This window comes from Nyctereutes procyonoides, unplaced genomic scaffold, assembly GCF_905146905.1.
Source record: "Nyctereutes procyonoides isolate TBG_1078 unplaced genomic scaffold, NYPRO_anot_genome, whole genome shotgun sequence".
Taxonomy (NCBI): Eukaryota; Metazoa; Chordata; class Mammalia; order Carnivora; family Canidae; genus Nyctereutes; species Nyctereutes procyonoides.
Genome location: NW_026575122.1, coordinates 11,887,160 through 12,031,338, shown reverse-complemented (window position 1 = coordinate 12,031,338; position 144,179 = coordinate 11,887,160). Strand labels below are relative to the sequence as shown.

At 39.1% G+C, this 144,179-nt stretch overlaps 4 protein-coding genes and 1 pseudogene across 6 annotated transcripts; 1 reads left to right on the top strand and 4 right to left on the bottom strand.

Annotated features, from left to right (window-relative positions):
* Positions 1 to 36,813: 36,813 nt before the first annotated feature.
* Positions 36,814 to 53,406, bottom strand: PLRG1 (pleiotropic regulator 1). Of its 2 annotated transcripts, none has more exons than XM_055336654.1 (15): positions 53,277 to 53,406; positions 51,846 to 51,952; positions 50,677 to 50,819; positions 49,927 to 49,980; positions 49,032 to 49,125; positions 48,755 to 48,842; positions 46,251 to 46,352; positions 45,172 to 45,264; positions 43,007 to 43,156; positions 42,817 to 42,918; positions 42,153 to 42,255; positions 41,308 to 41,416; positions 40,193 to 40,332; positions 39,273 to 39,466; positions 36,814 to 38,580 (listed from the first exon to the last, which is right to left on the bottom strand). In XM_055336654.1, exons 1-15 carry the CDS (start codon positions 53,283 to 53,285, stop codon positions 38,521 to 38,523), a joined length of 1,548 nt encoding a protein of 515 aa, XP_055192629.1. In that variant the 5' UTR covers positions 53,286 to 53,406; the 3' UTR covers positions 36,814 to 38,520. The 2 variants fall into 2 exon arrangements, with proteins under 2 accessions (XP_055192629.1, XP_055192630.1); XM_055336655.1 differs by lacking the exon at positions 53,277 to 53,406 and adding an exon at positions 51,489 to 51,560 and having other exon boundaries at positions 51,846 to 51,932.
* Positions 53,407 to 60,813: 7,407 nt separating this feature from the next.
* Positions 60,814 to 68,439, top strand: FGB (fibrinogen beta chain). The gene is made up of 9 exons (XM_055336237.1): positions 60,814 to 60,950; positions 61,225 to 61,245; positions 63,607 to 63,798; positions 64,279 to 64,462; positions 65,407 to 65,634; positions 66,161 to 66,274; positions 66,637 to 66,762; positions 66,982 to 67,267; positions 68,037 to 68,439. Exons 1-9 carry the CDS (start codon positions 60,849 to 60,851, stop codon positions 68,266 to 68,268), a joined length of 1,485 nt encoding a protein of 494 aa, XP_055192212.1. The 5' UTR covers positions 60,814 to 60,848; the 3' UTR covers positions 68,269 to 68,439.
* Positions 68,440 to 77,711: 9,272 nt separating this feature from the next.
* Positions 77,712 to 86,121, bottom strand: FGA (fibrinogen alpha chain). Its single transcript, XM_055336202.1, has 6 exons — positions 85,997 to 86,121; positions 83,617 to 83,742; positions 82,947 to 83,130; positions 81,470 to 81,615; positions 79,376 to 80,876; positions 77,712 to 78,624 (listed from the first exon to the last, which is right to left on the bottom strand). The coding sequence occupies exons 1-6, from the start codon at positions 86,048 to 86,050 to the stop codon at positions 77,915 to 77,917; spliced, it is 2,721 nt and encodes a 906-aa protein (XP_055192177.1). The 5' UTR covers positions 86,051 to 86,121; the 3' UTR covers positions 77,712 to 77,914.
* Positions 86,122 to 100,641: 14,520 nt separating this feature from the next.
* FGG (fibrinogen gamma chain) lies at positions 100,642 to 109,583 on the bottom strand. Of its 2 annotated transcripts, XM_055336229.1 has the most exons (10): positions 109,430 to 109,583; positions 109,297 to 109,341; positions 108,898 to 109,081; positions 108,692 to 108,785; positions 106,524 to 106,654; positions 106,105 to 106,238; positions 104,969 to 105,153; positions 103,264 to 103,541; positions 101,367 to 101,536; positions 100,642 to 100,866 (listed from the first exon to the last, which is right to left on the bottom strand). In XM_055336229.1, the coding sequence occupies exons 1-10, from the start codon at positions 109,505 to 109,507 to the stop codon at positions 100,852 to 100,854; spliced, it is 1,314 nt and encodes a 437-aa protein (XP_055192204.1). In that variant the 5' UTR covers positions 109,508 to 109,583; the 3' UTR covers positions 100,642 to 100,851. The 2 variants fall into 2 exon arrangements, with proteins under 2 accessions (XP_055192204.1, XP_055192203.1); XM_055336228.1 differs by lacking the exon at positions 100,642 to 100,866 and having other exon boundaries at positions 101,041 to 101,536.
* Positions 109,584 to 137,557: 27,974 nt separating this feature from the next.
* On the bottom strand, positions 137,558 to 139,041 carry LOC129516810 (ribosomal L1 domain-containing protein 1-like; annotated as a pseudogene).
* Positions 139,042 to 144,179: the final 5,138 nt, after the last annotated feature.

Below are 144,179 nucleotides of genomic sequence, written 5' to 3'. Positions count from 1 at the left end.
TCCCTGCCCCTCAAAAACACGCCACCATAGTATAACATCACCTCACCAGAATGCTAATTTTTTCTAGTTTATATGTAGAAAATCCAGCACCATCACTTGGGAAATGCACAGACATTTCAGTCCTGCACAAAGCATAAGCCAGGGGTTTTTGTAGAGGTTCTCCCTGTCTGGGGGATACAGTTCTCTCTCTCCAACTCTAAGAAAGGCACTTCATTCCAACACATCAGATTCTTGCACATTCATGTTCACATTTACAAATCTCCCACAAGCAGACAGTTTGCAGAGACCATATGGGTAGAAAGACATTTTGTCTTATTTTAAAATTTTTTTTGATAACTGTGATATGCAGATTAATAATTTATCCAGCCAAATAATGTCAAAAGATGGGAGTAAATTCTTCAGATAATTATCATTGGCCCCATTTCATATAAAAAGACCCTTTTCTATTTTGAATATATTTTTGGTATTTATGTAATAAATTAAATATTTATAATATACTTTAATGTATTATTTGCATCCTGCTTTTTACATAAAGTCTGTTAAGTCTAAACTTTTCATAATGAATCTGTGATGCAATTAGGAACATCACTGACTCAAATTCCTCACTGCTCTCAGGATCTGCTTATGTATATGGAGCAGTTTCTTGCTACACTAAACAAAATGAAGAATAAAAATCATATGATCATCTAAGTAGATCCCCAAAAAAGCACTTGACTAAATCCAACCTAAAGACTCTCAACAAAGTGGCTGTAGAGGGAATGTACCTCAACATGATAGAGGCCATATGTGACAAGCCCATAGATAATGTCATACTCGATGGTGAAAAGCTGAAAGCTTTCCCTCTAAGATCAGGAACAAAGCCAGTCAATTAATTCACAATGAAGGAGACAAGAAAATACAATGAGGAAAGGACAGTGTCTTCAATAAATGGTGCTGGGAAAACTGGACAGCCATGTGCAAAAGAAGGACAGTAGACCACTACCTTACACCATTTCTTTAATCAAAATGGATTAAATATTTAAATGTAAGACCTGAAACCATTAAACTCCTAAAGGGAAAACATAAGGGGTAAGCTCCTTGACATTGGTCTTGGCAATGATTTTTTTTTGGATCTGCCTCCAAAAGCAAAGGCAACAAAAGCAAAAATAAATAAGTGGAATGGTATCAAATTAAAAAGCTTCTACATAACAGGAAACCATCAGCAAAATGAAAGGCAAACTACTGAATGGAAGAAGATATTTGAAAGTCATATATGTGATAACGGGCTAATATCCAAAATATATTTTTAAAAACTCAATAGCAAGAATATACACATTGATTAATAAATGGGAAGAGGATCTGAAAAGATATTTTTCCAATAAGACATATTCATCGACATGAAAAGATACTAATATCACTAATCATCAGGGGAATACAAATCATAACCACAATGAGATATGACTTCTTACCTGTTGGAATGGCTGTTATCAAAAAGACAAAAAATAACATCTATTGTTATGGATATGGAGAAAAGGGAACCCTCATGCACTGTTGGTGGGAATGTAAATTGGTGCAGCCACTGTGCAAAACAATATGGAGGTTTCTCAAAAATTAAAAATAGAACTACCATATGGTCCAGTAATTCCACTTCTCAGTATTTATCTAAGGAAAATGGAAACTAATAACTTGAAAAGACGTATGCAATCAAATCTAGCAACAGAAAACAAATTTTCAGTTCTGTGAGTTAAAATAGTGATTTTTCTGCGTAGCTTTCATACTTAGATGAGGTGTCTAATAAATGTTGCCTTAATTTAAAAAAATAATAAGAAGGAAAGAATAAAAAGATATATGCACCACTATGTTCACGCAGCATTATTTACAAAAGCAAGATGTGGAAACAACCTAGGTGTTCATCAATGAGTGATTGGATAAAGATGATGTAGTTTATATATACAGTGCAATACCACCCAGTCATAAAAAAAAGAATGAAATGTTGCCATTTGCAACAAAATGGATGAACTTTGAGAGTGTAATGCTAAGCGAAATAAGTCAGAGAATGACAAATACCATACGATTTCACTTATATCCCCCCAAAATCCAAAACAAATGGATAAACAAAACAAAATCCATAGGTATAAAGAACAGATTGGTGGTCGCCAGAGGAGAGGGAGGTTGGAGGATAGACAAAATGGGTGAAAGGAGTCAAGAGGTACAAACTTCCAGTTATAAAATAAATAAATCATGAGGATGTAGTGTACAGCATGGGGAATATAGCCAATAATACTGTATTATGCATATTGGAAAATTCTTAAGACAGTAAATCTTAAAAGTTCTTACCACAAGAAAAGAAGTTTTTATGACTTTGTTTGATGACAGAAACTAGAATTACTGTGGTGGTCATTTTGTACGATATTCAAATAGTAAATCGTGATGTCATATACCTGAAGCTAATATAATGTTATAGGTCAATTGTACCTCAATAAACAAACAGACAAACATCCCAGACTGAATTTTCTAGGCCTTCTTTTTTTAATTTCCACATGTTTTCTTGTCTCCTGGGGCCACTTCTTATTTATTTCAATGAATTTATTCTTAGTAGCCCTGGCCCTTGGTATATTGTAGATTAAGCCTTACTTGGCTGTGATAGGTGATTATTTTATACTTGCTAGTATGTACCAAAACATTCACAAATCTCCACATTTACTGCTATCCTGATAGCTGATGATTTCACTCCTAATATGTAGAAGAGTCTTCTTTCATCACTAGAGAATGAAACTTGGAGATATGAGTGTTAGTGATTGACAGACTGACTCTCTAGAGGACCCTCTGTGACATCTTCTCATGAGCAGGACTCAAAACTTTCAGGTACTAAAATTGAAAAGAGCTATAGATCAAACGCTTCAAGGGATATATCTGCAAATTTAAAAGATCTAATAAATTGTATATACCATTAAATATCTACAATCGTGAGTGATTTTAGTGGCAACTCAAATATCTTCAAGAACTGGCAAATAATATAAATGTGTGAATCAGTCAAGTGTAAGACAGTAGGGAATAGATGAAACCTAGTGCATGGCCCTATTAATAATATAGATATCTTTAGAAATACTACCGGCTTAGGCAAACACATATATGCAAGTCAAATACGGCCTCTAGATCCTTGTAGTGAATTATACCAAAAGCCCATAGTTCTCCTGTGTGTCACATTTACTACTCACATAAAACATTCACTTCTGGTCACCAAATGGGTGGGGTGTTTCCCCCATCACCAAACAGTTTAACCCATTCTGACATGATCTGCCTGGAGATAGGTCAGATCCCACAGTTTAAAGACTCAGTCTCACAGGAAGACTCTTCCCTCTCTTCTTCAGATGCCATCACAAGTCCAGGTTGTTATCTGTGCTCCTGACCAATTGGCTACAAATCAGAGGTTCCCGGGACACTCTCCTTGGGTTCATTAATTTGCCAGAGTGGCTCACAGAACCCAGGAAAACAGTTACCTATGCTTACCAGTTTATTAAAGTATGTGATAAAAGATACAGATGAACAGTCAGGTGAAGTGATACAAAGGGGTCGGGGAGGGTCCCAAGCACAGGAGCCTCTGTCTCCATGGAGTTGAGGTGCATCCTTCTCTTGGCATATTGGACGTGGGGTTCACTCCCCATGAAAACTCTCAGAATCCTGTATTTTAGGATGTTTATGGAGGCTTCATTCATCACATAGGCATAATGGATCATTAGCTCCATTGTCAGCCTCTCTATCCTCTCTGGGGGTGGGGCTGGGGGTGGGGGTTGAACGTTCAAGCTTCCAATCATGCCTTGGTCTTTCTGGTGACCAGCCCCCAACCAGGAGTGATCTAGGAGTCACATCATCAGCACAAAAGATGCTCTTAGTGTTCTTATCACTTGGGAAATGGCAACGGTTTTTGGAAGTCTGTCTCAGGAACCAGTGGCAGAAATATATATATATATATACATATATATATATATATGTATATATATATAATTTCTAATATTATCTCACATTAAAAGTTTCACTTTTTATTTTTTATTTTTTTAATATTTTTTTCTTTATTTATTTATGATAGTTACACAGAGAGAGAGAGGCAGAGACATAGGCAGAGGGAGAAGCAGGCTCCATGCACCGGGAGCCCGACGTGGGATTCGATCTCAGGTCTCCAGGATCGCGCCCTGCCAAAGGCAGGCGCCAAACCACTGCGCCACGCAGGGATCTCAAAAGTTTCACTTTTTAGACTATCTTCATCAGGTTTTATTTTTTAGTAGTAGGGTAGTGTAACTTCAGAAAATCAATTGGGAAACTCTTTCTTTTCAAGTACTCTAAAATAGCCTTATCTCAGGAGTTTTCTTTCAAAGTATGAAAGAGTACATAGTTAACACCATATGGCAAAAATGCTTTAATAATTTTTAAGGTTTCCTTAAATAATATTTTTAGTTGCCCCATAGTTTGGGGGACATTCAGGACACTCCGGAAGGAAGCAGTGCGTGGTGGTTCTGATTGCAAGGAGTCAGGTTGCAAGGATTCACATCCCTACTCTTCTAGTTCCCAGATGGACAGCTTGGTCATGTTTCTCATGCTCCCCTGAGATTTGGCTTCCTCATCGGTGAAGTAGGAGGGGAATAGTGCCTAGCCTACTTCACAGAATAGATCTGAGGATTTCCTGAGACAGACAAAGAAAGGTATTAGGACGGTGCTTGGCACATGGCAAAAGCTCAACACTGACAGGTATCACGGTCATCATCAATAGAGCATTATATTTGACCTAGTAAGGGTCATACATTCTTCATTCCCACTGATTCCTCAAAAATTCTATTAGCCCCTGGGCTCTCAGCATCTTGAATCAATGGCGCTCATTGTTTCCAGGAGAAGGCTGGGCTGGGTAAGACCTAGAACAAGATATCATTAAAGTGTTTAATTAGTTTTTGCACATCTATTACAGAAATAACAAACTAGAAAGCCACACATTCATTGGCAGGAGCCTGGTTTTGTTGAGAGAGACAAGGACTTGTGTTTCCACAGGCCCAGAAAGTGGAGCCCTGGAGGCGTGCTGTAAACCACCACACAGAGAAGCAGCAGGCCCCATGTGGGCAGTTTCCTTCCCCACAGAAAAGAGAGGGCACCCCTCCCTGCACTGGAGAGAGAAGGGTGGAGAAGATGAGAGAAAGCAATAAAATGGCCCCTCCATGCCCCACCCCACCCCAGACCTCGTCATCAGCATCTTAATCCCAGGAAGAGGCTGTCCTGAAACTCCAAATGTGCTTAGGTATCCAAAAGCATGGGAGGCCCGTTCCCCAATTCCTGTTTGGAACCCTAAGAGAAAATAGCTTCACAGGGGGACCCTGTGACAGTTGGAGTCACAAGGGGGAAAACTAGCTGTGTCCCAGAGCAACGACACAGGAGGGAAGTGTGCGTACGTGTAGGGGTGTGTGTGTTTGTGTGTGTGTGCGAAGGGGGACAGCCCAGAAAAATTCTACCTGAAGAAGTTTAAATCCTGACTTGACTATATTTCAAGCCAGAAGTGACTGCAGTTCGTTGGATGGGCGAGATTATTTTTCCCTACTACTAGAGAGAAATGGGGGCTTTAGGACTAAGTTGATTTGCATAAAAATTAGTTGCCAAACTGAGTCTTACTGGAGACTCTCCGCTCTTCTCCTTTGATTACTATTTGTCAACTGATTTCCAGGAGGTTGCTCTTTCTCCTTCCCTTTACTCTGCTCTGGATTTCTGGCTGCCAGCTCCATGCATGAAGGAAATGAAATCATGAGCTGACAACTTTCTGCTTCTTGACCAGGTCTGTGCATCTGATTGTTCTCTGCCATGGTCTCCACCCTGAATGTTGCAGCCACATGGAAAGAGAGGAGACCTCCACTAGTGCTTTGAATCGATTCTTGCTTGAATTCTAATATAAAATCGATCCTCTGTGGCCAGAAATACGGGTGCTGTATCATTTGCTGAGCATGTCAATAAATACCCTCCCTGTTGGCGATGCTGTTCAATCATGTCATGGCCAGCGTCTTTGGGGCACATAAGCTCGGAGTCCTTACAGTTAGCCATATCTTAATAATCCACATTTTATACATATAAGGTCAAAGTTTCAGAGATTACTTAGGTTTTCCTTCTACTACTTCACTGCTCAGTCCGGCATATGCTTTCTCAAATCAAAAGACTTCTAGAAATGTATATGGGAAAAAGAGTACTTTTTGCTGAAAGAATTTTCAATCGTATTGAAAGGGAAATATCAGCCTAGAACTGATTTTCGGTGGCATAGGGCAAATTTTTATAAATGTGGACTGAACTATGGAAGCCCTGGAATTAAAATGAAAACTTGAGCATGAGAAGTCTCTTTGACTAATGACTAGAGATTGAGATTCAGCTGAGTTACTCATTACAGCATGAGTGGAAGCCCATCCATTTTGGACAGGCACAGATTGGCTGTGTTGACCCCTGACCCCCACCCCAGCCAGGTGAGAGTTAAGGCTCAGGTTGGGGGATTTGTGTCAGTGGTGGCCTGTGCTGGATGTTTTCCTGATGAGTCTTGATAGCCAGTACCCTCAGGTGTCAGTGCAGATGGAATCAGATTATGAGATCACAGGGCGCCTTGGTGGCTCAGTTGGCTAAGGATCTGCCTTTAGCTCAGGTCATGATCCCGGGGTCCTGGGATCGAGCCCCCCACCAGACTCCCTGCTCAGTGTGGAATCTGTTTCTCCCTCTCTCTCTGCCTCCTGCTCTGCCTATTTGTGCTTTCCCTCTATCAAATAAATAAATAAAATATTTTTTTAAAAAAATCAAAAAATAAGAATACGAGATCACAGCTCACCCTTCCTGCTTCATCTTCTCTCCTAAGACTTTCAGGTGTTTCACTGGATGGGGCCCCCAAAACACCTGATGAGGGCTGCATATAAGGAGGAAAAAGAAACTGAGAAGATAAGGAAATCGAGGAGAAAAATCCCAATTGGTCTTGAAATCCTTGTTCATCCCTACGCACGAATACCAGCATAACCTCACAAGCTAGTCAAATCGCAGGAACCAAAACAAATAGTTTGTAAGGTTCTCAGACTATTCGTATCGAGTTATCTTGAGGTAAATTGTGTTATTTGTGGCCTGCTGTTCCTACCGCTACTATAAACTTTCAGATGTAAATCTGTAGAAAATGTCAATCTCTTGATTGCAAAAAAAGTACGTGTCCTCTCATAGTCTTCCTGTCTGTAACCCTCTACTTAGGTTACATTCACAACATAACTTAGCAGTTATCAAAATTACTTTTCCAACTACAGAAAAACCCCAAGTATCTAAGTAGAAATATGTTGAGGAAAGAAATCTAAACATGGCGGTAAAGTTCAGGGAGGCCATCTCAAGTCTACTCACACAGCCACCCACTCCCGACTGCACTTTCTCGGGTCAAAGCCTTCATGCTAGGCGCTCCACAGAGCAGCACTGAACTCTGCAGTGAGGAAAGCATTCTGAGTCCAAGCGATCCAATATGGTAGCCATTACCCCATGTGGCCATTGAGCACTTGAAATAGAACATGTGTGAATGAGAAACTGACGTTTCATTTCATTTCATTTCAATTAATAATAATTTAAAATTAACTAACCATAGGAGGCTAGTGGTTACTGTTTTGGACTGGGCTGCTTTAGAGGATCTCCAGGACCTGCTTATGAAAATCCCTCTCTCACAGAAAGGGCAAAGCTCCAGGAGGGGGGGGAGGAAGAGGCCCCAGCCCCAGGCGTAGGCATAAGGTAGGACACTACATTTGACCTTGCTGGTGACCCTGTTTGGAGCCTATAAGGATCCCAGAAGCTGACACTGGGAGAATGGAAATGGACTAAGAGACCCTTTATGATTCTCTTCCAGGCCCATGAGAATTCTATCCTATTCATTGTGTGTAATTGGAGTTTCTCTCTTCCTCCAGACATTTTTCTCATCTGGAGAAGTGTTGGTTGCTAGGAGACTGAATTGCCTTTTCAAGTGGAGTATTTTAGAGAGAAACAATTCACATGATTTTCTTCTTTAGTAAAATTAAAATTTGTGAAATGTTTGCAATGCATATTGAAAAAGTCAAGCTTTTTCATTTCTTTGTATATTTGTTGTAGCAATCATACAACCTTTCATTTACTTTTCCCACTGCTTCGCACTGCAAGAAAGAAAACAAAAACTGACTGCTCTCTCTGTAGAATTTCTTAAGAAAGAATAACATTCCCAGGCTTATTCCCAGGCTTTTTCCCAGGGATGGCGAGGTGATATACACCCTGGTTACCCGCGCCCCCCCTCCACCCCCTGGGGAACTGTGATTGAGAATCAAAAATAATAACATTTATAATGGAAATGGAAATTCTACAGCACCATCCACCAAAAATATGTTAGTATTATAATCAACGGCCCATAGTTTTATCTGACCACTTCTTACCATGATTTTTATAATTTATCTTCACTTTATGTTTTTTTTTTTTTTTTTTTTCTGAAGCTTAGCTGACCTACAGTGTTGGGTTAGCTTCAGGTGTACAACGTAGTGATTCAACGGCTCCATACTTTATGCTATTTTCATAAATTTATAAAATCGACCAGTCTCAACACCTCATTTGATAAATGAAGAAACCACAACATGGAAAAGTGAGTGAGTTCTCCTAGGCTTCTAAATTCTATGGAAAGAGTCCATTATACCACTGCCATTTCTCAGGGAACGCAGACACTTGTTGGTAATCTCCAGGCGACTTCTGCAATCACTCTCGACAATATTTGAACCCTGGAAAGAGACTTGTGTGATGAAATGAGGTACCTAGATAATTCACCTTATACAATGTTTGGTGCTTAACAGATACTCATTAGCGCTATGAAACAATAATCATATGATAGACCTCAGCTAAGGAGGATCTTTTCTTTCAAATTTCTTGCCCCCTGCTTTAAAAATCCAGTTGCAGGAACTTTTTTATTAGCCAACAACAGAATTCTATAGTGTTTGAGAAGTTTGACAACATTAAGTGACAGTAGGAAGCTAACAGGCTTCCTTCCCTTTTGTGTGTATCTGGGCAGTAGAAGAGTTCACCAAAGGGTGACCAGGAGCTTTTGTTTTTACAAAGAAAGATTTTATGATGCAGAAATGGTATAGTTGAAAGAAGCTATTTGTGAATTATATCGGATGCCATGTTTTTCCAGATTTTCTATGGCTTTTGAGGGGCCCAAAGGCCTTAGAAAATGTCAGCGTGGAGAGTACCCTGGGAGTCCTCTTCCTCAAAGGAACTCACACAAGCAAGTACTTAGATACAGGCCTGCTCCTAAGGATGACCGCTCGCCCACAGCCAGCACCTCCCAGCTGGCCGATGTCATCTCCAGGGCCACCCTGAGGCTCTCAAGCCCAGCTACACGTAGAAGCCTCCACATGAGCTTTTTAAAATACCCAGCTTGGGTGGCTCAGTCAGTTAAGTGTCTCACTCTTGATGGTTTTGGCCCAGGTCATGATCTCACAGTCCTGAGATCGAGCCCAGGGCTGGGCTCTGTGCTCAGCAAGGAATCTGCTTCAGATATTCTCTCCCTCCCTCTCTCCCTCCCTCCCACTTATGCTCTCTCTCTGTCAAATAAATAAATAAAATCTAAAATAAAATAAAATAAAATAAAATAAAATAAATATAAATAAAATACACTGCCTCTTCCTGGGCCAGTGCCCATCTCTGGGAGATGAGGCAGGTCCCTGCAGTTCTGAAAAGCTCCAGGGGACTTTAAGGGCAGCCAGGGTTAAGAACAAGGGCCTTCTAGAAGATTTCAGGTTTCTCTGACATAAAATAAGCCCTTCGAGGTCCACAGCCCCACTCTAAGCCCAGCTAAAGAGCTGCAAGAGCAAAGTTCCTCTGCATCATCTAACCAGAGACTGTTGCCAGGAGATCTGCATGGAAGCTTCTGCCTCCCCCCCCACCCCCACCCCTCCCTGTCCCCCACTGTGCCCTTTCTGGGTCTCCCTTGCTCACACCTCTCTCTCTTGTTCTTTGTCCTTAGCTCCCCTTTCTCTCTCAGTTCTTGCTGTGAGAAGTCTTCCCCTTAATATCCTCCTCTCCCATACTCCTTCTTTCTCTTCCTTTTCCCACTTCCTGCCAGTTTATCTCAGGAATCTACCTTCCTTTTGTTACATTTCCTGTTACATTTTTGTTCCATCCATTGGTGAGCCAAGCTACAGCTTGGAGGGGATAAAGGGGCGACCGTCCAGACTCAAGTAGAAACACTGAAAAGCAACAGGTTCAGTAAGAATCAACGCCACTCACTGTTAAAGCCTTTAAAAGTGGGCACAAGTCCCATTCAGAATCTTCTTTATCTTTCCCCAATTGTTAGACTTGCCTCTCCTTAAGCACCGGCATTCAAAGCAACACACTGCTCTGTTTTGGGCAGAGTTGACTGCTCTCTTCTTAAGGGCATTGCAGCATCACGGTGCTATTTTTCAGAGCTTTCAGGGTTCAGTTCTCCCCTTCTGTGGCCGGATGCCAACGGTCCTGTGGCGGTAGAGCTGGAGAAACCTAAGACATTAAGGAAAGACTGGTTTAAGGTCATCGAGAGGAGCATAAATCCATTAGTAATTATATTATTAATTTCCACTTGACATCCTTTGCTCTCTTTGGAAGATCCCTCGGTCAGCCCATTTTAGGGAACTGCTCATAAATTTGACTTGCCTTATTAAGAATAAAATGCAGGGGCACATGGGTGGCTCAGTTGGTTAAGCATCTGCCTTCAGCTTGGGTCATGATCCCAGGGTCCTGGGATCGGGCCCCACATCGGGCTCCCTGCTCAGCGGGGAGCCAACTTCTCTACCTGTTGGTGTTCAGGCTCTCTCTCTCTCTCTCTCAAATAAATAAATAAAATCTTTTTTTTAAAAAAAAAGAAATAAAATTCATACTAAAAGGCATTGGTCTCTGTGTCTGTTTTCCCAAAGAAAATGAACAATGTATTTCTGAAATGCTCGGTCATCAGCTGTTTGGGCTCCTATCTGCCTCTGCTTCCCTGGGTCCCTCAGGCTGGAATTTCTCTCGGGTCCCCCTCATGTTTTGTTCCCAGAGGAGGCTTCTGTGGCTGAAGTTCACAGTCTGCCCTCGTTTTTGCCATCTCCATGTCTACCTTTAGTTACCTCATATAACCCTAGAAGGACTGGCTTACAACTAACCTACATAAGACCTAAGTCCTTGAGTGATACAAATGTGTACAGAAGGAGTTCAGTTACCAGAACTTTTTTTTTTTAATCAAAGAAGGGATGAGGAGGCTTCATTAAACAGTTGTTAAGCTGGTCCACTTTCCTTGAGCTTTTGCTGACAGACCCAGCAACCCAGATGCCAATATTTTTCTGGAAAATGCTTCCTGAGTTCCGAATAGCCAATGTGCTGTAAGTGGATGCCATGCAATAGCTATTTAATGAATAGTTGCTGTTCTGTGACTTGTGAGCTGAGGCTTGCCTCAGGTGATAGGAATTCAGGTGTGTTGTTCACATGTGTTTTGTTGGAATTCAAGTGTGCTGTTCATAGGTGTTTTCTCTTGAAAAGTGGTCTCAGCCTTTGGGATCCTTAAATCAGCCTGGCTAAGATTATTGGCAGAATTGGCACTGAGGTGTTGGGGATGAAAAAAGCCAGGGAGGAGGACCAGACAGGGCAGTGGAGGGGTTTCTCCATCTTCCACCTCCAAGGTGTGGGCACTTCCTGCCACTGTCGCTCTGTGCCCAGATTGCCTCATTGCCACCACCTATAATGCACCCAAAACGAATAATAACCCCGTTCCCTCCAGAGAACCAAAGGTAAAGGAGAACAGATAAGATTTAATGTGGTAAATTTCAAAAGTTTAAGAAATAATACTCTTTAAAGTAAACAAGTTAAAAGTGAATGAAAAAAATAAACACAAAGGGTGTAAAAAGCCAAACTAGGGACGCTTGGGTGGCTCAACGGTTGAGCGCCTGCCTTGGGCCAGGGCATGTCCCATATTGGGCTCCTTGCAGGGAGCCTGCTTCTCCCTCTGCCAATGTCTCTCCCTCTCTCTGTGTCTCTCATAAATAAATAAATAAAATCTTTTTTTAAAAAAGCCAAACTAATGTTAAGACAGCTCTAAGAATACAATTTTAAATAATTTAGCTTACACTTAAATAAAAATTTCATAAAGAATACGTGGAATGGTGAAATCAACAAACCTCTCTATTGGATACCTAAATATTTTAAAAGAAAAAGTATTTTCCTTCAGCTCCAACTCTGTTAATGGGCATTTTGCCAGAAGAAGGCTATCATTATAAATATTGAATTCTAAATGCTTACTTCACCAGAATACATTAAGGAAGCATTATTAGTAAGCCTGCTAGATCATGAAAATTCTCTCCCTCTAACTGAATTTTCATAATGCTAATTAAAATAATTTCCTGCCTTTATACATGCATGACCTTACACACACATCCTCATAGATATCTAGACAAACACTAAGTGCCTGTCTTGTAAACAGTGCATGAATTCTAAATCCCTATAGACCAATGCACATAACAATTTCATACTGCTTTCCAAGATAGCAAAAAAGACGAAAATAAGTCTTGCTCACACATATAAATTTTCTATGCAGGCATTATTCCCTGATTATTTGGAGCTGCATTCTTAACGCTGTTTAATTTTAATAGCCTGTTCAATTTTGAATCCTATTTGCAGAATGTGTGCTCAGTTCTTGCTATTTCACGCTTGACTTGTCCACGCACCTGGAACACACCTGGGAGAAATTTCAATTTGGATTTGCATTCAGAAGTGTTTTTAAAGTCATCAAGTCGGGAACAACTAATATCTGAAACACAACCAAATAAATCTTCTTCTGTTCAGATCACCCAGGAAAACCAAGATTAGCAAGAAGGAATGTGCTTTCCAAGCCTCAGTGTTAATCAATATTTCCTTAGGATCAAGAAGGTTTGTCTTGTATTTTTGCATATGTGGAAGTAAAACCAAAAGGCACACATATTCAACTGTTCCATTAAGTTTCAAGCTGCTTATAGGATTAAAAAATATCTGTCATCTATCTATCATCTATCTGTCTATCTATCATCTATCTATCTATCTATCTATCTATCTATCTATCTATCTATCATCTATCATCTATCTACCATTTGATAGAATCCACTTCTACTAAAGGAGCTAGTGTGAGCAGGTTAACATCAAATATGTCTCTTTCTTTTTTTTTTCAAATATGTTTCTAATGATCATTAAATGAAGTCTCAAGAGTGAAAATATCTAAAAAGATCCAATTCTTGGAATGGTGTAGAAAAAAATGAAACTAAAATTGAAGTGTCTCTTTCATGGATTTAGTGAAAATTCGCTTTGAGAAAGTACGGAGTGGTTGCTAGGATACTCAGCAAAATCTATTAAAGTAAGGTCTTTTCTTTAAAGGGTTGGGTAGGGTTTCCATTATTTCAATATGACTTTGAAAATCATGATGTATGTTTTATTAGGTTTTATCTATGTGAACAAAACAAGTGATTGAATGGCCCTTGAAGGAAACAAACAAACAGAAATGATTGTCAAAGTCCTAAAATATCATTAGCCGTGTCAAAGAGATTCGCATTCTCAGTCCTGAAAAGAAGAAACAAAAATCAAAGGCCAACTGGACAAATGCAAAAATCCCTTGGCGGTAGTGAAAAGCCTATTACTGATGGGAGCAAGGGAGGGAGTTTACATTTATAATAGACCTATTATTTGGCAGGTAGCTTCATAAAAGCCCCCTGTTTTTTCTGGAACTGAAAGTAGCACAGATGCTTCAAGTATTTCACTTTTTAAATTTCTGTTAATTAACCAGTAAAAAAAAAATGGAAGCACTTCTACAGGAATGTTTAATCTAGTTCTGTTAGGAAGAGGCAGGCTGGGAAAAAAAGATGAACCAACCAGAGAAAGAGAACTAGGAACATGTTTAGTTCCTAGTCCCAAGGGCACAGAGTAAATGTTTTTTAATATGCATATCTCTGGAAATTTCTTAAACCTGGCTCTTTTCCTTTCTCCTTTATAAACTGGATAACAGTTCTGAAGCAGAGATTTATTTTGTGTTATCGATAATGAATACTCTGGTGTCAATACTATTCAAAGTGATCCAGATATTGTAAATCCCAGTTGTGTCCTTTGTTTTTTGTTTTGCACAAATACAAAAACCAATCCTAAGATTCATATAGAATCTAAAGGGATTCCAAATGGCCAAATGATCTTGAAAAAGAAAAACAGAGTTGGAGGTCTCATACTTCCTAATTTCAAAAATTACTGCAAAACTACAGGAATAAAAACAATGTGGTACTGGCATAAGAAACACACTAATGGAACAGTATAGGGATACCAGAAATAAACCTTCATGTATATGGTCAAGTGATTTTCAACAAGGATGTTAAAACAATTAAATAGGAAAAGATAGGCTTTTTACAAATGACATTAGGAAACCTGGGAATCAAAATGCAAAGGAGGGATCCCTGGGTGGCACAGCGGTTTGGCGCCTGCCTTTGGCCCAGGGCGCGATCCTGGAGACCCGGGATCGAATCCCACATCGGGCTCCCAGTGCATGGAGCCTGCTTCTCCCTCTGCCCGTGTCTCTTCCTCTCTCTCTCTCTCTCTCTCTGTGTGACTATCATAAAAAAAAAATGCAAAGGAATGACACTGGACTCTCATCTTACACCATTTACAAAAATTAATTCAAAATAGATTAAAGAGCATAAGAGCTAAAACCATAAAATTCTCAGAAGAAAAGACAGTGGAAACCTTCTTGACATTGGTTTTGGCAACAATTTCTTGGATATGACACTAAAAGCACAGGCAACAAAAGTGAAAATAGATTAACTGGACTACATCAAAATTTAAAACTTCTGTGTGTCAAAGGACACAATCAACAGAATGAAAAGTCTACCAATGGGATGGGAGAAAATATTTGCAAATCATATGTATGATAAAGTGTTAATATGCAGAATATGTAAAGAACTTTTAAAATTCAACAATGAAAAAAATCAACAATGCTATTTAAAAATGGGCAAGGAGCTTGAATAGGCATTTCTCTAAAGAAGATATACAAATGGCCAACAAGCACAGGAAAAAATGCTGAACATCATTAATAATGAGTGAAATGCAAACGAAAACTGCAATAATATACCATCTCATGCCCATAATGGCTGCTATGTTAAAAACAAAACAAAACAAAAAAAAACAGAAAACAAGTGTTGGCAAAGATATGGAGAAATTGCAATGCTTGCTCACTGTTGATGAGAATGACTATGATGCAGTGACTATGGAAAATAGTATGACAATTCTTCCAAAAGCTAAAAATACAATCACCATAAGATCCAGCAATTCACTTTCTGGGCATATATACACCCAAGAGAATTGAAAACAGGATCTCAAAGAGCTATTTGTACACTCATGTTCATAGAAGCATTATTCACAACAGCCAAAAGCGGAAGCAACCCAAGTGTCTAAGCATCCATTGATGGATGAATGGATAAGCAAGATGTGCTATACACATACTGTTAAAGAAAAACCAAAATGAAGCTCAGATTCGAAAGTTCCCTAGCAGATATTTAAGTCGTACAAGCAGAACTTATTTTAACTTATTCTGCATAACAAGCAAAAATTTCAGCAACTTTTTTTATAAATGCCTCTGAAAATCATAAGCAAAGCTTAAGCTGTTCACAAAAATTGGTGTGATTTCTTCCTTCATCACTAGGAAACCCCTAGTGCTATAACCAACCATTATAAAGAAAGAAATCATTGAATGAATCATTACATTTTTGCCCTATGAGCTGTCTTATGACAATATACCGCCGAACCTCATGCCACTGCAGCTTTGAGAGTTCCTAGTTTGTGAACTGTTCCTTTGTGAATACTAAACTCTTAGTGAATACTATTTTTTTTTTGATCTGGTGGTTCTGATTTTGCTATTTCTGGATTTTTGACAAGACAATGGAATATTATTGAGCCTTAAAAAGGAAGGAAGTTCTGACATATGCTACAACATGAATGAACCTTGAGAACATGATGCTAAGTGAAATAACTCAGTTACAAACAGGCAAATACTGTAATATTCCTCTTATATAAGGTGTCCAGCATAGTTAAATTCACAGAGACAGAAAGGAGAAGGGTGGTTTTTCAGGAGGTGGAGAGAAAGGGGAACGAAGAGTTGCTGTTTAATTGTTTATTGGGTCCAGAGTTTGAGTTTCCCAAGATAAAAAAAGTTATGGAAATTGGCTGCACTGTGTGAATGTACTTAATACCATTGACATGTACACTTAAAAATGGTTAATATGGGGGATGTCCAGGTGGCTCAGTGGTTGAGCGTCTGCCTTCAGCCCAGGGCGTGATCCTGGAGTCTGGGGATCGAGTCCTGCATTGGGCTCCCAGCAGGGATCCTGCTTCTCTCTCTGCCTATGTCTCTGCTCCCCACCCCAACCCCCATGTCTCTCATGAATAAATAAATAAAATCTTTTTGAAAAATGGTTAATATGGTAAATTTTATGTAATGCATGTTTTACCACAGCTAAAAGAAATTAAAATGAATGAAAATTCTTTTGGAAGTATGAGATGTTAGGACAAGAGATCTCAACCATTGAAAACAAAAATAAATCATTGTTCTAAAAATTCCAAGAGGATCATAATCTTGAGCACGTCCTCTTTGATAGTAGGACCCTGATCCATGTGAGCTAAAACAAGTCTAACATGATGAAAAGTCTTTATAGACAGTAGCATAGGGTTATCAGGTATCACCAACTAGAAGTGATTTTAATCCAAGAACAAGAAGTGGCAAGCTTTGATTCTCAAATTTTTCTCCAACTTATTTACTTTTCAAACATAAATCACACATATTACATTGACCTAACATAAAGATGAAACCAACCAACACATTTAACATTTGTCACTTGAAAAAGAGCAGCCTAGGAAGGAAGAGGAGAACCAGAGCTGGAGAGTGAAGGAAAGGGAGTAAAGGGAGAGTTGGTCCACTAGATCTTAGGGAGATCTAGGCCATGGAGAACAAAGGAAAGGGTACAGCGGAGGACATAGAGAGAGATCAAACCTTAAAAAGAAATCTCCTTAGAGTGTTAGAAACATAAAAATAACATTTCGCTTTGTGAGAAGAATATTTCTGAGATTTCTGGTTATGATTATACAAAGCTAGGCTGGGAATTTTTAAAGGATAAAGCTGGTGTCACAAAAGGCCAACAGACACATGAAAAAATGCTCAACATCACTCGGCATCAGGGAAATACCAATTAAAACCATAATGAGATAGCAGCTCACACCAGTCAGAATGGCTAAAATCCTGACTTGCTAGTTGGGAAACAACAAATGTCGATGAAGATGCAGAGAAAGGGGAACATTCTTACCCTGTTGGTGGGGATACAAGCTGGTGCAACTCCTCTGGAAAACAGTATGGAAGTTGCTCAAAAAGTTGAAAATAGAGCTACCCTATGACCTAGCAATTGCACTATTGGGTATTTATCCCAAAGATACAAAGGTAGTGATCCAAAGGAGGCACCTGAACCCCAATGTTTATAGCAGCAATGCCCACAGTAGCCAAACTATGCAAAGAGCCCAGATGTCCATCAAGGGATGAATGGATAAAAAAAGATGTAATATATATATATATACACACACACAATGGAAGATTACTCAGCCATCAAAAAAATGAAACCTTGCCATTTGCAATGATGTGGATGGAACTAGAGGGTATTAAGTGAAATAAGTCAATCATAGAGAATTATCATATGATCTTGCTCATATGTGGAATTTAAGAAACAAAACAGAAGTGCATAGAGGAAGGGAAGGAAAAATTTAAAAAATAAAACAGACGGAATCAAACCGTAAGAGCCTCTTAATTCTAGGAAACAAACTGAGGATTGCTGGAGGGGAGGGAGTGGGGGATGGGGTAACTGGGTGATGGGCACCAAGGAGAGCATGCGATGGAATGCGCACTGGGTGTTAGGTAAGACAGATGAATCACTGACTTCTACCTCTGAAACTAATACTACATTATATGTCAATTAATAGAATTAAAAAATTATTTTTAAAATAAATAAATAAAGCTGGGGCAGCCCCGGTGGCTCAGTACCACCTTCAGCCCAGGGTGTGATCCTGGAGACCTGGGATGGAGTCCCACGTCGGGCTCCCTGCATGGAGCCTGCTTCTCCCTCTGCCTGTGTCTCTGCCTCTGTGTGCGTGTGTGTGTGTGTGTGTGTGTGTGTGTGTGTGTCTCATGAGTAAATAAATAAAATCATAAGTAAATAAGTAAATAAGTAAATAAATAAATAAAGCTGGTGTCAGTCTTTGATTTGGAGATTTTCACTTGTGTCTATGTTTCTGTCCTTAATAAACTAGTATGTATTTATTTCACGAGATACCAAAGATCACATATTTATTGGTTAGCACAACCAAATCAGAAGAATATTGCAGATCATAGAATTCATCTCCTTGTTTAAGATAAATTAATTAAGCGAAGAGAAGGGAGCTGTTGTTCACCAGCCTGGCCTTCCATGAAAAGTCAGATGAAGATCCTGCAGGGGCGGGCTGGAGCTGGGGGGTGGCTGGTGAGCAGTGTCCTGGTGCAAACACTGACCCCAGAGGGGAGGCTCTGCGGAAGGCCTTACACCCACCCTGTTGGGAGAATTCCCAGACACCCAGCCCGACTACTCAAGCTCTCCCCAGAACTGGAAGAATGGGGATCTCTGCAGCACATTTGAGAACCAGGATAAATCAAGAATGCTATATATCCTGAGACTGCTTACGTCCACGAGTACCTTCTATCCTGTGGCTGGGGCATGGGGCAAGGGAGGGAGGAGTGGCAGGTGGTGTTTATGTTTTTCTTTATTTCTCCAAAACCTCATAAATGGAACTCCGACTTTTCTCTGTGTCATTTTTAAAAAGTATAGATGCCAGAGATTTAAAATCAGCCACCCATGAATCCAGGAAGTTAAATTAGGGTAAAATTTGCAAGTCAAACCCACGTCTCTCTTACAAGGTATTTAACAGAAAGTATCTAAAGGAATATCTCACCACTTTCCAGCTCTGATTCAAGTTAAATAATAGAATAACACTAAAGCATTCATTCTCCTGTAAACATATTTATCGATACAATTCACCATAAAACATTGGTTAAAATCTCAGTACCACACAATTTACTGTCTAAATGTGAAAAGGCTAAATTCAGGCAAGTTGGTGGATTTCACAACTAAATGACAATGTACCCAACCACGTTTAAGTTTGGAATCCAATATAAAACTATACCATTATGGTCAAATACTTGAAGAATTTTTTCCCATTCACATGAAATCCCAACCCATGTATCTCACTCTCCTGTTACTACACTTGATAAAATAAATTCTTACTGGCTAGAATGGACTGATAGCTAAGAAAGTTCCACCTCTGGTTTTGTAATTTAATAAATTAAAAATGGATCAAATGGACTTGCAAAATCAATACAATCACAAAATAGTAAAACTTGAAATTAAATCAGTGGCACATTCGGAAATCAAGTATAACTTGTATTGCCTACATTACAAGTCCTGTACGCGAGAATAATTATATTAGTTATGCTATTGCCAAAACTTCATTTTCTTATAAATGATTTTTTTAAAATTCAACAATAATTTTAGATAAATATGTACACACACACACACACACACGCACACACATATACATTGTGCATATAGTTCCAGAGGTTTTCAAATTAAAATAAAGAGATAAAAACAGAGAAAAATGTGCATCTGTGCTGAAAGGGAGAAAGGATGACATGGCCATAAATGTTTGATGAGTGAATGAATGAATCACGCAAAGATTCAATATCTTATTAAAATTAGAACCTGCCACAGCTAAGACCCCAGAAATAAAACAGAGTTACTTTCATGACACCTGAAGTGCATGCCTGCAAGCTATTTCTACCAGTACTTTGAACCCTCTGTTGAAAGTAGGCGAATGTCAAATTTATTAAACCCCAGTGGAGAACAAAGAGGGGGTGGCATTCTGACCCCAGTGAAAGCAAACTCCAGCACTTTCTCCCAGTCACAGACTCTTGTTTTGTTTTGTTTTGTTTTGTTTCTTTCTTTCCTCACCAATATCCCGATCATATTAGTACTTGAAACTGTTTTAGTTCATCTTGCTTCCCTATTTTGTTCTGGTCTCCCCACCTTCTCACAGAGACTCTCCACAGTTTGCTCTTGCAACACTCCCGATGTAAGGGGTTGGCTATAATACATCTCCACGTTCACACTTTATAAGAATAAAATGAAAAATTCTACAAGTAATTCCTTCTGGAAAAACAATAATTTCATTAACGTTTAATGCCACCAAAGGCATTGGAAGAAATGTGATGGCAAATATCTTTCAAGAGGATGGTAGATGGGCAAGGTGTTTTATTCAAAGAGCTAGTTTTCATTCATAAAATATTTATTAAAGATTGATAATTTCCTGCTTCCTTTTGGGCAAGATCTACAGTATTCATGGGTTCTCGTTTTGAGAATTTTCTCTTAAAACAGGCATGCTCAATACAAGACAATACTTCTTAGGAGGTTTGACGAATATTTTTCTTTTGTTAGAATTTTAAAAAATGGGATCCCTGGGTGGCGCAGCGGTTTGGCGCCTGCCTTTGGCCCAGGGCGCGATCCTGGAGACCCGGATCGAATCCCACGTCGGGCTCCCGGTGCATGGAGCCTGCTTCTCCCTCTGCCTGTCTCTGCCTCTCTCTCTCTCTCTCTCTCTTTCTCTCTGTGTGACTATTATAAATAAATTTAAAAATTTAAAAAAAAAAGAATTTTAAAAAATAAGTAGAAATCACACTGATTGTGATTTCCTTGAGCATTTTTTTTTTCATTTTATCACAGTGTTGAAGACATTCTGGGGGTAGGAACGAATAGTAAGATAGTATCATAAATATTAATCCTTGTGTTTTTCTCCCTCTTACTTCCTGATCTTTTCACTCATTAGCCAGAAGCAATCACATTTCCCAGAGGAGAATTAAGATTGTTAGAGCAGGAATTCAAAGAAAAGGAAACTATTTATAGTATTATTATTTTTGACTCCCAAATTAGAATTTTAAGATTTAAAGGGGAAGCACCAAGGGGAATGTTTACAAGAGGAAAGAGTGAGCCAAATGCCAGCTCTAGCCCCTGGCACCATCAGGAAGTTAAGCTAACCCCTGAGACCCATCCCTTGCCATTCCGGTGAGCTCATTATCTTGCCCCTGGCAAAGAAGCTACAACTTCCCCTCACTGTTGCCTGCACCCTGAACATCGGGTCATTCAACAACAACAACAAAAAAAACCCTTTCCTCTCCCCCTCCCTGCCCTGAGACTTTAATAACTTCCCATCTGACTTGCCCCAGATGGGGAACCACTTCTATACATATTGAAATTCTATATGGCTATGGGTAATAGAAAAGCCAAAGTGACAGTAGCTTAAGGAAGACAGAAGTTTATTTTTTTTCTATCATATAATAGAAGTCTAGAGGTGACCAATCCAGGGCTGGGATAGCAGCCTTGTGGTCATAAAGACCTCAGGCTTCCGTACTTCTGGGGCATTATCCCAGCTTTGGGTACCATCTTCAAGGTCAACACTTGTCCAAGATGGAGGCTGGAATTCCAACTATCACACTTGATTATTGACAACAGAATGGGTGAAAATTCCCCACCTCCCAACTGAGGCAACATTTTTTAATCAACCTTTCTGGAAGTCCCACGCAATATTTCTGATTAAATCTCACTGGCTAGGACTTTGCCACATGGCCGCTCATAGTTGCAAAAAACATCTGAGATATGTGGCATTTGAAATGGATGCCTTGCCCCCTCCCCCTAAAATATAAGGGTTCATTTACTAAGAATGAGGAAAAGAGGGGTATTGAATCTTTACCATATGCCTCCCTCCTCTGGAAAAAAAGAAATCTGGGTCTTTGAAGGGGAGCTGGTGTAGGATTGAATACACAAGTACATACCTGGTGGGAGGCTGGATAGTGGGGAAAATTCATCCTTGTTTGATTATAAGTTACCAAGTAAATAAGCTTCCATCAATATTTTTAAATTAAGGAATTTTGAATTATGAAAGTAAAATACTTCAGGGCTCCTGAGTGACTCAGCAGTTGAGCATCTGCCTTAAGCTCAGGTCGTGATCCTGGGGTCCTGGGATCCAGTCCCACGCTGGGCTCCCTGCAGGGAGCCTGCTTCTCCCTCTGCCTGTGTCTCTGCTTCTCTCTCTCCCTCTCTCTGACTCTCATGAATAAATAAATAAAATCTTTTAAAAAAAGAAGAAAGCAAAATATTTCAAGTGTATTATATATATTATGTATCTTATGTATATAAGAAGAAGCTGTGGAAAAGGAAAGTGTGTGGCAGGAGGAGATATTGAAAACACGTTTGCAAGACATCATAGATGCCCCATTCAGGACTGTGGATGGTCTTGATGTCTTGATCTCCACCGAAACCAAAGAGCTGCTTTGCCAGTGGCCTAGGAGAGATCATGCCCTTGCGTTTAGAACTAACTTAGCAGCTCTAGCTAGAAGTGGGAGTAAAGAAGCTGCCACATATTTAGGCAATTACAGAAGGCTTAGTCTGCAGCAACTGAGAATGCTAGAAATCTCTGTATTTGGGGAAATCGTAGTTAATACTTAGTGAGTGTTTCCTATTTGCTGGCCCTGTTATCACCACTTTACTCTTTAACGGGCCCAGCAACTCTATGGGGCTGGTATTATTTTTATGAGTTAGGAAATCAGGGAACAGAACAGCTTGGTAACTTGCCAACGGGCACATGCACTGTGAGTCGGTGGCAGGGCACAGTCGAACCAGATGGGCAGGTCTGCGGGCTGTGCTCTGAACCCTGAGCCTCTGGTCCTCCTCAGGGGCAGCCAGCTGATCAGAAGAAACGATAATAGGACACGAGAGAATCATCAGGATAGAGCTGATGGTGGAAAAACTGAACTGTCTGAAAATTCTGAAGAAGTTCACAAGCATCGTTTTAAGAATGATGTCAGAGACACCAAACAAATGCTGCTTTTCTCAGTGGTGGGCCATTCTTATTCCAGCTTCAGAAATTTCCAGTTGCTACCTTTTAATCACCGCAGATGATGGCTGTAAAGAAAGGCTGCTTGAAAAGCATGTCAGTCCTTGCCTTTCAAAAATTCCTTTTATGATGAAGCCACAGGGAGATGTTTATCTCCGGGGGGGGGGGGTGTCTTTCCACTCAGTGTCGAGCTACAGGAAGCAGGGTCGTAGCCAAATGAAATGTCTTCACCACTGGCCTTGGGACCATCCTCATCTATTTGAATTTTGGAATTCAAGACAGAAGTTAGACAAGACTGTGACACATATTGGATCTATAACAGTGCTTCAAGACCCCAGGGTCCCTCAGCAGTGGGCATGCTGTGAAAGGTGACATTGGATGGAAAAACCTCAAGCAATTTTGAATCCTTGTAGAGATCTTTAAACCACAAGCTGTACCAAAAAGGGGCAGTAGAGGGTGCAATTTGCTCAAAGAAGAAAACTCCAGAGCCCCCCCCACCCACCCCCTTCTTGAAAAACTGAGCAGTGCAAATGCTGTGGGATCATAACTCAGACTTTCCAAATTCAGCTCACTGCCATCAAAGTATCTCCCAAATCTGTGAGTTTGCTAAGAGTTAACTGTTAATTACATTTTAAATTCATAAAAGTCTAAATTATCCTCATTAAAATTACTTCCAATCCCCCATTTTTTAAAATAATTCATTCAATAATTTCTTTTTATTACAAAGGTTAAAAATATCTCATCAGATCACTGGAAGGTGACTCTCCCAATTTCCCAATTACTTAGAATATCTGATTTCAATTATCGAACAAAACATACTGAGAACCTACTATATTCCAGAGGCTGTTCCAAGTGCTGGCAATACAGTGATGAGTAAACACATCCCTGCTATTAGAGGCTTACATTGTATTAGGGAAAATGGACAACTAAAATGAATAAGTCATATCAAAAATGAAAACTGAGAAGACTAAAGCAGAGATGCAGGGGGGATAGGGAATGTTACATGGTTTAAATGGGAGAGTCACAACTTTAAAACAGGTAGAAAGGACACCTGTTCCTTTCATTATGAGGCAGAGGAATTCAGTAAAGTTCAGCTTTTACCAAATTAAACCATGATGTGTGAAACTTAAGTATCAATATTTCTATTCGGTATGGTAACATAATTAGGTAACCAAGTGCCAATATGCTTTTACGAAATAGGCTTGTATTTATATATAAAAGAATTGAAAACAAACAAACAAACAGAAACCTTGCATACCCTACTTCATCAAAGTGTGTGAGGATAATCCAAGGTCTTTTTCAAGGACCCGAACACAAGTGTGAGCAGGGAATGTTTTTGTAGTTCCTAAAATGAAAGCAACCCATTCACATCTGGCAACAAATTGCACACAGCAGAAGCCTAGATGTATCAAAGAAAAATTTCTCAGTGTTTGACATTTCTGCAAGTGGACCAGAAAAAATAAATGAAAGAGCAAAGTTGAGAGAGAAGCCTTGGCATTCCATTAAATGGTAGGCATGCGTCCAATTTAGGAAAGCTTACTAAGGATCCATGGGTCTTTGTGAGAAAAGAGATTTAAAAAATTTTGGTAACTATTATAGCCCCCATGCTATCAGCCATGACTGTAACAGAGTAAGCCGTCGAAGAATGCTTGTTGGTGAATATAATTTTAAAAATAAATAAAGATATAAAAAAGCCTGCTTTCACTATGAGCAATTCTGAGATGGGCAATAACCAGAGGAGTATCGATTCAACAAAGCAAGGATATGCTTAGTGAGAGCTGTGTGTAAGACATGGATACGCGCTGATGCCTTCCAAGATAACCAGGAGGTTCATTTGCTAAAATTCCGATCCATTGGAAAGAAAAATGTGGTCGAGAATTCTAGAGCTCAGATTTGCCTTTTGTCCTCCAGCCTTCTCATCCATTCATTTTCATCACTGATTTGTCTACCTCGAAATCCAGGCCTTCCGGAGAAAGCATTTTTAATTTTGTGCCATGTCATGGATTTCTTAAAATGTATTTTCTGCCACAATTGATATAAATTTTACGAGGTGACAAGCATGTTTCCTCCTGATAAATAATAATACCCAAAGTCTAATCTTAACATTTTTCACAATAGTTTTGGGAGCTTTAAGCTAATTCCGTGATCCTGGATATTGGTGTTGGCGGTAACTCCTAAAGCAGGTAACCAAAAGGAAGCTCTGGAAGCCTTTTCAATTTATCCATTCCTAGACAGCCCACAACCCCCAAGTGACTCGGTGAGGCTTACGTGGTTGGGACATGATAAAAACACAAAAATGTCATCCAAACCAGAACCTTCTCTAAATGCAACATGAAGACAATGAGATTATAAGAGACACAGATGACCCAGGAGCCCATCATACCCTTTCTTACCCATGTGGCTTCTCCTATTAACCAACTACTTATGCTGAAAATGACAGTTCACGGCAAGAAAGGGAAAGATGAGGTGATCCATGCTTCCTCTCCCTTTCACTTCTTCCTTATTCATCAGTAAACCAAAGAGAGAGTGTTGGTAAGACTTGCATGTGTTAAGAAATGGAATAAAACTATTGAGTTAGTTTTGTGCTGCATTTCCATTGTTCTGATAAGAACAGAATATATGTTCATGTGTGTGACTCAGGAAATACAAATCGCAATTTTGATAATGCTTCATAGGAGTTAAATGCTCACATATTTTTGTTCAAAAAGGCACTGTAAAATATAAAGATGAAGGCTAAAATTCATATTAATAATTTAAATTTTCAAATTTTGGAGACTCCTGGGTGGCTCAGGGGTTGTGCATCTGCCTTCAGCCCGGGGGCGTGATCCTTAGATTCCCCAGATCAAGTCCCACATCGGACTCCCTGAATGGAGCCTGCTTCTCCCTCTGCCTGTGTCTCTGCCTCTCTGTGTGTGTCTCTCATGAAAAAATAAATAAAATATAAAACATATTTTAAAAACATAAAAATAAAAAATAAATAAAATATAAAACATATTTTAAAAACATAAAAATAAAAATAAATTTTCAAATTTTTTACTTGACATTAAGTAGCAAATTTTAGAAACACTATACAAGAGGAAGAAAAAAAAAACCTTTATGTTTTAGTACCTATCATTAATGGCGCTTTCTTCCTCATCTTTAAACAGCAGGCTCTGCATTTTTATTTTGCATTTGGCCCTGCAAATTATGTAGCTGACTCTAGCTTTGAGGATTATGAGTTAATACACATAAAGCTACTTGGAATAATGCCAGGCAGAGAGCAAATGTTCTATGAGTGTTTGCTTTTACTATCATCATTATTAAAAGATGCAGACGTTGAGACAATTTCTTTTAGATAAGACAAAAATTCATCCATATGCGATTTATAAAGATATCATCTGCAACAAAATGTTAAAAGAAGGTTTAAATAAATGTATTTCCTATGGTATTTGTATTTCCTGAATGGATTTTTCTTTTATGTAACTTCAAGCATTTGCCCATTTTCTAGAAATTATATATTTCTTTTACCGTTATGTTTCTTTCTTTTAAAAAAAAAAGAATTTATTTATTTTAGAGAACAAGAATGAGCATGAGTGGGAGGGGCAGAGGGAGAGGGAGAGAGATTCTCAAGCAAATGCTGCACTGAGCATGGAGCCCCATCAGGGCACAATCTCACAACCCTGAGATCCTGACCTGAGCCCAAACCAAGATTCAGACGCTCAACTGACTGCACCACCCAGGAGCTCCAACCATTATGTTTCTTAATTTCTAACTTCTGTTAGGCAAACATCCCTGCTCTGTACCATTTGTAACACGGAAATGTTGGAATGGCTCAAATGACTAACAACTGGCAATTTAATTTGCTTAGCAAATTAAAAGTCCTAAGATAATTTGTGATCTTTCTCCTCAACATATTGGCTTTGCTCAAGCAAATATTTGCTATAGCTTCTGAATGTAGAAAGGTTTATTCACTCAAATGTTCATTGATTGGTGGATGGAAAAGTATATATTCATATGTTGGTTCACAATATTTTGTGGAGCTTCCCAGGTGAAACTGAACCTGAAACCTGAAACTCTACTCCATCCCCCTTCCCATCCCCCACCCTCACCCCCACCATATGCAGAGGGCAGAGAATGACTGGAGAAAGAGGCAGGCCTTTCCAGATTGGTAGGTGGCGGGTTTAATGAACCAGGGAACTCACGAGGCTTGTCTTGGATGACCGCCAGATGAGTAGACCTCTTTGCCAGACCGCCAAATCTTACCAAAGCTTATATAGAGGTCACTTAAAAAAAAAAAAAAAAAATATATAATATTATTTTATATTATATATTTTATTTATTCATGAGAGACACAGAGACATAAGCAGGGGGAGAAGCAGGCCCTCTCAGTGCCTGCTGCCAGACTCGATCCAGGACCCTGGGATCACAACCTGAGCCAAGGCAGATGCTCAACCACTGAGTCACAGGTGCCATGCAACTGATTAACTAATGATATTCCGTCACATATACAGGTGGATAGCCACACCACATCACTATCTTAAACAGTATCCTTGGGCTGGTTTAGGGAGCGGGGAAGATGTCTTTTTGATAAGGATACTCATCTATTTCATGAGAGTTCCACCTTCATGTCCTAACACCTCCAAAGGACGCCTCGTAATTCCATCGATCCACACTGGGGTTAGGGACTCAGCATATGAATTTGGTGGAGGACAGAAACATTTAGTCCATTAACATTCTGCTAAGTACATGTGGCACCAATAAAGCCTAGATAGTGTGTAGGTGTGAGAGAGCATAAAATAGGAAAAAAAGTCACATGAAATTGCAGTGAGATATAATTTACATTGTCAATTGTTCTTGAAGTAACTTTAGCAATTTATATTTAACTTCTAGTGTTTATGAGTGTGTAATTAATGTAATTTGACTAAAAACCAACATTTTTGGAGTTGATACATATGTATTAAGAAAGAAAAATGTATTTTTTTTCAAATACTAGAAAAAGAAGTTTGAGAAAATTAGGTTTGCCTGGAGGAAAGCAGGATAAAGCAATGATTTACAATAGGAGCCATAAAAATTTCCCATGGCAGCAAAAGACATGAAGAGAAATCTCACAGAGGAAGACCTAGACATGGCCAACATGCACATGAGAACATGCTCCGCATCACTGGCCATCAGGGAAATACAAATAAAAAAAACAATGAGATCCCACCTCACACCAGTGAGAATGGAGAAAATTAACAAGGCAGGAAACCACAAATGTTGGAGAGGATGTGGAGAGAGGGGAACCCTCTTGCACTGTCGGTGGGAATGTGAACTGGTGCAGCCACTCTGGAAAACTGTGTGGAGGTTCCTCAAAGAGTTAAAAATAGACCTGCCCTACGACCCAGCAATTGCACTGCTGGGGATTTACCCCAAAGATACAGATGCAGTGAAACGCCGGGACACCTGCACCCCGATGTTTCTAGCAGCAATGTCCACAATAGCCAAACTGTGGAAGGAGCCTCGGTGTCCGTCGAAAGATGATGGATAAAGATGTGGTTTATGTATCCAATGGAATATTCCTCAGCCATTAGAAACGACAAATACCCACCATTTGCTTCAACGTGGATGGAACTGGAGGGGATTATGCTGAGTGAAGTAAGTCAATCGAAGAAGGACAAACATTGTGTGTTCTCATTCATTTGGGGAATATAAAAAGTAGTGAAAGGGAATAAAGGGGAAAGGAGAAAAAATGAGTGGGAAATATCAGAGAGGGAGACAGAACATGAGAGACTCCTAACTCTAGGAAACGAACTAGGGGTGGTGGAAGGGGAGGTGGGCGGGGGGTGGGGGTGACTGGGTGATGGGCACTGAGGGGGGCACTTGACGGGATGAGCACTGGGTGTTATTCTATATGTTGGCAAATTGAACACCAATAAAAATAAATTTATAAAAAAAATTAAAAATAATTTAAAATAATTTTAAAAAATAATAAAATAAAATAAAATTTCCCATGGCAGGTATCTGTGAGTGCTTACCAACAGGGCCCCGGCTTCCACGGCTCTGCCTTCCTGAGGAATCTCATCCACTAACCTGGCCTCCAACACACCTGGCCTGGATCTAACTTCTTCCTTGGTTTCAGTACCTTGCTTGAGTGGCTCGCCAGTGCCTATGCATAATTTGGCAGAACAAAAGCTAAATTCTCAGCTCAGCATTCAAGGTCCTCCTTCAACACCGTGCTGTTCCCACACGACCAAACTCTTTCTCCATCCCACACCCATACATCATCTTTTCTACCCAGCCCCATCAAGCTCGGCTACTCTCAGAACACACTACACACTTTGTCACCTCTAGTTTTGATCTCACTGTCCATCTGGCAACGTCTTTCCCTCTCCCCTTCTTTCAGGCAAATCTCATTCGAATGATTCAGTGAAGCTTCTTCAAAGTCCCACTCTCCACCCCTCACCCCGGTGGAATGAGCAGTACCTCTTCTGCCCTCCTGGGCATTTGTTTCTTTTTTTTTTTTTTAAGATTATTTATTTGTTTGTTTGTTTATTCATGACAGACAAAGAGAGGCAGAGACACAGACAGAGGGAGAAGCAGGCTCCCTGTGGGGAGCCCCATGTGGGACTGGATCCTGGGATCCAGGATCACACCCTGAGCCAAAGGCAGATGCTCAACCACTGAGCCTCCCAGGCATCCCTCCTGTGGCAATTCTAAGTGGACTTCTTTAAAGAAGTCTGTATACTTATTAAATATGTTCCTGTGAACTTTTTTTTTCCTATTTTTTCTATTTTGGCCATTTTTCTACACCAGCATGTTCAAACCTACTGGGTCTTTTTTTTTAACGGCAACATATTATTCCCTTGCCGCAATATTCATGCTCTATCACTTACTACTAAACTGATTTCTATTAAATGAATTATGAATTGTCAGAGTTTGAGAACTGGGAGATAAAGATGAGCTTTTTTTTTTTTTTCCCCATGAATGTGCCTGGATGTGGAACAGTGGTGTAGGGGTGAGGAAAAAACTAATGGATGTGATTAGCTGGATGATATTTTCAGTTTTGACTGTAAGCAGTTGCTAGTTCCTAATGAAATGGAAAGTAAACGATTTACACTTTAGCTTCTCCCTTTATACCTTAATTGATATATTTCCAGATCTATATTAATATAGATTTTTTTATTAAGGTGATGCTATATATTCTGAATATCCCCCCCCAATATTCTGTAGCTATCTTTCTACATCAGGGAAGTGTCTACTGTATTCTTTGCAGAGAAGCGTATTATTTATTTTTACCGAAAAATATGTATTAACCAGTCCTCTACTCATGAACAGATGCTTTTAGACCAAAGGGTGTATATTAAAGGGGTCTATCATCTGGCCTGATGATGATGACGATGATGATGATGACGATGATGGTGATAGTCCACACATATGAAGTGCTTAATATTCGTTGGGCACTGGAGTAAGCCTTTTTACATAGATCATGCCTTTTAATTCTCCCAAGTACCTTATATATTGGGTAAATAATTTACACAAAGTCGTATAGCTACTGTAACCGGCAACACAGAGACTGTGCCTTGAACAATAGGCACTTCTATCTCTCTTAGAGAAGCCACTAACTACGCAGAGTGAAAAGAACTATTAGCCCAACAATTTTCTGAAGTGGGTTTAGCACACATATAGCCAGCTACTGTAGCCTAGAAATTTTTAGTCCTGGTGTATGACCTAGAATCTCACAGTAGCTTATTTCAGTTGTTTCTACTGGTTGGTTGGTTGGTTGGTTGGTTTTCTGCAATCATAGCCTAATATAAAAATTTTACCCTATGCCAAGGGGGTGAATTTTGCTGAGTAAAAATCATATCGCAATCTAACCTTTTTATAACAATAATAAACTCTAATTATATACCAAATAGCCTTTGTTCATCTGCTAAATAATATTATTGCTTAGTCTGGTCCCAGGATTTATCTGATGGAAGCTACATGAATCATGGTAAGTTAGTTGTCCAGAAGAAAGAAATCAGATTCTGTAAGGGCTTTCTTTGCCAAAATCCTTAAATCGCATATAGGTACCTAGAGAATTGCATATAGGTATCAAAGAGTCTTTTCTAAGAAGTGATTAAACTTGTTCTCTGTAAAATCTTGTATGCTTTCCTTAAAGTTAGCCATAGGCTAAAATAAATAAATAAATAAATAAATAAATAAAATAAAATAAAATAAAATAAAATAAAAGGGTCTATCATCTACCCAAGACCCGATCCCCTCTCAAAGAGGTATCGATGTTATTTCTTATATGTCCTTCAACATATATCTATGCATCTGGTATTTTATTGGTAAATTACACATTTAGATGAGTCTAAATAAATGTTGCACTTAGACTAATGCACAGCTTTTTTATTGCAATACAATCCTGAGATTTTCCCGTATCAGAGCCCATACTAAATCTCCACATATAACCATATCTGTTTCAGAGCTGTCTCTTCTGTTCTGACTTAACTTTTTATTTTGAGTGTTTTATACCTAGTAGGACAGACATTCCCACCTCTTATGATTCTATTTCTCCAAAAGTTTCTTAAACATTTTGATATCGTTTATCAGATAACACTTGAGCACCAATTTGTAAAGTTATTCCAACAAAAGTTACTGAACGTCTGATTGGGATCACATTAAATTTGTATATTAATTTTATGGAAATGGTATATTTAAAAAGTTGTGGGTTTTTTCTTCCAGGGGCACAGTGGGTCTGTGTTTTCATTTGAAAACACTTTGGATGAAGTTTTATAGTATTTTATTCATTTATATAGAGTTTCCACACTTCCTGTTTGTGCTATAGGTTGTGTTCACGGTGTGAAAGTGGTTGTTTTTGTTTTTAAAGATTTTATTTGCAAGAGAGAGGGAGAGAGAGAGAAAGAGAGAGAGAGAGAAGAGGGAGGGAGTGCAGGAGCCAGGAGAGTGGCAGAGAGGCCAGCTCCCTGCTGAGCAGGGACCTGGATGCAGGACTTGACCCCAGGATCCTGTGATCACCACCTGAGTCAAAGGCAGAGACACTTAACCCACTGAACCACCCAGGCGTCCCATGAAAGTGGCTTTTTTTAGGCAACATACAGCAGTGCACTGCTGCTACCAAGGAAAACTCTTCATTTTCATGTACCGTTTACCTTGTGTGGAATCGTCTTACAGGGCACTTTCATTCATGTTAATGGTCTTTCTGTTGCTTACTTTATTTGCGCTATCTACAAATCATTATAATTTGATTTTCCTTGTTTCTTATTTTGTCTTATCCCATTAGTTCAATTAGTTCCCAGAACCACACTGAATTTTTAAAAATGAGTGCAGGCAACCTTTTTATTATTCTGGACTTTAATTATTCCTGTGCCTGCTTCTATACCCCTCTGTGAAGAATGATTTAATGCTCCTTCCTAGTAATTATTCTGTAGGGAATTATTGACATGTGTCCCCCATTCTTTCAGAAGTCTGGTGTGACATTTCTCCCGAATCCTGTCAAATAATCTTTCTGCATATCATTAGCGTGATGATCCTGTGTATCTAAACTATTTACAACAAAAATGATGCCTAACATTTAACCACTGTTGCATTTGCTGAAAATGGAATCATGCTAGGTCAAAGTCTTATTTTTTCCTATTTCTTTACAGCCAAATGATGTGAAGTTTCCACATCTCTCGCTTCTTTTTCATGCAGAGCGCAAGATTTCCCTGACCCTGTGGTAGTCTGGCCCTTGACTCTGGGTATGTGGGTATGTGGGCAAGATGTGAGTCCCCACAGACTAGAGAGTGGCTGCCCCACTGCGGTTATCCCTGGGGGAACAGGCTAGCTCTGCAGTGAGGTGCAGTGAAGCTCCCAGCACCTCTCATGCTTCTTTAACTCAGGTCCTCATTTTGGGTGGGGAGTCTAATATTCAAAACCTGCTTATGATAGTGTCTTATTAAAATTATCTTGTCCAAGTTAACAGAAACTTTTTTTAAAAAAAAAGTTTATTTGAGGAATCTCTACATCCAGCAGAGGACCCAAACTCACGATCCCGAGATCAAGGTCACAGTGGCTTCTGACGGGCCAGTCAGGTGCAGGCACACTTACTAGAAATCTGATTGAGGGTGTGCCTATCGTGTGAGCCCAGATGAAGGTGCTCAGCTTTGGGGTCTGAGCCAACTGCAGTCTCATGGAATTTCTCAGGATACCCTAGGCTACTTGCTCAGTTTCAGGTGTCAGTCCAACCCTATTAAGAGGCCCAGCTCTTTTTCATCTCCCAGAGACCAAAGCAGCTGAGGTAACAGAACCCTAGACGTAATTCCGGTCTAGTTCATCTAGTGACAGCGTAAGACCAGGTTCATCTATTCATTCCCCGCTCGTCTCTCTGCTTAAACTGTCCCCATCCTTCTACCTACAGTCCAAGACTGAGTTCCTTCACAAAAACTGCCTTCCAGAACACGCTATCCTCCCCCTCCTGGGGCACTCACAGGAGGTAACATCCATTTAACATTTCATTTTATGATTCTGGTGGAAAGAAATTTCTTATGTTCTTATTCAGTCCTTACACAAGCATTTCATATTCTGTTCCCTGCTTAGAATTCAGCTGGGGGAGTAGATACCACACACCATGATTTCGTTATCTTCTACAATATTATTAAATGTGTATGAACTTAAAAAAATATTCAATAAATATGCAAGTATCAAGTCAGTAATTTTCTCTCCTCCTAAAATCTTCACTAGATGATAAGAATCTAAGTAACAGATATCAATGTACAAATGTGCATTTCCTTAACTCGAAAGTAAATTTAGACAGATGATGGATAGAAAAATAGATGGTAGATGGATAGGTAGATACATAGATTTAAAAATATTTGTATTCAGCATCAAATAGTGGAAAGATATATGGACTGAGGCCATTCCTAACACAGATGCTACTTTTGGCTAACTAACAATGCTGTCAAGTTCAAGACTTGACAGTTTCAAAAGAAACATAAATATTTGCTTTACTCTTCCCCTAAAGTTCCCTTTAAATCAATGGAAAGTCAATTCCTATGGGAATTAATGAGAAATTATAAGATAGTGTCATTTCCTAGTAAAAGAAATGGAACAGAGATTAAAAAAAACAAACAAACAAACAAACAAACAAACAACCCTTGGGTTCTCCCACTGGCTTCCCCTGTCATGCTTTGAGCCCACTAGGCTGATCCTGCAAACTGTAAAATGGGAATATTAGTCCAACTTCTCAAAAATCTCGAGGGATCACACGCAGTCGTAGACAAGACAGCTCAGTGTAAAATATAAACATACAAGGCGTCATTGACGTAAGACTATGACTTTATCAGATCCACTTCTCTTCTTTAGCCTGAGTCCGGTAATCATGTTTTTCAATATTTTGTGTTATAAAAAATGCATACACATTTCTCACACAAACAAGCACATTTATGGCATAAATTCTTAAAATTAGAATTTCTGGGTTGAAACTTGTGAAAGTTCTCAGCACTGCATTTTCTGGATCAGCAAAATAGAAAATTTTTTTATACCACCTCTACATCTATTATTACCACTTTTTTAAACTTTGACATTTTTATTGGTGAAAACTATAGGTTTTATCGTAGTTTTAAATTTGGGGTTAAGTACATTTGAGTATCTTATGTGAGGCTACCTTAATCATATATGTAATTATCAATTTGTATTTGGGTCTAATTCTGGACCCCACCCCACCCCACTGTTCAGGTAGCTAATACTGTATTAGTTCCCTCCCTCCCTTTTTGTGCTTTCAGGATTATCTTAGGTGTTCTTGCTTTTAAAATTTTCTATGGGGCAGCCCCGGTGGCCCAGTGGTTTAGCGCCGCCTTCAGCCCAGGGCATGATCCTGGAGACCCGGGATCAAGTTTCGCATTGGGCTCCCTGCACGGAGACTGCTTCTCCCCTGTGTCTCTGCCTCTGTGTCTCTCACGAATAAATAAATACTTTTTTAAAAAAATAAAATAAAATTTTCTGTAAGAACTAGGAATCAGCTTTAGTTCTAAAATATATATTTAATAGGTAATTTTATTGGGATTGAGTTAATTGGATAGAATTAAAAGTTTCTTCACACAGGACTTGCACATTTCTTTTTAACTGTATTAATCTTGTTGCCATTTTATACAAGTTTTTTTCATTAAATCTGTTTATTGATTTCTGAGTGCCGGTTCTGTACCAAGCCCTTAATGAATGTATCTATTGTTTTTAATAATTTTTCAATTAATTCTTAGATTATCCAGGTGTATAATCAAATTATCTGCGAACAATCATTTTATATCCGTGCTTTCCAGTTACCATACCTCTACATCTTCTAAGACTTCCAGAAAAGTTAGGAGAGTCCAGAAGTCTTCTTTAAAAAGCTGAACATGGATGTGGGCATCCCTGTCTTGTTACTTACATTAATAGGAATATCTTTAGTATTTCCCAATCGACAACTGATCATTAAGGTAGAGTAGTTGTATTTAACCAAGTTTTAAAAATATCATCTGTCTATAGTAATAGTTTAATGAAGTATGGATTTCAAATTATATTGAAATGTCCCTTTACCATCTATGAAAATGTTTTTTCTCCCCATATAATCCAATATGGTGAATCATATTATTTCCTAATAATCCAACTTCCTTGCACTTTTAGAATACACTTAAGTGCTGCTTGACTCTTTGCCTTTAGAAGTGATTTTCCCAACAATATTCACGCAAGCAAGATGAAATCATTTCATTTGTGCATCATTGGACTTGGATATTTTTGATATAGTCACATTTTAGAACATAAAAGCTCTTTAGATCCTATAAAAATTTATAGTGCATTGAAATTAGAATTCCACTTTAAAGCTTAATGCACTTAGAGATGTGTGCGGGTGGTAGTGGGAGGGGTTAATTCCTTGACAAACTATTTCATCTAGGATACTTTACTTAGGTTTTCCCTATCTTCTGGAATCAGCCATATATTTTTACTTGAAATTAACCACTTTCGCTTTTTAAATATAATGGCATGGAATTCGACAGAATTGTCTCGTCTCCCCTTTTGCTTTTGTTAGGATATGTATGATTCTTCTATTTAATTGGTTTATCTAGTTTCTACTTTATATGCCCCCCCCATCACTATTCAGGCTTACTCTGTATCTTTTTTACCTATCTCCTGTCAACTCCTTCATGCTACTTAGATTTCTTCCATTTCTCTAAGAATGTTTAACACATTTGATTATTTTGGGACCGGAGTCAGTTGAGAGAATGGGAAGTGAGGAACATGGGAAGTTATGAAAACTCAGGGAGTTCGGCTATAAAAGAGAATAAGTGCATAGTTAGAAGGGAACATTAGGTCTCGTGATGCTGTACATCTGAAATTGTTCTGAGGTGGGCAGAGCTCATCCTTTGCAACAGGAGGCAGAAAGCATGAACTATAGGAAGGTGTGTCATGACCACTGTTAATGGTCCACTTGAGGTATGTGGTTGTAAATGAAATAGTTCGGTTGGCACAGCTGCTGTCCTTCGGGAACATTCCACAGCTCAGCTGTACGTAAGACAGGCACTGCCAGAGACCCGGGTGTATCCTGGGCTGGGGTTCTGTCGAGTAGGTAAAACAAAAGAGCACATGCATGAAATTCTGCCTAAAATTCCATGGGGTTCATGAACCCATGTGGTAGATCAAATTTCTTCAAGAGGATTTGAGAACACCATGATAGCAGAAGCAGGGAAATGGACTTATCTTACATGCTATTCAGAATTCCATACATCTAATCCTAGGCAGGATAGCTTTCTCACCTCCTTGTACTAGCAGTCATTTCTTGTTGGCCTTTAGGGATGGGACCGTATCCACCTCTATTTTTCTCCTGTTAGAAGGTATATGAGAATCTCTCAGTGATGCAAGTGTAGTGGATTTTTCTTTATTTAAGTTTATAAAATACATGCTTATAGAAAATTAAAACATTATAGAAATATATAAAGCCAATCATGAAAGTTCTCCCACAATTTTACTCCCTCACAAAGCCACTGGTAACAATGTCGTATTACTATTCCTATATATATATATATATATATAGCATTAACAAATTATTCTACAAAAAAAAAAAAATGCTTCCACAACTTTTTTTAACCTAAGAGTAAAGTTTGGACATCTTATTAGTCCAGAGACCTTCCTCACTCTTAATGGATAGAAATAAATTGCATGAAGGTACCATAATCTATTAAATTAGTCCCTCATTGACAGGACATCTGAGCTAGTTTCATTGAAGAGCAAAGGTACAGTAAACTTCTGTACACTTGTCAGATTATTCCTATTGGCATTTTTCTAATCTTTTTAATGAAGTTTGCCAAATGGTTCGAGCATTTTCAATATACTCTGAACCCCCCGCCCTTTGAAGGTTATAAAATTATCCTCCCACCTACAGCATGCAAGATGGGATATGTATAATTTAGAAAGGTTTATTCAAACTTATGGTGTGATTTTTAATTAGAAAAAAAATATCTATCATCAATTGTTCTTGTAATTGTTGTTTTCTACCTACAGAAAGAGAAGGTGGACAAATTTTCTTGACTGATGGGGAGTCAGGATCCTAAGGGCAGGGTTTAGAAAACTCATATTTACAGGGAATAGGTATCAGAAACTTAAATAACACTTTTCCAGAAAGTCTTCAAAAGACTGCAGCCCATGCCACAGCTTCAAATACCACCAGTGGTATCTTATTAATTTCTTCAGGTTTTGATACCTATGTTGGTATCCAACTGCTTGTTGGATAAAATCGAACTCCAAACATGAGCTTTCTCCTCCACCAGCTGTACTCATTACTCAACTGCAGCAGACAATTCTTTGCTCCTAGAACACATCCTAGTTTCACAAGTCTGGTTTCATTCACTGTACGCCCCATCTTAGAATACTAGTTTCCCTCTCTGGCCTCTCAAGGCTCAGCTCAAATACCCGAATCTGAAGTCTTCCACAATGCTCTCTGGAAAAGAGCGATGGTCTTTTCCTCTGTGGGACTCCAATACAGCATTCTGTAATACGCTAACTAGGGTCTTGGAGGACAGATTCACCTTAGTCTATTTCCTGAACTGTATTCAATAGTGCAGAACTTTGTAGAATATGCACTCAAAAACTGTTTCTGGAATAAACATACAAAAGTAAGACTTCAATCCCTTAATCCCTTTAGTCACAGATACTAGTTTTTAAAGTAAAAAAAATAAAAATAAAACCCAAATGCAACTGCTCCCTTGAAACAAGTCCTTATTATAGTAAGCAGTTTTTTAAGTATTTTTTAAAAGGGTATCTTTTAATAAAACTGACAAAGTATTCTATCTTTAGGATACTTATGTTCAACAAACCTACATATGCTTGATACCTGCATCTTACTTCCTAGGACCTCAATTTTTTATTTTGGAAAAAAAAAAAAACAGGAGGGAGGGGCAGTTTACTGTAAAATATGAAGCAGGAATCATTTAAGCATGTGAGTTTCTGCTTTATATTCCTAGCCAGAGCACAAAACGACTGGATATCCTCATCAACACCAAGCTTATTCTTTAAAAACAACAACAACAAAAAAAAAATGGGAGCCACCATGAAGAAAATGCCATATTAAAATCTCTTTCTCTTGATAATTTCTGGCTTCCAGCTGACTGGATGAGTTTCTTCTGTCTGGAAACAGAAAATTAAGTAAGTTAAAACAAAGTATTATTATTATTATTTTTTTTTTTTTAGGGGGCAGGGGTTACCTTTAATGCTGCATTTTGTGCCAAATCCCTATGATGCCCTGTCCCTGAGTATCCCTGCCCACCCTCCCCCCATAAACAAAGTATTATTAATTGGCTTTATATTGATAACTCTCTTTCTAACAAAATAAGGCATCTGTTCTAAATTACATTGGTTGACATTACATATTTAGCAGTTCTTTAACAATTTTAGGAATAGCTGACAAATTAGTGACATTATCTGAACTAATAAAGGATGAATGGGTTCACTACAAATTCAGTTTGTGGTTTTTCATCTCGAATAAAATTGCTACTTAGGTAACCGAGTAATACCAAAGCTTACGATTTTAGAATTAATTTGTATAGCAATTTATTTGTGATTATTCTCGATGTAAGATTTTCCCAATAACTACAGTAAGTAGGGATAAAATTAAAACAATTTATGGTTTCGCTGGTATCAATGGGACTAATATAGAAATCTACGAGCAGATACTACTCGAGATGATAAATACTTCAATACTATAAAGATTATTTTCTCTTCTGAAAATTTCAGTATATTTAAAATGAGAAAAACACTCACAAAATTATGGTATGGTTGATTTATTTTACTTCAAAATGCATGTGAAATAGAGAACTTACCGCAGTATCATCCTCTTTATACACTTTAATTGTTTTATCAGCTTCAGCTGTTAGTAACCGACTTTCAGACTGATCAAAAGCACAAGCAAATATTCCTGATTCACTGTCCAAAGATCCGGGCTGCACAGCTGCATGAACTCTCTGGAAATTGTAGCCAGTTCTCCAGTCCCAAAGATGCATAGTGCCATTGTCAGCTTAAAGGAAAAAATCTAATTAAACTTGGTATCCTTTAACAATTCTGCTTGACAAACATTTAAGCACCATCTAGGAGTCAAGCACCATGACAACAAAGATTAAATAAAGTTCTAATACAAGACACAGGCACTGGGCAGCCTGGGTGGCTCAATGGTTTAGCACCACCTTCAACCCAGAGCATGATCCTGGAGACCTGGGATAGAGTCCAGTGTCAGGCTTCCTTCATGGAGCCTGCCTGCTTCTCCCTCTGCCTGTGTCTCTGCCTCTCTCTGTCTCTCATGAATAAATAAATAAAATCTTAAAAAAAAAAAAAAAAGAAGACACAGGCACTCAAGCTTCTCTTAATATTGGTGTGTCTACTTTCATTTGTGCTTAATTCAGTAATTATAGAGCCCAAAAAGCACCACAAAATGATACCTAGTTCCAGAACACAACAACCAAAATTTAGGTAATTCCCAGCATGAATACGTTAGATTTATCATGTAAGAACTCAAAGAAAACTAAACTATGAAATATGCTGCATGTATTACATGTATGCATAAACACATATATGAACAACATTCAAAAACACACTACTCAGGCAAGTTCTGTTGTAATACTTAGGTGGGATGACTTAGAAATTTTAAAATGAAAAAAAAGAAAAAAAAATTTTAAAATGTTTATTCATTTACTAAAGGAAAAAAATGACAGCCTAAAACATATTTATTATTAAAATCTTATTTTACCTCCAGAAACAAGCACTCCATCAGAATTCACTGTCAATGTATTAATAATAGCATTATGACCAGAAAGGTTTTGAATAAAACTTCCATCAGGGAATTTCCACTGTTTTATATTATCTGGGGAGCCAGATGCAAACGTATAACTGAAATAAGATGAAAAGGAGATCAAGTTAAATAAAATAAAGAATTCAAAAAAGCCTTTTACGGTTGTATTCTATACGTGTGCTTATGGATCTATAGTTGTAGCAAAATATTATTTGTCATACCAAGAGATAAAAATACAAAGACATTTATTCCAAGTCAAATCAGATCTTCAAATTATTTAAATGTCCTAGATTAATGTTTTTCATTTCCCCAGTGCTCTACACTGAGCTAAAGAAATAAATGTACAAACCTCTAAATTCACATTGAGGGCAAGGGGTTATGAAGCTATTTTGGACAGAGCAAGAGAGGGAGATAGAGGGGACTACAGGAAGAACGAAAAAGAAGGAAAGAAACAGAGGGCAAGAGGAAGAGAGAGAAAAAGGAACTGGAGGAGAGGAAGAAAGGGAGTAAGGAAGACAGAAAAAGGGAGGAAGGAGGGAAGAAATAATGGATAAGGGGGGGGGTAGACAGAAATATCAATGTGACGAGAAAAGCGTCAGGCTGATGTGATATAAGAGACAGGCTGTGATATTATGCTCCACCTCTATGGACACCCTGTATGTTCACGGGTCCTACTATTTTTTTTTTCTATGTATACTATTTCCTCCTTTATGAATTAAACTATTCTATGTACATCTCAGTATAAACGTTTCTGTCAAAACATTAAATCCATCTTCTACTAAACATTAAATCAAAAGCCTCTACTTTGACGTGCAGCTTTTAGCCATGATTTATTCATATTGTCTCATCTGACACTATCATCTTTCACCTTGTAGAAAATTTTCTTCATCATTTATATAGGTCATGAAGCAAACTACTATACAGGAAAAATGAAAGAAATCCATGTTTGTAAGTGGCACAGGCCTGGAAATAACAGTGGTTAAAGGACTACCAGGTAGTAATAATGCTGGTATTTCCATATTTATACTAAAAATTGAAGAAAAAAGAAAAGCTAATTAGGAAAATACACTTACTGTCTTGGATGTAAAACCACAGCCCTGACCGATTTTTTGTGGTTTGTTAATGTGACTCTTGTTTTTCCAGCCACCAAATCCCATAATCGTATTGTAGTATCATGACTTCCTATAACGAAAATACACATCCACAAAATACACATCAGGAAAAATAATGCAAAAATTAAACACAACAATGTATGAATCAGTCTTCTGTAGACATATATATATATATCTATTAAATGAAAGTCATACTAACTCCTGCCTAATTACTTTACAGTTCTAAACTTTTAGGTTGGTTTTAAATTTAATTCTTAAAAAAATGCAGTAAATAATTGAAGCATTGTCCAGTGAACAGCTGGAACAAATGTGAGTAACAAATAAAGCAAATACATGAAGTTACTCCTTGGAGGGGAGGGGGAAGGAAAAACCTGAACGATTCTTAATTAACAAACTACATCAAGTAAAGAAATTATTTTCTGGTCTCAGAGTGAAGGTGTATTATTAATCTTACTATATAAGCAAAACCAAACTCAAACTAGCTCTAAAGGTTATTGGTCTCTATTTTGTCTTTTGACTTCAATTTCCTAAACAAGTAATTTTGATACTATGAAACAATGTCTGAATGTATCTAACAGCACTATTTTCTAGTCAGACATCACATGATACTGTGTAAGATACATTCTATGATATGTAAAGGGTATGAGATAAAAACCAAATGAAATGTTACCACAGTAAGTTTCATATATGCACAGAAACAATGTATCTACAAAAATGAAGAGTCATAGTGAATATGAAAAGTATATGTATAATCATAATGCATTTATAATCAAATATACTGTAAACTTAAAAAGTATCAATCATACCAGTAATAATTTGTGGTTCTGCAGCTTGACATCTCACTGTAGCAACTGCATTTGTATGTCCAGATAATGTGTGTACACTGGCTTTAGTTCTCACATCCCAAATCTATAAAAACACAAGGGACACACTGTCAGAGAAAACAGGCATTCATATCTCAGACAGGTAAGTGAACCAATTCAAGGCTGGGAATTTACTAGACAACTGTGTCTGAATGTAATGAAAAATTGTTTAAAAGAAAGATTATGATCTGTAAGCTGGCTGGGGAATATAGACAGAAGGCAGCTGACAGGAAAAAAAAGACCCAAAAAACTAAAGGATCAGGGTACTAAAAGTGTAAGAATGGGTACAATAAGACTACTGAAGGAAAAAGCTAATGGAAAATGTTGTAGTGATGGAAAGGAACATGTGAGTGTCCCATTTCAGAAGCAGGGCACTCCCAGTGATAAACATGAGGCCACAGAACTGAAAATGAAGGTGGAAAAACACATGAGCCAAGAAACAGAGACCAGGCTATTGCAAGTCAAGGCAACTATCTTTAATTCTCTAATAAGTAAATGCATGACTCTATTACCAAATATGCATGCAACATATTTACAAATATATGACTCCATTACCAAATAAGATGCGATATATTTACAAATAAACACAAAACTCTATTCCACTTACCCGTGCAGTTGAATCTCGACTACAGGTTACCAGCACATCAATTGTTGGGTGCAAATCCAAACCATACACTGCACTTAGATGTCCATGATAGTGTCTTATAACCTAAAAATAAAGGGGAAAGTTAAAATCTCTATAATTATAAAGAAAAACAGTGATTCACTATGTTTTAAATCCTTAACTCTAAGCTTACCTTATTATATTCAAGATCCCAGCATTTGACTTGTTTGTCTTCTCCACAGGAAAACAGGTAAGGGCTCCGCGTGCTTACTATCACACCGCGCACTGTACTGATGTGCCCAGTTAATGACAGTTTTAATTTGCCACTAGCTAAGTCCCAGATCTGCAATCAAAAAATATTTAATTTTTCTTCATTATTCCAAAGCAAACTTTTAGAATCTTAATGTTAAAATTAAGTGTTCAAAAAGTGAAAGTTGTAAACACAGAAAAACTTTAAAACTTGCAAAACAATCTCCCATGATCTCCTCTGTTAAGCAGGGAAAACACAGAATTAAAAAGCATGTTCAAACTGGGAATATATTTATAATAAGTGACAAGTCAGACTGAGAAAGACAAATACTAGGTGATTTTACTGGTATGTGAAGTCTATAAACAAATAAAAATAAAAACCAAGCTCACAGATACAGAGAACAGATCAGTGGTTGCCAGAGGTGGGGGTGGGAGTGGGGGAAATGAGTTAAGAGAGTCAAAAGTGCAAACTTCCAGTTACGAAATAGGTAAGTCATGGAGATATAATGTTCAGCCTGGCAACTACAGTTAATACTACTGCACTCAACATTTAAAAATTCTCACTATAAGAAAAAAAATTCTGTAACTACACATGGTGATAGATGTTAACTAGATTTATTGTGGTGATTTCACAATATACCAATATATTGTATCATTACATTGTATATCTAAAACTAATAATATTGTATATCAATTATACCTCAATAAAAAACATATACATGTCGAAAAAACTTAACAGCTTTACTAGGAATCCCACTATAAGTTTTTGTGCGGTTTTTAGAAGATTAGGTAACCATTTCTGCTTAACGTTAGTAGATAGATATCGTATTTATTTATTTATTTATTTATTTATTTATTTATTTATTTATTTATCTATTTGACTTATTTCTTTATTCTTGAGATATAGAGAGAGGCAGAGACACAGGCAGAGGGAGAAAGAGGGAGAAGCAGGCTCCATTGCAGGGAGCCTGATGTGGGACTCGATCCTGGATCTCTAGGATCACACCCCAGCCTAAAGGCAGCGCTAAATGCTGAGCCACCCAGGGATCCCCACAGATATTTTTAAAGATACACGATCAATGTGTTAAAAAAGGATCCTGTAATACCCTGCAAATATCAAGTCACCCATTTTGGAAAATATTTGTACTTTGGGTGTCAATTACAAAAATCTTGGACCCATTAATTCCATTACTGGGGATCTGTCCAACAAAATCATTTAAAATATGGCAAAAAGCTTTAGGCACAAAAATTATATAGCATTACTTGTGATAGTGAACACCAAGAAACTAAAAACTTTGATGTCTACCAATAGGAAAATAGATTATAGAATATCTGATTGTGAAACCATTTAAAAAGACGTTCATTTTTTCACAAAAATATGCCTCTGATATGTTAAGTGGGAAAAAAGCAGAGTACAAAATTATATAACACTCAAGAATTTTTATTTATGTATTTTCTTTAAGATTTGAGAGAGTGCACATGTGCATGGGGATGGAGGGTGGGGAGGACAGCAAAAGGAGGAGGAGGGAGCCTTAAGCAGGTACGGTGCTGAGTGCAGAGCCCGATGCAGGGCCTGATCTCATAACCCTGAGATCACAACCTGAGCTGAAGCCAAGAATCAGTTGCTTAACTGACTGTACCATCCAGACACCCCCATCATGATTTTTTAAAGATACACATTTATACACAAGGAAGAAAGCTCAGAAGGAAATGTAATGACACATATGCATGGAAGTAAGTACTAAAAAGAAATTCGTTCAAATTATCTGACAGTGTTCAATTACATATGGGTCTGTATTCTTTTGTACTTTTCTATATTTTCCACATTTTTTATATATGAGTAAGCTTTAAGTTTGTAGCCAGAGGAGAAAAAAATATCAAGAAATTAGTGGTAGTCAATATGTTCAGTTTGGAAAAGCCTGTTATTTAAATACCACTTTCCAAACATACTTAATTGGAACACTGAATAGATAAAGATAATAAATTTTACTCCATACTCAGGTCTCAGAAATCAGAGAAACTACAACAGCAATTCCCACCTCAGAAATAAAAGATTAAAATTACGTAGTAAATACAAAGTTGTATTTTTTTCTTCCTCCTTCCTATTACCTTTATAGTTCTGTCAGCAGATCCAGTTACAAACCACTGATTTCCAGGTTCCACAGCAATACAGCGAACCCAGCCAAGATGTCCACTGATCACCTGTATAAAACAAAAATTAGAATGGGTGGACTCATTACACTAGTTTGTTCAACTTCAACTCATTACATGTAAGTCAAGTTTGAAGAGCCCCTCTTCATATCTTCAAATACATTTATAAAATTACTTGACACTTAGATTTTAAAATTATAAATTACCTTCAATCACAGTAAATACATATACAAGCTATGATATACCTATACAATAGAATATTTACTCAGCAAATAAGAGGAATATATTAATACAACTTGGAGGGCCCTCAAAGGCATTAAGCTGAGGAAGGAAGTCAGTATTAAAATGTATATACTGTATAATTCCATTACATAACAAAATTGAGAAAAATCCCACAAAAATAGTATGAAAAACAAATGAACAGCTGCCAGGGGTAGGGAAAGTTATAAGTATAAAGGAGTTTTTTGAGCTGATGGAACTTCTTTATACTGAGTGTATAAAGAAGTGATTACCCAAATTTATAATTTATACATCTATTAAAATTTATTTGGTTGGTTTACCAAAAGAAAGTCTACTTTAGTGTATAATTAGAAAACTAAAATTTAATACATATATTTAATTATGTGTAGCTATAGTTTTCCTACTACATACATTTCATTTTAGATCTGGTATATTTTGAATCACTTTAATTTACTATAATTAAAAAGATAATCAGTAGGGCTAAAGAAATAGCATTGTATGTTATTTTTCCTCCTGGGATTCATATTAAACACTTCAAACATGTAGAAAAATTATTTCATCTGTTCTCCATGTTTAATAGCTTTCTGGCAATATTTTATATAGGAAACACACACATAGCTTTTACTTAAAAGTCTTCACGTCTTTTAAGACTGCCTGATACCTTCCCCCCAACCCATCTCAGATCACTTTATCAGTTCTCATATTCAATCTTTTTCCTCCTGATTCTATTCCTTGGCTCTTAGTAACTGGAAAGCAATCAACATTCCTGTAGTGGAATAAAATACAGATTCACTCACCCTGTAGAGTTTCCATGGTGGGTGCCACTGGGGTTTGGGCATTGTAGGGGCTTTTTTAGCCATCAGTGCAGAGTTCTTAGCGTTGCCAGCCTCCATAACTGCCTACAAACAGAACAGATTATGTTACTGTTAAAGGCATCATACCTAACTCTGCGTGTTAATTCTAAAAAGAAAAACTCAAAAAGGGGATTTATGAGGGTTTTTTTTCCTTAATTGAAGAGGAAAAGACAGTTAAAATGTTTGAATCACTAGAAAATGTTTGCATAACTAAGACTTCTAATCAGAACTGTTATTTTCTGTATGTTAACTTTAATTTTAGAAATAAAAAAAAATCTCAGAGGCTCAACAGTACATAACATAACATTATGCATGGGTTCATAAACCCTGCTCTGCTAATTACTAGCTGACTGGTAAAACTTACATAACCTCTGTGCTTGCTTTGTAAAATGGAAATAACACTGCCTACCTCAGACAATTACTGTAAAAATATTGTTACACTCTGTAAATGCTCTATGTAAGCTCCTATTATTATCTGAGTAATTTTAAGTGGATTGTCACTGCCTTTCATTGTTGTATTTTAACATTATCTCAACTTAATAGCAAAAAGAGAAACTAATTAGCTTCCAAAAAATATTTAATACTTTCATTTTTATTAAAATTCAATTAATTAACATACGGTGTATTACTAATTTCAGAGGCAGAGTTCAGTGATTTATCAGTTGTATACAGCACCCAGTGCACATTACATCATGTGCCCTCCTTAATGCCCATCACCCAGTTACCCTCCTCCCTTCCAGCAACGATCAGTTTGTTTCTTGTGATTCAGAGTCCCTTATGGTTTATCTCCCTCTCTGGTAACATCTTATTCTATTTTCCCTCCTTTCCCCTATGATCTTTTGTTTCTTAAATTCCATATATGAGCAAGATCATATAACTGTCTTTCTCTGATTGACTTATTTTGCTTAATGTAAAACCCTCTCATTCCATCCACATCATTGCAAATAAGATTTCATTTTTTTGGTGGCTGAGTAATATTCGATTGTACATATACCACATCTTCTTTACCCACTCATCTGTCAATGGACACCTGGGCTTTTTCCATAGTTTGGCTATTGTAGACGCTGCTGCTATAAACATAAGGATGCAGGTGCCCCTTTGGATCATTACATTTGTATTTTGGGGGTATATACCTAGTACTGCAACAGCTGGGTCTTAAGATAGCTCAATTTTTAACTTTTTGAGGAACCTCTAAAGTTTTCTAGAGTGGCTGCACCAGCTTGCATTCCTACCAGCATCCCTGTCTCCACAGCCTTGCCAACATCTGTCATTTCCTGACTTTTAATTCTAGCCATTCTGACTGCTGTGAGGCGGTATCTCATTGTGGTTTTGATTTCTATTTCCCTGATGCCAAGTGATGCTGAGCATTTTTTTTGTGCCTGTTGGCCATTTGTATGTCTTCCCTGAAGAAATGTCTGTGGATGTCTTCTGCCCATTTCTTGACTGGATTAATGGTTTTCTGGGTGTTGAGTTTGCTAAGTTCTTTCTAGATCTTGGAATACTAGCTCTTTATCCGATAAAACATTTACAAATATCTTCTCCCATTCCATCTGTTGTCTTCTGGTTCTGTTGACTATTTCCTTTGCTGTGCAAAAGCTTTTTATCTTGATAAAGTCCCAACAATTCATTTTTGCCTTGTTTTCCTTGTCTTTGGAGATAAGTTTAAGTATTATTTTAAGAGGTATCCTGGCTGATGTACCATCAACTGTTAGCAACCAGCCATCCACCCAAAAAATACTTAAGTCCATAAAGTTCCTGCCCTCAAGAAGCTTGTATTTCACCTCCTCCTAAGGAGGCAAAAACCATGGGCAGGGATTTGTGAATAGAGGCAAAAGAAGAAATGTAGTGGGAATACCACAAATTCACTCATTTAGCCTGCAGTGACTCAAGTGGCAGAATAAAATAAAGTAGGTACTTGAAGTTTTTCGTTTCATAATTACTCTTACCAGTAACGACATTAACTGGCATTTATTTACCAATTGATAAACTTCTACATTTCTAAACATTTTTAAGATACTAGTACAGCCCGTGAATATTACATTACTAAAGAACTCAATTCAAATTGTGTAAACCAACTTAGAGTTGAATAAAAAAAAGATTTTCGTATCTAACACATGCTAATACAAGTTACAGAATACCATTCTTTGTATTATTAACAGTGGGTAATAAAGAGCAACATCACACTATCTGCATCAAAATAATTATTAGATACAATGTGCAACAGACATAATTTAGAATTTTAAATTCTAAAAAAATATGCAAAATCACAAGCAACTTAAATTTTAGGGTTATGAAATACTAACTAGCTCACTCAGCTGCTGTTTAACAACAAGCAAAGAAAATTTTCATTTATTTAATATCTAACCTAAGACACTCGGGATAAAGGGAAATAAGACAAGTTCCAAAAGTTAGAAACCTGCAGTGTGATCTGACACAGAGAAACTTACTGAAGTCATCCCTGCAGGCTGTGAACGGTCAGAAGTCCCTGGATGTCGGTATTCACCTCCAGCAGGTGCACTACGATTTGCATCAACCCTGAGGCAAAAGATATATCACATTCTAAGTGACTGTCTCCAGTCATGTCTTATGCAGACCCAACTCTCTGAATTTTTGTAAGCAATGATAAAAAAAAATGTCACATATATAGAAATCTTAAAATGAGAAAAATACGTAAAGAACAAATTATGCTTTCAAAATCTTTGTAATTAGAAGAATACTTCATACCTGGTCTGAGAAGAAGGTAATGCCACAGCTAAGGACTGTGCAGCTGATTCACTTGGCATTCTTTGGATCTTAGTATCTGCTGTCAAAGCAACTCCTGTTTAAAAAAAAATCAATTCCCTTTAGTTGCTACGATTTCATTTATATCAGTTTAAAATAAAATACTGGAAGAAGAAAAATGATTATCTCTAGGTAGTCATATTACAAACATTTCTCATTTTGTGTCTTTTATTTCTAACTTTTTAATAATAAATAGAAGTTAAAACCGTATAACTCAAATTTGATTTAATCACAAGCAGTTTGGTATTAACATACCTAACACAGTAAAGTTAAATTTCTATCATCTTGGGATATTACCTTCAGATACAAAAATCAAGCAATTCCCAAACACTAACAATGTTTTAAGAATAAATGTAAATCACTAAACAAGAAGTACCAATTTGCCTGTACTTTCAATACGGTAAATCCTGTCTTCTAAAATTACTAGAACCTAGATATGTTAAGCTTTTTGTTCTACACTCCATTATACTAGTCACTCCATCTATGTACTAATCATCTACACACACAGCTAATAGACATTTCCATCACACTTGCTTCTATATTAACACTTCTTTCACTTTTGTAAGTTTAGTGATAACATGTCTGTTTAATCTCCATATTAGCCTGGAACAATCTTACTGTCTTTGAATTCCTAGCACAGCACCTGAAAAATCTAGGTGCTTAACAATGTTTGCTGAATGAACAGGTATGAAAGTGAATATGAGTTAATAACTCTCATCTATGCCTGGATGCCTGGGTACTGAGCTTATCTTGCATTTTACAGGCAATCAGAATCATAGTATTGGTTCATTCATGGAAACATCCTTAAGATATTTTCAGTACGTAATAGCTCGCTTACCAGGTCCTGGTGGATATGGATGTGTACCTGTCACCAAATATTCAACTTCTTGTCCTTTAAAAGGGAGAAGAATCATCATCATTATCATTGGCAAATTTACATACAAGTATGATCTCTTTTAACGAATGCTAAGTCACCAACTGAATTTCTCAAAATTTCCCAGCTAAACCAAAACCTCAGAACCAAGATATACTGATTTTTGTTTTGACTTCTGAGGACCATGTACACCTATTTCCTTGATCATTTGCTAATATGATGTCAAGAAAGCTTGTATAATTGTAATGGTGTGGAGAGAGATCATCCTATCAAGTAACAACCCCCACTCTGGTTTTTCTCCCATGCAAATGATTTTTCTGTGGAATCTTAGATTTAAAAAAAAAAAAAAGGAATCTTAGATCATCTTTATTCACTACAATTTTAGTGCTTAGAATCACCTTTCTGAATGACAGCCAAAACAGACGGTCTTTCCGTATATTACAAATTTTTCCTTTAGTCTCCACCTGTACATCCTAAGAATTTCTGCATTGTTATTGTATCACATTTTTATTTCCTGTAAGAAAAAATCCACCAACCAATAATCTCAACTCACTACTTCAATGAGGAAATCAAGACTTCCGTTGTAATACTGGTATAGTTGTTCAATAGGATATGGCTCTATTCAGTTTTCCTGGGATGGGCACTAAAACATTTCATTTTTTCATTTTGAAAATTCACATGTAAGTCCTGACATTTCTGATAATACATCCTCACCTTGATTGGCAGGATACTGCTTATGACCATACGAATCCGATGCATTCTGAGGACATTTCTCTTTAAAATTTTCTTTCGAAGTAGGCATGTGCAACACAGGACCATACTCATTACGCAGCTTGATTGCCATTTTCCGTTTGTGACTAAAAATTATGAACATAAGAATGTATCTTTGAGTGCTTTAAATATATTAGCCAAAAGAAATATAGACAGCCAAGAATACAAGTACTTAAATAGCTTAGGTTTGCCTAATCACGTAGAAAAAATTCTATGAAGTTTTTAAAGTTAAATAGTATTTTAAAAAGCTTGGAATTTCCAAGTGCATTTCCACACTTTTTTTTTGTTCCCAATCCACCACAGAGCATCCGTTAAGTCTAAGTAGCATTTTAATTTGTTAACCAATAAATATATAACCTTTCATGATAAATTACCAAGGGTCTGATTTAAAAACATATAGAAACTAATATATCCTTTTAAAAACCTCAATCAATACACTTTCCTTCAAATGTGTCAATATAAAAACACAGTAAAAGCTTCTATCATAACCTTTACTGGATGTATCTAAAAAGACCAATTAGAACTAATCAAAGTAGTTAATTAGTTCAATATTTTTTAAAGAAATGCACTTATATTAGTCTTAAGAACAGCTCACTTAATAAATTAAATATAAATGCTTGTCTTAGGAATTAAGTAGATTTTAAAAGAAGGGTAAAGGACAAAGAAGGAACACTGCACATAATGCAATCCCAGACTGGAGCTGGAGATGTAGAACCAAAAATATGCCACCACTCAAAAATCTTCATCATACTAACGAGAAAAGATGGGAGTAGAGGTACTGGCCAGGTACAATTTCAGCTCAGCAAGGCTCTGAGAGCAGCGGGAAGCTGAAAGCACATACAAAGTGATTGATTATAAAATAAAACACCTAAAAGGGACTCTCCTAATTACTGGGTATTTATAAATGCAATTAATTAATGGGGCTTTTATTGTGAAAGACAAGGCCAAAAAAAGTTAAATCAGCTTAAATCATGCCCAAACACCACTCATTACCGGACATCCTACGAGTGTTAGTATCACTCACTAAGCTTTAAAGGTTCCCCCTCTCCCTGCTCTCTTCCCCCAACATTAGAAGTTACATATTCCAGTAACTGAAAAGGAACAATACCTACCTCTCTTCATCCAAAGGCACAGGTTTTCCGTTATCAGCTACAAACATGTCATGGGTTCTCTTCAATGACCTGAACACAAGTGTGTGCACAGAATGTTTCTGTACCTCCTAAAAAGAAAGAACAGAATCACATATCTGGCTACAAATCACACACACCACAACCTAAATTAAGTCAAAGCAGTCATACACTTTACACGTTTAAATATGTAAAAAGCTTTGTACCACTCACCACAGCTATTTGTAGCAAGCGATAGAAGAAGTCAAGGTCAGAGAGGAGGAGGAAGCTCCTCAATGGCCAGAGCCCCAGGTATACCAATTAGCGATGCCTGAGCTTAGCCATTGATTCGAACAAGTATTTATTGAGTTCCTACTATGTGTCTGGCAGGCACTGTGCTAGAAGCTAACAAAAGAATGAGGACAAGGCAGCCATGGTCCCAGTGCTCAAGAGAAAACAAAAGATAAGCAACACATCTTTGATAAGTGCTGTGAAGGAAGCAAGCCGAGAAAGAACCTAGGATAGTTATGAAAGATCTCTCTGAGGTATTCCTTAGGCAGAAATTCAGCCTCGTGCAGAGCAGAGGTGAGAACAATCCAGGCAGAGAGGAAATGCCAGGTACACGGGGGTTGGGTGGCTGCAATGATGGCCGGAGCTGCAAGAGAACTGTGCATGTTCCACTGGAAGGTGGACTGTGAGGCTGGGATGAGGTTGCAAGGGTAGACAAGGTGCAGATTAGGTTAAGGATTTTTTTTTTTTAAAAGGATCACTGCAACAGTCTGCACTTTTGCTCTAGTGACATCTGGCCAGCGAAGGATTTTAAGCAGAAAAAAAAAAAAAAAAAACAACGCGATCAACTTATATCTTAAACAGATCAATTTTGCAGAGGGCGAAGAAATGGAAGCGAGAACACCAGCCAGGGAGCTAATGCACTCGTGCAGACGAAGGATGACGCCGGATCTGAATTAAGGCGAAGGCAGTGGGTCTGGACAAGGCTCCAGAAGTATTTCTGAGATGAGACGGGCAAGGCTGGCTAACGGTTTGATGCAAAACTTCAAAATGGCAGGTCTTCCTGGGGGCAGAGCTGGAGGAAGACCGCCCGCCTCAGGACACACAGCCCCTGACGCTGCTCTGCAGGCGGGGACCCCGCGGGGCCGGACGCGGCGCCTCGGGGGGCCCGGCCGAGACCGGACGCTCAAGAGCCGAATACGGACCGTGGGAACTCGGTCAGGCTTCGCGGCCGGGGGTAACGTCCAGCCAGGGCTCCCACCCGGCCTTCCTCTACCCCTGAAAACCTTCAGAGACCACCCGGCCTCGGCCACACAGCCCCCCTCCGCAGCCTTCACCATCCCCAAACCGCGAACACCCCCCCACGCCCGCCGCCAAGGAAAAACACCGCGGAAGCCTACGACCCCTCAGCACCAAGCGCCACCTTACCTCGACCATGATGCTGCCGTGTGACTCGCCGCTCCAACAGACAAGGGACGCCAGTCAGCAACACAGAAGCCGCCGCCACCGCCGCCGCCGCCGCGCAGTCCCTGCCGGAATCGAGCGCCCTGGCGCCGGAAGTGAGGCCTCCGCGCAGGCGCAGTGGCCGCCCGGCGGCCTTCTGGGATCGGGGGCGGGGCTTTCTCCAGAGGGGCGTGGCCTCGGCGAGGTGGGCGGGGCTCACCGGCGTCCCGGAGGAGGTCTTGGAAGAGCCTTCGGCTCAGACTTAAGTAGTTCGGTTCAGGGGTGTGGTTGTTAGCGCTGTGTCTCCCCAAGCTTAATCCTTTAATTTTATTTTTTCCCAGCGAACCCAAGGAGTCCGTTCTAGGGAGGGTCTGGAGAGAGCGAATCCCGGTCCGCGTCCAGCTCCCCTGATTGACGTCTCGGCTCCCGCTGCGCCGCGGGGCTGCCGGGCCTGGAAGCCAGTGGGCGCCGCTGCGGCCTCGGCTGCTGAGAGCACCTGCGCTGATGCTGTCCCGCTGACACTTGGTGGCCGAATATTGCGGAACACTTTGCATTTGAGAAAGCGTGCAAAGATCTTTGTTTTAGCCCTGTACGGCAAATCCCCACATTTATTTTTATGCTGCATAGATTTTTTTTTTTTTTTAAATCTCTCAAAACCGCACGATTTTCAGCCGGTCTGCTAATGGACGTGGTGGCGTCGACAGCATCAAAGGGCAGCTTTTCAAAGCTGGCGGAAGAAAGACACAACTGAAGACTCGAGCCACTTTTATTTATACACATCCTGGTGCCAAAATAGCAGTATTTTATATTGTCTTGTCTTAGGTAAAATGCAGTTTTCGATCAAGCCTGTCCCATTACTTTTCTATGGAAACAGGAGTTGAACATCTGTAAATCCGATAGGCAAACATTTCACTGGCCCTGCTTGTTCCTTAAGCTAATCAATTCCACTGATCTCTGAGCATACCGCATGGGCTTTGAGAGGGAAGAAGTCTTATTGAGGGACACCTGGGGGGCCCAGTGGGGGAGCATCTGCTTCGGCCCAGGACGCCCAGGACGGCCCAGGACGTGATCCGGGGGTCCCTGATCATCGGGCTCCCTGCAGGGATGGAGCCTGCTTCTCCCTCTGCCTGTTTCTCTGCCTCTCTCTCTGTGTCTCTCATGAGTAAATAAATAAAATCCTATCAAAAGTATATCAATGTGAATTGCTAATCTCATTGGATGTACATTGATTCTTAATTAATCAAAAACATTAAGGTCATGTTTCTACTTGAAAATACAATCCTGTTTGAATTTGAGTGAGTTTGGCCTACTGAGTTTCTGCAGCAATAGCCACTGGTGGTGGGCCTCACGAAGAAATTCTATAATGGTGCAATATGTACTTGGGAACCTACATCATATTTTAACTTCCTCATAGATAGTGATAACTATACAAAAGAATACTATTTTTAAAAGTGATGAAATTATAGAAATGTAAACAAGATTCTAATATATCTATGGCAATATAATAACTGTCTAGTTGGGCCTGTTAACATGTTAATCATCCAGGAAAAAAATTGCATGAACCCAGACTCATCAAACATTGTAATAGTTGAGATAAATTGCACTAGACTATGTTTCTTTTAAAAAGTTCTCTTGAATCTGTAGAATTATATTACCCACCCAAAAGTTTTAGATAGATGGAGCTCCCCAATTATGTAGCTCATGGATCTATGACTTACCTATGTTGTATGAAAATTTTATATTTATACCAGAATCTGAGTTTTGTTTGTTTCATTATCTGGTGAAAGAATCTATAGATTTCTTTGGATTCCTAAAAAAATCTAGGACGTTGGAAAGATTAAGAACCTCTGTCCTGGTGGACACTCAGAGCTGCCTTATTCCAGCAGTAGAGGTCACTATTGCTCTTTCTGATGATAGGAGGATTTTCCTAATAAGGGTTTTTCCCTTATCTTTCTAAGGACAGGAGTTTACCACCTAAAGTATGGTGAATAATTTATTAATGTAAATATGAACTTTGTGTAAAACCAATAGTACAAATTTTAAGGAAGGGCCTCTTTTTATTAATCTAGGTTTTTTTTTTTTTTAAACTCTCCAGGATATGAGATCCCTGCATTCTGTTTCAAATACTTGTGTCCTTTGTCCTTAAATAAGTGAGAGGGGGTCACATGATTATAGATTTAATTTTTTTTTTATGATAGTCACAGAGAGAGAGAGAGAGGCAGAGACATAAGCAGAGGGAGAAGCAGGCTCCATGCACCGGGAGCCCGATGTGGGATTCGATCCCGGGTCTCCAGGATCGCACCCTGGGCCAAAGGCAGGCGCCAAACCGCTGCGCCACCCAGGGATCCCTGATTATAGATTTAGTGTCCTTTTCATCTTTTTATCAGGTTTTTCATTAAAAGTGTTTTCTCATTTTTATACTCATAAAAAGATGAATATTATTTCGTCTTGTTTCTTTCAGTTTAGTAGGCTAAATATAATCTCTGCAGACACTAACTACTCTTTTCATACAATATTCTGTAGACTTGTTTGACAAAATCTGTCCTTTTCCTTATGAACTACGGATTTGTAGTTCTTCTCTAATTCAAAAGGGAGGGATGGTGGAAGTTATCATTTCTTTTTTGGCTTCTAAGGTCAGAACCAGTTAAAAAGAATACTTGGGCATTTCTTCCAGGATTTGGTCTTTATTACAATGCTAAGAATGGGCCCAAATGCTGAGGTAGTGTTAGCAAGTGATTCCTAGTAATAGAGTTAAGAGGACAGCTTCTGGAACCACTGGAGACAGTGAGGGAGCTATTTTTCCAGTCAATGCCTGGAAAGGCCTGGGACATAATAAAGCTGCACTGTCAGTTATAAATATCTTAGATAAGGGTGTGTATGTGACAGAGGAGGGAAGTGTTGCTTATTTCAGTTTTTGCTCCTACTTTGTGAAGTCTCATCCCATGTCACAAAAACAGGTGTCGTATTGAACATGATCACGATTCATAATTTATCTTGTTTCTGTTTTGCAAACTGTGTCAGTGTTTTTGCTGACACAGAAAAAATAGCAATGTGACATTTCTAGTTGTCTCAGCTGAGTTCGTATACTACCATGTATGATGGTAATATTTGTTTAATTATCTGTATTCCCCAATTGATATATGGGGTGAGTGTGGTGTGAAATTATCACACACCCCGTATCTGGATAACTTGCAAAACTGGTAGGCTTTTAATATTTGTTGAATGATTGAATAAGTAAGGTGTTAAGTTGTAGACACTTAAACGTGGGGATGGAAGGCACTGAGACCTTAATTTTGATGTGGGGTTGCAAGTATTAAATCTGTCGTGAAAAATATTGTACGTAATTGTATTGTGTGTGTATATTGTGTGCTCACTCCTGAACAGATACTACTATTTCAACAATAATTAATTTAACCTTAACCCTTTCCTGTATGTAAGGCAGAGAATTGCTTGTATGAGGATAGTCTGTCTTTCTGATCATTATAAATTTTCTGAAAGTGAATTATTCTCCACTATATTTAGATAAGTTAGTACCACATTTTATCTAGTTTATCTAGTTTAGTTCTGACATTAAATTAAAAGATACTAATTTATTTGTAAAAATATATCTTTTTATTTTTTAAAGAATATATCTTTTTAAAAACTTGGCTTAGTTAGCAGAAAAACTTCCTGACATCAATAATTAAGAGGATTAAGACATTTTGATTATTTGAAACTTTTATTTATTTATTTTTAAAGATTTTATTTATTCATAGAGACAGAGAGAGAGAGATAGGCAGAGACACAGGCAGAGGGAGAAGCAGGCTCCATGCAGAGAGCCCGACCTGGGACTCATCCAGGGTCCCGACCTGGGACCCGATTCAGGGTCTCCCGGATCATGCCCTGGGCTGCAGGCGGCGCTAAACCGCTGCGCCACCAGGGCTGCCCTATTTGAAACTTTTACACCGTAATTTAGGCACTTTTAAGATTAAAAAAAAAAAAAAAAAGAACTATCAAAAGCTAGCTTTATGTTTTTAGATAAACTTTAGGAACATTCTCTTAGCCACAAAACAAGAGTTCTTGCTATCACTATTATTATCCCCACCTAATTTTTCCTGAAAATATTAGTCATGAGGTTAGACAAAAGAAGAAATACCCGTGTAACATGGGAAATAAGGAAGTAAAGCTACGTGTATTTGCAAATGACACGATTGCATACCTCAAACAAACAAGCAAAGAAGAAATCAACTGGAAAAACTATTGGAAACAACAAGATAATTCACTAAGAGAGTGGAGTATGAAGTATTCAATAGCTCTCATATACACAGTTAAAAAATATAATGGCAGGAATCATCTTATTTATAACAGCAAAACATGAAAAATGTGCAAGACCTAGAAAAATATTTAAGGGACACCCCCCAAAAAAAGATCTGAATCAATGAAAATAGACAGTTATTCTTGGATTGGAAAAGTCAAAAATAAATGTCTGCTATGCCATTAATTCAATCCTGAGTACCTTTTATGGAAAATATTTTTAATTCAAGAAATAGTGAAATACATGTACTAAAATACTCCAAAATAAAATAAAAGTTTTTATTTATCTAGTGCATTGACGATCAGCACCCACATGTCTTCCCTTCATGCCACAGAGCTTCCAGGCAGGACAGATTATCTGTAATCTCTGTCACTGATTTACTATCCTTGATTTATGTAATGATATCAGCTAATCGGAAGAACACTGCACTATTGACTGAAAATATAACTGAACAAATAATACTCCCTTCCTCCTCCACCAATAGCATCAACATTTTTTAAAGTATGTATTTTTATAAGCAGAATATCTGCAAATACATTTTTCTCTTTGAAAATATGATAATTTACTTTGTAATATTAGGCACTTTTGAATGTTAGTGTAGCTGTATGTAACTCAGTAGGAAAAAAATATCTAATAAGACCTGGAATTTAAAAAGCTCACAGTTGTTATCACTGCATTGGTTATGCCTTTCATACAAAAATGAATAGCCACACCCAGACCCACATATCAGGGTGCAAATAAAGACCGGACTGTCTTGCCGGTCCAAGACAGTATAGCCCCAAGACAATGGGCTGGCCAAGATAACAACAACAAACAAACCAAAATGCTACTGGTAGATTCTTTATAATGTTTATATTTTGTTGGGCAATATGGCATAATGGGCAGAGGGCATGGACTGTAGGCTCAGACAGTCCTGGTCAAGTCCTGGTACTGGTGGTATTTACTACCCGTATGCCTTGGGTAGTTTACTTAACCTCTCAGAGCCTCAGTTTCATCACCAAAGAACTTAATGGTTTCAAGAATTAAGTAAGATAAATGATTATCAGGACTTGGCTTCTGAGGCATGTTTCAGTAAAGGTTAGTTCACTCATTCATTCTACAATTTTTTTTTTTTTATTGAATGCCTGTTATGTCGATCCTGCTCACAAATGTGTCCCCAACCTCTAGCACACTACCTGTCACATAAAAGGCTTTCAAGACTATATGTGAAATGAACATTAAGTCTCTACTCCTATAGAACATACATTCTAGTAGTTTCCATCCTCCACCTTCCTGTTGATGATAGCAAGAATGCCAGAGTAGAAAAAGGTGGGAATTTAAAGGAATTTTCATTTTAATGTTATACAAGATTTTGTTACATGACAGAAAAAACTTGAAAATTAACAAACTTCTGAAAATTAAATAATGGTTCTGTTGCTAGTTTCAGGGCTTGAAAATGAAGTAATAATCTGATAATGTTACCTCAAAAAATTGTATGTTTTCATATCAATCTTTTCAAATCAGCAAGAATCTGACATCATTAACATAAGACCCCATCCAGGTCATTAAAATGGGCTTTTACACAGCTACTTTTTGAAGAGAAATGTTCTCGCATCTTATTTTAATTAATACACACATAATTTGCTTTTATGGTCAGATATGTATTCTTCTAAGAAAAATTAAAACTAAACTGATCTTAAAATACAATATTTACTCAGTACTAATTAATGGTACACAAATTTGGAAAAATCCAGGGAAACAATTTACTTAATTAAAACTCAATACTTTGCTTCTATATATTTGAGTTAAAGGAATTTGGGAATGCAATCTCTGCAGGCAAGAGAAGAAAGTAATTTCATGGGTCTCATACCATTATCAAGAATCTGCTTCCAAGCATGATTTATAGGTGAAGGGAATAAGAGGCACAAACTTGCATTATAAACTAAGTCATGGGGATGAAACGTACAATATAGGGAATAGAATCGATAATATTATAACTGTGTATGGTGACAGGTGGTTACTGTGGTGAGCATTTCCTAACATGTATATGATTGTAGAATTAATATATTGCATACTTGAAATTAATATTATAGTATATGTCAACCATACTTCGATTGAAAACACACTCTCCTGATTTAGCAGATAACCTGCTATCTTTCAAAAAATTATTTTTTAAATGTCATGAGAATGTTTCACTTCCCATACCAAATGCACATACACACATAGAAAATACTACAAAGCAACACACTTGCTGGGATTTGTGTTGTTGACTTTGAGTTCTTCAACACACTTGCTGGGATTTGTGTTGTTGACTTTGAGTTCCTCATTGATTCTTGTAGGAGTTGCTAATCCTGATTGCAACAAATAAATAAAAAGATGAGAGACAGGAATTTGGTGGCTTACAGGAAATAATGATAGGAAATGGACCACATTTAGTGTCTGAGCCTCTATTTGAAATATGTATGAAGGCTTCACTAATGGTAAAGTAACATTGTCTTTATAAACAACATAATATTCTATAAAATATAAATAATGTAATGTAAACATAAAATGTTAATTATGTGCCCAATCACAATAATAATGATTTTGATTTAGGAATCTGTGGTCTCTTAATTATTTTAGCAGTGTTTTGAACATTTTAACTTATATTACTAAAGACAAAGTGTGGAAAGAAGCGAGAGCAAAAAGAAGTTGACATTTTCTTTTTGAGGTTTGTCTATCAGAGCATAAGGCATGAGTTGAAATTTTACTATTCTTATTAGTGTCTAAAAGAAAAGATAAACACATGATGATATAATACTATTCTTAATTTATTGGCCTCTTGAAATTTAATTACCTGATTGCCTCAAGGCATAAACAGTTGTGCTATACTTTTAGTGAACTCAGTTTTGGTGGATTTCTTGTGAGTAGGTAGATTTTTGTGTTTAGATGAAAAATACTTATTTCCTCACACATTCTTTGTGAGCCTGTGCAATATCTGCATTAATTTACAGGAAAGGTGATACACATCTCTTTGAGAAATGTCCAAATTTTCCATCATATTGTCCAATTAAATGAATTGAAGAACTCTGGTGTTTCTAAATTCAGCCAACAGAGAATAGCTGTATGACAAGTAAATAAGTCTTGCTGGGAAGATGTTGCTTAAGTGATAAAATGGTTCAGCCAACAAGTGAACCAAAACATTAAATATTAACTAAGAAAGGTAACCTTTGCTAAAGTGATACCTCACAAAGGACTCAGCTATATATAGGATTGAAGATCTCAGTAAAGTCCACCAGCAAAGGATGGTTTCCTGGAACTTCAAAAATTTTAAAAGCATGAAGAATCTATTACTGCTACTATTGTGTGTTTTTATTGTTAAGTCACAAGCTCAATATTATGATACGGTGACTATTTTTAAATTTTTATATTATTACTAATACTATAATATAAAAAATAACAATGTAATCATGTGAATATTTTAATGAAATTAACATTGATTTTAGTTATGAAGCTGAATGTCAATCTCAGCTAATTTTATTTTATTTAAAAGAATGTCATTGTCATTCATTGTCAATGTCATTTATTGTCATTTTATTTAAAGAATGTTACATAGTATTTCTTACATAAAAACCAAATAATAATGTCTTGTTTTTTGTTTCTTTACCTTTATTTTCCCAGGATAAAGAAGAGAGAATTGTGGTAAGATAGTTTTTCTCACTTGTTATCCTGAGTACTGTGATTTTGATTTAGTTCTAGCAATATGTTATTGCAACTATAAGGACAAATATGAGATTTTTGCAGACTATAAAGTAATGAAAAAGCAGTATTTTAAAAGAAAAAAGCTATGGTAGATTATTGTTTGGTGAAGGAAAGTAATATATAGCTCCTGAAATATATTGGTGACCTATGACTGAAAATTATAAACTAATCTAAAAACAGAATAGACCAAGTGCAGTGATAGAAAATGAAATAATTGGTTTTTTTTCAAGTGAGAAAATCTAAATCATAAGTAATATTTATTGTTATTATTAATGGTTATGAAACATAGTTCAGTATAATTTATTCATTTGCAGAACAGTTTTTCCTCAACTACTATTTTTGCTGATTTATTTCTGTGGGTTTGAAGACAACAAAAATACAGAAATGCATTGAGGGAGATAAATACTTAAAATTATTTTATTCTTAAACGAATAATGATCAAATTTCTCATATATAACATAGTCCGTCACACTGGAAATAAGAGTACACAATAATACTTAAAGGAAGTGATTTGTTCTGATCATTTGGTGAATTTGAAGGGAAATCTAAGTTGTTTTAATTATCAGATCACACAGATAAAAAGATAGTTGTCTGATTAATTGCATTAGGTAAGAAAAATGTAAAGAGTGTGTAAGAGTAAACTTTGGTAAATACTTGGCTAAGCACTTTAACATTTCTACTCACAAGCTAATCCTTTCAGAGATAGTTTACTAGATTAGGCTCCCAAATGGATTTTCCAGTTCAATTATTTCACTAAATGATCTTTATGAACCTAAATATCCATATAATTTCTTTAAATATTTTTAATCTCCCATGTGTAGTAATGCTAGACCGTCAACGCTACTTCACTAATGTCACTCTGAAATAGAAAGGAAATATTTTTCTTCTATTATAATTTGATTTGCAACAAACAAGTGAATCACATTTCATAAAATTCCTGGTAGGACAGACCAGGACCACATGAAATATGTACATTTTCCCCAACTCCTCACATATTATTATTTTTATTCCAATCGTGCTAACCCCGATACTATAGTGATTAAGCAGGGGGATCTGGAGACAACTTGTCTGGGTTTAAAGCCTACCGTATTCTCACTAAATGTTAAGTATTATTTTAGCTTGAATAAATGACAGTAAAATTCAAAATAGAGTCATTGCATGACTTCTAGGCTCACAAAATAGCTGCAGAGTTTAGCCTCTGCTTCAAATCTAGTCATTGTTATTGTAATTAAGCCCCTAAAAGTGTAATTGCTGACAAAGACCACATGACAATATAGTTAATCCAAGCTAACACTTTTACACTGCATTGTATATTTTCCACATCATTATCTTTGAATGTCATATTTTTAAGTTAGCAGATAATTTTAACCATAAACCTTGAGAATTATTTTAAATATGAGAAAATTATGGTGTTTGATAAAGAAATCATGTAGGAAATTTCAAGAAAATGGCTTAAGAAATAATTTTGTGGATACAAAATAATATTGAAATTAGTGGAGAAGCCATTTAAACCATAGTATCCATCATATGCTATTGCAATAGAAATAAAGAGTACTTCCTATGTGTCATGTGCTCTTTGGATGGTGTCATATGAAATGCCATTTAATCCTTACAATCATCTTATACAGCGGTTACTATTATTATCCCTATTTTACATAAGGAAACTGGAGCACAGATACAGTAACTTGCCCAAGATTTTGTAGCTAGTAAGTGGTAGGGTCAAGATTTGAACCCAAGCCATCTGACTCCAGAATACCTTGTTCCTCTTCAAATGTGCTAGAGTCAAAGATTGTCTTATTACAAATAAATCCCAAGTAAATTTCACTTTTAATAAATCTGTATTGCTTCTTAAATATTATTATATAGGAGTTAGGCAAATTAATCAATTCATAAAAACTGAACGTGGGAAAATAATGAACAATGATTACAGGGATTTAGTAATCCAGATAGCTTGACAATATTTATTCCTTCTGACAGTGTGGATGCCTTACTATTTTATATATTCCATGTATCAGGAATCTGATTAGGAATCTGAGGTCATTACTATTCATAATCTGATGCAGCTTTAATTGAAGGCTTGTTTTTAAAAACACCCTCAGGTGCAATAGCTTTTCACGCAGTTTTTCTTTCTCTCGTTCCTGAAGATGCATAAGCAGCCTATTTACCAACAAAGACTAGCCACCTGATAGACCAGAAGCAAACCATTAATCATGCAATAACCTAAATGATAAATTGAGTGTATTGGAACAGTTACATGTCATATCTATGATAACACTTTCCATTTTATTTCTTTCTCTGAAGTCCACTGTGGATGCCCGTGGTCATCGGCCCCTTGACAAGAAGAGGGAAGAGGCTCCCAGCCTGAGACCTGCTCCCCCTCCCATCAGTGGAGGTGGCTATCGAGCTCGTCCAGTCAAACCTGTAGCCAGCCAAAAGAAATTAGAAAGAAAAGCCCCTGATGCTGGGGGCTGTCTTCATGCTGACCCAGATCTGGTGAGTGCACTGATGTTTCTTGTCGTGATGGGTCTCCCATGCAGTCCCGTGGGTCTCACAATGGCTTCCCAATGTTGCCTTGACCCACATCATCATCATTATTTTGTTCATTTATTTTGGAAATAATTATAAAACATATTGGGCCTTGGGTTAAAGGTTCCTTAGTCTTCTTTAGTATGATCCCAAGATAGTAAATTAGGACACATGCATATTGTTTTTAGCTTTGTATTTTGCCCACCTCATTTGGTCAGATGGTAAAATTTTCATAGTCCAGTTATATTTATTTTATGGTAAGGACTAATTTTAATCTTCATAGGAATATGACAGGAACTCTAGATTTTCAGGACAGACATACAGAAAATTAAATTACGAGTTAATATAATGGCTAATGATATCGTTGAATTTTCACTGTGTGCTGTTTCCACAAATACTCATAATCTGAATCCTTTATCTAATGCCTGCTATCTTCTTTGTTTGCAGGGAGTGTTGTGTCCTACAGGATGTCAGTTGCAAGATACTTTGGTAAAACAGGAAAGGCCAATCAGAAAAAGTATAGATGAATTAAATAATAATGTGGAGTCTGTGTCCCAGTCCTCTTCTAGCACCTTTCAGTATATAACTCTGCTAAAAGACATGTGGAAAAACAGACAGAAGCAAATAAGAGGTAGATATCTTGTATTTTATCTTTGATACTCCTATAAAATTGGAACTGCTTGGACTGCTGTGGGCATGCATGATTCTGGGAAGTCCAACATTTCTAGATGAGTCCAAATAGCTCCCACTGCTCTTAGTATGAGCCTGATTACTCTAAGCTTCTCACTTAACCACCTTTACCCACAGCTTGCCATGTAGGCTCCGTTCAGCACTTCTTCTTAGCTAGAATCATTTTCTACGAGAACAAATTTCACCATGAGTTCCTATTTTCATTCTATAAGAAATTTGTGAATCGGAAGACAATAATCAGAGTCAAATTTAGTATTTATAAATTTCATACTTCAGGTTTTGAATATAAGAGGGTAATCTATGATGCACTCAATTGTATTGCAGATAGCACTACCAAATCTTTAAACTCTGAGATCTGAATGTTGTATGCTGTTGGCTGGATGGTTAGGAATCAGCTAGTGAGTAAGCCTTTTGTAGGCATCCCAGTGAGTAGTTTATCCAGTTCAGGACATTTTTCAAAGGTGTCATGACATCCCTCTTGTAAATTTCAAGCCTCTAGAGTACTTATGTGAGATGGATAAATAAATCAAGTGTATCCAATCCACACAATGTTGAACTTCAAAGATGGAAGGCCTAAACACTGCTTTCTCCTCTCCTCCTCACCAGAGAAATAAAGAACCTATTGTATTTTTTTATTAAGCATAAGTTTTAGCTTACTCCTAAGTAACTTACTAGTGTAATAGTTAGACTTTATGTTAATTTGTGTATGTCACAGGCCAAATAATTTCCTCTAAGTACAATTTACATATCATGATTGCCTGACTAGTTCCGTGTCTATTAGATTATTCTCAGCAAATCAAAATCACAACTATATGTTTGAGTACTCCTAGTTTTTTTTATTGGGAGAAAATGTTTACCATTCCTATGTGATTTCTTTTTTTCCAGATAATGAAAATGCAATAAATGAATATTCCTCAGAGCTGGAAAAGCACCAGTTATATATAGAGGAGACTGTGACCAGCAATATTCCAACTAACCTTCGTGTGCTCCGTGCAATCTTGGAAAACTTGAGAAGCAAAATACAAAAATTAGAATCTGATGTCTCAGCTCAGATGGAATACTGCCGCACTCCATGCACAGTCAGTTGCAATATTCCGGTGGTGTCTGGCAAAGGTAACTAGTTAATAAACATATTTCCAGAGGGTTCCAGAATAAATCCTCTCTTAAAAAGAACTTCAAAACGCTTAGTGGCTCTTCCCCAACCAATCCTAATGACATTAGAGCAACACCATGAAGATATCCCTAGCATGCCGTGTTCGGACTTAGCCAAATGTATTTGCCAGTTTTTGATGAACAGGATGTAGTGTAACCATGGTGGTAGCTCCACCTGGCTAATGCACATGCTTGCTTGGATAGGTGTGTGTAGGAGTTTCCCCATCCTATGTGTTCTAGCAAGTTATGTATATCCTAGGACATAAAGGTTGGAGAAGGGCTTATTTCATCCCCTTGGGTAATAGAGCTGAAAACTGAGTTTGGTTTTGTAAAAAGATAATTCAGTTTCTATAATTTATTCTCAAATGTCGAAAATAAAATATTCCTCAGTAACCTGTGTAATCAGTTATCTTATAAAATTGATGACTAAAGACCAAGGAATTATGTTGTAGTCCCCTGAATATAATATACTATTTTATGTTTGCAGAATGTGAGGAAATTATTAGAAATGGAGGTGAAACATCTGAAATGTATCTCATTCAGCCTCACAGTTCTATCACACCATACAGAGTATACTGTGATATGACCACAGACAGTGGAGGTAAGTGTTGGGCAGTGGTTGACCTATTATGCTGTAATGATTTTGATACCATAAAACGCCAAGAAATAAGACCTAGCTTTAACATAACTCACAATGAGCCATTTGATTTGGAACTTAACCTGATATTCTAAAGGTTGTAAAATATCTATGATTCACAATTTAGAGTAAGATAAAAAAGTGTCTGTAGTCTCCAAAGATTTTAAGTTTTCCTTTCATATTTATTTCTTTATTGTATCCATTTTGAAGCACTAAATAGGTGAGCATAAAGTAAATTAAATAGGTGAGGAATTGAGACATTCTCCTCAAAGTGAGATTATTTGTTATTGGTTAATATGTGGCATGTTTGTTTCTTTCAACCAAAGGATGGACAGTGATTCAGAACCGTCAAGATGGTAGCGTTGACTTTGGCAGGACGTGGGATCCATATAAACAAGGATTTGGAAATATTGCAACCAGTGCCGATGGGAAAAAATACTGTGGTCTACCAGGTAAAAACTGGGAGTACAAAATAAAACATCCTGTTGAAAGGTTTTTTTTTTTATTTCTGCTTAGAAAACACAGTGTTGGGAGTCTATTTTTAGGAGTTTTAGGAGGATAGGAGGAGTTTACAAAAAGAATGTGAAAACTAAATATAAGGGAAGAAAGGCAGTTTTTAATTTCCAAAGGTGTTATTTTTGGTGAGATTTTATATTTTATATTTCCTATAGGTGAATATTGGCTTGGGAATGATAAAATTAGCCAGCTTACCAACATAGGACCCACGGAACTTCTTATTGAAATGGAGGACTGGAAAGGCGACAAGGTGAAGGCCCTCTATGGAGGATTCACTATGCAGAATGAGGCCAACAAATACCAACTCTCAGTGAGCAAATATAAGGGAACAGCTGGCAATGCCCTCATAGAAGGAGCTTCTCAACTGTTTGGAGAGAACCAAACCATGACCATCCACAACAGCATGTATTTCAGCACGTACGACAGAGACAATGATGGCTGGTATGTATGGTGTCTTCCCCCCTCCTGCTTTAAAAGCCACCACAAATGCTGTGATTGGAGCTATTAATGATAGCTCATGTTATTAATGACAATCATTTCTTTGGTGCTTCCTGGGTCTTAGCCACCATACTGAGCTCTTCATATGTCACTCTAAACCATTTCTGCTATAAGGTTGTCATTATTATTCTCACTTGACAGATGAAGTTTAGAGAGACAAAGTAATTTACCCAAGGTCATAGAATAATAAAAGGTGGGGATGCCTGGGTGGCTAAGTGGTTGAGTGTCTGACTTTGGCTCAGGGCATGATCCCAGAGTCCCAGGATCAGTCCCCACTTTGGGCTCCCTGCATGGCGCCTGCTTCTCCCTCTGCCTTTATGTCTCCACTTCTCTATCTCTGTCTCTAATGAATAAATAAAGAAAATATTTTTAAAAAATGATAAAAGGTAGACCTCAAACTACAGCACAATTGCCTTCTGAGTAATGAGCATTTAGATAAATTTCTATATCTGTATATTCCAACGTGTACGTTGGAACCTTCATTTTGTTTTCCAGGTTTCTACTAGTGGAGCTGAAAACTGATAGGTCAGTCTAAAGAAACAAATGTAGTTGAACCCATCTCTTTCTTGCTATAGGGTGGAGAAGGCCTTTTGTGTGTTAGTTTGACTTTACTTATAGAACCCGTACTGCACACAGCACTCTTCTGCAGGTGCTTCGCAAAGAATAACTCAATAGCACTGCAGTTCTAATAATCCCAAACATTTCCTTTCAGGATAACTGCAGATCCCAAAAAACAGTGTGCTAGAGAAGATGGTGGTGGATGGTGGTATAATAGATGTCATGCAGCCAATCCAAATGGCAGATACTACTGGGGTGGACATTACAGCTGGGACATGGCAAAACATGGCACAGACGATGGAGTGGTATGGATGAACTGGAAGGGGTCCTGGTATTCAATGAAGAAGATGTCTATGAAGATCAGACCCTTCTTCCCACGGCAATAACCCCCAAAAATATAGATTATTTTTATTCTTCTATATGTAACAACGTTTTTATATATTATGTCATTGGAATAGTCTTTCACACATTGTATCTCCCTAAAACTATCAAAGAATTGTGAGTGTGACTTTTTGGGAAAAGTATTTAGGCTAAATGACATTAAAAATGGCACATGAGTTTCTTTTGTATTCTTCATTTATAGTATCTGATCAAGAACTAACTCAAACGGTAATTGTGAAGAGTGTTTGTAATTTCAATTTCAGTTGATTGTAGAAAGTTTCAAATTAGGAAGAGGAATTCTCTGTCCTTGTTCGGAAGTCCACTTTAAAGACTAAGTACTGGGGATCCCTGGGTGGCGCAGCGGTTTGGCGCCTGCCTTTGGCCCAGGGCGCGATCCTGGAGACCCGGGATCGAGTCCCACGTCGGGCTCCTGGTGCATGGAGCCTGCTTTTCCCTCTGCCTCTCTGCCTCTCTCTCCCTGTGACTATCATAAAAAAAAAAAAAAAAAAAAAAAAAAAAAAAAAGACTTGTTGATTTGCTAAGAACACTTTCCTAAGCTGTAAAAAATAAATAAATAAATAAAAAATCAAGACTAATTACTTAAGATCTGTCACACATGAAAAAACTTTCCAAAAAAATGTATTAATTAAACCAGCCTCTGTTACAATAAATTAATGTATTCTTATTTTGCAATCCACATAACCAATGAGTTAGGCTTTGAACTTGTAAGAAAACAGAAACAATCACAACTTTAAATAGATAATAAACTGTCATTGAACATAGAAAGATTCAAAATCTCACTCTCCACCATGGAAAAACTACTACTCTGCCATTTTGCAAGATTTTGGGATCAGACATCCCAGTAGGACAACCAGGGTCCGGTCTTCATCATTTGTATTTTGGGAGGAATAGTGGGGTAGGAAACAGCTGTTGCCTATTGTCCCTGGAATTTCGGCCTATTGACCTCAATTAGATCTTTGTTTTTCACGTGGTAACATCAGAACTAAAGTAAAAATAGGCTTTCTTTTCTTGCAACTTCTCCCCAAGAAATAAGTATATCAATTCAATACTTCCTTTATCTTCCATTCTTCCATCATTTGACTCCAACTGCCCTGGGCAACCCCATACCCCTAGATTCTTCTTCCCCAATGCAGCATCACTGCCACTGATTTTCATGGAAACTTACTTGAAGCTCGTCCACTTACCTTTGCATCTAGGCAGAGGCTATTAATTTCTATCACAGAAATGCTCTCACTGTCTTCATTCCTCATCAAATCTAACTTCAACTTTTACCTGTTTTCCCTCCCATAAACTCTGTCTCACCCTTACCTATACTCTGTTACTCTACCATCACATATATGGTCCTAAAAACAGGACATTCTGACCAAGTTACCTCCTGCTTAATGTAGCTTTTGTTAATCTAAATGCTATAATACAAATTCCTTGACCAGGAGTGAAAATGATTGGCTACTTGGTCCCAGCACCGTCTCCTGCCCCCTTCACTACACATCTACGTTCTTGTCACAGTGAATTTTCCACCATCCCAGAGAATGTCAGGCCCTTTTATATGATGCTTCCATTGTTAATAGCCTCTTGCCCCCAATGCTATCTGACAAATTATTATTCATTTTTAAGCCTCACTTTAGCTCCAATTTTTATGTTTTACATACCTTTCTCCTTTACTAATGGTGAGCTCCTACACACCTTTGATTCCAGAATCATCAGCCTGTCAGAAAACATGATTTTTATAAATTCATAAATATTGGATGACTAAATCCAATGATTATCAAGGTCTGGGATAGCTCCCCTCCTTCTTCTGTATAGAACCCGTTTTCCAAAGAAGTCACAGAAACTTAATACTGAAAATAGTTAAAAGTAGAACTTTTACAGCAAGACCAAGTATAGCAAAAGCCCACTGGATCAAGGATGGGAAGGTGGCAGGAGCCCAATCCGAAGGAATTATCCCTCAGACCTTTGCTCAAACCCTTAGGAACTCACAGAAGTTCTAATAAGCTTCAAGAAAAGCCACAGAAAACAACAAAAAACCAGTTAAAGTAGACAAGCTTATAGTCAATTCTTAGTTAATGTGCAAATAGCAGGAACACAGAGACCATCCCTGGATGATGTGTAATATCTAAGTCTATCTAGAAAGAAGTAAGCCTTCTTAAGTTATCATTTGGTAAGAAATGCTATGTATCTGATTTTGTACATTCAAGCATCACAAATTTGAATATAGTATAAAGGTAGTGTCCCCAAATTAGGATACATAAAACAGTTTCAGAAAAGATTAACTCGTGACTTTTATGACAATAATAAAAAGATTAGTTGGGAATTATTAATACCACACTGCAGCAGGAGAACCATAACATACTTTATTCTAGGACTAAGAGTGATGGGATGCCTGAGTGGCTCCATGGTTGAGCGTCTGCCTTCTGCCCAGGGGGTGATCCTGGGTCCTGAGATCTAGTTGCACATCAGGGTCCCTGAGGGGAGCCTGCTTTTCCCTCTGCCTGAGTCTTTGCCTCTGTCTCTGTGTCTCTCATGAATAAAAAAATAAAATCTTGAAGAAAAAAAGACAAAGTATGTAAAAAAGCTAAGAAGATATATATACTTGGGATGTAAATTTCCAGTTCCTCTGCATTTAGGAACTAAGGAAAGTATGGATGCCTGGGTGACTCAGAGGTTGAGCGTCTGCCTTTGGCTCAGGTCATGATCCCAGGGGTCCTGGGATCAAGTCTCACAGCCTGCTTCTCCCTCTGACTATGTCTCTGCCTCCCTCTCTGTGTCTCTCATGAATAAATAAATAAAATTTTAAAAAAACAAAAGTAAAAAAAGAAAACAGCTAACCAATGTTGGAAAACCAACACCAGTGTTGGTGTTCTGAAGGTTTTAAAATATATATATTGCCAAATAACTCTCAAGAAAAATGGTATCAATTTACCTTTGGCAGATAGAATTATAGGTGTTTGTTTTATTTTTCTTCTCCCTCAATAATGCTGAATATTGTAATTAAAATCTTGACAATTGCCTTAATTTTAATATCTTAATTACCAGTGAGAGTAAGAGATTTTTAAAATGTTTAATGACCGTTTGTCTATCTTCTCTTGAGAGTTACTTTTCATATCTTTACCGTAATGCTAATATTCTATCAGCATAAATAATCTTTTTTAAAATAATCTTTTATATGAATTCTTAACCATTTCTTACATGTGTAGGATAGCAATCATGAATAGGATATTACCCTCCATTTATTCAAATATTTTATTTCCTAAATAGTTAGACTCAAAGAGTCATATGCTTATGCAAATAGTCTTGACTGGAATCAATATTAACCATTATACCCTTTCTCTCCTCCCAGCCAAGCTGTGACCACTAGGTGATAAGTTTTTTATTTTGTTTTTTTGACTGAATTATATTCATTTTCTCAACAATTTTTTATTTTGAAAAATTCTGGTCTTACAGAGAAATTGCCAGAATAGTTTAATGAATACCTCTATGTCCTTCACCTAGATTCACCAATTGTTTGCTACACTTGCTTTATCTCTCCAAAGGAGATACTTTTAAGTAGTTTTGTAAGAGCTTATGCAGGCCTGCAACCTTGAGGTCATAGACCTATTGTAGACAGAATCAAAGGTGGATTTAGCAAATATTTTTCAGAATGCTATGTTGCAACGAGCACGTAGCACCTTCAGCAATGAGGTGATGAATAGGGAGACCATTGTCTAGTAACTGAGTATTTCTTAGCTTAAACCTGGAATGTTAACTTAAATTTTCTTGCCTCTATGGTTGGGAAGTGTTGCTTTTACTATGTGGAAATGGAAGACATTTTCTTCCCCAGGTACAAATCCCTCACCATAGTACTGCCTTCTGTGATGTTTAAGGCTCTTGCCATCCCCACCCACAATTAATTCAGGGTTTTTCTCCATAAATGAGATTTACAAAGTACTTGAAATTCAATTAAAAAGAGGATATAGATGAATTAATAATGAGCAAATAGATACAATATATATCCCCAAAATGGTTTCTGTGAAAATTTTGTTACCTACAGGCAACTTTTATAATATCCATCACTACCAAAATCTGAATTTTGTTACTTCTCAAGCTGTTACAGCAAATAGTAAATGTTGTACTACTTTACGTAAGTATAAAAAATATTTAGCTTATGATTCTCACCTTCCACATGTACTTACATTAATATAGTGTCATTTTCTTTCAGGCTTTTCTAGATATGACTTGAGGTTAGTGAAGTTACCTGCATGGGTCTTGTTCTGATTCACCAACTACCTCCCTAATGTCTACCAACTATATTGGAAATGTATTTTATTGGTTGAAAGGAGAATCCATGACAGAATGTAATTAGGGCAACAATAACATCGGGAAAATAATTACAATTAAATGGTATGTGTAATACAGTTGACTCTTGAACAATACAGAGATAAGGAGCTCAGATTCCCACACAACAGAAAATCCAAGTTTAACTTTCGACTCCGCCAAAATTTAATTACTAATAGCCTACTGCTAACCAAAAGCCTTAACAATAACATAAATAGTCAATTAGCACATATTTGGTATGTGTGTTATACGCTATTATTAACCATAAAATAAGCTGAAGAAACTATCATGAAGATAATCATAACAAAAAGAAAATATATTTACAGTACTGTAAAATATCTGCGTATAAGTAGATCTACTTAGTCCAAACCTGTGTTGTTTGAGGGTCAACTGTATTCTTACATTTATCTAAAACTACAGTATCGTCATCCGAGAACTCATAATAAATGATGTGTGGAACGTATAGGGTTTGAGCCTATAAGAATACTGTTGTGAGCCTCATCCCCCGGTGTGCTCCTTATCATCACATTATTTAACCTCCCTAAGCTGCTATTTTCTCACTAGATAAATCAATTTATAAAATGTTCTTACCTTTAAAGAAACTCTAGTAACCACTGATCAAAAGTATTCTAAAAATTTTTCCTGGGAATGTAATACTTTATTCTAAAGGGTTTCCAGAATCTGAAAGCAAATACGTAAACAGAACACATGAACCAAAATGTGAATAATCTCTTTTAATAAAAGATTAAATATGACATCAACAGAAATAGAAGGGATTTGTGCATTTAGTAGGAGGGAGTTGAAATGGATGAACTTTACAGTTCTATTTAACACTTCGATTCGTTAATTCACAAACATTTTATTGGGTCATTACTTTGTACCAGACCTTGTGTGAAATGGTAGAAATAAAACACAGTAATTGCAATTAAGAAAAGAGCAATTAATTAATCCATCTTCTTCACGTACCATAGCGTGCTGAAGGAAACATGAAGGACAGCTACAAGCTAACTGCCAGAGACTCATCATCTAGATGTAAAATTAAAACACAGTTGGACATTTATTCCATTCCTTACTCAGGATCAAAAGCCCAAATTCAGCATTTTCTTCACTGGAAGGAATATCTAAAATCTATGTGCTTTCCTGGCAAAACCTTCAGGTTCATGTCCATTTTACTCCTTCATTTATCTATTCATTCATTCACCTAGGGGTTCTGTTGAAATGTATAACCTAAATAAAGCTTGCAGAGGAAGAAGGCATGGGGTCAGAGGAGAAAAGCATCACGAGGAAGTCAGCAGAAGTTCAGGAAAGAAGAAACAAACAAACAAAAAATGTTAAGGAAAATGTAAAATAGAAGCAGTTTTTTAAAAGTTCATTATTTATAACATCACCTTCTAAATTAATTAAGAAATGCAGTTTAGAAGTGAAAGAACAACAGGAAAAACAGTTAAATGGGAGACTACAATAAAACTAAAAGTAAATTTAAAATAAATTTGAATTTCAGAATTCATCTATTATTTTAGGGAAGGCTTCTAAACAGAAGGACAGGTAAAGATATATAGGTAAACACACACAAAAACAAGAACTTGTGAGTGAGGACAATATTAATATTTAACAAGTAGAATTTGTTTCTAAAAGCATGAAATAAGAAGGGACACGTGGGTGGCTCAGTGTTGGGCATCTACCTTTGGCTCAGGTCATGATCCCGGGCTCCTGGGATGGAGCCCCACGTGGGGGGGGTCCTTGCTCAGCAGGGGAGCCTGCTTCTCCCCCTGCTTGTCACCCCACTCCTGCTGGCTCGCTCTTGCTCTCTCTTTCTCAAATAAATAAATACAATCTTAAAAATATATATAAAAGCATGTAATTAGTAAAGAAAAGGATATTATGTAATTAAATACTTGAAAATTAATAGTTAACAGATGACTCACTTATTCCACATGAGGTCAGAGTTGTAGGAAAAAGAAAGATGACTCACGCCTAAAAAAGCAGCTAATTAAAAATTAAGAAAGACCTTTCTGAAGCCCCTAGAACAAACAAAAGAAGTACAAACTGAAAGGAAAAAAAAATGTTTGGCCTAAAAAAAAGTGGGGGGTGGGGTAAGAGGGAGACTAGTTCACTGAAAAGCTATACTTTAAAGATGAGCAAAGTGATGTAAGCACAGGAGAGAGTTTATGTATAGATTTGTTTTATTTGACAAAATTGGCATTTCTATTCCACCAGCAATGAATACTTTACTTGCTGGTCCCAGCAAAACTGGCTATCCATCGAGAAGAAAACAAAAGTACACGTTCTTCATAACATATTAAAATAAATTCTAGGTTAATTAAATATTTAAAGGCAAAAGAATAAAACAATAAAAATATTTGAAGAAATTGTTTAAAGACTCATCTGTAGAATCCTGGGGTAGGTGAGACATTTTTTTTTTAAGATTTTATTTATTTGTTTGTTTATTAATGAGAGACACAGAGAGAGGCAGAGACACAGGTAGAGAGAAAAGCAGCCCCCCTGTGGGGAGCCCAATGTAGGAGTCAACCCCATGACCCTCGGATCAGGACCAGAGTCAAAGGCAGGTGCTCAACCACTGAGCACCAACTTTTTTTTTTTTTTTTTTTTGCAAATGAGCAGATTTATTGAGGCAGCAGTGGCATCAGGGAGCAGGGGATTTGGAAGGGTGCTGGGGCCTTCACGGGGTTCATGAGGTGCGGGCCTAGCCCTTTCCCAGCACTCAGGGGCCAGGACCAAAGTTTTAAATTAGGCTACCACCAACCTCCTAATGGAAGCTATGGTGATTGTCAAATCAACCAAAGAGAAAATATTCTCACTTACAGAGCAAGAAGGGATGGTCTGGTTAAGACTGCTAATTGCCTACTTCAACATGTATTCTCCTTTTTAATAGAATCCTAATTAAAATTAGGATAGCCTTGTAGTAGTCTTGTATTGTTAAGGTGTCTCAGCCTCTCCTGAAACTAGGTATGTCCATGTGACTAAGCCGTGGCTGGTACGACATAAGTAAAAGTGCTGTATGGAACATTTTGGAAAGTTCCTTAAAAGAGAGAAGATCTCCATTTCCCTCTGTCTTCCCTCTATCTTCCAGATTGCCACAGAACATGGTGTTTGACAGGACATGAGGTAAACTTGAAGATGAAACCCTTTTATTAGGATGATGGCTTCCTGGAGATATTACTATACACTTTTTTGTGAACAAGAAAGAAGTTTCTGTCTTATTTAAGCCACATGCATTAAACCTAATCCCAACTGATTAAAGCGAGCACTAATGTTACTGTAAGGAGAAACTCCTACATTTAAGGAGTGGGTTAAGAAGGAATTGCCGGTCAAAAAGACCATGAGACAAATGAGAATGGTATACCAAAAACCAAGAGAAAAATGCAGATTGAAGAGGTAGGGTGGGAACAAAAGCAGCAGATGTTTAAAAGATGTCACACACAGGGCAGCTTGAGTGTAGGGCATTAATTTTAGAACTATGAAGTTCTGGTTGCCTGGGGGGCTCAGTGGTTGAGCAGCTGCCGTTGGCTGGGATCATCATCCCAGGATCCTCCAACTGAGTCCCCCAAAGGGCTCCCCACAGGGAGCCTGCTTCTCCCTCTGCCTATGTCTCTGCCTCTCTCTGTGTGTCTCATGAATAAATAAATCAGATCTTTAAAACAACAAACAAACCCCCCAAAACTATGAAGTTCCCGTTGACTTTAAAAAGAGAAACTTTAAGAGAGTGGTAACCAAGTGAAAACCAAGTTAAAGTTGGCTTCCATTGTGAATGAGAGAGAAGCTACATTAATATTTAATTTTAGGAATAAGGGAAATGGAGCGATAGGTCAAAGGTAAAATGGAAAACAGATGTCTGGTGTCTTTTCTCACAACTAAAGTATATCTCTAATGATCACAATTCTGTGAATATTGGCTTTTGTTTATCAGATTAAAAGAGGTTACCCATTCTTTGCCAATAAACTCAAAGTCTTCAAAATAAATGAGAAACGAATGGCCTTTCACATTCAGAGTCACTTTCATTTGGGGACCCGACTGTCCATAATAGTGCGACACTCCGGAAAATAAAATACTTCCTATTGCCAACTCAAATTCCGTGGAGGCATATGTGTGAGTAAATGAGGCAGGCATAGGATCAACATGGAACTCCCAGGTCTGAAATAAATGAAACTTTTTTTAATTCTAAAGAAGTTCTTATCCAATTATTCAGAGATTTGGAGATGTATTTGTATTAAGGATTTTTCATTGCACATAAGGATTGCAAGAATGCTGGGGTTCCCTATGTGACTCATTTGCAAGCCCTTATGTCCATCGTCCATCTGCTCCCCAGGCTCTGGCCCCTATCCTTAGATTGCCTGCTTGCTTCCTTCTTTCTTTCCTTCTTTCTTCCTCTTTCAGGATAAAGGATGTAGTTAAACTGGAGTAAAGACTATGCAAAGGAGAGCAAAGTACCGGGAGCCCAGTGTGCTTGGAGTATTTTAATACATTTTCAAGTGCAAATGGCAAGTAGTCCTCTAGAAAGAATATAAGTTTAAAATGAGGGGGCAGGAGCCAAGGCTGCCAAGATCAAAGATGTGACATACATCAAATAAAATACTGACCAGTGTAAATACACTGAATTTATGAATCCATTAACAGTAGTAGTGTTTTTTGAATACTTATAAACGTTTAAAGGATTTTAAATGCATTTTTTTCATGCCATGTGTTTTTGAAAGAGACTTGTCAGCCTCTGGGGAAAAAAATAAATGTGCATTATGGTCTTCACGAAAAGCATAAAGAATAGATCTCTGTTTCTATTAGGAAAGAATGCTTCTCCTGCCTTCCTGGACTTGCTTGCTAACAGAAGTGATGGATGTATTTCGTAGTCTCTAAGTCCCTCTACCAAGGCCAGCTATTGTTCAATTCAGTGATTTGTCACTTAAAATATTGGTTTCAACCCATTTAAACAAAACGGATGCAATAACTTTTTTCTTTACAGTGGCCCTATGACTTCGAGTGGTGTGAGGAGAGGAGGGCTCAAAAGAACACCCTTAAGGGTTAAAGAGAGGAGCATCCATCGAGTTTCTTCTGCCTGTGTTCCTTGGTGTACCCTTAGAGAAACTTGAAAACCCAGAGTTCCTTTCAAGATAAAAAAGCTCACATAACTTTATTCTTTAAAGCAGTAATATGTCTCAGTTACATTTAGATACAGTACAAGGAATAATAAAATAGCACCTGTGAATTTTTTTAGTAGATTGTAAAGAATCTTAACTACTTTATCTTCCTCATTTTTTTTTCTTCACCTCACTAAACAAAGAAAACAGATTACTCTCACTTCCACTCCTACCTGGTCTCCAGGGGCCTGATTTTCATGCGAACAGCCCTGAGGGAATAATCTGCACCTCTGAAGGGGACCCAGACCACTCCATTCTCAATCTCATAAGGACTGTTGTTCCTTGGATCATAGGAGCCCCCAGGGTAGTAGATGCCATTGAGATTGGCCGCTTGGCAGCTGTTGTACCACCAGCCTCCTCCGTAGACTTCTGCGCAGTTCTCTTCCCACTGGTCTGCATCCCTGTCGTACGTGCTGAACTGCATGCCCGCGTGAGAGGTATACTCTGTTCCTTCCTCTGCAGAACCCTCCACCAGAGCATCCCCTGCTGTGCCCTCGTAGGAGGAGACCTGCAGGGCATAGCCCTCTGCCTCAGAGCCTACCCTCAGGTGATATTCCGCATAAGCCTGGTCCCCAGCCCAGTCCTCTAATTCAACCCGAAGGACAGAGGCCCTCAGGGTTAGTAAGTGGAGGTGTTCATTGCCTAGCCAGAACTCGCCTTCCCCCTTGTCATCCAGGCTGCCGAAACCTCTCTTGTAGTCTTGCCAGGTCCGGTTAAAATTCAGTGATCCATCCATTCTCTGCTGGATCAAAAGCCATCCTCCCAGACTGGTCTCTTGATCACAATAAACAGAAAAAAGCTTACTGGATCCCGGTAGCTTGATATTGAAAATACCACTTTGGGCACCTGAAGGATGTGTTTGGAGGACATCATCACAGTCTAAAAAAAAAATTAAGCTGGTTGGAAGAACTTATTCTCATTTAACTTTACAAAGATAGGCATGGCCCAGATTAAATGAAGACAGGAAGATACTGGCTTTCTTTCCTCCTTCCTTCCTTCCTTCCTTCCTTCCTTCCTTCCTTCCTTCCTTCCTTCCTTCCTTCCTTTCTTCTCTCCATGGGGAAAGGACACACTTACACTGGGATGAAACTCATGCAAGTGAGTGACATTTATACCTATAAATTGCAAAGGGGATTTTCTCCAATGGATTTGAAATTTTACTTGCCGGTACTGATAACAGCAAGTAACCTCAAAGATATCTAGGCATCATTTGGTCCTAATATAACTTGTTTTTAACCTGATCTCAATGTCAACTGAGACACACACTAAAAATACGATTAATGAATTGGGTGACAATTGCAAGAGCACACATTTTGAATAGCGAAAGAATTTGGTTAGACAAACTTGAAATGGAATTTCGGAGGGATTCATTCATTCATTTGACATGCATTTATTGAGTGATGACTCTCTGCACTGTTGGGCATTTAGGAATACACATGATAGACAAAACCCTTGCCCTCATGGAACTTACAGTCTAGTCCCCAAACACAAACAAACAAAAGGTGTAATTTCTATAAAGTGTCATAGAGGGCTAGGAAAGAGGTTCAAGGTGCCATGGGAGGCATTGCAAGAATAGAGAACTTAGTCTAGGGGGTCAGGGAAGGCTTCCCCAAAGGAGAAGTGCGGATACCTCTGGCAGGGCGAGCTTTAGCATGGCCTCTTTTGATGCTATATTCTCCTCTGAAGATTTCATGTTCCGCTTCCGCTCCGGCCTCACCTGCCCCTTTATAGCTCTTGCTTTCAAATGCGGAGTCTCCTCTGTTGTAAATCGTACTACTGGCCACAAATTGTTTGCTGTGACTTGAAGTTTTACCACTGGAAGGGAACTCAGGTGCCCCTATGCTTGTGAATATCTCAGAATCTGAGCCCATAATGTGGGTCTTATGGTCAAACTCTTTACGCGAGGGTAAAAGTATACCTGGAGGTGTTTTAACAATTGAGGTGCCAAAGAAACTCTCTAGATCAGGGTGCCTAGCATGGAGATCATCTAGGCTGCCAGCAAAAGTATGGGATAAGTCACCACAATCAGAACCATCTTCGGAGTTTACCACTTCTTTTGTCACTTCTTTGCGACCATCTGGACCTATAACGGTCTTAGTAACAGTTTTAGAGCATGCGTGACGAGTGGCGGTTGTGCTACTAGAGGTGACCTTCTCATTACCAATAAGAAGCTCTTTCTCTCCTTTAGAAGTGACCAGTTTACTTGTGTGGAACTCATTCTTTGACCCTGGAGTCACACTTCCTGACACCCCCTCTTCAAATGTCCCCCACTCTGGGTTGGTAGGCCTGGTGTTCCCATGCCCTACGCTACCTGGCCTAAAGCTTTCGGAGCCAGAACTTCCAGAGCTCCAAGTGCCAGTACTGCCCGGTCCAGTGTTGCCAGGCCTGGTGCTCCCGGAGCTCCAAGTGCCAGTACTGCCCAGTCCAGTGTTGCCAGGCCCGGTGCTCCCGGAGCTCCAAGTGCCAGTACTGCCCGGTCCAGTGTTGCCAGGCCCAGTGCTCCCGGAGCTCCAAGTGCCAGTACTGCCCGGTCCAGTGTTGCCAGGCCCGGTGCTCCCAGAGCTCCAAGTGCCGGTACTGCCCGGTCCAGTGTTGCCAGGCCCAGTGCTCCCGGAGCTCCAAGTACCAGCACTGCCAGGCCCAGTGCTGCCAGGCCTGGTGCTCCAAGTACCAGCACTACCAGGCCCCGTGCTGCCAGGCCTGGTGCTCCCAGAGCTCCAAGGACCAGCACTGCCAGGGTTCCAAGTGCCAGCACTTCCAGGGGTGGAGCTCCCAGGGTTCCTGGGGCTTTCAGGCACTGATCCTGTTCCATGAGATGGAGTGTCTCCTCGGGCATTCCCATCTCTATCAAGCCTCTCTAGAGTCATTTTCATCTGCTTCATTTCCATGAGTGCCTTCCACTCTAGAGGGGCCTTCTGAAGCTGGCTCTTGTAGTCCCCAGGAAGCATATTTGGAGCTGGGCTCGTTTTTAGCAGTGGTAAGTATTGACTGTCTTTAGGTGGAAGTAAGTCTTTGGCAATGACTTGTTCAAGTTGCTTCTGTTGATCTTCATAGTACTTTAGATCTGTCCTACGCTCTAAAGCCCTACTGCATGACCCTTGGCAAGATCGGATCTTAATATCAATGTCCACCTAGAGAGAAGGGGAGAAAGGTAAAGAAAAGAGGTTGATATAAATTAAAAAATATATGCCTATTAAGTTCTTAGCAGAACTGAACTGGGTTCATTTCTCTAACTTGGAGACCTACCAATCAACACTCTTATTTATCATGTATGTCATGCCCTCAGTGGAAGAGACATTAGGTTTTGTAAAGTTAGGCCAGATAAGCAATAGGAGCTATTTGGATTCATCTTAGCCTTAAAATAGATCAAGAGTAAGATGCTATTCCCTCTGAAAGGAAGCACTGATGAATTGATCCTTAAGTGAGACGACGACTAGAGGTCCAGAGGCATGGCCTTGTCAGGGCTTTGGAACAAGACAAGCGGGGACCTAATATTTCCTTTTGAAATGTACTAACTGTGTATCCTTGGAAAATTTACTTATATCACTGAGCTTTTTTTTTCTTCATCTGTAGAGTGGGGGAAATAATACCTGCTTTGTAGGTGCATAAGGGATGTAACACTTTGCTCTACATACAGTAGGCCTTCAGTGAATGACTATCGCCTTCCTTTACCCTGCTGTTCAAAGACAAGGAAATCTGATGTCAGAGCCACATACTTGCTTACCTCTAGTCGTTTCATATCTACCAGCTGATCCCTGACATTTTTCTGTAGAAGTTGGATGTGTTGTACTTGTTCTAGGACTTTGCGCCTCAGGATCTCAATTTTGCTTCTCAGATCTTCTGACACTTGGCTATATGTATTATCATTATCTGGGAAAAAAAAAGTATGGATAGTGAAGGAACAGCTAAGTGATTTGCTTATAATAGCTAGCAAAAGGAGGAAATTTGTTCATAAATATCCTTTCCCTTTTAATAACATTTTTTTCCTATGGACACTTTATTTGTGAGTTCCCAATCTAATAGGCATTTGATGTTTGGACAATGTTATATTCTTTAGTCATCCATAGCTGTCAGTTAAGATTGTCTACTAGCAATTAGTAACCCAAATAAATGCGGAAGAAATTTCTTTGGAATTTTAAACGTATAATTAGGAGATTAAATGTGATTGCATTTCAACTATTTCATCATATCCTTAACCTTAACCATCATATCCTTAAACATATTGCTAAATAATATGATAACATACTTAAACATCGTCTTGGATTTTCTGAGTTTTCCCTCCTACCTATAGATCTGAAATTGTTCCTGAGATTTTCTTTTTTCAGGTCAATAGGATCACTCTCCTGCCATTGCTGTTGCACTGTTGATTTTAAATTAGTTAAGTGTCCCCTAAAGGTATAGAGTCAAAGCTTCTGGAGCTAGGCCATCACTAAACTTGCTTCCCATTCTCAGAGCAAATCCAGTGTTTCCTAGTCCTAATGAGACTTAGTCATAGTTCTGTGAGGAATACAGAGCATGATTCTATATCTTAAATTGAAAAAAACAAAACATGAACAGCCTGATGGAGTCTGTAAACTGAACTCCCAGCCTCATCACATGATAGCTTTGTGTCTTCGAGTAAGTCCCTTGATCTCAGTTTTCTCCATCCTCTATAAGACAGAAACAAGATCTACTCAAAAGGTTTTGCTCATCTTATTTTCAGTATATACTCTTAAAAGAAGAACATGCATAAATTCTAGTCTTCAATACAAAGTTCAGACTTAATTTTGTGACTTTAAACAATTTTTTTTTAAAAAAAGATTATTTATTCCTGGGAGACAGAAGAGAGAGAGAGGCAGAGACACAGGCAGAGGGAGAAGCAGGCTCCCTGCGGGGAGCCCGATGTGGAACTCGATCTCAGGACCCTGGGATCACACCCTAAACCAAAGGCAGATGCTCAACCTCTGAGCCACCCAGGAGTTCCATGACTTTAAACAATTCTAAACTGACTGTTTTTAATTCTAAACTGACCTTTTTAATGTTCCTTTTACAAAAAGCAAGCCCCTCCTTAAAATTCAGGGTATCGCGAAGGCATGTGTTTCTATCTTAAGTACTTTGGAATACAATTGGAAGTTGCCATAAGGAAGCAGTGTATTTATTTAGGGCCTTGGTTGTTTCTCTGTTGTGCGCTATAATGTCAAAGCCCAGATGTTACTACTTACTGTTGGCAGTGGCAAAATCCCCTCTCACAAGTTCCATTATATTCGCTGTCAATGAACTAGAGTCCTTATTGTTCTTCTGATAGTCAAAGAGTGAGTTTTTGAGCTTATTTATTCTGTTTGTAAAATCTTGGTTGACTTCATCGATTAACCCTTTCATCCTGCAGCCAGAAGGGCATTTGTAGTTCTGGAAGGGAAGGGGAAAATTATATTAAAGCCTCTATCTTGAATCCAGTACAATTTTAAAGGTTTCCATGTGACTCCCATTGCCCCTCCCTCCCCAACATCCTCTGATCATCTGTTGACTTAAAAAAGTGGTTTGAGAGAACTAGTCATAGGTCATAGAGAAAGAAATTCTGGAATGAAGTTCCACTTAACCATAAATTAGACTCCACAAAATCTTGAAGCCATAATATTCAGGTTCCTGGCATTTGCTGGAACATGCAACTAAAATCCAAGCTATTAATCCCACTAATGACCCAGGGTTTGGGAGGTAATTTAAATAGTGCTCTCATGGTGAGGCTACTTTCCAATTGTCTTTTTTAATTTGGCATGTAATGAGTTATTAGATTATTACCCGTTGGCAAAGTTTTCTGTGACCTACTGGGTCAGATTGTGCACAATTCTAGCACCACAGGGGAGGATTATCCCTCTCCCTATGCCCATTGCTCACCCAGTCTTCATCGGAACAGAAGGGCCAATCTGTCTCCTTGCAGGCAGATTGCTGTCTTTCCACAATTCTTGGGCCACGTACACCTCCTCCTTCGGCTATAAATTCACTTTCCTTGGAACTTGTGGTCTTTACGGATTCATTCATACACACGAAAGAGAACAGCATTAGGCAGATAAGGAGAAGACACTGTCAAGCCTGTAAATCCCAAGGAGGGGAGGGTTCTCCCAGAGATTAAGAGCACCAGCTCTGGGGCCTCTGCAAGCTTCAGTTTTCTTACATTTTGATTGAAAATCCGAATACCTACTTCATGGAATTGTATGAATTGAAGGAGACAGGGTATAGACATTTTTTAACTGTGTTGGACATGAAACAAGCATTTAATGAAGCTAGGTGTTTTAAAGGATTTATTATAGAAGAGAAAATATTTGAATCAACAAAAATAATTTAAATTTACCTTTTCATTTTCAGTAATGTCTGGAGATGAAAGGGTATTTGGAAAATTCAGAGTTCTTTCTCTTATAATTTCTGTTTTAGTAGGACAAAACCTTTACTATCCTAGTTTAATTTCTCTCTCCTTCAAGTTTCTACTTGGGTCTTATGGGTCCGTAATTTGAGCAAGAGCATACCAAGGATACAAATGTGGCCAATAAGGACTGGAAAATGCTTTTGAGGTTACCCGCTCATGTAATAATGTCCTTTTATAATTTTAATAATTATAATTTTAATTATAAAAGAATTTTAATATTTTAATATTCCTTTAATATAAAGGAATATAAAGGAAATTTTAATAATTTCCTTTTGCAATGCAAAAGAGTAGACTGAAAGAAAAATAATGGACTGACAACTTTTTTTGAGCACCCTCTAATCAGAAATACAGATTTTTTTAAAAAAATTTCTATTGTGACCTATGAAGTGAAATAGGACATAAAAATATTCTTCCAGTGCATGGAGCCTGCTTCTCCCTCTGCCTATGTCTCTGCCCCTCTCTCTCTCTCTTTCTCTCTGTGACTATCATAAATAAATAAAAAAAAATATTCTTCCAATTAGACTTTACATCCTAATAAATCAAGAGAAGTTTTAAGTTTTAGCTATTTTTATTTTGTATCACTAACATACCAAGGATTTTTGCTATGACTATTTTAATCTCGGATAGTTTATTCTTTTTGTTTGTTTGTTTTTAAGTACTCTCTAGGCCCAGTAGGGACTCAAACTCACAACCCAGAGATCAAGAGTCACATCCTCTACCGACTGAGCCAACCAGGTACTCCCTTGAATAGTTTATTCTTATAATTACCTAATATTTGCTGTCTCATTTTTTAAAGTATCCTAATAATAAAAAGAATAATAATAAATAAATCAGCAATTAAGGACAGTTTATTTAAAGGAACAAGTACAATATCTTTAAGAAATAAAATTATAAATTCAAACATACTTCAGAATAAAATGGCACAACAATAAAAATAGGCAAAATTCAATATTTATGTCAATAAGGGAGAGATATCCAACATATCATGTTAGTAAATGATGTTAGTCTTCCAAATTTTTTACTTATTAGTTTACTATAAGGAAGAATATTAGGTTAGAAATCCTCTTTAGTTCTTTTGCTCTGATAGTAGGATTTATGAGTGGTGAAGGGAAAGAAAAAAATTGGAATAATTCATATCCTGAAAGTAATTGAGTTTCTTAAACATATTTATCATGTTTTTATAAGATCTAAGTGTTTCAAAAGCATCTTGAATGAAGTTTCTCTTCTTTTCTATAGGTCTCTGGAGTCAAACTTTAGAAATTATAGCAATATTTAGTAATTATTTTAAAAGATTCCTTCCCAAAAAAGGATATTGCCTTCTCAATTAATCTCTCCCGACTATGTAATATGCAATAAAATATTGTTTGTAAGATGTTTTCAAAGACAACTAATTTGCTTTTCTTTAAAAACACACACCCACACCCACAAACAACCTTTCAGAAAACTACATTAAACCACTGTTCTGCTTATTATGGACAACTAGCAATAAATTAATCATTAGATTTCTAAAATTCTCATCAGAAGAATGCTTTTTTCTGTTAGCTAGCATGAACTATCCCAAGGCTTTATTGGAACAAAGATGGTAAAGATTTCTTCCCTCAAAACAAATAAACAATGTCGTAAGGCTGAATTACAGATACCAAAGCTTCCCCTGTGAATTTCTATCCATTGACCCAGTTAAGTCTCCCTCTTACTCTTGAGGTGTCAGACTCATCTAGGAACTTGCCTCCATGACATAGAGCTTATAAAGTCAACAGTGTGTAAGGACAAACTTAAGACTGAGTCAGACCTGCAAGCGTTTTGCAGAATGAACACCAGAGAGAAAGCAAGAAGAGAAAGTAAAGGCGGCCATACCCAGACTGTGCCCACCACACTCAGGACCAGGCACAAGATCTTCGCAGAAAACATCTTTTTTAAGGGTGGAGCTCGCTCTTGAGGAGCACTCCAGCTGAAAGAAAGGAAGACTGCCTCCACTCTTAGTTCCTACACTATTTAAATCTGCAAGGAGGTTTGATTAATCATTATCTTTGTCCTCTTTAGACAGTCCACATGCGCTCTACAACCCTTGCTGCTTCTCTAAGGATGGTGTTCCAGAAGTTCTTGCTCAATTCCCCCATGCTTGTTTGCTTTTGATAAGCTGTTGCAAAGGTACCTTGGGGCAATTCCAGGACAACCTCACATTCCAGGAACAGGATGACTTTAGAAATGCAAGAGGAAAACATAGGAAGATGTACCCCTGCTCGAGTACTTGGAGTACTTGAGACAATATGGAGGGTGGCTGAGGCAGGCTAGCAGTAGGCCACTGCAGACAGAGATTTGGCAAATATTTCACTTTGTGTAGGAATTATGGTTGGATGATCTGACTTTTTAAAAATGACTGTGGTGGGGGCACCTGGGTGGCTCAGGTAGCTGAGCATCTGACTCTTACTTTTGGCTCAGTCATGACCTCAGGGTCTTGAGATGGAGCCCTGCTTCTGGCTCACTGCTCAGCAGGGAGTCTGCTTCTCCCTCTTCCGCTGTCCCTCCCCCTCTTCTTAAATAAATAAATAAATAAATAAATAAATAAATAAATAAATAAATATTCAAAAAATGACAGTAGTGATAGGCTGACCCTGAAGTCCTTCTATAAGTTACCTTGAATGGATTCTTTTTTTTTTTTTAAAGGGATTTTTTTTTTTATTTTTCATTTATTTATTTATTTATTTATTTATGACAGTCACAGAGAGAGAGAGAGAGGCAGAGACACAGGCAGAGGGAGAAGCAGGCTCCATGCACTGGGAGCCTGACGTGGGATTCGATCCCGGGTCTCCAGGATCGCGCCCTGGGCCAAAGGCAGGCGCTAAACCGCTGCGCCACCCAGGGATCCCCCTTGAATGGATTCTTTTCCTCTATCCAATATGATGAAGACAGTAGACCCTGGAGCCAAACATCTTATGTTCATAATCTCAATTACACCATTTTCCAGCTCTGTGCTTTGGGGCAAATTACATGTTTTTATGAAGAACAAATGAGTTGATCTTTGTAAAGCCCTCAGAGCAGTGATTGCCACGTAGGAAGTACTCAGTGAGTGTTAACAGCTATTAGAGAACATAAAGTGCCATGAAAAAATACCATTTCTTTCCTGTGTCTGTGTCTTTGGACATGCCAGTCTACTCTCTCTGCTTTTCATCTTCATATGAAAACTGTCCTTGGCCAGATCTAGCAAACAAAAAATCAGGATGCCCAGTATAATTTGAATTTCAGAAAAAAAAACCGCAAATACATTTTAATATGTTTTGTTCCATGCAATCTTTGGGACATACATATACTAAAAAGTGCTATCAGAAATGCATATTTAACTGTGCATTTTGTAATTTTCTGGCAAACCTACTTTGCCTCAAATTCTGCTCCCTATGTGAAGTCATTTCTGATAATAGTAATACCTAATATTTATTGAGTGTTTGGTAAGTGCCACGGAGTTTGCTAGACACTTTACATCATACCTGATTCCATCTCTCCAATTAAAAGCAATCTGTTGCTCTTCCATACTTCTTTAGACCATGTACCACTCATGGCATTTATCACTATAGGAGTACTATCCCTCACTAGATCACAGTATTGAGAATGGACATATTTTAATTGGTCTTTCTGTTGTCCCAAAAGGCATGGGCCCTCACTGAGCAAGAAAACATGAGGGCAAAGTTGACCCACCATGCCCTCAGGCACTATAGGCATGTGAAGCTTGCTGTAAGTGCATGAAAGTCCTGGTACAAGGCAGCACCCTCCTTCACTGCTTGCTCTATGGAATGTTCTTTTGATCAAGCTCACTCCTGATGTTGCTTTCTTGGATTTCTAGAGGCAGCTGCAAAAGGGAACCCTAGAGCCCATCCAGGTTCTGGAAGACAGTGATTCCATGGAAAGTTGAGTTACTCTCAATTGGCAGTGACTAAACTGGCAAAATGCCAGGCATGGGTAGAAACTTGAGGGAGGCCTGACCTCTTCAGGTGACTTTGTCTGCTCGCAGAAAGTGTTCCTCTTGGGAAGTGAACACAGTATATAGAAGATGCTCCTAGAGAGTAACCTGGTGGGCTTCAGGTGATTCGGTTGAACATAATCGAATTCAAAGTAAGTTAACAGAAAACAGTTTGAACAGAAAGCATTCATTTGGTGGAATGCCTCAGTTCTGAGCCACATCAAGGCATTTCCAAGGTACCATCTTTAGCTTTTCTCATTGCTGTTCCATGATTCCCTCAAGAATCTGTACATCAAAAAACCAGGATGCCCAGTAAAATTTGAATTTCAGAAAAAATGGCAAATACATTTAAATATGTTTTGTCCCATGGCACCTGGGTGGCTCAGTGGTTGAGTGTCTGCCTTTGGCTCAGGTCCTGATCCTGGGGTCCTGGGATCAAGTCCCACATGGGACTCCCTGCGAGGAACCTGCTTCTCCCTCTGCCTGTGTCTCTGCCTATCTCTCTGCATGTCTCATGAATAAATATTTTTTTTTTTTTTAAAAAAAGAATCAGTACATCCAAGTCTTTTCTCAAACAGTATCTCCTCAGAGAGGCCTTCTTGGACCAGCTTACTTACAGAACAGCCATACCATTAACAAAGTTTTGTTTCTCTTCATATTTTATCATATATTTTATCACTTCATGTATTTATCCCTTCATATTTTATCACATTATCAAGAAAATGTATATTTTGGGAAGTTATTTGTTTGTGTCCCCCTAAACTAAGCTTAATGAGGCCAAGGCACACTGCCTAGTACAAGATTAGGCATAGAGGGGCATCTGGGTGGCTCAATCGGTTAAGTGTTTGCCTTCAGTTCAGGTCACCACCCCATGTGGGGCTCCCTGCCCAGCAAAGTCTGTTTCTCCCTCTGCCCCTCCCCCAACTCGTGCTCTCTTGCACACGTTCTCTCTCTCTCTCAAATAAATAAATAAGATCTTAAAAAAAAAATCAGGCCTAGAGTAAACACTAATAAGTATTTGTTGGAGGAATGAAAGGCTGTCACAGTGGCAGCACAGTACACTGGAAGAAGAATGGCCTTTGCAGAGAATGGGACCTGGATTCTAGCTAAGTCACATAGATTTAGCCAAACTTGCTTCCTTGAGCAAGTTTACTTATCTGTGAGATGGGGATGGCAATATTTATCTTGCAGGGTTCCTGTGAGAATTATATAAAATGGCACATAACTTGGATATACACATTAGAAGACCCAGAAATGGTCATTTTTGTTGTTCCTAGAATGTCCCAGTGCCACAAAATTGAAAGTTCCCATGTCTTCTCTCCAGTGCTAGAATTCTGTAACCAGGAATTTTTTGTGAGGCGTTCTTTTGGCCTGAGCCTGCAGGACTGAACCCTACCAGGCTGGGCCCTCCCTCCCAATGTATTATAACCTATGGAGAAGTAGGTTTTGTCTAGCCAGGAATCCAAGAGATGAACAGGAGACAAATAATACAAGGAGTATCATTTTTTAAAAGCATATGACATAGGGATCCTGGGTGGCTCAGCAGTTTAGTGCTGGCTTTCAGCCCAGGGGTGATCCTGGAGTCCCAGGATCAAGTCCCACGTCGGGCTCCCTGCATGGAGCCTGCTTCTCCCTCTGCCTGTGTCTCTGCCTCTCTCTGTGTGTCTCTCATGAATAAATAGTAAAATAAAATATTTTTAAAAAAATAAAAGCATGCGACAATAAGGTTATTTTTACAAGTATAAAAATGTGGGGGAAAAGTCTGAGAAATTTCCAGTTTCTTAAACCACAATCTCTGAATAGTATTGTGTTTTTCCCAGAGATGACTATATCCTAATTTTTTTTAGCTCCAATGAGAGAAATGGTTCATTTATTTATCCTTTTGAAGTTAATAATATATTCCACAAATTAAAATTATTTAATTGCAGAGATCCATGTATTTGTGATGCAGTAATACCTGGCAGGACTGAAATGGTATATAATGTATGTAAAAAGAATAGAAATTCTGTAGCTATAATTATGTTTCAGTTTTAAACGGTGTCTACCCATCAAAACTTATGCATGAAGAGTAAAATACATATCCAGTCATCTAAATATTTGCCATTGTGTCAACATAACTTATAAATAAAACCAAAACAAAACAACCCCTCCAGCTTTCTTTTGAATGGGATATTTGTCCTTCTCTGGGCTGCATCCCATGGAAGTAGGAAAACGTTCCTTTCTTTACCCATTTATTTGAAATGTATTGAATTCTGAGAGAGTTCGCTTATTTACTTGTTTAAATGTAACAACCATTTATTGCATGTCTACTATTTGTCAGCCCTGCATGCTATGCTCTTGAAATAGAAAGGCAAATGATGCATGTATAGTTTTGTATCTTCATGTTGCTTAAAAGTGGTGAGCAAGGGCAGCCCCGGTGGTGCAGCGGTTTAGCGCCGCCTGCAGCCCAGGGCGTGATCCTGGAGATCCCGGATCGAGTCCCACGTCGGGCTCTCTGTATGGTGCCTGCTTCTCCCTCTGCCTCTCTCTCTGTCTCTATGAATAAATAAATAAATAAAATTTAAAAAAAAATTGGTGAGCAAATCAAATACATATGCCACCAAGAAGGTAAACCACATAAAATTGCATTTTTGTAGATCCAAATGATGAATACCTGCAATTTCATATGGTTTAACCTAATGCAAAACATTAGAAAAAATTCTGTGATGTATGTTCAAAGTACTGTTGAAACACAGAGCAGAGAATCTTTTCTGTATTACTTTCTATTACATTTCATATAAAATATTTCTTAAAATATCACACTTAATTCAGGTCTAAAAAATGCAAGATGTTTCTGAAAAATATTCACTCTATGTCCTTTTTTTTTTAAAAAAAGATTTTATTTATTTATTCATGAGAGACAGAGAGAGAGAGAGAGCCAGAGACACAGGCAGAAAGAGAAGTCTCCATGTGGGGAGCCCGATGTGAGACTCGATCCTGGGTCTCCAGGACCAGGCCCTGGGAAGAAGGCGGCACTAAATCACTGAGCCACCGGGGCTGCCCTCACTCTATGTTCTAGCATAAATCTATATGAATCTGTAATTTTATTATTGTCCTAATAAAAAGAAGATAATGGCGCTTTGACAGGACATGTTTTATCAAAACAATGTTAAATGCACAGTTAGAAAGTACTAAAATTAATTTCTAAAATTTGAGATAACTCAATTATGAAAATTTCGCCAATTCTGGTACAGTCTCTTTCAGGGCCTCTGACTCAGGTCTTACAGCAGAGACTAAATCTATAAAGGATTCACTGGGAAACAATGGGAAGGCTACTTAGTTTTGTGTATCTGATTTTCTCTATTTGTCTCCTGCATTCAAGGGTATTGCAAAAGTTGTTTTTTAACCAAGCTGTTTACTGTGAAAGGTGAATGAGTGGTTGATGATATATGTAAGAGTAACTAATGGGACTTTTACTTTCAGAACTCATCAGTACCCTGATGGTTCCAGATGGTCTCCCTGGAAGTTATAGCTCTAGAGAAAAGATGGGAATTTCCTTAAACATACAGAAATGATTCTGAACTGGATTTACAAAACTGAGGAGAGAGAAAAAAATGGTTTCCTTGATCTCGTATGTGTCTATCACACTGCATTTTTCTCTTTAATCTACTTATGCAGAAAAGAAATCTATTTTGTTACATTTGAATGGTCTCCAAATTAATAGCCATTTAATGGAATGATTTTTTAGTATTTTTGAAATCAAATTCTAAAACATTCCAAAAATATATTAATAGTTCTCTCTCTCTCTCTCTCTCTCCCTCTGTCCTGATGCATTATTTTCATGGTCTTCTGCTTAAATATTTTTTCTTTTTTTTTTTTTTAATATAGGTTTCATGCCCAATATGGAGCTTGAACTCACGACCTTGAGATCAAGAGTTGGATGCTCTACCAACTGAGCCAGCCAGGTGACCCACTTAAGCACTTTTAATCAGGTTTCCATCAAGTAGTTTTGAGTATGTGTGTATATGACATGTGTGTATGTGTGAGAGAAAAAGAGAGAGGGAGGGAGGAAAAAGGAGGGAGAGGAAGAAAGATGGGTAAAAGTGAGGTCCCTATGTTTTCCCATGGCTTTACTTCTTGTCATTTTTTTTTTTTACTTCTTGTCAGTTTTTAACTGTGTTGTCCATTAAATACTTCATTTTCAAGATAAATTAATTATACTTACAGTGTGCTTTAGTAAATTTATCAAATTGTTTTGAGCATGCATTAAAATATAAGTGTTATTTTTGAAAGGTAAAACCATTATACAGATGAATAATTAATTGATGTGTTAATATCAACCACATGGATTCATTCTAGCATCATACAACTTAAGTCCACTAAATTTGGCACACTTCTTTGCTGGTTTCACTGTGGTTCTATTAAAGATTATCAAACAAGATATATCAGTTAGTACTGATTTATTTATTTATTTTTTATTTTTTTTTTTCAGTTGGTACTGATTTAAAATGATATATTAAGGTCTGGGGAAATAGCATTTTTAGGTAACTTAGACTTTTCACAGCAAGAAATTATATTAAAAGTATGAATAATTTAATTATCAAAATAAATTTCTTTGTGATTCTTATTGGAACTATTTTTAAAAAATATTTATATATTTATTTATTTTTGAGAGAGAGATTGGTGATACAAGTGAGGAGGGGCGGAGGGAGAGAACCTCAAGCAGATTCCCTGCTGAGCATGGGACTGGAAGCAGGGCTTGATCTCAGGACTTTGAGCCAGAAACCCAGTTGGACACTTAATGACTGAGCCACCCAGGTGCCCTGGAACCTTTTTTTTTTTTTAAGATTTATTTATTTATTTATTTATTTATTTATTTATTTATTTATTTATTTATTTATGAGAGACACAGAGAGAGAGGCTGAAACATAGGCAGAGGGAGAAGCAGGCTCCCTGTGGGGAGGCTGATGCGGGACTCGGTCCCAGAACCCCAGGATCAGGACCTGAACGGAAGGCAGATGCTCAACCACTGAGCCACCCAGGCATCCCAGGAACCTGCTTTAAATGGGTCATTCCATAGTAAAACCAAGACATTTTAAAGAATGCTTTTGGGTAAAGTTTTGCTTAGGTAAACAAAAACATACTGAGAATAGCAACAGAGAAGCCCCATTTGGAGGACTTTTTACAAAATATCTGACTACTATAGCAGAATATACTCCTCTAAACTGTCAGTGTCAGGGAAAACAAGGACAGGCTTAGAAACTGTTAAGAAAGTTGATGAAGAAAATGTGGCAACGAAATGTAATGTTATATCCTGGACAGGATCCTAGAACAGAAAAAAGACATTGGTGTAAATACCGATGAAAGGGAATAAAGTGTGGCAGTTAGGAAATAGTAACTATTAGAGTTAGTTTCATGGTCTTGACAAATGAATCAGGGTAATATGTTTGCAGGAGAGGAAACTGGGTGATGAGAATATGGAACTCTCTGCAGTATCTTTATAACTTTCTTGCAAAAATACATACATATATATATATCATTATAAAATAAAAGCAAGAATTATTAAAGTTTTAAAATTATATTGCCAAGCTCAACTGGCATTGGATTCAAATCCCATGCAGCAATGCCAATCTTAACAGCAAAATCCAATTTATTTATTTATTTTTATTTCTGAAGCAATTTTCATGTTCTCTCATTTGACTCTTACCACAGCTTTGTGATGTAAGGAGAGCAAATTAGGAAGGAAAACATTGCCAGTCCAAGGTCTCTTAAAGTTAGGTCAATTTTTTTAAAGTCACACTTTAACTATTTGCCCCTGATGATTTGGAAGAGTCCACTTTCATCACAAGAGTGGAATCTATCCATGTTTATTTAGGGGGAGTCAACATTCAGATTTATTTAGGGAGGTTTCCCTTCTACCAGAGGTTGTTTTGGGCTTTTGGAGTTGCCAGTAAAAGAAAAGCTGGGTAAGGATCTGGGAAAGGTGGAGGTGGGGGGGTGGGGCAAGAATACTGGAATTGGATTTGGGAAACACCTTTTTGATACAGTTGTAAACCCAATTAAATGTCACGAATCAGAATTTATCTCAGTTTGTACCTTCAGATATTTCCCAATTAAACTGAATAAGCAAAAGCTTGAAATTGTGCCAGTCAGCCTTCCCAAAAGTCTTTCAAACCTGATACTGAGAAGTGTTCTACAAGTCAATGGTCAAGTCTACTATTTAGTACTTGTAAGGGGCCATGGCTACAGGGCCATTTGGACCAAAGCTTATGTTTATCACTGTCTATCTTTATTTTGTTTTCTTTCTTAAGGGAAAAAATATTAATAGTTTTCTGGTATGTAGATCATTGTTGGGAGTGATTATGATTTATGTGCACTTTCAGGGGATCGATTAAATCTCTGATAATTCCTCTGTCCCAGAATAACTTGTGAAATCTCTCTCTCAAGAACCAAAATATCAAGGGGCACCTGGCTGGCTCAGTTGGAAGAGCTTGCGACTCTTGATCTTGGGGTTGTAAGTTGGAGCCCCATGTTAAGTGTGGAGATTACTTAAAAATAAAATCTTAAAAGAAAAGAAAAACTATTATAAGATTATGTTATCTGACTATAATGCAATGAATTTAGATATTAATTAAAAATAGATTTAGGGGGCACGTGGGTGGCTCAGTGGTTGAACTTCTGCCTTTGACTTGGGTCATGATCATGGGGTCCTGGGATTAAGTTCCATATCAGGCTCCCCACAGGGAGTCTCCTTCTATCTCTGCCTGTGTCTCTGCCTGTCTCTCTGTGTCTCTCATGAATAAATAAACAAAATCACAAGATTTGAAACCAAGTAATATTCACTTTCTTTTTTTAAAAAAAGTATTTATTTTATAACCCTTGGCTTCAAAAGAAAATCAAGAGAAGTTATAAAGTACTTAGATTAGGGGTAGATCTTAACATATTGTTGAATGAAAAAGATAGCAAGTACAATGAAGACCTTGGCAGTGTTTCTCAAAGTATTTGCAGTAAAGGACCCGTTTTGTTAAATTTCTAAACGACCACAGACCTATAGATCCTAAAATGAAATTTAAAAATTACTAGAAGAGTAACATTTTAAAAAAGTAAGGATGTATAAAGTATAGGCCCTAACATTTATTATTAGATCCCAAAGATATAAAATTGCAGTTCAGTGAATATAATTTGAGCAAAGATAATATAAAAAAAAAGTTTCTACATGCTAATCCTCAATTTTTCTGCCTATCTTAACATAGACCAGTAACAAAGAATTTGGGAACCAGCCAGATAACACTGATTTATAACACAATGCCTTTTATATAATTTAAAAATACATAAACAACAGACCAATTCATGCTTTATAGAAATGCATACCGATAAGCACATTAGATCTATTGGAATGATTGTTGGTTAAGGAGGTAGAAAGAAAAGGGACCTCCGGGCGGCTCAGCAGTTGAGCATCTGCCTTTGGCCCAGGTCATGATCCTGGAGTCCTGGGATCGAGTCCCACCTCAGGCTCCCTGCATGGAGCCTGCTTCTCCCTCTGCCTGTGTCTCTGCTTCTCTCGCTCTCTGTGTGTCTCTCATGAATAAATAAATAAAATCTTTAAAAATAGAGAGAGAGAAGAAAAGGAAGTTTGAATAGAGGAGAATCAATCGTCAAGAGAGTGATCCAGCACAGATGAGTGAGAATGGTGTTAACCAGGATTATGATTAATTCAACCTCTGCCTCTAAGGGAGACACACACACACACACACACACACACACACACACACACACACCAGTCTGTTCCATGTTATTGGTCCCTTTATCAACAGCTTATTATTATTCATCTACTTTATCTCTTCTTACTATCTTTAACTCTCTTTCCTGTACTCTTTTGGAGCTACTCTAACTGATAAGAAATCATCAGGAAGGGGTGCTTGGGTGGCTCAGCAGTGGTTAAACATCTGCCTTTGGCTCAGGTCAAGATCCCAGGGTCTTGGTATGGAGCCCCATGTTGGGGTGTGCATGCCTGTGTGTTCCTGCTCAGGGGGAACCTACTTCTCTCTCTCCCTCTGCCCTTCTGCCTACTTGTGCTGTCTCTCTCTCTCTCTCTCTCTCCAATAAGTAAGATCCTTTTTAAAAAAATAAAAAAAGAGGGGATCCCTGGGTGGCTCAGCGGTTTAGTGCCTGCCTTTTGCCCAGGGCCTGATCCTGGAGTCCTGGGATCGAGTCCCCGACCCGCTCCCTGTAGGGAGCCTGCTTCTCTGTCTCTATCATGAATATATAAATTTAAAAAAATATTTAAAAGAGAAAAGAAAAAGAAATTATTAGGGAGCTATATTTTCTCCAGGGTTAAGTGTGTACTTTGTTTTTCACTCTTACAACGGAATAAACGGAAGATACCACAAACCACAAATACCTTGGCTAGTTTATACTGGTTAGAGTGAGTCAAAAAACTTTTAGCTCTTGTAAAGCTCTCAAGGTGTTGTCTACCCTTATAGTCTTCATTTTGCACTCATTTTCAACCCACCTACAAATCTGAAACATAATCTTTATAACTACTAAGCTTAAAGAGAATTGGGGAAAAAAAAGCTACAGCACTTCAGAGGTTTATTTTAAAATCTTGCTATCTGTTCAGCGAATGATCCCTGCAGCCTGTTGACTAGGGAACGCGGCCTGTCGCTGCCGTCGGGCCGCGGGACCCAGGGGCATCGGGGGCACCAACAACATGGCGGCGGACCCTCCATCTTGCGGCCCCGCCACCAGCGGCCGCGGAGGACGCGTCCTGGGGGAGACAGGACCTCCGGGGAAACCGGGGCCGCCCCTCGCCCAGACCCCATAGACGGGCATGGGCAGTTATCGCCCCAGGCCCATTCCACCAGTGACCTGCCCTAACACCTACCACCCCGTGCAGACACCCAACCCCTACCCCCCTGCAGACCCAGCCCCACCCCCTTACCCCCCCACCCACAAACCCAACCCCTTACCCCCCTACAGACCCAACCACTTACCTCCCCACAAACCCAACCCCTTACCCCCACACACAGACCCAACCCCTTACCCTCCTACAGACCCAGCCCGTTACCCCCCCACAGACCCAACCCCTTACCCCCCTACAGACCCAGCCCATTACCCCCCCACAGACCCAACCCCATACCCCCCTACAGACCCAAACCCTTTCCCCCCACACAGACCCAACCCCTTACCCCCCCACAGACCCAACCACTTACCTTCCCACAGACCCAGCCCCTTACCCTCCCCTACAGACCCAACCCCTTACCCCCCCACAGACCCAGCCCTTTACCCCCCCTACAGACCCAGCCCATTACCCCCCCACAGACCCAACCCCTCACCCTCCCAGACCCAACTCCATACCCTCCTACAGACCCAGCCTGTTACCCCCCACAGACCCAACCCCCTATCCCCCCTACAGATCCAACTCCTTACTCCCTCCACAGACCCAACCCCTTACCCCCCCACAGACCCAACCCCTCACTCCCCCTCCAGACCCAACCCCTTACCCCCCTCTATAGACCCAACCCCTTAGCCCTCCTACAGACCCAACCCCTTACTCCCCCCACAGACCCAACCCCTTACCCCCCCCAAAAAAAGCCTGCTAGTGCTCCCCTGGGCACGACTTCCCCACTCTCTCCCCCTGTGTCCTTGAACCCCACCGGGGAGCCTGCCTCGACCAACTTTGGTCTGGTCTCTCTATCCCATTACCACTCCTGACCGGATCAAACTTGAGGGTTGCATGATCTACAGTCATGGCACCAGGACACCTGTACAGGACCTTCCTTTCTGGAAGCTGACTTCTGTAGGTTTTTCAGACTGTGCACATAGTTCTTTGCACTTAGCCTTCCTATTTTGTGCCCTTAGTTCTTTTATGTCTGGGAGAGGGTTGAGTAAGTGATCTATAGCTTGAGCTGTGAAGAAAAATAATTTATTTCTATGAAGATTAAACTCTTTGTTTCCCTTAAAAGTAAACTTTTTTTTTTAAGTTTAGCAAAATAATCTTTTCTATTTCTGTTTTATTTGTGGAGACATGATCTAACTGAATCTGGAAGTATTTCTCATGCTTTATTTCTTAAACTGTAGCCCTTTGATATTTACCACTGAATGTTAGTAACTAAACAAATAGGATTTTGTGGTTCATCTGTGTTTCTCTATCTCATTGGGTTTTAAAATTAATTTCAGGGCAGCTCGAGTGGCTCAGCGGTTTAGAGCCACCTTTGGCCCAGGGCGTGATCCTGGAGTCCCAGGATCAAGTCCCACAGCTGGCTCCCTGGGAGGAGCCTGCTTCTCCCTCTGCCTGTGTCTCTGCCTCTCTCTCTCTGTGTGTGTGTGTGTGTGTGTGTGTGTGTCTCATGAATAAATAAATAAAATCTTTAAAAAATAATAAAATAAAATTAATTTTAAATGTGGTATGTACTCAGCAAATCAAATATAGAGGTATATAAAGAAAAAGTTAGAAGTTCCTTTCTACCAGTCAGCCCCCCTTTAGCAATCAATGCTGGATTATCCAACATACAGACCAAATACATGTTGGGAACACTCACAAAAACAGGGAGCTCCAAAATGTTTTTGAAAAAATATTATAATTGATATTTTAGAAGAAGCACTGGGCAAGTGATCATGGGAAAAATCAGAAAATTTTGGACTTCTTTATATTTATTTTATGTTTTAGTACTAAATCTTACATTAGATTGGTTGGGGAGAATAAATGTGTATAAAGAACGTATACATGCCAAGATTGAATTTTGTTCAGAATATATATGCATAGGTGCTTTATACATAATTATCATGATAGAATTGTTTTTCATTTTAAAATTTCACTTATTATTTTGTAAATGTTTTCATGTTCATATAGAGATATTATACTTATTACATAATCATTGCATACAATTCCATTGTACTAATAAATCATCTTGTTTATCCATTCTTCCACTCTTAAATATTTTCTAAATTTTTCACTTACTAGATATATGGCTAGATTATATTTCTTTACATAGGTGTTTTCTTTTTCAAAAATAATGTTCTTGGGTAAATATCACTGAAGTGTTATTATCACAACAGAACTTGTGACTATTAATACAACTCTTCTTATCTATGACCAAATTGCTCACCCAGAGACTTTTATAGGTTCATGAAGGGTAGACTGAGTTTAAAAGTGGTTTGAAGCATGAGGAAGTGGGAGGAGGCAAGGTTGAAGGCAACATGGAGGACAGGAAGGCGATGATTGCCACTATCCTACAGGAGATGTATATCCCAACAAAAATGATGGCCATGGATATAGAGAAGAAGAAGAATATAACAAATATTTGGCAGCTGGGTTTGGGAGGCTTGATGGTATGGGGAAGGAAAAATAAGGAAGACAGGAAGATGAGTCCCTGGGTCATTTGCACTTGATCCTTGGTCATTTGCAACTTGAGAACTGGATGGTATAGAAGAGGTTTGGGAGGAAGGAGAATACTACTATGTGCAATATCCCCACTGTCCAGCACAGTGGCCGGTACAATGAAGGCGCTCAGTAAGTGTTAGTTAATGAGTGCTTCACACATACATAAATGGATGAGTACTGCAAACAATGAATCAATATTCTTTTTTTTTTTAATTTTTTTAATTTTTATTTTTTTTATTTACGATAGTCATATATATAGAGAGAGAGGCAGAGACACAGGCAGAGGGAGAAGCAGGCTCCATGCACCGGGAGCCCGATGTGGGATTCGATCCCGGGTCTCCAGGATCGCGCCCTGGGCCAAAGGCAGGCGCCAAACCACTGCGCCACCCAGGGATCCCTGAATCAATATTCTTATCCTAGAGCCTGACCGGTATTTGGTTGTATACCTTGAAGTTGATATAATGCTTTTAACTCCTCATTCAGATATTTAAAAAACAGGACTCATGACAACAAGGAAGGGGGAGAGTTGGGAAACAATTTGTGAAAAGGAAGAGAATCCGAAGCCAAAGCCAAGGACTATAAAACAACCAGATCCTCTGCCCATGAAATCTGTCAGTTTCTTTACATGGTCAACTTTATGCTGACTTACATAGACTCTGCTATTCCTCACCACAAGTTGCCAATTCCTTTGTGCCTGCTAAAACCTTAATATCCCTGGATTTGGAATGATGTAATGGCTCCATTCCATTCACCTCATCAGTTGCTAGAGAGAGACAAAGCAGATCGTTCCCTAAAGCTCGCTGCTCTGAGTTGTGTGCAGTCCTCTCAGGGTGTCCACATCTGGTTCCAGGGGTTTGGGGCTGAAAGGCTTTTCTGAGAGAATTCCCAACCTTATATTTCCAGTTATACTTTGGGTACTATGTACCTTAGTTGTGTGATTGTGACTTGTGTTTATGTTCTTATACTAATTTTTGTCTCTCAGGCTTAAACTGTTTTCTTCTATATTTGTCTTATATCTCCTGGAGGACAAAAGTCATGATTTCCATTTTCTTTATAACTCCCTCAGAGTCAAGCATAAGATTGAGCATACACTAAGAACTCAGCAACTACTGATGATTGTCCAACTGGAATTATTGAATTGAAGGAAAGTGATGGTTTTTAATGGTCAGTAAAAGGCACCGTGTGTCTAGTTTTAGGAAACAAAATGTTTATTGAAATGGCATGTAGATAAATTATCACCAGCATAAAACTGATAGTGGAGTTCTCAACATGGGTTCTTTTTACTCTTAAAATGAAGTGAGGCTTTGTAAGTCCATTGTCCCAAAGGAAAAATATTATATTTTTCTGTTCAGGTAAAGTCCTTTAAAAAAAGCAGATCACTTTTGAAATGGTCTTTTAAATGTCGCCAGCCTATGAGCAAAACAAAAATAAAAAGATATAATCCTCTCCATTTAAAAAGAAGAATTAAATATGAATGATTTGGGTGTAAAAACCACGGAAAAAAATACTTAGGCATTTGAAATGTTAGAATTTATTCTGATTTTATTAGTATAAACCAAAATATTTAAGAAGTAATAAAAACAAACGAATCACTAAGACAAAAATGACATTATTAAAATACAAAATATGTCAATAATTTTAGTATTATATATTTAAGTGATAAGCTAAAATGTTATCTCCTTAAATAAACAAATTTTAAAGAACTCCAAGTTCAGTGATTTGAGAATATAATCCAAAGTGAGTTTTAGTTTCCATGTAAGGCTAAATACTCTTAATAAAATATTTAAAATTAATAAATACAGTAAGAGACTTTCAGAAATGTTTCTGAAACTTTGCGGACTACCAAAAATTAATTCTCAGGGTAAAATGATTTAGTCATAGTGTATTTCAACATGGTGTTCTGGTCCAACCTGTTTGGCTCCCCCAAGGTGGTGCTGCTGTCCTTCTCCAATGGTTAATCTGTTGAATGGGATTATCTTCATGGTGGTTTTCTTCATGGAATACCACCGGGATTGCCAAGTGGCCCAAATAATGCCATTATCATAACCATTAGGAGTAGATGTTTTTGAGTAAACGCCACCTAAAATAAATCATAGATGTACATATAATTGTTCTTGAATTTCCTCACCTCTGAAAGTCCGTAAAGTATGGTATATTACAAAATATACTGTCACGTGTATCAAATTTATAGTGTTATACTCTCTGAAAAATCCCTAAAGATTCCTAAAATCCTGATTTACAATTGAACTACATTTATTATGAGTCAACCTCTTATATCTACATTGTACTTCTTGATCACATCCATACTTAAGTGTATTCTCTACTAACAGGGCTAGAACCCCCATTTCCCTGATCAGACTCTCTTCCTGAGCTTAGCCATCCTGGAATCAGCTATCTTTCTACAAGCAATTAGAATGTCAGAACACAATTCCTGATCAGATGACCTCAGGTTATCTGAACACAATTTCACTGGAGAGTATACAACTTTAAAAAACTGTTCTGGAGGGGATCCCTGGGTGGCGCAGTGGTTTAGCGCCTGCCTTTGGCCCAGGGTGCGATCCTGGAGACCCGGGATCAAATCCCACATCGGGCTCCTGGTGCATGGAGCCTGCTTCTCCCTCTGCCTGTGTCTCTGCCTCTCTCTCTCTGTGTGTGTGTGTGACTATCATAAATAAATAAAAATTAAAAAAAAACTGTTCTGGAAAGTTATTTTACATCTCCATTATACAGTGGAGACTACCGATTTGCCTTCTCCTTGTCCTTGGGCACCAGATCTTACACAATTTTGTAAAGGATTATCTGAGTCCAATACTGGGTTGTACCACAGGCTATCAACATAGCTATTCTGTGTCATGTGGATTAAACACCTTCCCTGAGAGTGTCTTTTAATTACGTGGTTTGTAGGTGCGAAGATATGTTAAGTTTCTTTAAAAAAGGGGGGGGGGAGATTGTTGCACAAATCAAAAGGTAAATTTAAATAGATTTTAAGAGGGTTATGAATCATCTATTGGCTAGTCCAATACCCTGAGGAAGTGAGATTGTCTACCGTAATGGATCTTTCAGAATCAGTAGGGCTTCCCCAACACATAATTCTGGGTAGTAATAATAATTTGTCAGCTAAATCCAGTGTTTAGAAGTATTCCAGCCTTAGAGCAAACTACAGCTTGCTACTTCCACTCAAAAATAAGTGCCTACACTTTGTAGGTTGGAATCTCAAGCTTCCATGGAACCATGCCCTTACCATTACTTCCCTGCTCTTAACTCTAGTCCTTCAGACACCTGCTTACTGCTCACTGGTTATATCTGTCACATAGCTCATGGGACTGCATCAGGCTAATGTGTTAACAAGCATAAATATGCTAATGTTGGGGCGCCTGGGTGGCTCAGTGGTTGAGCGTCTGCCTTTGGCTCAGGGCATGGCCCCAGGGTCCCAGGATCGAGTCCCACATCAGGCTCCCAGCATGGTGCTTCTCCCTCTGCCTGCGTCTCTGCCTCTCTCTGTCTGTGTCTCATGAATAAATAATTAAAATCTTTTAAAAAATGATAATGTTAGTCCATCCAGATCATATATATGGTAAATCTAGATGAGATACCATAACACAAAGTGCCAACTGGGTGGATTTCTAATAGAGGGGCTGATTTGAAGTATAAGTTTAGTATTATCCAATTCTGGTTTAAAGTGAAGAGCTATATAATAAGCCCCCAATCTCTTCACTAATTATTTCTCATTTTCTTCTTTCCATGTTTAACCTTTTATAAAAATATAGACTATACACTAATTCATATATGTAAGAAAGAAAACCATACCTTGGTAATAAACTCCATTGAGGTGGCCAGCATGACACTTGTTCATCCACCAACCAGATCCATCCTGTTCAGCACAGTTTCCTTCATACTTATCATTGTCATTGTCCCAAGTACTGAACTGCATGCCATTGTGGGATGTGAAGAATTTATCACTAGGGTCATCGCCAAAATCATAGCCATCAAAGGCATCTCCGGCATCTCCACCAATAAAGTAGGCATACGTCAGGCGGTATTTGTCAGCTTCAGGTCCCACCTTGAACATGGCATAGTCTGCAGTACTATAAAGAAGGGAATAGACACATCATATCTAGACCTTCATTAGGGATCTCAGAAGTTCCCTTTTTTATAGGAAAATTGTTTGGATTTTTAAACTTTGCTTCTTAAGTCTGAAATGTGCTCACTGAGTTTAATTGTCAGCAAATCTGGCAAGAGGCAATGGATGTGTGAACCAGTTCAGAGCTCATCAACACCACCCATAAATCTAGAAGCCTTCAGGGCATTCCAGTGACATCTAAAAATATCAGCCATTTTAATGCATTTTTCCTATAAAGTCCTAACATCATATCCAGGTGTGTGGATGAATCTGACACATTTTGTATGTTCCACCTTTATCTAAGTGTTTAGCATTGCACACACTGAGTGATCATTAATTAATGCACCAAATTTGAAGGAGTTACAGCCCTATTAGCCATTCATTAAGGATAAGGTGCTAAAGGGATTTTTCTTTCCCAAAGCAGTATGATAGTGACAAGAAGGAGGGTTTCTTAGAGCATCACATGAAAGAAATGGTTCCTGTGTGGCCCACAAAATATAAGCTGTAGGATCAGAGAGCGATTATTCCCTGGAAAAAAAATTGTGAATATGGGCCAGAAATCTATGGAGTGCAGGAAAGAATGGGCTTTGGTGCATGAATAGAAATTTTCAGAAAATATTTAGCCTCTTCCCTAATCTCCAATACTTGGAAATTGGGAAGTGTTCTGCTGACTATGATACTTTCTGATTTAAAAAAAAAATTAAAAATACTTGTTTGGAGACAAAAATATTTCATTATTTCATAGACATAGCAAAAGGATTAGATTTTTTTTCTGAATTTTAATTAGGAAAGCTGTGCTCAAACCTCCCAGGGAGCTGTGCAAGAGAAGGGACTTTCACCAAAGGAGCTAGCTGATTTAATTTTAAGGTAGCTCATGGATTGACTGAATGAATTGTCATTAAAGCTGGTTTTAAAAGTTAGTTTAAAAAGTCTGGATTCACTTTTCAACCAGAGTAGTCATTAGGAGGACAGGCTGAAGGGTCAAACTACCTGAGTTCGAATCTAATCTTTACCATATACCAGCAATGTGACCTAGGGAAAGGTAATCTGTAAAATGAGATTAATAATAGTACCTTCCTCATGAAACAGTTATTTTGATTAGATTAAGTTATAATTTCATGTTCAATGTCTGGTACATAATAAGCGCTCAGTAATCATTAGATATTAGTCTATACGGTTCCAGGGCAAGGAGATTGTACCAAAACACTCTCCAACCTGGATGAGACCTACCTCTTTGAACTGCCCAAGAACCAAACTGACTCTGGGGGAAAATGGTTGGATGCGCTCTTTGCATTTGTCAGGCTGTCTTTGCTATCAGTCTATTGATAGTTAGAGAGTGCACATTCCAGACTGTCTCTACAACAAAAACTAGAAGTCCTTTCTAAACAGTACCTGGTTCTGCCGTTCCAGTCCTCCAGCTGTATTCTTAATGCGTATGGTATGGCCGACTGTGTGCTTATCAAATGAATCTTCTCATTTCCCAACCAAAATTCTGTGGTTCCAGTGGGAGACAGATGTCCAAATCCTTCCTTATACTGAATCCAATTTTTCTTGAAATCCAAACTGCCATCAAGCCTCTAATTACACAATTGCATGGACAAAAGGAGAGAGTGGATTTTCAGTGCACATAAAGAAGATGCTACAAATATCTTGTTGAAAATCTGGGTAGTATGATTGCACCATTTACTAAGTGAACTTAGGCAAGCTGCCTTAGTCTCCTCGTCTGTAAAATTAGAATGATGATGCCTACTTCTTAGGGTTGTTGCAGGATTACACCAGAGAATTGAGAGAAATACTGAAAAGAGTCTGGTATGTGGCAAATCCTAGATCAGAGGTAGTTTTTTGTTTGTTTGTTTGTGTTTGTGTTTGTTTTGTTTTGTTTTCCAGAGGTAGTTTTAAAAAGGCACTTAGAGGACTTCAGAACCCCACCTTGATATTGCTGATTTTTATTCTGTTGGAAAGGTCAACCTGTTCATTGCTCAACCTGCCTCTGCGGCCCGCGCTTCCCTCACTCACTCCCTCTAAGGCCCCCTGCAGGATTAGTTGTAACAGTGATCCTAGATAAACAGAAGGTTAAAGGATCTGCCTTGGGTGCCTGGCCCTGGCAGAGGTAACAGAGGGCCCTTGCCTTGGAATAGCCCAACTGTATCCTCCGGGTGACTTTGTCTTTTCGTCATGGGCAGCCTTAGATCTTGAGTGGCCTGATGCAAGAGGTCTCTTTGTCATTCTGATACCGTGATTATACCCTATCGTGAATCTACAACATCAGCCCCAACACACTGTAGAGTCAAAGCACAGACTCTGAAACCAGACTGCCGGACTCTGTTACTCACTATGTGACCTTCAGCAAGTTACATACAGAACCTCTTGTATCTATGTTTCCTCCCCTTTAGAGATAATGATCGTATCTCGTAGGAAAATTGGGAAATTGTGAAGACTAATGTTCACAAAGGGCTTGCAAAAGTATCTGGCACACGGTGGATGCTGATCTGGGTGTTTACCACATATACACGGGGAGGGGGAAATACCTTCTGCAGCACAGTCCATCCATTTCCAGACCCATCAATTTCACAGTAGACTAAGAACTGCTGCTTCGCTTTCAGTGGTTTGATAAAGTAAAGCCCACTCCCCTTGGCTCCCTTATTGGCAATGTCTTGACAATCTGAAGGAGGAGGAGAAGGAGGAGAAGAAGAGAAGAAGAAGGTTTTGTTCCAGCCTTCACGATGAGCTTTTCACATGTTGCAAACTATTGATGTCCCAAGAAGCATTGTCTGACTTCCCACATCATCATTCCTTTCAAACTATTTTTAGCTACTCAACAAAAGTCTAAGCAATTGGCCACTTTAGATTTAATGACTAAACACTTTCCAAGTTATTTCTATACACTATCCTTTGCCTTATATATTTGCTGTGATAAGAATCATCCCAATACAAACCTTTCACTTACCTTTCCCAGTTGTATCATGTATTTGTACTGTGTCTTTGCAAGGTTCCTGACACTTTGCTTCAAGCTGGGCTACCTTCTGTTTCAGGTTATTGATCTTTTGGCTGTTTGAATTATATATTTCCAGCAAAAATCTACAAGCAGAAAAATGAGATAATAGAGGATTCCTTTCAGGGGACTAATTCTCTATCTTCTTTACAAAATATGTTCTCAAGAAGTATTTCCTGATAAATTACCTCAGTCTCGGAAAAATTATAAAATTATGTTACTGAATTGAGGTGAATTGAAGTTCTAAACTCCTTGGAAAAGAAAACAACAGTCCTTGTTGATAAACAATGTCATCTTAAGCAGTTATTCTGACGATTTTTTTTTTTGAAATGGGACTTGAACCCCTGACCCCTAGATGAAGACCTGAACCGAGATCAAGAGTAGGCTGCTTAACCAACTGAGCAACTCAGGTGCCCTGATCATCCAGTTTTTAACCTTCTGCATAAAGGGCAGCAAATAACAACCTATGTGAGTGAGGAATCTGGTCAATAGAAAGACCACCTGATTTTCTTAGGACAGAATATTTCTACAAATAGAAAGGAAGGAGAGGTCCTGCTCAGTAATTGACAAGTCCAAAGCTATTCCTTTTCACAGTAGATCCACTGAGGATCTGTTGATGGACTTCAGTCTGTAACTCACATGGGGAAAGTATTTGGGCCATTATTTTACATAAAACAAAACAACAGACACTTTGTCCTTCTTCTTAATGTTTCCATTTACATAGCTTTGGAAAGAGTCTGAGGGAAGTAAAAATCTGTTTTGGGGGGTTTCTCCCAGGGTGGCTTGTGCATATTCAGAAATGACAGAAAACTATAATGCATAGACTGTTGTATCTTTCTCTGAAGTAAAGAAGGATAGACAAACTATTTGACCCCTTTTTTTTCTCCTGAGCTTTAGAAAATTTCTGCACAATAGTTTCCTTGAACTTCAATGATGGGCAATAATAATGCAACTTATAATGCTATCAATAAGCACAAAAATAATAATAGCCTCGATACCAAACAGATGATAGATCCCTTCGGGATCACTTCTCTCCAGCCACCATTTGTCTCAATTTCCTATGCTACTTTGAGAAAAATTTAGGGGAAAAAATTGAATAAGAAACTAAACCATATCTGAGACCCTATGCTCAGAAAGTCTATAAATCCCTACGAAGTTGTTAACAGAGACGTTTTACTTTCAAGTAAAGAGAGGAGAGTACATGACTGTAGGTTCATAGTGCCGTGATCAACATGTTGCTTTACAATTTTATGCTTGGTTCCTTAAAATGAGTTTTTTTTCTGCTTTTTCTTCAATATAATATACTACTGTAGCCAAGATCCTCCCTATACCTCTACTTTCAAATTCCCCATCACTTATTTGTTGGCATTTTTATTAACAGACTTTTTAAAAAAAGATTTTATTTATTTATGAGAGAGAGAGAGAGAGAGAGAGAGAGAGAGAGAGAGAGGCACAGGCAGAGGGAGAAGCAGGCTCCATGCGGGGAGCCCGATGTGGAACTCGATCCTGGGTCTCCAGGATCACGCCCTGGATTGAAGGCGGCACCAAACTGCTGCGCCACCCGGGCTGCCCAAGACTTATTTTCAACAACCAAATTCCCATCAGTTTGAATTTTTGTTGTATAAGTTGGATAAGGGGTGACCATTTTGATAATTCTGGTCAGAAGATTATTTGAAGACATCTAGAACACCTTTCTTCCATATGATAATTATTTTTTAAAGATCTTATTTATTCATTTGAGAGAGAGAGAGAGCGAGAGAGCACACAAGCAGGAAGAAGGGCATATGGAGAGGGACTAGCAGATTCTCTACTGAGGGGGAACCCGACATGAGGCTTGATCCCAAGACTCTGAGATCATGATCTGAGCCAAAGGCAGCCACTTAATTGACTTGACTGTGCCACCAGGCGTCCCCCTCCCATATTATTATTAAAAAGTAATTATGACCCAGTGCAATTCGTAGCACACTAAAAGCTCCTACCTCCACTGTGTTCAAGATGGTCAGGCTAAAGCCAATCAATTGTTTATTGTAAGTGGGGAAAGGTAAAAAGGTTACTTTCCCTGAAGATTGGAATACTGAATAAAAACTAAGTCTTGGAGAATGAATTAAAACAAAAACGCTTACCGAATATTCGACTCGTGCGATCCAACCAATGCCTCGTATTTTATAATTTCTTCCATCATTTTCTTGGAGTCCTTGGTAGCACCCACGACCCTGTCTGTAATATGGGATCAGAGACATAAAAAGGCATAAGCAAATGGAACCACTGGCAATTGCAGCAAAAGAACGTCATGAATCATTGTCTCAGCCGGCAGTATTTTGTTTCTCACTTGGCTTTGGTGGCTCATCGGGATTATAGGCGATTTGGATTGATTTTATCACTTCTTTGGCTTCTGCTGTTTTGTTTTCAATTCGTCTTAGGAGGTCTTCCAAAGCCTGCAGATCATTGTCTACTCCGGTTTGGTAAGTAGACAGGAAGTCTGCAATTCCACAGGTAGTCGGGCAATAACTACCCTGAGAATAGAATAGAGTGATTAGAAATCTTGATTCAAAAAAAAAAACCCTGCATAAAATCCATTAATAAAAACAGGTAAAACCTCGATTATGTTTTTTTTTAAGTTTAAAATGAAAAATAAATAAATCAATAAAAAATAAAATTTAAAATGCCAAATGATACTCTTCTGCCCCTCCCCACTTCACATGCAGTAAGAAACATGAAAACTACTTACAAATCTTTCATCTAAGATGCAGCAGTTGTCTCTGGTAGCAGTGTACTGGAGGAGAAAAACACAGAAATGTCACTAGTTGGTCATATATTTGTCAGCTTTCCGTGTAACTATGTTCTCTAAACAGCACACTTACTGTCAGGCATGTCGAAGGGAGCAGTAAAAGAGTATAGAAGCAGAGAATTAGGCCCTGGCAACTCAAGGACCAAGTCATGGTGTCTAGGTGCCCGGTGCTCCGAGCCCTGTGATGGCAGCACTGTGGCCTCTGGGGCTCCTCTTGGTCCCTTTATGGAAGCTCCAAGGATGGCCAGGGCCTCCAGTGGCTGGAGCTGGTCACGGGGCCTCCTTTCCAGTAAGGCGGGGAGGTCTTTCCCGTCTTTTTCCTCATCCTGGCTACCACCCTGTGCTCAGGCAGCTTCTCAGAATTGGCACACAGTTGGAAGCTCCTCCTTTTTGGCTCAGCTCAAACTTTCTCCCGTGAAGCACATTCATCTGCAAAGGCTAGTGAAGCATTAGCCCTTGCTGTGAGGAGGGAGGGGGGGCCCGGGAAGCTGTGTGATGCAACCCCTTCCAGTATGGGGCTGAGAGCAAATACAGAGGGCTGACCTCGACCAGAACAAACCCGCCTCAACCTTAAGATGAAGCCTGGTGCCATAATCCAACTTAGCGCAAGTCCTTCCTTAGCCAAGGGATGAGATAACATACCTAATTTTAACCTATGGTCGTGGCAGCAGGAGACTTTGCCTGCTTGGTGGAAGCAGTAGGTCCCAGTGGTCAGTATTCTCAGGAATGAATGAATGACCTGGAAATATATTCCTGCCCCTCTGTGTTGACCATTTTCTTTTCTTTCTTTTCTTTTCTTTTCTTTTCTTTTCTTTTCTTTTCTTTTCTTTTCTTTTCTTTTCTTTTCTTTCTTTTCTTTTCTTTTCTTTTCTTTTTTCTTTTCTTTTCTTTCTTTTCTTTTCTTTTCTCTTTCCTTTCTTTCTTTCTTTCTTTCTTTCTTTCTTTCTTTCTTTCTTCCTTTCTTACTGTTGAGATATAATTGATATATAACATTATATTAGTTTCAGGGGCGCCTGGGTAGCTCACTCGGTTAAGTGTTTTGCCTTCGGCTCAGGTCATAATCTCCAGGTCCTGGGATCGAGTCCTGCATCAGGCTCCCTGCTGGGGGGGGGGCTTGCTTCTCCCTCTCCCTCTTTGTCTGCCTCTTCCCTGGCTTGTGCACTCTGGCTCTCTCTTTCTTTATTCTAATACGAGAATGAATAAAATACTAGAATAAATAAAATCTTCAAAAAATACAGTGTTACATTAGTTTCAGGTGCATGACATGCTGATTCGATGTCTGTATATAGTACAAAATGATCACCCATAATAAGTCAACATTCACACGTAGTTACAAAACACTTTTACCCCCTTGTATTGAGAATTTTCCAGATCTACTCTCTCAGCAACTTTCAAATATGCAGTGCCATTTTATTAACTATAGTCACCATGCTGTACATTATATCCCCAGGACTTATTTTATAGCTGGAAGTTTGTACCTTTTGACCACCTTCACCCAAGTGTTGGTCACTCTCACAGGCTCTCCATTTGCGGTGAATGTTGAAGCTCCCTTCTTCCCCTTGACTGAAAGAACTAGCTAGTGTAGTACCACATCTGCCAGAGGGGAAATGGGAGCCTTTTTTTTTTCACTGAGGATCCATCTAGTTACCCCAGAGAAAAACCTGGAGATAGGGACCAGGAGAATCCACATCCCACGTATGTGATTAGAAGCACAGCTGGAAAAAAAAAAAAAAGAAGAAGCACAGCTGGAGGGAAAAGGGGCAAAATGAGATAGTAAGGAGGGCTTTCCCTTTTTACTCTGCCCCTAGAGTTTCCTTGTATATTGGGAAAACATGTTTGTCATCATCTCCTATTGATAATTTACAATTGTGCATTACCGCTATTATTCATACCTCTGTTTTTTATTATCTCTCCTTTCCTCCTCTGAAACCAAGCTTACTGCAAATTTTTATTAAATATATTAATGGGAGAAACACATCTAGATTGAAAGAAGCACCAACACTTCTGCTGTTTAATCCTAAATCCTTACAAAAGACTATTTGTTTTGACTTGAAACGGATAAATGTTCCTACTCAGTAAATAATCCATAATTATCATAATAAAGTGAATACACCAAAACCAAATGTGTTGCCTTTTCTTTCTTCCTTAATAGCTATCTCTCTGGCTTACCAGTTATTGCCAATCACATCACCATACCCCTAGGCAATCTTCCTCACCTCCCCCTTATCTACTCATGTCATTAGTTGTCAAAACTTGCTATTAAAACTATTTTCACACTGTCACTTCTACTTTCTTCCTACTTTCTATTTTCTGGGCCAACATCCCAGAAGAGGCCTTCTTATTTATTGTCTATACTGTTTGTGTAGACTGCCTGTTAACTGACTTCCCTTCCAACATTCCAGTCATTTCTTGCTCCAAATCATTTGTCACACTGTTAACAGATTGCTCTTCTTCCTATAATTCTGATCATGACAATTCACCTGCTCAAAAACCTGTAGTGACTTCCTATCTTCCATCATAGTGAATATAAACACAAGAAGTGTCCTTCCTAACTTTGTTGCGTTTTCTCTCTTGATTCTATTTCCTATACCCTCTAGGTTAGCTGGATCGAATTGCATAACATCTTAGGATGCACCATCTAGCCCTATTTCTCACATGGTGTTCTTCGTATCACTCTCTCTGCCTGGATGGACTTCATACACACTCCTGCATCTCTGGCTGTCAAAATTCTTCACAACCTTAAGGCCCTGTTTTATGATTCCTACCCTCCAAAATCAAACCCCAAATTCTGGAGGCCAGCTCTAGCTCTTTCATAGCACTTACAGCAGTCTTCTGCTGCATATATCCATACTGTGTCCACCTTATTAGATTGTAAACCTAATTTCATGGGCACTGCACCTGGCATAGCAATATTTAACACTCAGTAATGATTTGATGACATTGAACTGAACTTGGCTGAAAGTAAGCATTTAAAATTATTCAATTATGGCATTAGCCTTATAGTAGAACAATTGGGAGGCTATCTGGGGAAAAAATTAACTGTCATAAATACCAATTTCTTATGCCAAAAATATACCAGATTAAATAAACACTTAAATATAAAAATGGAAACCACAAAAATACTAGAAAAATAATATGAGAGAAATCATTCATAATACTTGAGTATGGGAGGTCTGTCTAAATATAAGACAACCCCAGAGAAGATTGTTGAGTTTTGACTACATCAAAAAACTTCCTAGACAAACAAAACAAAACACTACATATGAAAGGCAAAATACAAAAAACTGCATAATATATATACATACATGTTAGCATATACACCGAATATCATTTCAAGATCACACACTAGAGTCTACAAAAGTATGGGGTAGAAGGATGAAGGACAAAGTTGGGGAAAAGGCTTCCTTTTTTCTGTATATCCTGTGTCTTTAGAATTTTGAATATAGGCACATAGTACCCAAAGTACATGTAATTAAAACATGTAATTATCAATCATTCACAGTGATTTATTTGTTGTACCAGTAACTATTTTTGATTCTTAAAAATTTAAGTATAAAATATGATAAAAGTATTGCCTTCTAAGGGGAATATAGCCCAATGGAGGAGAATATTCATAAGAGCTCTGGAGTCCATCTTGGGGGTTGTTAAATCCCATCCCTACAACTCTCAAGGTATATCACTCAGTACAAGTCCCTTAACCTCTCTGAATTTCAGTATCTATGTTGATAAAGTGGAAATCATATTTATAATATAATGCCTACTTCATAAGATTGTTACCAGGATATAAGTAAATGCTTATAAGGATTATGAATTACCAAATGTTTTCAAGTGAAAATTTGAACTTGTAGAAATAAGTATTTCATTTCATAAAATTGTAAGATTGACCATTATTGGTAGACTTGGTTCATGGGGGAACAAGCTTTGTTGTTTAGGCTATAGAAAGTTTTATTTAACAAATCTATTTATTAAATATTTATTTATTTATATCTATCTATTAAATATGATCTATTGTAACTAACTGCAGTTTGATGCATTAGCATTTCATCTTTGAATAGGAATTAATTTAGGTAGAATTTCCATCTAAATTAAACAACCAGATGCTTTCTTCTTCAGTGAGCATTACAGAATTAAATTGCACTTTATTGCTAAGGACCATAAAGTGTTGCTTGTTGAATTTAAGGTAACAATTCATAACTTTGTGTTAAATTTTATATTTATACAAGCATATATGTATCACCTCCATATATACATACATATATACATATACTTTAGGATCTCAGCATGGAGCCTAATGTGGGGCTTGAACTCAGGACCCTGAGATCAAGACCTGAGCTGAAAACAAGAGCCAGACACCTAACTGACTGAGCCACTCAGGTGCCCTGTATATCTAATTTTAAAAGTATAGTGTTTGTGTTTCTGGCTTTTACTGGCTTGCATTGGATCTAAAATGCATAATCATACTTTTAGAGAAAAGACTCGCTTTTTACCACACTCTCAATCACAATTTTATTAGATATGATGCTCTTTGGGGGAAAAAAATGGTCAACAGTGACTTGGTAGCCTACAACGGCCCTGAATTTAGTTTGATATCTCTTAGGTTTGTTAAATTTTAACTAGTTGCTCTCTTCCACATTGGGGCCAATATTTTTCTCTGATAAATTATAAATGATTAATGAATTCCAGGAAAGAAGAATATTTGTTAAATCAGATTTCCTCTACTTCTAGGTTCATTTTCTGATAAAATAGTTTATGTAGTGTTTAAGCCAGAATTATCATTTAATTTAGTTCAGAGGTCAATGGGTCTGTTTATTGAAATAATAATTCCCCAAATTGCCAGTTACCCAACTGTTTGTGTTCTGATTTGAAAATACAACATCTACTGCTAGTGGTCTTCATATATTGATAGTTTATTCTGTGAACCCTTTGTCTGTTTTGATCATCTCTGCTCCAAAATTGTTTGCTGAATTCAAATATAATTATGTAGAGTTAATTTAAGACTTTTTGACCTGATCACAAATGATAAAAACCTTGAGAAAAAAAAAAAAGAGCTGTAGATTTTGACCATTGTCCTTATGCTTGATGTCATGTTGTGGTTTAGCTGTTGCCATTTTGTGTATTCTCTCATTTAATTCTCTTAGCAAGTGTAGGAGGTAGATATTACTATCTGCACCTTATAAATGACCAAAAGGAATCTTTGAGAGGTTGTGGTGACCTATTCAAGGTCGCTGTGGCAGAACAGAAATTCAAACCCATGAGCCCAACACCTGAGCTCTTAACCATGACTCAAAATATAATCATGAAGCTCTTTTAACCTATGGTGATATTCAGGTATAAGATGCTATCATAAGAGCCAAAATTATGCACTGATGGTATGGGTTCTAGAGAAGTTTATGGATTTCAAAAAAATAATGTGTTTGTACATATATCTAAGTATGTGTGCATGGTTGTATGAACATATATTTACCTCTATCTCATCTGTCTATCTTCTCTGAGTTAGGGACATGGTTGACTAGATGATCTTTTATAGTCTTTCTCAAACCTGGATTTTTATTGTCTTAGGATGCTTGAATTTTCAGTTCAATTTTAGATGAAAGCCTTTTTTTGATGCTGACTACATGATTCGAGTTCAGTAAAGCTTGATGAATTGACTTCTCTCTGTAGCTTAAAGGAAGATACATCCATTACGTGATCCAAGGAAGCTCAAATCAATGCTAACAAGGATATTTCTATTTTTCTAATAAGCTATTTATAGGTATAAGTTAAATTTATAGCCTAATTCCTCATAATTGGATTTCCTCAAAGTAAGTAGAAAGAAAGTGACCTGTTGCCATGTTGGAAATCTGTTCAACCTAATGGTAAAAATATCCCATTAAGGGAAACAACCTTGTCAGGATATTTGCTTTGTCTATAAAAATAGCCCAGGGAAAGTGAAAATGAAAATGTTTTCTTGAAAGCCTCTGAACAATGTGCTTTTAGTTTCACTATGTAAATTAAAGACAGAAAACAACATGGGGCATGCGATATGGAGTTCTCACTAGGGGCTGGGCAGCAGTCACAGGTTGGGTTTTGAGCTTCATAACTTCATAAAGCTACATAACAAGGATCAATTGGGACATCTGGCCTAGGAGCAGGGGTGTTCAAAAGTGCTGTAGATGGGATTTCAGAAAATTAAGCAACTTAGAGAAAGAAGGATTAGGAAGCATGCTTAGAGAAAGAAGGATCATCCCAATCAGAATTGCATTCAGAGCCAATATGGCCAAGAAGCAGGCATTTTTAATACTGCTGGAGATGAAGAAATGTTGAGACTTCCCTGAATTGAGACAAATCAATGTTAGATTTAAATGCCAAATTGGTTTTTATTACTTAGTTCCTGTCTTGTTCTTTCTGTCTTCATGTAATCTACAATTTGAGATCTCTCACCCTATGAAACGATTCTCACAACTAAATGTGTCCAGCAGAAGATAGCAAGAAAAGTGAGTTTGGTTTTAAAAAATTACAAAGGGGCCAAGAAACGTCCACAGAAATATGCTCTAGAGAAACAAGACCTTTTAACCCTCTGAATAGAGATACCAGCCTATGGTGAAAGGGACAGTACTATGTTTCAGGAGAACTCTGATCATTTTGTCAAATAAATTATCTTTGTAGAAAAAACTATTTGTCCCTAAGGAAGGAGGGGAAGTAGGGAGGATAGATTATGCTCTCCAAGAAACAAAATGATTCATCTTATCTTGCTTAATGCCCACATTTGTTCTGACCTTCGACCTTGAATGAGAGCAAATAAAATACTGATTAAACTTGTGTCTTTGTTTTAAATTCCTACTACTTGAGTTAGTTTACTACCTGAATATCATTGCGCTATAGTCCTTCCAATTCAAAGTGAAGTCCCTAAAGAATATGTTGTCTATAAAGGGTATTGACATTTTGAAGGACCTGGTTTCATCCATGAAAGGTGAGATACATTACCCTTCTTTAAACATAGATTGCTGTGTATGCTTTACCTTGAGTGGTAGAACAATGACCTCTACTTGATAAACAAAGATACCATTTGCAAGAGCCCAAATATTTACTAAATGTTTTGCAAGGAAGACCGGAGTGTAAACTACATTCTTGGTTGATAATTACTGTGCCAGTAGGTTACTGAAAAATGACCTGCCTTCAGGGCTAACTAGGACAAGCTCGTCCATAAAGAAACAAAACCAGTCAAAATTCAGAACATTGTGTTTCATCTTTTATAAACAAAACAGAGGAAATTCTATTTACCAAGATCCAGGAAACCAATTGCCTAATCATGCATCCCTCTGGGTTAGAAAGCTACCTGATATTCTCATATCAACCCTTCTGGATCTCACCCAATATGTTTTTTAAAGTTATTTTTCCTACTAGCTTGTCATCAATATTGAATACTGCATCATTGCTATATGGGTATGGAAGGCCTCTTCCTCACACTGCTCATATCTTCCTGATATGGTAAGTTGCCTCTTGGTTGCCATAGATACCGTATAGAATTATCCTAGGAAAATTCTCAAAGCAATGCTTAATCAAACATGCTGTCCAAACTTTGGTTAGAGGTAATGCACACTTTCCTGCTCTGTTCCTCCACTGGCTGCTTATACTAAATGTTTTTGATCCTGGACTATTTGTCAGGCCATCCTTGATCAATACAATGATGAACCCAACGGTCTCTGCTGTCAAGAAGTTTTACACTGTAGTGGAGAGAAAAAGGCAATAAACAACATATTATATAATATCGATTGGTGACACAGGCTGTGAAGATAAATAAAGAAGGGCAAGGGAGTGAGAGAGGCTGAGCCAGGGCTAGTGGCCTGGGAAACCCTCTGTGATAAGGCTGGGTTTGCTGGGTTTGCTGTGGGGCTGGAGGCAGAGCTGATGGCTGGCTCACCATTGCCCCCTGCAGGCCCCCAAGTATCTGCAGGGTGAATGGTTCAAAGGTACCATCCCTAATTTTTTGTTTTGGGGTTTTGAGAGAATTGCCCAGTCCAGGGAAATGACAGAGTGAGAATAAAGAAAGGAACCTGTGAAAGTGAGCCTCTGAACATGATGAAGTCCATCTCCACACTACTGTCATGTCTGGTATCCTGTGATGGAACGCTGATGATGTCATTCTTATGATAAAAAACCCTCCAGGACCTCCTATCCAAGAAAACATAAACTTCTCAGCCTTGTATTTAAGCTTCTTCACAAAAATATGGCCAATATAGCTTATGAGCCAGATCTTCTAAGTTGGATTAAGGTATTGCAATCCCATAACATTTTAAAACCATACTAGGTCATGTAATAATAAATTAATTAAAATAAATTTTAGGTAAACTCCATGAAGGTAAGGACTTTTTAAAAATATTTTATTTATTTATTCATGAGAGACACGAGAGAGAGAGAGAGAGAGAGAGAGAGAGAGAGAGGCAGAGACACAGGCAGAGGGAAAAGCAGGCTCCATGCAGGGAGCCCTATGTGGGACTCGATCCCATGACTCCAGGATCAAGCCCTGGGCCAAAGACAGGTGCTAAACCGCTGAGCCACCCAGGATCCCTGAAGGTAAGGGTTTTTATTTGCTATCACCTGCAGTGCTTAAAACAATGCACTTCCTCAATAAGTACATATTTAATGAATAATATTCAAGTGCAGTTTGAGGAAGAGCATTTGAATATTAAGGGGTTTACGAGTTGAGTCAAGAAAAGAAAAAACAAATTACCCCAGTCTCAAAATCATCTGTCCCAGACCAGAATGTGTTCACGGATGTAGCAAGGCAATCACATACCACAGGGTAAACCAGTCATAGCACTGGTGGACAGTAGCTGCCCTCAGAAGAACCACAGGCATTCTTCTATGACCCCATCTGAGTGACATCAGGCCAGAAGAGAGACATTCTCTGTGACTTTTTGACCAAAGGAGATCTCACGTGTGTTTTATTTTTGGAAAACAAAAGCAAAACCATGTAACCTTAAAACAAATCCCCAAGTTGGAATGATGTCATTAAAACAGGAGGACGAGTCCCATGTCACAACACTAGGAAGAAAATTCTTGGAGCCACTGATCCCTGTTTCTCCTGATCCATCCTATGAAGTATAAGGAGCGAGGGCTCCACACAGGCCCCTGAGCTACTCCTACTTGCCTGGAACCTGCTCAGTGGGTCCTGAGCAGCTGTACAACCTTAAGGACATTGAATAAGTACTAGAAGGTGGGAAAATAAGGGAATTTATGAAGCATCGCATGTTGGAGCTCTGTCAGGCATTTGCACTGACTTCAGAAAAATGTCTGCTGCACACAGACCCAGGGTTAATGTGCATGGAAAAAAAGCCAATGACTTTTGTCTTCTCTGTCCTGATCCCAAGCTTTAGCCCAGCTCGTGCTGCTATGCCCCAAGCTAGCACCAATAAAAGAGGGCATGGCCAACATTTCAGAAGCTCTTGCAGGGTCTTGGGTCCCCCACCCCACTCCACTCCTCAACCACAATTTGCGATCGTCCCTCGGACTGCCACATCTGTGTGTGCTCTAAGGAGTCATCTCCGTGCCTCCCAGCCCGGCTCCAGCACCTCGCCCTACTTGGGTGTGTTGTGGTACCTTCTTTCTCCTTTCAGGAATCCCCACCTACTTCCTGTTCTCCCCAGAACAGGATCTGATAAACCCATGTGTAGTGAGGTGTGAATGACTGATTCAGACTAAAGTGTCTCTTCTACCAAATGAGCAGTAATCATTCTACTTTTTCATGTTTTATGGATCCAGAAGCAGATAGACTGTCTAGTAAGCTGCTTTTGTTCATTAGAATATTCTGTGAAATTAGTCTCCTAATTGTGCTCAATTCCCTGAGGGGCTTGGGCAAATCTGTTGGATTGAGTAGTGAAAAGACTTAATACAGCATATGTCATTATGAATATCTCGGATTGCATAAGGCTTCCTAGAGCCAGTGGCCAGAATTTAAGGAACTTGGAAATATGCTTTATTTTAGGATTTTGTGTTGGAAGAGATCCTCTCTGATACGTAATGCGACAGAGCCACCTGCTGGTGGACTTATTTCACCACTAGGCAACCCAACCGTAGGCACACTCGTGTGGATCTCTAATCACTCATACTCTCTCATACATTCTTGTAGATAAAATGTCCTCCTAACCCATTCCTTCTGTATGTGTGTAGAACATTATAGTCTGAATGTTAGATTTTTTTCCTGCTTTTCTGATTATGAAGGGATGTGGTAAGGTAAGAGTCAGTCATCAGCCTGTGTCCATCACCAGCATTCAGTGTGGCCTCTCGGGTCACAACACTGAACTCAGAATTTGGATGTGCAACATGCCCGGGAGATTCTTTGCTGTTGTCCTGGCCTTGGCAGAGCTGTGGATTCTAGATGTGTGTTTGGCTGTACTCCCTAAGATCCTCGATTTAGCGTCTTACATAATTAAGCCAAGGATGGCGCCCAATAAATTGGTCCTTAAGTTGCTGATTTCTTTAGACCAGTCTGGAACTCAGGAACTCAAAAGCCTCTGGGCATAGAAGCCAAATGTTCATATTTAAAAGATATCCAGTTGTGGGACACATGGGTGGCTGACTTTTGATTTTGGCTCAGGTTGTGATCTCAGGGTCCTGGTGCGAGTCTCGCATTGGACTCTGCACCAGGTATGTTGAGCCTGCTTAAGATTCTCTCTCTTCCTCTAGGTTGCCCCTTCCCCCACTCCCACTTGCATGTATCCTATCTACCTATCAAAAAAAAAAAAAAAACAGTTGTTTTAAATACAGCCCAAATAGGCATATTTAAAAACTTATTTAAAACTGACCTTCTTTGTTTATGCAATGAAACTGCATCCAACATCCGCTAGCCATCGATAAGATAAACTTTGTAGCTGTTAAAGATCTCTATTCTGGGGGAGCCTGGGTGGCCCAGTGTTTGTCTGCCTTTGGCTCAGGTCATGATCCCGGGATCCTAGGATCCCAGGATCAAGTCCCCCATCAGGCTCCCTGCAGAGTAGAGATCTTGAAGCTATTAAAGACAGTGAAGTAGTACATGCCATGACCATACGAACAACCTGATTTCTCTCCATTTTGGAAGTTCATTTCTTTCTGCCTTTGGAGACAAGCTTATCTTGCCTAACATAGTGAGTTGGAGGGATCTGAGGCTGGTCAAGGAAGAAGACAAGACCACGAGGTAAGAGTGACAGCGGCAAGCTTTTATCTGGGCAACACTTTGACAGGTTTGCATGCAGAATGGGGACGGGAGTCCAACACAGTATTTGGATGCCGTGGACCATTTGGATGCTACGGCAGCACAGGGCCTTCTGCCCAGAACAGTAAGAAGGCGAGGGCACGCAGGGGGCTTACAGGGCTGGGTGAGGCTGCTCAGCAGGGAACTCCAAGGGGCAGCAGCAGAGTAGAGGTCTTTTTTTTTTTAAGATTTTATTCATAAAAAAAAAGATTTTATTCATTTATTCATGAGAGACACAGAGAGAGGCAGAGACACAGGCAGAGGGAGACGCAGGCTCCCTGGAGGACCCCGATGCGGGCCTCGATCCTCGCCCGGGATCACGACCTGAGCGGACGGCAGACGCTTTAACCGCGGGGCCCCAGGCGTCCCGGGAAGGATCCTTAAATCTTTGGCACAAACTCCAAAATCAGGGGAGAGGAGCCGCGCCAGTAACCCTGAACCGCATTGCCCTCAGGGCTGCTGAAATCCCCGGAGCTGCGGGCGGCAGGCGGCGTGGACCCGAGACCCGAGGCTGGCGCGCGGGCGGCCTGGCCAGCAGGGGGCGCGCTCGGCCTCGGCCTCCGCCTCTCCGCGTCCCCGCCCCGCACCTGCGGCCGCGACGCTCGGGGGCCCGGGCTCCCGCCTCCAGGTGACGCGCCGGGCGGCGCCTCCGCGTCCTGGAGACTCTGCGGCCTCGGGTAGCCCAGCGGCAGCGGCGCCCGCGCCCGCCCCCCCCAGCACCCGCCGCACCCCAGCACCCGCACCCTCGCGCCCGCCCTGAGCGCCCGCCCCCTGAGGGCCCGCCCCCTGAGCACCCGCACCCCTGAGGGCCCGCCCCCTGAGCACCCGCCCCCTGAGCACCCGCACCCCTGAGGGCCCGCCCCTGAGCACCCGCCCCCTGAGCGCCCGCACCCTGAGCATCCGCACCCCTGAGGGCCCGCCCCTGAGCACCCGCCCCCTGAGCACCCGCCCCCTGAGCATCCGCACCCCTGAGCACCCGCGCCCTGAGCGCCCGCACCCCTGAGGGCCCGCCCCCTGAGCACCCGCACCCTGAGCACCCGCACCCCTGAGGGCCCGCCCCCTGAGCACCCGCACCCCTGAGGGCCCGCCCCCTGAGCACCCGCCCCCTGAGCACCCGCCCCCTGAGCACCCGCACCCCTGAGGGCCCGCCCCCTGAGCACCCGCACCCCTGAGGGCCCGCCCCCTGAGCACCCGCCCCCTGAGCACCCGCCCCCTGAGCACCCGCACCCCTGAGGGCCCGCCCCCTGAGCACCCGCCCCCTGAGCACCCGCACCCCTGAGCACCCGCCCCCTGAGCATCCGCACCCCTGAGCACCCGCGCCCTGAGCGCCCGCACCCCTGAGGGCCCGCCCCCTGAGCACCCGCACCCCTGAGCACCCGCCCCTGAGCACCCGCACCCCTGAGGGCCCGCCCCCTGAGCACCCGCCCCCTGAGCACCCGCACCCCTGAGCACCCGCCCCCTGAGCATCCGCACCCCTGAGCACCCGCGCCCTGAGCGCCCGCACCCCTGAGGGCCCGCCCCCTGAGCACCCGCCCCTGAGCACCCGCACCCCTGAGCACCCGCCCCTGAGCACCCGCCCCCTGAGCACCCGCCCCCTGAGCACCCGCACCCCTGAGGGCCCGCCCCCTGAGCACCCGCCCCCTGAGCACCCGCCCCCTGAGCATCCGCACCCCTGAGCACCCGCGCCCTGAGCGCCCGCACCCCTGAGGGCCCGCCCCTGAGCACCCGCACCCCTGAGCACCCGCCCCCTGAGCACCCGCCCCCTGAGCGCCCGCCCCCTGAGCACCCGCACCCCTGAGGGCCCGCCCCCTGAGCACCCGCCCCCTGAGCACCCGCCCCTGAGCACCCGCACCCCTGAGGGCCCGCCCCTGAGCACCCGCCCCCTGAGGACCCGCACCCCTGCGGTGTGTTCGTCACAGCTGCAAGAGTAATCCTGCAAGTCAGTCTTGTCCTGGGTTGGAAGGAAACTCTTTGTCTCACTCAAAATAAAATCCGAAGTCCCATGGTGGCGGGAAAGTGTGACTTAGTCTTAGATTCGTTTCTGGCTTTGTCTCCTTCTTGCTCTGTCCGCCCCCTCCCTCCCACACACTCGCAACTTGCTCCCTAGCACTGCTGACACCCTGATCTTCCAGCTACTACTCCCTTATACCAGCACATCTCTGCCTGGGGACTTTGCACTTACTCATCTCTCCATCTGAGACATTCCTTCCCCAGACCACCCCAGGGCTGCCTCCTTCACTTGCTTAGGCCTCCGCTCACTCAAATGGCGTCTTATCAAAGACCTACCCTTGACCACTCAATAGCCACCAGCCACATTCGACCTCTCTTTCCTGCTACTTCCTAACTCCCTACCTTGCGTTACCTTTCTCTACAGCACTTGCCAGCTGACAGATATTTGTTGGGCTTTTTTTGTTTTTTTGTTTTTTTTCTTCCCACCCCCTCTCTAGAATGTAGACTCCAAAGAAGGCAGAGATTTCCATAGTCTTGACTGTGCTGTGTCTCCAGTGCCTAGAACAGTGCTTGGCATGGGTCTTAGTCCCTTTGGGCTACTGTAACAAAACACCACAGACCGGATGGCCTATAAACAACATGGTCCTTCAGCATGGTCCTGCCCTAGGAGTCCTATTTATTTTAGTGCCGCACACAGTGACAACTCAGGGATCCAAAGGGGAATATGACATTCCCTTATCCTCAGGACACTCAGTCCCTTGGGTTATAGTGTAGGCCAGTTTTACAAGTGTATATGATGCAAACTGAGGACAAGAAGTAAGTCAACTCCTACTGCAGTTAGAAGATACTAGCAAGTCGGTCACATTAGCATATAGATTATTTTTTTCATCTGGAACTGTTAGTTTTTCCTTGAAACTCCAAAGTGTAGGCCGTATTCTTGAGACTGAGTTAGCTTTGGGGCCTCTAGAGAACGGAAAGTTGTGAGGTGAGGAGATCCTGAGTCCCAGGCCCACTTCTGTATTCTTGTTGTTGAGATTTAAGAATTCTAGACTACGGGACTGGTAGATAAATGGAGGCCTCAGAATCTCCCTGGAAGCTCATGCTTTGGTTGTGCTAAGCAGTCCTGCTTTGGCTGTGTTGGACTCTTTCCCTGGTTTCCAACCCCCTCCTCAGTAATCATGCAGGCTCAGAACACTTAAAGAACCCACGTAGCCTCCTAAGCTTTTCCTAGGTCCACACCCCCACCAATATGGCAGCACAGCCTCCTGACAACCCCATCCCCAGAAACCCCACCCCCACCCCACGGTTGGGTTCCTGAGTATATGAGCTGAGCGCATCAAGTGGGATGAGAAGATGATCCCAACATGTGAGGTCCCAACAAGGGTAGAGTTGTCCTAAACCTGGAGAAGAGAACAGAATGTTTGACCATGGAACATTACATTGAAAAAAAAAGGCTTCTTCATTGAAGTTGGCCGTGGCCAATAAATGTGAAGTATAAAGGCCTTGTAGCACCCACAGGGCCGATTTTATTCATCTTGGCCTGGCACAGTGCCTCTCATATATATCAGTTATTTATCAATTGTACATAGGTTTATTCTGCAGGAATACCTGTTAGTCTATGTGTTCCATCAGAAATTCTAGAATATCAACACAGTTTGCATTATTTTAGTTAAACGTTACTCATCAATAAATATTTCTTAAGCACAGGGCTGGGCCTTGGAAATGTACAACAGAGTACTACCTATTTCCTGAACCCCAAATAATTTCTATTGATCTTTATTTATCTCTAGATTTACACTACATTCAACATGTTGTTTACCTTTGTTTAAAACCCATGACTCTTTACAGGGAATGAGAACCTTTTTTCTTTATTTTTTTTTGTAAATATAAACTATAGAGAAATAATGTTAAGATGATTATTTCCATCTTCTCATCTCTATTTACTTTTTTAAAAAAAATATTTATTTATTTATTCATGAGAGACACAGAGAGAGAGGGAGGCAGAGACACAGGCAGAGGGAGAAGCAGGCTCCACGCAAGGAGCCGGATGTGGGACTTGATCCCGGGTCTCCAGGATCACGCCCTGGGTCGAAGGCGGTGCCAAACCGCTGAACCACCCGGGCTGCCCTCTATTTACTTTTTTAAAAAAATTCTGATTGTGTACAATTAAGTTCATTCATTGAATTCTTCGGTAGCCTCCAGGTTCCCAGTTTGAGGAGGGAAAGTTGACTCAAAGTCTGATCTCACAGAAGGTGATTTGAATGAGCACACCTGACAGCCTTTGGGATGGGGTCATCTAGCTCGGCCTCTGATGCTTCTGCATCCTTGCGTCTTCTCTTTGGGCTCCGGGCTGCTTGCAGTTCACATCGCTGAAGGGGAGGCACGCTGGCAGCCAGTTCTGCTCCTTCTGGAAAATTTCCACTATGTCTTACACTTGTTCAGGTGACTTTGCTCAAGAAAGCAGATTTCATGCACCTCTCCATTCTTGGACTATTAAAAACTTGCAGATACGATTTAAGAATCTGAACAAGGAAAAAAAAAGAATCTGAACAAGGAAACATTTAAAAATACATGACACTAATTTGCAATGCAGTTTACATCTCCGTCTTGGATTTTGCATTGTCCCTGAAGCTCACGGTGGTCATTTGAGTTATCCATCAGCCACAAAGCAGGCTTTGTCTGATTTTTGTAGCATCCATTTGTTCTCGTCTTCCTTACCACAATATTCCCACGATCACAAATACAACCACTTGTGCCCTGTTTGAATTTCACACTTTTACTAAACATCTTGACATGAAATCACAAAGTGAGATTTTTCTTCCTTCTCTGAAATCACTGATGAAAAGATTCTGTTCTGTGTGTGGTCTATAGAATGGCTCAATTACCGTCTGACACCCAAAGTTTCAACAGATGGTACTGCTACTCATCTCAAAGCAGTTGCTAGTGACTTTTCTGAGCTCAGCTGTCCTGGAGAAATCACATAGAATTAATTATAGGACCATTTATCCTTCATCAATCTTTTCTTTTATTTTAATGGGCTTTCCATACACATATTACATCATGTCCTAGTTCACTCTTTTATGGTTATAAAACCCATCCATCTCTCTTGCATTATACAGAGGGAGAAAGTATAAATGAATATTTCAATAATCAAGAAGTAATTTTTAATTACTCTATTCATTTTATGTATTTACATAAGGCTTTGCTTTACCAAGATCTCTGACCTAGTGGAAAAAGTTGCGCCTGTGAAGAGCTTTTACATAGAATCTTTACAGCAGGTTGTAGGAGTTTCAACATGACAGAGTAAAGGATTCTATGTCAGTTAATAAGAAATTAGAGGCTTCCATCATTGTTGTGTAGGAAAAATGAGGGATGTGGTGTGAAGAAGCCTTTAGAAGAAGAACTGTTTTGAAATACGTTTCTTATTCATTCAACATTAATTCAACCAACTTTTGCTAAGTGTCCAGTAGGTAGAGTGCTGGAGACTAGGGACACTGCATTAAGATAAAGCCCATACTTTTAAATATACCACTGCCTAGGAGGACAAAACATTTTATGGTAGGATTTTTCTTTAGACTTTCACATCTCTTGTTTTGTACTTTGGGAATTGCCTTGGAATGGGGTTTTTAAAAAGGAAGTAGCTTGAAGGCAATAAATTATTTTTGAATGAAAGAAGGAGGGAAACTAGAGGCTCGGTAAGAGCAGACTTCCCCATCAGCTTCTCATATTTACGTCACACCAAAAGCCGTGAGGGACAGAGTTGGTTTTTGCCTACATTGATTATGAGCTCAGAAGAGCAAAGAGGGTGTGACACCTGATGAACTGGCAATATATAATTTTTTTTTAATTTTTTTAAAATTTATTTATTTATGATAGTCACAGAGAGAGAGAGAGGCAGAGACACAGGCAGAGGGAGAAGCAGGCTCCATGCACCAGGAGCCCGACGTGGGATTCGATCCCGGGTCTCCAGCATCGCGCCCTGGGCCAAAGGCAGGCGCCAAACCGCTGCGCCACCCAGGGATCCCTAATATATAATTTCTTTTGCAAGGAATCCTTCCCATTTGAAGGAAATAACTTCTGGAAAGCACTGAGAAATGAGAACATCTACCACGGCTATAGGTATTTTTCCATTTTCTGGTCTTTTCTTTTACCCTATAGTAATTTACTTTTCCTTCAATTAGCATGATGAAGTGTGTGGATTATCACCCCAGTATGGCAGTGCTTGCATGTAAAGTACAATGGCAAAAAAAAGCTCAGTAAGGTAGAAAGCGTTTCCAGGGACATACTCCCAAAATGCATAAGTATGATCCACAGATTCTGTATTTGGATAATGTAAATGAAATAAGATTTTACTCATGCGGTTTTCAAATTTGATTAAATTATTGTTAAATTTATTTTTTAAAGTAAATTGCACTTTGTGCTTTACTTCTAGTTCCTCAGCTACTATGTGGAGAGAAGCCGGATTATTTGGTCTTTGCTTATCTCCCAGAGATAACTATGTGCCTACTAACTGCTGCAAAAGTAAAATCATCTATAGTCATTTTAATAACCGTGTAACCATACTTTAAAGAATAATTACACAAGACAATGTTTATATAAGTAACTTATTATAAACCTTTATAGTATTAGGTCTCCTTATTGTTTGAAAAAATGTAAGTCACTTGGTTAGGTACTATCACTTAAGGCAGAAATATCTTAAGGAAATACAGCTAACTCTGCAAGAGCTTTGTTCACATAGATGGATAGTGTAGCCTCATTTACAATATACACAAAAATCTGAAGGTCTAAATGCCCAACAATAATGAAATGGTTAAATGAGTGATGAGAGATCCAAGCAACAAAATCTTATGCAGCACGAAAATTATACTTATGGAAAGCTTTATTAACATTATGCTGTCACATATACCATATGATAAATATCTTAGTCCTGACTCTGAAATGTTTGTTAGTTCCAGTGGGTTAGATTTTTTTATTTTAATATTTAAGGCCTAGAAATTGGCCTGAAGCATGGACTATATTCCAACAAAAATCCCATCTAGACAAGAAAACCATTCAAATTATTTAGCTTATTAGAGGATATGTGGAAGTCTTATTACAGCTATGTCATCTACTTTGTGGTATTTAGTTTATGTAAATAGCTACTTTTACTTGCTAGAATTAATTTAAAAAAAAAAAACATACGAACACAGGTAATTATCTAATTTGGCTTTAAACTATAGCTTGACTGCAAATGAGGTTCTTTGGAATAACTTCATCACCTATGATAACTTTTACTCCAGTCTACCCTTTTGGTTTACCGCATCTGTTTCTACAATCTCTCAAGTGAAGGAGACACCATTGGCTTCCCTTGAGAATTAGTAGGGTTTTTGTGATGAATACTAGGCATGGGTAGTGTCGGGAATTTTAGGAACTTTATATTTAAAACTGCTAAGAGATCCTAAAGATAAGTGATAAGTTTTGTTTGATCCTTCATTTATCACTTTGGGGATAATGAAAGTTCAGTTTCTTTGGAACATTATGGTAGACCTTTCCATTGATTGATTATATTTTCAAAATCACATGGGATTAGTTCTTTCCAGACAACATAAATGTTGCTATTAATATTTAATGTAACTTTTCAAGTAACTAAAAGATTGATTAGTCTGCATTATGTATTACCTTTGAGTTAACTAAGTGTATTTTAGAGTGGATCACATGTTTATTATTATATTTTTAGGACTTGGGCTATGTTCCTGATTTTATGCAGGTGCCATGGCTTCATATATAAAGGACATTCACTAAAAAGGTAATTTGAAAACCTCATTAAATCATCTTAATTTCCTACATTCCACGGCATGTCAAATTTTAAGAATGAGATAATATATAGATCTACATATCTATATCTACACCTGTATCTCTATATAACTATCTGTTTGATATGGTCACTAAAACTAAATAATTAAATAACTCAACATTTAAAAGGGCTTCATTAGCCACTTTGATATGGTTCTGAGGAGAGAAGGCAGTTGTCATTAGATGAAAGACTATTTTAAAATATAGCCACTGTAACACACCAGCATATTTGGGTTGATTTCCAGTCAGAGAGTTAAAATTGTTCTGATTGTTTGCTCTCCTCACCCTGGATGTTCTGTGGCACAGGGCAAATCTTATTAGAATAGCTTTCTGGAGGGTGCGTGGGTGGCTCAGCAGTTGAGCATCTGCCTCCGACTCAGGTCCTGATCCCCGGGGTACTGGGATTGAGTCCCGAATTAGGCTCCCCTCAGGGAGTCTGCGTCTCCCTCTTTCTGTGTCTCTGCCTCTCTCAGTGTGTCTCTCATGAAAAAAAAAAAAAAGAATACTTTCCTAGATTCAGGATGAAATTTATAGCTGTGGAACCATAAAAGCTGCTGACCATACTTGAACCCATGCAAGATGCTGGCCTCATTTTCATAGTAATATGATTTATTGGGTTAACCAAGAAAGCCTTTTGCAGTTGGATACTGGGATAATTTGAAGTGACATTACCGAATATCCTTTTTCCTTTTGCAGTTGAATACTGATGTGACCTAAGGTGACATTACTGAATATCTCTTAATTATTAAAAATGTATCTCCGATGAAAAAGGATAAGTCCCTTAGAAGTGCTGTTTAAGATCTTTAAGCTGAAGAGCTTTGAATGATTAATAGTCTGCACGTAGTTATTATGTACACTTTAATTTTATTGTTGATGCATTTCAGAATGCGTTAAGAGTTAGGAGTCTGCACTTCTTTTTAAGTAGGCTCCACACCCAGCGTGGAGCCCAACTTGGGCTTGACCTCGTGACCCTGAGATCAAGACCTGAACTGAGATCAAGAGTCAGACACTTCACTCACTGAACCACCCAGGCGCCCCAGAAAGTCGGTATTTTAAATATGATTATTATCCAGTAGGAGGAGCTGTATCCCCTTTTAAAAAATCAGTTACCCAGAGAAAGTAAAGCAAAAAAGAAAGCAAGGTGTCAAATTTACCCAAACTTCTTAGGAACCCCGGGTATTGGTGGTGAGTATGGTATTTGTACATTATCTTTTACTTGGACTCATGAAATGTCAATTACTGCACAAAAGTTTTGACTCTTGCTCTTGCTGTGTGGCAGACATAGAGCCAGACATCACAGGACAGACAAGTGAGGTGCAAGACACTGGTGCTCCTTAGATGAGAGGGTGAAAAGAGAAAGGTTTGGAAAGGTTTCCTTCAATAAAGTAACATTTGAGGGGCCTCTGGGTGGCTCAGTCAGTTAAGTGGCTGCATTCAGTTAAGATCCAGCCCCACATTGGGGCGCCCTACTCAGCGGAGGGAGGGGGTTGCTTCTCCCTCTGCCCCTCCCCAGTGCTCATTCTCTCTCTTGCTCTCTGAAATAAATAAAAGCATTTAAAAAAGAGAAGAAGAAGAAGAAGAAGAAGAAGAAGAAGAAGAAGAAGAAGAAGAAGAAGAAGAAGAAGAAGAAGAAGTAACAGGTGACTGGAAAGGATTTCTTTACTGAGGTGATGGGAATGGGTATGAAATAGAATTGGGTTAAGTTAGGAAAAAAGGAGAGAAGAGAGGTAGTGGAGACAAAGGACAAGAGATGAGGGGAAGGGAAAGGGAAGGACCTTCTGTGTCACCAGAAGCCAGGGAGGGAGGACTTTTAAGAAAGTGTGGGTGGAGTTGGGGAGCAGAGTGGGACTGAGTTCAGATGTACCTGAGTAGGTGGAGGAGAGTGAAAACAGAAGAAAATGTTGAGCTTGGATAGAAAGAGGATCAGTGGGTATAAATTTTAATTATACACACTTAATAATCATTCTTTGGCCGCTTAGTAGGAGTGGTTTAGCAGGGCATTTAGCTTTGCAGATTCCGTGTGATGACCCTTGTCATTAACCACACACACAAATCTGTGTAGAGCGTGACACCACAGACGAAAGCAGACAAGGAGTGAGAAGAGCAGGGTCTTCATCCTGCCTCTGTTGTTAACAAGGTGCGTGACCCTGGACAAGTCATTGAGCCTCTGTGTACCCTAATTACTCCTTCTGCAAATGAGGTGGTTGGATTAGGGCAAGATTTCTTAATCTGGTGACCAAGGGTGGGTTTTAGGGAATCTGAGATGCCTCCAAAATTATAAGCAAAAACTGTTTTTCCCTCTAAAGAGGGGATCCATAGTTTTATCAGATTCCCCAAAGAATATCGTAATTAGATTTTGCTCTGACTCTTAGGACTAAGCACTAGAAATCCCTTTCTGAGCTGTGTTACGGAATGAATCTACTTTGTCAGCTGCCTGGACTGGTTACCTATTGATGTTTATAAATGACTTTATGTGTGTGGTATTAAGGATCTATTGATTCATGAATCAAGGCAGTGTTTAAAAGGACTTTGGACCCTTCTTTGGACATGGAGGTCTACGTTGAAATTATGCTTCTTACAAACATGAAGTTATTTAGTACAAGTCATTACCTGCCTTTCTACTCTTACCCTCCTTTTGGTTCTAGCTGATGGATTCTGCTGCAGGTGATATATTCTGTGTCACAACAGGAAGGAAAGTGAAATGAATAAATCCTTTCACGAACCCTTGAGTCTGAAAAGCTACATGTTTCAGGCAAGCATCATGCTTTTCATTGGCGCTGTTTCCTTAGTACCATCTGAGTTTGGCTCCCCGTGAAATGGGAAGGATGTACAATCCTACTTTGGAAATGCAGACACTTTTGCAGGTCCCTGGATGGTTCTCCTATTGAAACTGGCTGTCAGGAACACACAGGAAAATCAATTGACTGTGTAAGTGTAAACAGAACAGATCTGCTAATTAGCTTGATATCCCTAGCTGCTGGCATCCCTCATGTGGGCCTGCTAAGTGGACTGTCTGCCCTGGTCCAAGGTTATGACTGGTGACGACTGCTGTGGGGATAACCTTTCAGGGGATAACCTTTGAGAGCAATGGTTAACTTTATTTTATGAACAAATAACCAACACAGTGCATTTTTATTTGTCTGTATCTTTCTTCTAAAGAAGAGGTTCTTATTTACATTACCAAAAAAAGTGATGGCCATGAGTGAATTTGCTGCTGTAATGATCTGTTGATATATTTCATAATTGGGTACCATCAGCATTGGGGCAGATGTCAGCTTTAGTGATCCCAGGGTGGTGGCAAACAGGCTAACTCATCCAAGAGAACTCCACTGTCGACCTGGTTTTCTCTTGTGGAAAGGAAAATACTCACAGGGTATTTTAATTCGTTTGATTTGTTTAAAGAGAGCAAATATGGAAACAGTAATATCTGGAGGAGCACATCTCTGCCTGGGAATATCAGAGTTTGGCCTTTCGGGCCTAAGCCCCGTCTGCTCCCTGTTGGAATAGTGGTAACTGATGACAACGCAAAACACACTTGTCATAATTTATAACCTGTTCTTATGTGTTAGATATATGTCTCATAGTACATATGCCATAATGCAATGCCAGATTTCACATTGGTGAAGTGGTTTTTTGGCTCTGGCACCGCTGTGCACCATAGACAGGCTTTAGAGGTACCAGAAAGCGTGCTCGGCACTTTAGAGCCTCTGCGAGCTGACCACATGCTCTTTTAGATGAAAAACCATATCTAAGAAGCTTCAGCTGATGCCATGGTACTTCACACCATGGTTGTTCCAGGTCCTTTGTCCTATTTCCCACGACTCTAGCCTGACCTCCTTTTTTCCAGAGGGCATAGACATCGCCCTAACCAGGTTCTCTCCAGTGCTTTGGTGCTTAGGTGGGGGAATACATGCCCGCATTGGGAGTCCCTGGACACAAAACTTCATGATCATGTGGGAAGGAAAAACAAAACCAAACTCTTGTCTTTCGGGAAAATATTCCGGTAACTTTTATTCTTAATTTGGACTTGAAAGGAAGCATGACTCTTTACTGGAGATAAGTTGCTTGAGAACCTTTCAAATTGGGTAAATCACTTTGCAGGAACAAGAAGAGCCTATGTATTTACAACAATCCTAGGAGATAGATACTATTTATGTCCTAATTCAAGTGGTCTGTTTGTCCAGGGTCAGAAGCCCACAAAACTCAGTGGATCGATTAAACAGCAGATTAGATACAATTAATGGGAAGATTAAAGAATGGGAAAATGGATCTGAGAAAATCATCTAGAAGGTAGCCCAGGGAAAAGGAATTGAAAGTCAGAGAGAAGTTAGAAATATGCGGATAGAATTATAAGGCCTAACATTCTATTAATGTAAGAGCTCTAAAAGAAGGGGATATAAAGAATGGGGGAGAAGTAAAGTCCAAAGAGCATTTTTCAAGGTTGATGAAACATATATATCCACAGAATCAAGGAGACTCGATCACTCTCAGATTAAACAAAAAGAAATCCATACCAGATATATCATCACAGTGCAACTGCCTAAAAACGCCAAACTGAGATCATAAGAGCATGTAAGGGAAAAGACGATACACAAAGGTCAACAATTAGACCGAGAACCTCTCAGAAGTAAAATTGAATAGCAGAAGACTGAGATGGCATCCATGAGATAAATGAGTGTCATTCTAGAATTGTGTGCCCAGATAAATGAGCGTTCTAGAATGAGGGTGATGCTGACCAAATACTTGATGAACAGACCTATAGGAAAATGATAAAGAAAAAAAAAAAAGTAAGGGATGTTTTTTTTTTTTTTTAAGATTGATTGATTGGTTTAATTGAGAAGAGAGACAGCAGGAGAGATGGAGCACTAGGGCTGGTGGGGAGGAGCAGAGGGAGAAGGAGAAGTAGGCTCCATGGAGCAGGGAGCCAGATGCAGGGCTAGATCCTGAGATCGTGACCTGAGCCAAAGACAGACGCTTAACTGACTGAGCCACCTGGGTGCCCCTTACCCACATTATTTTATGTCTGGCATTCCTTGAAAGATATTTGAATCGTTGAACAAAATGATACATTGGCAGTTATTTGGTTTTAATCAAGAGCTTCAATCTGACCCGGATTAAAAACACTAACAATCATGTCCTGTTTCCCAAAGAACAAGACCCTGTATCTTGGAGCTGACATAGTTCTGATGGGACGTTGTGTTTATCACCTTTGTTTTACTTACTAACACACGGTTAATTTTCTCTGGCCACTGCAGAATGTATTTTCAGGTGTCGATTTATTAACTTTAAAATATTAAAAGCAAATTGAAATAAATAAATTGTTTTCCTATTTGAGATTTTATAAGGTCTATGTACCAAAAGGCACATGATGCATTTTAAATTCCATTTCATAGAACTGTGATGTTCCATTAAAGAAAGGGTGGAATGCTTTGTTGTAGTTGTAATTATTTAGAGATGAAATATGAAGTGGATTTATCAACTGATAGTGGTTGGTGTAATAGCTTCTACACCTTTATACTAAAACCTCCAGGGTTTATATTCAATACTTTGGAATCCATAATCAGAAAAGTCTTTACAGTTTGAGGACCCTTCTGCATGTCTGGGGACTATTTTGCCTATGTTATTTTTCCTATATAGTCATTTTTCCCCCTAAAATTGGGTGGATTAATCTTTTCCTGGTCAAATTTCCAACTCTTGGGATCCCTGGGTGGCACATCGGTTTAGCGCCTGCCTTTGGCCCAAGGCGTGATCCTGGAGACCCAGGATCGAATCCCACGTCGGGCTCCCAGTGCATGGAGCCAGCTTCTCCCTCTGCCTATGTCTCTGCCTCTCTCCCTTTCTCTCTCTGTGACTATCATAAATAAATAAAAATTTAAAAAAAACAAATTTCCAACTCTTTCTGTAACTCTATTTAATTTCTTAGGAACTTGTTTGTAATATATTCTCAAGCCAAATCAGGCTTCACAAGGGTTGTGGAGCCTCTTTCCCTGCATATGGAGAGAATGATGGTAATTGTGTTGTATAGACAAAAAGGAAAGTCCATACTTAATGCTTCTTGGATCCCCCCATTCACCTGTTCAGACCAAACCAGGTGCACAACTTTGCCCTAATGACGTTGTAGTCTGTAGTGTCAAGTCTGAGTCTCCTCTCTACCATAAACGGCTACTTCCAAATCCAGATCCCTTCAGGCTGATCCTCAAATCCATGTCCTCTCTGGGGTAAGCCCCAAAGCAGCTTCCCCCAGCAGACTCTGGCTTCCCTTCCTTTCCAAATCAGTTTCTCTCTTACAACCAGCGCTGTTACTGTATTTTCCTCTTCCTCCCAGTCAGGAAGTGTCCTGTGTAATCTTGGTTTTGCTAGTATTTTGAGCAAGTTGTATCTTGAATACGACGGGTATTCAAGAGGTTTCTAGTATTTATCCTTATTCCTTACTACTTGTGCGACTTTGGGAGGTTACATGATCTCTGAGCCTCTGATTTTTCTTCTTTGTATCCACATAGGTGATTATGAGGATTAAATAAGAGAATGCAGGGGAAACACTTGGTACAGTGTCTGGAAGGCCCCAACAGACATGTTAATTTTTACTTGAGATATGATGAATATTACAAAAGGGAATGTTCAGGGAGCCTAGGAGATATATAGCTGGGGGGCCTCACCTGTGCTGAAGGAGACAATAAGGGTCCTCCAGAGGGAGTGAGATTAAAGTTGAGATATTCAGGGTGAATATAATTTGTGTTCTGGAAGAAAGAAAAGGTTCCAAGTAGAAGAAACTATGCTGCACATTCCAGGGCCTAACGGCATATTCCTGAAGGAAGGTAGGAACTGAGATGTCTTAAATGGTGGAATGGAGAGAAAGAGCTGAAAGGATGCTGAAAGGTGGCCTCGGAGAAGTAGGCAGGGGTCAGAGAACAGAGGGCTCTGAAGGTCATGGTTAGGATTTTATATTTTACTTTGACCACAAAACAAAACAAAAACAAAACAAAAACAAAAAACTAAAGGTGAAAGAAAGGAAATGACATGATCAATGTTCTAAAGAGGCCATTCTCAGGGCACCTGGGTGACTCAGTCCATTGGGTGTGTGTCTCTTGGTTTCAGCTGAGGTCATGATCTCATGGGTTGTGAGGTGGAGCCCTGTGTCAGGCCCCTGTTCAGTGGGGAGTCCGCAGGAGATTCGCTCCCTCTGCTCCTCCCCCTACTCCTTCTCTCTCTCTCTCTCTCTCTCTCTCATAAATAAACATGTCTTAAAAAAAGAGAGAGAAAGACCGTTCTCCTCTGCATTTGGACAAGCTGATAAGAAAGATCTTTTTCTCCCTTCTTTAGCTCCAGGAAGAAGTTCAAAACATAAGCTCCAGTCCACATGTGGAAACCCTCACCCCAGACCTGCCCCTTAATTGCAATAAAATCCAAGCCAGTCTCCTTTCCTCAAAGCCATTTTTGGACCTGATTGAGAACCCTCCCTTCTCATCCAGAAAGACTCAATATGTGAGTGACAAACCTTTTCATATGCTGTTGGTGTGTGTGTGTGGCATCAAAATCAATCTGAACCAAATTCAGATGGTGAGGTCAGGGTGTCCATCACACCTCTTGTGGTAACAGCAACAATATGAATTATAAACATAAAAACTTTGACACATATATCACAAATGAGAATGCGATTATACTAGGGATACCTGATTTTTAAAATAAAGTACTCTGAACAATGATGTCATGAAATGTTTTTCACAATATCATTTGTCACGGCAGTATATCATGCTAGTATATGGTGCAAATGATCTAATCAACTTACAATTGACATATATGTTGGTTCTAATATTTTTACTATTTATTTTTTTTTTTACTATTTTATTTTTTAAAGATTTGAGAGACAGTGTGTGCAGGTGCACATGCACAGCGGGGAGGGAGAGAGGAAAAGGGAAAGAGTGTCCCAAGCAGACTGTGCTGAGCAGGGAGCCCCATGGGGCTCAATCCCATGACCCAAGATCATGACCTGAGCCAAAACCAAGAGTCCGTTGCTTAACCAACTGTGCCACCCAGGTGCCCCCCCCTTTTTACTATGTTAAATAAACTACACTGGATATTTTTATTTTATTTATTTTTGTTTTTTTAATATTTATTTATTTTTTTATTTATTCATGCAAGATACACAGAGAGAGGCAGAGACACAGGCAGAGGGAGAAGCAGGCTCCCCACAAGGAGCCCGATGCGGGACCCAATCCCGGATCCTGGGATCACATCCTAAGCCGAAGAAAGATGCTCAACCACTGAGCCACCCAGGCGTCCCAATTTTGTATTTTAGAAGCTTTTGTGACTTAAGGAGTTGATGTCACCATCTAATTTGTGGGTACTAAAAACCAAAAGCTCTCACTCCTCTGACTTGCTGGAGAACCACCTGAAGCTTGACTTGTTTCTGGACCACGTGATGTTGGAAAGCAGGCTTCACTGGGCCTGTGCTGTAGGACAGTGCCTCTGACACCTACTGCCAGGGACATGGACCTCAATTCAAATTCAGGGAGAGGCTGAGCACCTCAAGAGTCCTTTCCTGCTCCAGAAAATATTTGATGGTCATCCAAAGTGTTCCCACTGTACATGGGGGTAAATCCACGCAAGCTGAGGGGTCTGGATTCAACCCGGTGTCTCTACCAACGGCTCCCTGTTGACTAACCTCACCGAATACACGCTAACTCAGTGACCCACAGACTTGGCCGACGACAACCAAAACCAATTATTTTGATCTCACAGGTCCTTTCCAAAACCCACCAAGGGTTTCTCGTAAGTTCCACAGTGAGCCCACTCTAGGCCTGTGGAAAAGCACTGGGAGGGTTTGCACAAACCAGGGTAACGGAGCCTTGGTGAACAGACGATGGAAAGCAGACGGGGTAAGGACCACGTGTTAGGGATTCAAGTCAAAGCAACAGTATCGGGAAGGCCTGCAGTTTGCTGCGCAGTAAATGGTACTTTAGTAAGGAGATGGCCAGCCTCAGAGAAGCAGAGACAAGCACTGTATTTCCCCTGTCATATTAGCAAATACACAGAAGGGCAACTTAACAAATGGATTTACTTCACAACTACTGGTTCTCTCGCCCACAAACATACATCAGAATTACCTGCGAAGGTTCTAAAAAATATTTAAGTCTGGGCCTCATGCCTGGAGAAGGCTGCAAGGAGTGGGGGCTTGGGATGCTGGCATTTTCAAAAAGCTCTTGGGGGAGTTCAGAGGTTGCCTTCTGCTTGAGTCTCTTGATTTTTAGGTTGACTGGGGTACTTTGCGCTTTTGGGCCACTGTTTGGGGGTGTGGGGAGCTTTCTTCGCAGATTTATTAGCAGTAGTAAAGAACCAGGCCCCTGGCTTTTTGGTCTTCTGTCTTGGGTCTTTTTTCCCCAGTGAAGAGTTTCTTTCTTTCTCTGCCTCTTCTTTGATTCTTGGCTTCTTCTCCAGGCCGTTACCTGGAGTCTTGGGCTCTGCAGTCTTCGGGGTCTCCAAACCCAGAAAGGCCTTTCTCTTTTCCCCACGGGGTCTGTTGGGACCAGGGCTCTTTTTTTGAGACTTCTTTCCTGCAGTGTGGTTTTGCATCTCTACGTTTTCTTTCGCTGGAGTCCCTATTGGTATGAGGAGTGGGATCTCGTCTTCAGACTCGTCTTGCACCTTCTGCTGTGTTTTTCCTCTACTGGCCTCTTTCTTCTCACAAGCTTGCACCTTCTCCTTCTGGGGGGCAGGGTCCTTTGCAGCAGCATCACTAGTTTTGGGGTCCGCATCCTCTTCCTTCGGGGCCAATGTGGCCTTTCTAGCCTGTTTCATAAGCCTTTTTTTTCCTTCTTCTTTTTTTGTTTTTCACAATGCTTTTTTTTGTTTTTGTCTTTTCTTTGCTTCCTTTTTCTTCTGACTAGGAGTGCACATTCCCTTGGCTTCATCCTGACAGCTGACAAATGAGGAAAAGATGGGCAGGGAAGCTGACCTCGCCGTCTTCACATACAAGAGTTTCACGCTCTCCCACTTCTCTGCCATCTTTTGTGAAAGTCTCTTCAAAACAGCCATGAGGTTATGAATGACATGTTCTACCTCCATCCCAGTGTGGCCAACGTGGATAGCACTGCAAGAACCACTTCTAGAGATGTTTAACATGGTGCCACCTCTGCACTCATTAATCTCCCTGGATAAATTCTTGGCCAGAAGGTTCACAGGTACTGGAACTTTCTCTCTGTGGTAGAAATGTCTCCCGAGGTGCGACAGTAAGAGCCACTTGATTGTCGCATCAGTAAGGAAGAAATCAGAACTTCCCAAGAGGCAGAGCTTGGCTTCATAGGCTTTATACTCCTTTTTTTTAGAGTTCAGAGGGGGGTAATCTGAGAAAGGGTTTTAATTCCATGCTTGTTCAAAAGCTTCTTGTAAAACCATCCTGTCTTGGGTTCATCCTGGGTAAGTAAACAAATATCTGTTAAATCTGATTGAACACCACAAGGCAAAGCCTGTCTGACCCTCAGTTCTTTACTTGGAATCTTCCATAATATCACCATTAAAAATAAATTTTCATTCTCATTCAAAAGCAAGCCATTCGCGTTCTTCCTGGACCTGGGGTGTGCAAACAGAGCTTCCACCGCTTTTCTCATCTGCCCTTGGTCCACCTGCTCCTCCGTCTCTGGAGCGGAGGCTGAGGCTGCAGTTGGGGAGGATGGTGAGGGGGGAGCTGAACCCTCCATGTGGCTCTTGCCTCGTGCAAGCGTGCGGTACCCAGAGCTCTACAGTGGATATTTTTATACCCAACCCTTTGTTCATTTTCTTGGTTATTTCTTTAAATTAAATTCTTCTAGTTTTAAGTATTAATAAATCATAAGCACATTCAGCTCATTAGAGTATACATTTATGGAGCACCTGCCATGTGTGGTTATTGGGGATCCTAATACAAAAGACATTAAAATTGCTTTCAGAGAAGTACTATTACAATAAGAATGTTTGTAGGTTACAAACTCTATTTTTTTTTTAATAAAGACAGCTAAAGCCAATAAATGTAGCCTCTTCACTTGTACAAGATTTTACAAAGTATGAAGCTTGCCACAGGGTGGCACTAATACATTTCTATTGAATTGTGCTATGTTAATGAGTTTCTCCCTGCTAATCTATTTTTTTTGGTGAATTGTAACTGGAAAAATATTTTGGTTTAGTTTGACATTTAAAAAATTGGTTTACATCAAAAAACACAAAACAGGATTTTTATTTAAGAACTCAAATATTATATATACTTTTAAACCACAGAGATTGACAGGTGATTTCCCTTTTAAAAGACCAAAAATCAAATTATTGAACATGGCATATACACACACATATGCACAGATGTTTATATACATACATATAAATGCTTATAAGTACTATAAACATATATCATATTTGGGTTCTTAAAAATCCTGTCTTGTGTTTTTCAATGTAAACTAGTTTTCTAAATACATGTATGTGTCTTATTGTATGTGCGATAAGAGAGTGAAATACACTTTTCAGAGCTGGGTTTATTTTCTGATCTTGTGTCTAACAGAAATTTTAGTCTTTATATTTTAAATTAAGCATCCTCAGCAGTCCATTTCTTTTTGTTTGTTTTTGCTTTTTTAAAAAAAATTTCATTTATTTATTCATGAGAGACACAGAGAGAGAGGCAGAGACTCAGGCAGAGGGAGAAGCAGGCTCCACGCAGGGAGCCCGATGTGGGACTCGATCCAGGGTCTCCAGGATCACACCTGGGCCGAAGGTAGGCACCAAACCGCTGAGCCACCCAGGGATCCCTTTTTTTGTTTTTAAAGAGATTTTATCTATTTATTTATGAGAGACACACAGAGAGAGGCAGAGACACAGGCAGAGGGAGAAGCAGGCTCCCTGTGGGAAGCCCAATGTGGGACTTGATGCCAGGACTCTGGGATCAAGACCTGAGCCAAAAGCAGACACTCAACCATCGAGCCACGCAGGCATCCCCATTTTTTCTGTCTCCTGCACCAGAAAAATCTTAGGGGCAGGGGACTTGTATAAAGTACACTCTGCCATTTACTCTTGTGTCCTCCCATCCCAACCATTCTGAATGCACCTAGGGGGTGTTACCTCCCCACCTTCATAATTAGTGCTCTTAGTGAGTTTCTGTGAATGACAGTTACACCTACATAATTAATTATTATGCCTTTCTGGTGAAATGACTTCTTTATCATCATGAAATAGACTTTTTTATTCCTGGTGGTAGTCTTTGCTCTGAAATTTACCATCTGATGCTAAGGTAGCCAGGCTTTCTTTTGAGTCTTCCTTTTTTATATAATCTGACAATCTCTGCCTTTTAATTGGGACATTTAGATCATTTAGTATGACTGTTAGTATAGTTAGGTTTAAATCTGTCATCTTGCTATTTCTTTCTATTTGTCTCATCGAAATCTATGTTCCCCTTTTTCTCCTTTTCTGCCTTTTTGAGTTTAAGGTTTTTCTTTTATAATGAGCATTACATCTCAAATGTTGGCTTATTAACTTTTATCTTGGTGGCTTTAGCACTTTTATACATGTTTAACTTAGCAGTCCACTCTCACGTGAGATTATACTACTTCATATATAGTATAAGAAATTTACAACCAGGGGCTCAGTGGTTCAGCATCTGCCTTTGGCTCAGGTCATGATCCCAGGGTCCTGGAATTGAGTCCCACATCAGGCTCCCCATGGAGAGCCTGCTTCTCCTTCTGCCTATGTCTCTGCCTCTCTCTGTTTTTCTCACGAATAAATAAATAAAATCTTTAAAAAAAATTACAATCATACTTCAATTTCTCCTCCTATCTTTTGTGCTTTTTTTTACATTTTACTTCTATATATGTTATAAACTCAACAACACATTGTTATTATTAAATTTTATGTTAGTATTTATATTTTGTTGGCACTATAATAATAAATTATTTTTTAAAGTGCTTTCAGTGCTAAGAAAAAATCTTGTATATTTACTCATGTAGTTAACATTTCTGGTGCTCTTTAGTCTTTTGTGTACATCAGTGTTTCTGCTGGTATAATTTTCCTTCTGCCCAAGGGATTAGAGTATTGTAATATAGGTCTGCTGGTGGTGAATTCTTTCACTTTTGTATGTCTGGAAAAATCTTTATTTCACCACTATTGATTTTATATTAATTTTAATTCAGTTTGCCCACATATAGTATAACACCCAGTGCTCATCACATCACTTCCCCACTTAATGTTACCATTGTTTTTGTAAGGTATTTTCCCTGGGTATAGAATTCTATGTTGCCAGGTTATTTTTGTCTTAGTACTATAAAGTTGTTGCTCTACTGCCTTCTCAGTATTGCTTCTGATGAGAATTCTGCTTTCTTCCTTATCTTTATATGTTTATAGACATCATGTTTTCTTATCTGCTTTTCTTTTTTTAAAAAGATTTTATTTATTTATTTATTTGAGAGAGAAAGCATGAGCACAAGTGGGGTGGGGGGTGGAGGAGCAGAGGAAGATGGGGAAGCTGACTCCCTGCTGAGCAGGGATCCCAATGAAGGGCTCCATTCCAGGACCCTAAGATCATGACCCAAACCAAAGGCTGAGATACTTAACTGCCTTTGCCACCCTGGTGGCCTTCTTGTCTGCTTTTAAGATTTTCTCTTTACTATTGGTTTTGATTGTATTACGATGTGCCTTTTCTTCATGTTCCTTATGCTTGGTGTTTGTGATCTTCCTGCAGCTGTAAATTTATAGTCTTGTCACATTTGAAAATATTTTATCCTCTATTTCTTCAAATACTTTCCATGACCCTCTCCCTTCACTGGGACCCCAATTATACATATATTATGTCACTTAGTTTTTCATAAGCTCACTGATGTTGTCTTCATTTTTAAAATTCTTTTTCTATTAAATTTTTGGATAGTTTCTATTGCTAGGTGTTAACGTTAACTAATCCTTTCTTCTGCAGTGTTTACCTTGCCAGTATCACAAGCATTATTTTATTCATCTAGGCTTGTAGTTTTCTTTAGAACTGCAAATTCAGATCTTTTTTTATGTTTGGGTTTGAGATATGTTTTTATGTCTTTCAACACGTAGAATACAGTAATAACAATGGTTTCAGTGTCTTTGTTTACTGATTTTAACATCTGTGTCTGATGTAGGTGTTTCTTAATTGATAGATTTTTCTCTCAATGTGGGTCACTCTCTAGATTTTTTCATGCCTAGTAATTTTGGATTGGATGTAAGACATTGTAAATTTGCCTTGATGGTTGCTAGATATTTTCATATTCCTGTAAATATTTTTATTATCTTGGAATGTGATAAGTTACTTTGAAATTGTATGATTCTTTTCAGTCTTGCTTTTAAGATTTGTTAAGCAGGACCAGAGCAGCATCTAGTCTAGGATGAATTATTGCCCAAAGTTACAGAATGAGTTCAATATTCACACAAGCTGGATTCACACAGCCAAACAACTAAAACTCAAAGTATTTTATTATCCTATGTTGATTACAGCTCTTAACTCTATTAAAAGCTTCAGATCTTCTAGATTTTTAAAGAGGGAGTTTTAATAATAGATTTATTGATAACTTTTAGTCCATTAACATCAAATACAATGGAAATATTTTATAAATTTTCTTTCCTATTCTGTAAATAACATATTGACAACTTCATGTCACATTTCAAGTCCAATAACCTACATTTTGAAGCACTTTGCAATTTTCACGGTGCTTTCACATATTTTTTTTTTTTATCTCAGTCAATTTTCACAGCCACACTGGTTAATGCATGAGCCCCATTTTGCTTAAAGTTCATCATTTGGCCTATATTCCCATTCTTCTTAGACCAGTATTTTTTCTGTTATTCCAAGGTAGCCTTTCTGCATCATTGGCCTATTTTATTAAAACAAACAAAAACAAAATGGCACCCATGTAAAGTCACTAAGTTTTTTTCCCACTTTTATGACAATATTTCCAAAAAATAAAGTTTGATTTTATATTTGGATGGTTATTGTCAAAGAGAAAGTGGCCCTGCTTGTCCACACCTTGATTTCAAACTTCTAGCCTCCAGAACTGAAATAATAAATATCTGTTGCTTTAAGACACCCACGTTTTAATACTTTGTTGTTAGGAAAATTATATGGTCCCTAAAATAGAAATATAGTCTTCCTTGTTAAGAACTAAATATACTAAATATAATGGAACCTTGAAATACCAAGACCCCATTCCATCTAGGGCTTTGTTGTGAGAAGGTTCTTGGTCCCAAATCTAAGAAGCTCCTACACCATGAGCCAACTTACCAATATGAAGTTTACAATTCATAGCCCTTTGCCTCTAGCATAAATTAGGAATCTATAGATGACATTCTAGACACCTCTCCATCTAGACACCTCTCCATCCAAGACTGGTCTTTCCAGTCTTGTCTCTCATTCTTTCTCTAATCCTTGTGCAGAGCCAGGCAGGTGCTACACCCTCTTCTTCCTCTCTTCTTTCTCCTCTTCCTTGACTGTCATATGGGACCAGATTAATAAGAAGGCATAAGTACATGAGGGTTATAGCAGCAATGGAAAATTAGTCCTCAGCTCTTTGCTCTTATACCTCGGTATTTTATCTCTCTGAATGAACACCTGCTTTTGCAGTGGTTACCCTTACTTGGGAGCAGATGATTTATTGAAGTAGATTTGTTTTTATTTATAATTTTATTCTTATAATTTCTCAAATTCATCATCCTCTATTTAAGACTTGTACATTTTTGATGGTGATGTGCTCAGTCTCCCACTGACTTAGACTCAGGTAATATTTATTCTCTTCCATGTTCTCCCTTATCTCATTAATCACCAGTAAAGTGAGTTTTCACTCCATAATATCCTTCATTTTCTTCACTTTAT

What these genes read in the sequence shown, in the direction of transcription:
- PLRG1 (XM_055336654.1), bottom strand. An exon ending in CTGCTGACAGAACTATAAAG is followed by an intron (nt 43,157 to 45,171) that starts GTAATAGGAAGG and finishes TTTTGATTGCAG; the next exon opens with ATCTGGGACTTAGCTAGTGG. An exon ending in AGAACCACAAATTATTACTG is followed by an intron (nt 41,417 to 42,152) that starts GTATGATTGATA and finishes TTTTCGTTATAG; the next exon opens with GAAGTCATGATACTACAATA.
- FGB (XM_055336237.1), top strand. Translation starts at nt 60,849, where the DNA reads ATGGTTTCCTGGAACTTCAAAAATTTTAAAAGCATGAAGAATCTATTA. An exon ending in AAGCTCAATATTATGATACG is followed by an intron (nt 60,951 to 61,224) that starts GTGACTATTTTT and finishes TTATTTTCCCAG; the next exon opens with GATAAAGAAGAGAGAATTGT. An exon ending in TATGACCACAGACAGTGGAG is followed by an intron (nt 66,275 to 66,636) that starts GTAAGTGTTGGG and finishes TTTCAACCAAAG; the next exon opens with GATGGACAGTGATTCAGAAC.
- FGA (XM_055336202.1), bottom strand. Translation starts at nt 86,050, where the DNA reads ATGTTTTCTGCGAAGATCTTGTGCCTGGTCCTGAGTGTGGTGGGCACA. An exon ending in GGATTTTGCCACTGCCAACA is followed by an intron (nt 81,616 to 82,946) that starts GTAAGTAGTAAC and finishes TTTTTTTCCCAG; the next exon opens with ATAATGATAATACATATAGC. An exon ending in TAGATATGAAACGACTAGAG is followed by an intron (nt 80,877 to 81,469) that starts GTAAGCAAGTAT and finishes CCTTCTCTCTAG; the next exon opens with GTGGACATTGATATTAAGAT.
- FGG (XM_055336228.1), bottom strand. Translation starts at nt 109,507, where the DNA reads ATGACTTGGTCCTTGAGTTGCCAGGGCCTAATTCTCTGCTTCTATACT. An exon ending in GCATCTTAGATGAAAGATTT is followed by an intron (nt 109,082 to 109,296) that starts GTAAGTAGTTTT and finishes TTCTATTCTCAG; the next exon opens with GGTAGTTATTGCCCGACTAC. An exon ending in TCGCACGAGTCGAATATTCG is followed by an intron (nt 106,655 to 108,691) that starts GTAAGCGTTTTT and finishes TTCTGCTTGTAG; the next exon opens with ATTTTTGCTGGAAATATATA.